This window comes from Mchenga conophoros, linkage group LG8 (assembly GCF_057382185.1).
Source record: "Mchenga conophoros isolate Kocher_MC1m ecotype Shallow Benthic linkage group LG8, M_conophoros_male_GT1.1, whole genome shotgun sequence".
NCBI lineage: Eukaryota > Metazoa > Chordata > Actinopteri > Cichliformes > Cichlidae > Mchenga > Mchenga conophoros.
In genome coordinates, this window is record NC_140533.1 from 7,974,629 (window position 1) to 8,118,807 (window position 144,179).

Below are 144,179 nucleotides of genomic sequence, written 5' to 3' on the forward strand. Positions count from 1 at the left end.
CTGTAGCTCAAATTTCCTGATAAAACCAGCAGGTGCTTTGAAGTCTCACAAACACAACGTCAAGGTTAAACCTAAAAGCTGAAATGTGATTCTGTCAAATGTGTCTTTGTTCAGCTGGATTTAAAGCTAATCACTGATGTGATTCACATGAGTTATGTAAGAAAGCACTCCTTGCATGTGGTTCGCTAAGTTTTGCTGTTGCTTTCCAGAGAACATTCCCTGCCCGCAAGGCAGTCAGGTTCACCTGACCAGCCTACGATGCTATTGGCTGTCAGAGATGGCAGTGTCATGGTTTGAAGCACGGGCTTCATGCAGAACGACCCTGGGAGGGGACTTAGCAGCTGCTGACAGCCTAGAACTTCAAAGTTTCTTTCTTCATGCCTTTCCACTGTGAGTCTGACAAACAATATACACAGTCGTTCATATCATATTCTCCTGAGAACTTTCTGTTTTTTTGTGATTTGTGTGTCTACTGCAGAGGACAAATGATGACCCTGGTTCTCAGGAGGAGATGCTTCTTCAGCCTGTTTTTAATCTTTAACACAGAATGTGTAACATTTTGTATTTTAGGACAACCACTGTGTGGGTATGGCTGCAGGACTCTGACCAGGAAGGGGTTGTTCAGTCACAAAGTCCAATATGGCGGGACAAAGATGATGATAGTCCAGGGGAGTGCACTCAGATGGCACTGGGAACACTGGGAAGGTGGAGGAAGGCCCAGTGTGCAGGACAATACCATTTCATCTGTGAAATGGAAGTAAATGGTGAGATTTTTGTTTCATTAAAGGACACCAGAAACACGCATGAATGTGAAAGCAGGAAGGAGAACTGAATGCAGGCAGTATGGTAGTTTTCAGGTGGCAGGCAAGCTGGCAAACAAACAAAAGCAGAGGGCAAGCAAAGCTCAAGCTCTGGAAACAGAAAAACACAGCTCGACTGAACATGCTGATAATTTGGCAAAGCCTAATTTAAACACCGACCAAGCATGCATTATGACCACTGACAGGTGAAGTGAATAACACTAATTATTCTCGTCATCATGACATTGTTAGTGGGTGGGATATATTAGGGACTAATGTGTTCATCGCTTACCTGGGGAACTCCTGGCACCAGGATGCAATATGGGTTGAAGGCAAGCTGACGAAGGCAGTGTGAAGCTTTTGGTAACGTTCTGTTGGAAATCCTTGTGGATCCATGTGGATGTTATTTTGACACATAACACCTACCTAAGCATTATTGCCAGCCATACACAGCATTTCATGGAAATAGTATTTCTTGACTGGTCTAAGGAGCTTGGAAAGAAAAGCAGGAATGGTTTGAGTACGACAGCAAGATTGAGGTGTTGACTCGGCCTCCAAGTTCTCCAAATCTCAGTGTAATTGTGCATCTGTGGGATACCATGCAGGCCCCCCAGCTCTCAACTTACAGGACTTGAAGGATCTGTTGTTAGTTAGTGTCCATGCCTCAATGGGTCAGGTCAAATATATAAAAAATGTCATTTGAAATAGACTGAGGTGATTTTGTTTTATTCATCTTCCTGTAGCGCCTTTACCATCGATAGACAGTTACCTCATTGGATTGGCTCTCATGACCGGCATATATGCGGAAACCCACGTGCAGCTTCTTCCCAGTGTTCCAGACATTGGACGGCACACAGCAGAGGTAAAGTATTGTGCTTAATCACTGACTCCTGACTCAAGGACTCATAGGATATTATAAGATGAACGGCTGCTATGTGATTCCAAACTAGGGAAAGGAGAGGATGAAACACTCACAACTTTTGTATATAAGTAGGCTCCCATGTCTCCCACAGATGCAGCTTTTCCCAGGCTTGTGGTTCAGTCATGCAGGTCAGTTGCTATCAGTGGAACTGGTGGTCCAGCCCAGTCCTGTGTCCTCTCTGGCTCGTGTCCAGATACTTCGGCCCTACTGCAACCCTAACTACCACTTGGTACCTCCAGGTACTGAAACAGCTGTGACTAAAGCCTAATTTTTCATAGCACCTACTTGGCTCAGATCCACTCAACTCAGTTTGGGATATTTTTCAGTACAATTTAGTACTACCTCAATGTTGGTGGGATAGTTATAGGAAGGCAGAGTGTGCAGTGTGTGTCATTTGTACGCAACACAAACACAACACAAACTGGAGGACACTGAGGTGATGTATACCTGCTGGTCACTTTATGGCCTTTTGTAAGACTAAAAGAAGAGAGTCAGAAAATGATGCAGGCTCTTGGGTTATTCAGTGACATCACTCTCAGTGATGGCACGCAGTCTATCGACATCACATTTTCTGCTTGACTCAGCTTGATGGGAACCCAGGCTGACTAGGTACAACTACTAACCAAGTTACCACCTGATAGAAAACGCTAAAAACCGAGTCAAGTTGAGTCGAGCTGAGTAGGTGCTAATGGGAAGGAGGTGTAGGATGTATTTGTCTGATACTGTAGGTGATAATCTGCTTTTTTATTTGTCAGGCTGCAGCTCTCTCCTTAATCCATTCAGCTGCTGCTCAGCAGTACCGCTGTGTAACACTACAGGGGGCTGCAGCACAGGGCAGCACTGGTGCCATCTACTGGAGGCATGCGTGCTCACCACCAGTCCATGCAGCACCTACGACTCTGCCATCAGAAATCGGGGCTTTGCCTTACCCCCAAGATACTCCGACTTACCACCGTTCTATCACGTGGTGGCAGACCTGCCTCTGAAAATAAACCCCACCTTCGAGCTAAACACCATAAGGGTTTGTTGATTATCTTGCAACCTTTTTGGAAAATGCACCTTTTAAAACGTATGCCACAATAATTCTTTACACATTATCATGTTCGTTTTTTCAATAGCTGTCCCTCTTAGAGCGAGCCATCGTGGTTTACCCTGATGATATTGTGGCTATACAGCACACTCTTGACTCTGGAACATTTCTACATTGCCTAAACAGTGAAGCCTCTCGAAACTCTCCCTGGAGCCAAAGTTACCTGTCCTTCAGGGGGATGGAGTGGGGAGGCTGGTTGGAAGGAGTTACTTTACTGCCCCAAGGAAGCAAGTGGGTGGATGGAGTTGTGTGTAATCTAAGGATGCTTTATGTGGACACCCTTCACAGAGCTACGGAGCATGAAGACATCTTTGACTATACTCCGACAGAGACAGCCACTGTCAGTGGTATTAGGCCCCTTACTACAGGCCCTAATCCCAGTCTTAGGTCTAAATTCCAACTTGAGGTCATTCACCCACTCCCAGATGATAAGAACCAGATTCATGTCCAAATCAATGCCCCAACTGTCATTATTCTCAAGGCCCTGTTTGGAGAAAAAGCCAGCAGCTCATGGTCAGCCCCGGTGCTCCAGACTGGAGTTCCGTTTCTTCCATCCTGTCCTGAAAATATGTTTCAGTCTTTACTTGGCTGTAGGAAGCAATCCCAGGATGCCTGGTTTTCATCTGTGACTCTGGTCTTATCATCACCTGGAATTCAAATCCTGAACATCAGTGTGATGGATGTGCAAAGTTTTCAGAGTTTGAGCGTGAAGGTTTGTGGCTACGAGCCTGTGACGGGGCTTAGTGTTGAGCCACATGGATGCCTGAGGATGCTTGTAGATACATCGCAGGTGAGACCACCAAAAAGGAAACAGTGACAAAGATGCTAAGTTTTTTTTTTAACAATATATTTTAACGAAATAGTTTGTGTGAGTCTCAAAATAGCAGTTTATGTTAATTGTTATGCCAGTTTGAATGCAACCAAAAGAAATTAATAACAACTAGATGAATTGTTATCCAAGTTCTGGAGGACACATATGGTCCCCAGACAATAGTTCATAATCATCCATCCATCCATCATTTTAACCATCTATCCACATAAGGGTTGCATGTGTGTGTGATGGCCAACACAGGAAAAAGCTAATATACTACATAACTCCAGCCACTGGCAATTTTAGATTTATTTATTTTTCTTACTACAGAGAAATCAAATTGGCAACTTAAAAACTTTTCCAGAGGTTTGTTTTTTTTTTGTCAGATTTTTTTTTGGTTTTGTTTGTTTTTAGCAAAAAATGTTAAATTTGCAAGTATAACTTCAAGAATTCATAGCAGGAATACCTAAAGAACCTTTACACGTAACATAAAGTTGATAAGTATAGTATGTTTCTTATCTACATTAATTTACAATTCCAGTGGATCATTGGTGTAATATTTCATCAAGTCCAAGATATTTCAGCTCACAATGCATAGGACCAAAGATTCCTATTTGAATCCATCAGCTGCTGAAAGCTCTCTGCACTGGTCACATTGCTTTGTTCATCACCACAGTGTTTCAGGCTGACACATCACTGACTGACTTGATTCCCTTGCTTAATCTTAACCTGGGGTTTCTTGGTGTGCCTGTGAGTGTGCTTCTGTACCTGGAGTACAGTGTGTCAGTGCATCTTCTTTATACCTTGCATATCAGTTGTATTTCAGTAGCTGTATGGAAAGCTCCATCAAATATTTGTGGTTGACTGGACCACTTGTGGTTGAGCCGTCTTAAGTGCTTAAATTGGAGGCCATTGACTATTTTGTATTACATTTAGTTAGTGTTTTAGTAAGAGTTGCAATCACAGTTAAACATGGATATGAAAGTAATGTTAGTTACCTTAGTTTAATGTAATGACATTTTTTATGTTTTATTTTGTAGTCATTTACAGCCACAGTGGAGAGCGGCTCTTCAGTAAAATTCTCATGGGTGATTGACGACCTGAAAGAGTTTGCCTATGAAGGGAGATCTTACAGTGTAATGTTCAAGAAACCTGCTGAGTATAAGCTGCTGGTAAAAAAAAAAAGAAGTGCACTATGCTCAGATATTAGTTGTTATAAATTATTTGGCAAATATAACAAATAGAAATTTCATGATTACAGTTACCGTAATAGAAAAAAGGATTGAAAAAGCAGTTTTAGTAATCAGTGAACTATCTGTAGGTGACAGCATCCAACCCCGTGAGCTCACAGAGCCAGCAAATCCTCCTGACTGCAGATGAAATCACGCTGCTAGCTGACCCAGAGTTCCTGTCAGTCAGTGAGGTTGTGGCTGTGGATGTTACTCACCTCTACACTGTGAGGGTCAGAGTTGATATCTCCCTTCCAGTTACCTTTAGGTAAGGACTTCTGTAGCCATCTCGCCCAAGACTTTTATTGAAATTTTTATTGACAAGAAAGTCTCACACTGAAAATGCACTCATAAAGCTCTTTTTGTATGCTTTTCATGCAACTTGTCACTTAGATGGGATTTTGGGGATGGCAGTAGCAGTGTCATCCACACGCAGCCTGCTCCATGTCAGGCCATGGAAGCACATGTGGCAAGAAGAGAGAAGCAAATGTATATCCAGGACTCGGTAAACTACAGCTATCAGATCCCAGGTAAACACACACAGAAGACTTAAATTATTGACACTGCTGATTATTGTAATATTTTTCACTATTTTAACTTTACATCCCATGTCTTTAATGTTTTGGTTCACTGCCACTTTTAATCAGACCTTCCTATTTCTTAACAAAAAAGCTGATTTTAGCAACTAACTCCAGTAAACCCACTGTATTCTACCTACCAAGCATCAACACTGTTAGAAAGTCTGGAGGACATATTAGAGCATTTGGGAGTGCTGCACATTTTGGTTAAAACCAAACCAGATTCTAAATACTAATGTTCCTATATGTCTGCTTGATGTGTAATGAGGCAAATGATTGCAAACTCCTTCAGCATATTGACTTTATGTGTTCGCAGTAGAGCAGTGTTATGTTTACAATTAGTTTCTCCAACAAACGCTGGCCAAAAAGGTAATTAATATGAGTTTAATGGTGCTTTAAACAGCCAGTTAAGCAAACATTAAATTAACTTTTAGTTAATTTAATTTAACTTTTACATTTTCTCTTTGTTGCCTTTTTGGCAGAGACCCCAGAATCATATGTAGATATTTTAAACCATTTGTTTCTCTTTTAATGGAGATTCATATTTTTTTTAACCACTTTAGAAAGGATAATATTTTTGAAATTTTCTCAAATCTATAGTAGGAAGTACCACAAATGACACTGTGGTTGACTGCTATGCACTTATAGTATTTAGTACAATAAAGCAAAATTCATTTTCTGTGTTTAATCCAGAGGACTACACACTTCACGTTCAAGTCTCCAATCAATATGACAACACTGAAACATCCATGAAGATAAATGTCCGCCCTCTGTTAATCAGCCTCTTCATTTCCCCTTCCACTTTGGTGCCTGTTGTCAACCAGACTTTCGACCTGGAAGCTTCCACCGAACCCTCCGCTTTTGTTGTCTTCTACACATGGGACTTTGGAGATGGTTCTAAAGCTGTCCAAAGCATCCACGCTAGAACTGGCCGTAGGTTTGGATCTGCAGGAGTATACAACATCACAGTACTGGCTAATAACACAGTTTCATCCATTAGTGCCTGGCACGTGGTGGTAGTTATGGAGAAAATCTCTGGATTAACTGTCTCCAGCAGCAGATCAAGTGAAGTTGGCTCTGCTACAGATTTCAAAGCTGAGGTTTCTACTGGTACTGACCTCCTCTGGGATTTTGACTTTGGTGATGGGTCCCAGCAGGAGAATCTTACAGATGGTTCCATCTCACACATCTATAAGTTTCCAGGGAACTATACAGTAAAAGTGACTGTCTATAATTCTGTCAGCAAAGCTTTTCAGTCTATCGTTGTTGAGGTCTATGCTTTGACTATTAGAGGTGTTCTCCCGACAGAATGCATCATGAGTGGAAAAGACACGCAGTTTACAGCTCTGGTGAATGGAAACATATCCAGTCTGACTTTTCATTGGCTGTTTAAAGACTCAAATGTAACTGTAGTGATAGGACAGTCCACAGCCATGCATATATTTCCAAGCCATGGTATTTTTCATGTTAACCTGACTGTGTTTAGTTCTTTCGCACGTACCTCATTTAATAAGAGTGTCTGTGTTCAAAGTTCGATAACGAATGTTGTGATGCAACGCTCAAAGAATGTGGTGGCAGTTGGCGAACAAATATGCTTTGGTGTGTTAGTGTCCCCTGAACAGATGATGGGTTACCAGTTCAAATGGTTTAGTAACTCCTATGATCTTGCTGCTGTAACTGAAAACTCTGAGAGGTGTTTTGTCTTTGGAGATGAAGGTGTTGAAGAGGTGTCAGTAACAGCAAGTAACAAAGTCAGCAGCAAAACAGCCAAAGTTAACATTACCGTTCAAAAACCAGTGAGCGGACTTTCTATTAGGCACAATAGCCAAAGTGATGCACTGATTGTCAATACAGTAGCATCATTTTGGATTGCCAGTTGTGCTGGCACCAATGTGTCAGTGCTGTGGAACTTTGGAGATGGGTCACCAGCGGAGCAGAAACATAACGTCTCACATGTCTTTACTTTGTTGGGTCAGTTCACAGTCACTGCAACAGCATTTAACGCTGTTAGCCGGGACTCTACAACCCTCACAGTGAACGTATTACTCCCTGTTTCAGATCTTTCACTTCACACCAGCCACCCTTATTCTGTGGTAGGAGAGGAAACTGTCATCACAGCAGTTAGCAGTGCTGGAATTAGCAGTGCCAGCTACTTTTGGACAGTAGAAGGCATATCTTTAACCAGTCAGGGAACTCATGAGTTTAGATTTGCTTTCCCGAGACCAGGAGTGTATCGAGTAAGCGCTATAGCACAGAATCTATTGAGTAAAAGAGAGGCAGATATTTTAATTGAGGCATTTGAAAGAATAGAGGGACTTCAGATTGAATGTCAAAGCCTGATAAATGAGAAATATATACCAACTCATGAGGAAGTGTTGTTTACTACTTCAGTCACCAAAGGCTCCAACATTACTTTCCATTGGCTTGCCAGACAGAGTGAAACAACCCAACAAATTGCAGGTGAAGGAGAACTTTTTCATTTGTTACCTGGAACACCTGGTAATCTTTCAGTTCAGCTTAGAGCCTCCAATGTGTTGGGTGAGGTTACCAAGAGTGTTTCTTTAGTAGTAGTTGAACGTGTAAAAAATGCAGTCATAACAGTACAGTCAAACTTTGTGGCATGGAAGAAAGTAGTGAATATCTCTGTTTTTGTGGATACCGGATCAGACTTACAATATCTTTGGCATATGAATGCTAACCTTTTACCCCTTCAGACACAGGAACCTTTTCTGCTTTACACTTTTCCAAGTCTGGGTTCTTATCTTGTCACAGTTGTAGTTTGGAACGCTGTTAGCCAGAGTAACAACACCAAACCGTTTTTGGTTCAGGAAGAAGTCCAAGATGTAGACTTTCAAATTGACAACAAGACACATCCATTTTATGTCAATGCAAGTGCTACTCTTTCCTTTCATGGGTTTATTCACAAGGGTAATGATCTGCATTGGGACTGGAAAGCTAGAACTGCTAAACAGAACATTTTCACCTCAACCAGTCAAACATTTATCTACAGATTTCCACATGCAGGCACCTACCAGGTGTATCTGAATGTTTCCAATGAGATAAGTTGGCAGATGGTTTCACACAATGTCAGAGTCCAGGATGCAGTCAAAGGTCTTGTGCTGGGCAATAGCAAGTCCTCCTTCTGTAGTAACAAACAAGTAACATTTATTCCAACAATCTCCAAAGGAAGCAATGTAAGCTTTCTTATAACTTTCCAAAACAAACACTGGACTCTAAGTCATGATATTTTTGAGGGCCAATACACCACATCAAGTCTTCCAGTCGGGAGACACATAGTTACAGTTCAAGCTTTCAACCAGGTCAGTAGTGCAGAGGCGTCCTCTAGCATTCTAATCACTGAGCAAGTTCAAGGTTTGCAACTTGTAAACTGTTGTTCTACTACTCTAGAAGCTCAGAAAGGAACCCAATTCAAAGCAGAGGTTCAAAGTGGATTTCCAGTCAACTACACCTGGATGTTTCACTTGGAAAGGTCAAGGCCCACTTGGCTCATGGGAAAAGAAGTCATCTTTACTCCTTTGGATAGTGGTTCATTGTTTGTTAGTGTGTCAGCCAGCAATGGACAATGCTCTCAGACAGTAAACCTGACTGCTACAGTCGAGTGGCCTGTTAGGAAAGTAAAGCTCGTCTGTCATTCAAAGAAAATATTTGTTGAACATCCTGTCCGATTTTCTGCAACGGTGGGCAAAGGAAGCAATATTAAATATGTGTGGGACTTTGGAGAGTCCAAGGAATTATTAGTGACAGAGTCAAGTGCTATTAACCACACTTATTATAACACCGGCAAATACAAAGTTATGGTCACAGTTTTCAACAGTGTCAGCAATGTGTCCTCACAGCTACACATAGAGGTGGAGGATCTTCAATGTTCCAGCCCACAGGCCTCCCTGGTCCAAAGCCAGTCTACTATATTTAGGTCTAGAACAAGTTTCTTTGAAGCAAGTATGAATATTAATTGCTCTTCTTACAAGACTCTCTATCTGTGGGAGGTATTCACCGAGTCAGACTGTGCCTATGGCAACACTGATATTTCCGGAAACAAAGTCATTCTCCAAAATCTGGAGGATGCAACACCCTTTCTCTCAATCCCAAAGCATGTGCTTAATGTAGGGAGCTACTGCCTGGTATTCACACTTTCATTCCAGGAAACTCCCATCCTCCTCAAACTGAAGACTAACATCACAGTGGTCCACTCACCATTAGTAGCTCTCATCAAGGGAGGCTCCCACAGATGGTGGTCCAGCTTAAACAACCTTGTCCTTGATGGGTCTGACTCTTATGACCCTGATATTGAGCCAGGAGTAGAAGATGCCCTTCAGTATCACTGGAGCTGCATGGCAGTGGTAGGCAGCTTTGTATGTTTAAGATTTCTATTGTATTGCATTCATTCTGTGTCTAACTATGGATGATCTGATATCCTCATGTTGGTGTTGTTCCCAGACCATCATGAAAATGTTGTTCCAGGTTCAACATTGCAAGTGACCAATCACATTGTTGTGACGTTATTCTTTTGCGCGCCAAGCCATTCGTGCATTTATGAAATTCCAATGTTGCAAGGACAATATCAATTCTGCTTACTGTTTATTAAAGGGTTACGGTTAGGGTTAGGGTTAGGGTCCGTTGATCGGCGGACAGAGGTGGTTTCTCGCAGCTTAAGCACAGTTTTTTGTTTTACGCCGGTTTTTCCCGAAGTCGCAAAAGTATGACGTCACAACAATCTGATTGGTCACTTGCAATGTTGATCCTGGAACAACATTTAGTATGATGATCTGGGAACAACACCAACACGAGGATATCAGATCGTGCGTCTAACTATAACAACAATTTGCAGAACTCCAAAGAGTCCTCTTTTGTAAAGCAGCCCATCGGGTGGACCAGCAGTAGGATGACTATACAAAGCAATCATCTACACCCTGGCACAATCTACATTTTCACCCTTACTGTGCACAAGGAAGGAAGGAAACCTTCCTCTGTTAACCAAACGGTATGGAGTTATGTTGAATATTGCTTGCAATCAGATGATTTTGGAGATATAAGCAGGTATGGATGAACTTGTCACTGAGGGAAGAAGCTACTGGGCTGAATGACCATCAAACCTTGTCTTATGTCTTATTTCTTTCAGGTAACTGTCAGTGACGCTCACTTGCTTCCTGTGACTATAGAATGTGTATCCTGTTCTGTTCGCTCATCTGCTAACCACATCAGTTACAACACCCCCGTTATCCTTTCTGGACGTTGTGGACAATGTGATGACCAGGCACAGGTAACTATTGTCAAATTAAATGCAAAAGAAATATTGTGTGAGGTTGTATTTAATTATTTCTTTAGTAGATAAATTAAAGTAATGACTGGCTGATTATTTTTAAATTGGGAAATATATAAATATGCCTATATATTTTGTTATTACTGTGAGTCATGAACGTGTCTTCTACAGTACAAATGGAGAGCTCATGACCAAAGTGGTCTGTCCCTTGTCCTTGATGAGGTCACCACTAAAGGGAAATATTCTCGCTTGGTGGTGCGATCAGGCATCCTTCAGCCAGGACAGAGTTATTACTTTGCCCTAGATGTAGCCCAGCCTCACAGTGGGGAACGGGGCAGTGCCGTCTTGATGATACAAACAAACAATCCACCACACGGCGGCCTATGTGATCTGAGTCCAGAGTCAGACATACAACTACTGGAGACAAAGGTCACCTACAACTGTTCAGGTATCACTAAGTTATAAAACGACAGGGCTACACAATCTAATTTGCATTGATGTTTTCATCTGACAGGTTAAAAGTGTAAATGTTTTTTTTTTTCACACTTTTCAACCCAGCTGACAAATTTAATGAAACAAGTTAAAATCACACAGCTGGAGTTTAATGTACGTTGTTGTTTATGGTTGTGTCTAACATCTGCTCTCTCTGGGATAGGATGGCAAGATGATGAAAGCAGAGTCTCTCAGTTGATCTATACCTTCCAGGTGGCATTATGTCAGCTCATTAGCACTGTGTGCCCTGTGCTCACACTCTATAGGTAAATGGCCTCAGCTTGCAGTTATTAATAGACATCCAAGTACATGCAGGCTTAGTTATTCCTTTAAAATTAAGCCTTTCATAACACAAAGTTATAGTTTGGATTGTCTGAATTTTTCTCCCAAGGGGGACACAGTCAACGTTCAGCACGCTGGTCCCAGTGGGAAGTCCTGGACAAAGAGAAACCGTGTCAGTTATCAGAGTCATTCTGCTTGTAGAGAACCATTCTGGGGCAAAGTCTGTGGCTTTGAACAGGTGAGAAGTCGTGTTAGTTAAAATCTAAGAGAATTCTTTATGAATAATACATCTCAGGCCCAGTGTCTGTAAAGTTTAATGCACTGAACTGATGTGGCCCTGCATTTCTGCATTCCCAAGAACACTAACAGTGGAAAATCCTGCAGTCAATGAAGCTGCCAGTCAGTGGCTCAGAAACAAGAGCCAGACTGAACTGTGGGCTTTGGTCCAACATGGTAACCCTCAAGAAATCATCCCGTATTGCATTGCCCTCACCAGCAAGCTCAATCAGGTAGTGTATGTAAAATGTTCATATTCCAGTGCATGTGTCATGGTCTGTGGATTTTGGTATTAGAGATTTTTTCTTGAGCTTTTTTTTTTTTGAGTTTTAGTTTAGATTATAAGATTAAAATTCTATTAGTCCCGTCAGTGTTTCCTTCTGTGTTTTCCCTCTGTCAAGTTAATTCATGTTTCAGTGATTATTCATTTCCTTTTCTTCTTTGGCAATCATGTGACTGGTGTTTTGAGCTCTCCTGGGTGAATGGTCTTACATCGTGTCTTGATGCCGTCTTGTACCCAACATCCCGATTGCCCTGCCACTCATTATGTATTTCGATGTTCTTGAAAATTAAATCTCTGTATTCCTGTGTCCTATTGGTTCCCTTTTGGAAAACGATTTTACTTGGATTACCTCTTATTGATTTCCTTTTCTGGCCTGTAGCTACTAGTTTTGTAATAAAACTTGACTATTATTTGTTACTTTGAATCCTGAGTCTGCACTTCACTCCTTTCACCAGATGGACTTTGAGTGGACTGCCGAGGAACTCATGGATAGGAGGGAGATCCGAGAAAATGTAACAGAAGCTCTCGCCTCTCTCCCTGTGTCCACCTTACTAGATGTTGATCAGATCAGTGCGACACTGTCACAGTCTGTGGTAAGGAACCCACAGACAATGCCCAGACAAAAACTGTGAGCTTGAGGGGAAGAAGCAACAGTTTGACATTTTGGAAAAATTTACTTGGCTTTCTGGTAGAGAATTGAAGGAAAAGGTCAGCACCACTCCCCCACTGCAAGCTTAATTTAGCTCACAGACGTGAAATGGAGCAACTTTGGGCTTCGGTATCTTGCTGTGGGGGGTTCATGACAAAAGTAGTAATACTACAATGCAAAAAATAAATAAATTACGTACCTACTTATTATGCAGAAATTCAGCCTTTTACATTATATTACTGGATCATAATTATAGATTTAGTAACAAGAGCATGACTTTTATGTTTTATGTACTATGTGAAGTGTAAATATCAACACTGATTCCTCAGAGGCATCCGATGGAAGACAAAACACTGCTCAGTAGACCATTTAACACTTTATTACTTCTAGAAGGGAGATGCGTCCTGCATGACACGTTGCCGTGGATCTCAAAATGGTGGTGTGCCCCTGACAGTTTTATTACAGAAGCTCTCTCATTCTAGTCTAAACAATAGCGTCTCAGTAACTTTCCACTAGAGATGGTCCCCTCTTATCTACATTTCCCCAGGCAAGCGTGAGTGAGAGTCTGCAGCTTTCTACTCTCCAAGGACACATGGTCTAATGCCTTTATTTTTCAGGGCTGTGTCCACTTAATACTACACTATATAACTTTATAACACTTATTATTAAAAAGCATAGAATTATTGAGGCACTGCAAATTATTTAATCCCAACAGAAGCATAGTCGTCTTCTTTTTCTTTTTGCTTGCATTGACATTGCATGTTTTCTTTACTCCAGGCTGTTCCCAGTGAGTTGGTACGTGAAACCTCTCAGAAGAAAGTTTTGGAAACTGTGGGGAAGATGATCCATGTAATAGAGAAAGAGACGGATCCTGCCGTTTTGTCAGCCGCAGATAAGGGAAGAAACATCCTTAATGTTATAGGTGCTGGCCAACCACCATCTCCTGCATGAAATAGTCATGTACTGACATCAAATTTACCATATTCTATGTGTTTCCAGGTAGTACTCTGGCAGCCGCGTCTGAATCATCCAGTGGTTTTTACCCAGCCTACTCGGGAACTCTGCAGGGAGCATCAGTAATCTCCCTGTCAGCACTGAGTCATGCTGGAGCTCTAATGCGCACACTGATGCGTTCATATGTTTCTGGCGAGGTGCCTTTTTTGCTGTCCACCAACTATATCACCTCAGTGGGTTTCCAAGGAGACCCTTCTGATCTCCTCTGCCAGTCAAACCAGATAACGAGGCAGTCATCATTTCCTGACAAATCTAAGGCTTCTCATCATTGTCAGTTTACTATGCCCTCCTCCCTGATAGCTCATCTGGAGAATACAGAGTCTGAGGTGGTGCAGGTGTTGTTTGGTTTGGATAAACTACTGGATAACAACGCTTTACTGGAAGGAGCCAATCCTCCAATTTCCACCACTCTTGTGGCCATGGAGCTCAGCACTCCTCAGGGTCAGCCCATACCCATTGTGGGTTTGGACCCTGAACAAGCCATTCAGGTCGCCCTGCCAAATAAGTACTCGTTGGATCATGGAAATGAGAGAGTAGGTAAAGATAGGAATGGGACATGTCTTACTGTAACACTACCGACTAAAGGACAGCTGAACTTCACAGTAAAAGTTCCAGATAGCCTGGATGAAAATGCAGGTTTATATATCGCCTTCAAGTTCACCTTGGCGCCAGGTACAGTTTCTTTATTTTTTTCTTACTCTGGGTCTGTCCTGCTCCAGATTTGTTACCTGTTTCTGTTTTCATGAGTGTAGAAGTTTTAGCTAAATACCCATTACAAATATGAACACAAAAGCTACTATTTCTTAGTTTAAAGCCTCTTATTAAGTCAATACACAGTTCCTAAACTCTATGGGTCCTTTAGCATATCACAGCTCATTGCTTTTATAGCCTGATACTTAATGGAGCTCTGTGGGGTTTTCTTGCAAACACAGTTACAAAAGTTCATATTGAGTTTAGAACATTGTGTGTTTTTTAGGTCTGATTTTAAAGACATTAACCTCTTCTTTTCATAAAATATTCGCAAGGCTGATATAACTGTTTAACATCCTGGGCTGTTGTTTATAAATAAATACATTTACCAGGTAAAGAAGAGTGAGCTGGGGAGCTATCAGCTAATGCTTGCGCTTACTAGCTATCTTGATTACCAGGATGCATTTATGTTTTTACACCAGGAAAAATAGGTGTAAATAAGTGCTCTAGTCTGAAGCCTTGAGATGAGCAATGTCATCATCACTATTCTTGTGTTTTGAAACCAGATGTGCCGAGCTAGTAGCCAGGATCTCAGTGCAAAAATCCATACACTTATTAGCTAACTATCACAAACCTTAGCCAACCCACATAGCAAGCAGGTCTGGCCCGGATCTGGTATCAAGCCGGCACTGCTGGTTAATTTCTATTTAGTTCTTAAATAGATCCAGCACAGCACAAATTAAATTTCTTTTAGCAATTATTGTTTTTTTTAATGTCACAATTCCAACCCTGCTCCTTTACCCGGGCTTGGACCGGCAAAAGTGACCCGAAATAGGCACTGTGGTGGAGTTACTTTGTGTGTGTGTGTTTATAAGTAGTTTTAAACCTTGTGATCCACAAAACAGCATAAGAGTAAAAGAGTAAAAGAACTGACTGCGTTACAGCACCCGCTGCTTGTTGAGAGTAAAAGCGATACGCGCTTTCACGTCTTTTTTTAGCGCTAAGGGGTCTGAAAGCTTGCTAAATATAGCGACAAAGTCGCTAAGTTGGCAACACTGTGTGGGCCATGTGTAAGCACATTGTGTGGGACAGATCCGGGCCATACCAATTTTGCTATGTGGGTGAGAGTGTTTAACTCTAGCCAGGATAGTCATTCTTTCTGGTACTATGACCTAAATTTATAAAATGGATTAAATATTTTATTCATATAACCCAAAATGAATACAACGCCAAGGGAATTTTCTTATATACTTCAAAAGGACCAAACATTTTTTGCAGCCTCCTGGTGGCTGCTAAATAATATACAGGTTTAGAGCTTTTCAGACTCAAAGCTACTGTGCTATAAAAATATATATTTGCCCCCTTTCTTACACAATATTTTTTACACATTACACATTTTATCAAACCTGTACATTTCATATAAGAAGCCAAATCATAATATTAGACAAAGATTTAAATTATGTCTTTACTTTAGTAAATAATGATATCATTTATTAAGAGAAAGAAGTTATCCAAACCTGGTCTTTTATGAAATGAAAACAGATGCAACAGGAATCAAACCTTCCAAAAAGTTCAACTGTATTTTCCCCAAAAGTCTTGGGGATCATCAGGATGTTTTCCATGGTTTTTGCCATGGACCTCTCCCATGCCATCTTTGCCCATCTCTTTCTTATTATTAAATCTTGAACTCTGACTCTTAACGGAGACCTGCAGCTGCTAGATGTTGTTCCGGGTTCTTTTGTGACTCCTGGATGAGTCAGTGATGTGCTCTAGAACTAATTTTAGTAGATCGGCCACTCCTGAGAACATTCACCACTATTCAAACTTTCTTCCATTTCTGAATGTCTCACATCATACCACTTTTTCAAATAGGGCAAGGTAGATTTAAAAAGTTAAAAAAAAAAACCCCATCTATTTTGTATTTTTACAGGTTATCTTTGTCTAATGCTAAAAATTTGTTGGAAACATTGAAGTGTGACAAATATGCAAAACAAAAAAAGAATAGCACTGTACGTCTGTTGTGCATGATTCTAGTTTTTAGTCAGTTTATTACAGTCCATAGTGACTACCTCAGGGGGCAAACATCACAGTCAGGGAATAGCTTTTTATCTTTTTAGATAAATAAAATAATACTGTTTAAAAATAATCAGTGTGTTGCTGTTACTTTACTGTCAGTCCCGAACAATGCAATGACTACTATACTTACAAAATATGAATGCATTTTCATTAATAAATGTACTAATAACATGAGTGTACACATTTCAGGATAGGAGGTATCTTTCAGGACCAACCATGTAGTGCCTCTTGTACATAATTATTTATTAAACCTGCAATATATGTTTGTGCTATTATTAATAAAATTACTGCTTTTAAACTGCAATATCCACCACTAGGAGCAGCTCCACTGCCTGTAGGACATGTCAAGATTGAAGCAAGCTCTGCAGTGCCGAGGACCAATGCATCCCAGGATTCCCTGATGAGAGAGTGGGCTCTTACACTCTCTCATCTGGCCAGCTCCTCGGAAGAAACCATTTTTCTGTCTCCCCTGTGAGTCATGGCTCTCTTCTGCAACTCACTGCTCTAATTGCTCATTTTGATGAATAAAGATGACCTTCACATGAATTAATTTTCCTCTACAACAGTCTGAATGGGACAGATACGCCTCTTTCTGTCAACCTGAGTTCATCTCTGGTCGACGGCGGTCCAGTCAATGTGTCTGTGTGCGTGTTCAGCTCTCTGTGCCAGTACTACAATGTGAAGGAGAGGCGTTGGAGCCGGGAAGGTCTTCAACCACTGGAGGGCAGCACACTCCACACAGCGCTATGTCTCACCCAGCACCTCACCATGTTTGGGGCCAGTTTGTTTGTTCATCCAGGGGCTGTTGTTTTGCTACCACCTGTACGTGAGAACACAGAGGATTACAGCAGATGTATATATTTTAAAATAAAATAAATGCATGATTTTTGCTCTTTTCCTTCTCCCCCTATTCAAATCTGCAGTCAGGAGAACCTGTGAGGAACATGGTGGTAGGGATTATCTGTGCTGCCCTGGTTTTGATTCACCTGCTGGTGGGGCTCATTGCCCACAAACTGGACCACTTAGACAGCCTGAGACTGAGTCAGGTACCACTGTGTGGGCGAACCGGGCTGTACCACTACAGAGTGCTGGTAAAGACTGGCTGGAGGCCCGGTGCAGGTCAGCCAAAGAGAAGACATTAAAGAGACAGAAAATGAAAAGCCAAACATTACATGTAATGGCTGAATTATCCTGTTTGAATGCTTTAAAATTAAATGGAAAGTGATCGTTTCTGTGGTGCTACCCTTCAGGGACTACGGCACATGTTGGCATTAGTTTGTATGGTCTGAAAAAGAGCGGCTCGCACCATCTGCAGAGGGATGGAGCTTTCCAGCGTGGCAGCCTGGACCAGTTTCATGTGGAGACAGATGACAACATGGGCGAAGTCTGGAAAATTCGCATCTGGCATGATAACACAGGTACATTATGTGGTCACAATTACTGGACCAGGCCTCTTCAGTTATTTCCAGTTCTGTTCCCTCAGGTGTACAAAATCAAGCACCAGGCAATCTAGTCTACCTTTAATGATTTTCAAAATAGCAAACAAATCAAATGTAAGAATGATATTTCTTTTGTTTTATGTTTTATTTTGTTGTGTTTTACACACAGTCCCTTTGAACACGTGATCACATTTTCCTTTAACACCCCTCTGTTAGCATTTGGGAACTCAGGAGGGAAGTTGCTTAACAGTTTACGGCCTCTTTTCTCCTGTTTTTAGTCATAATGTCCAAGTTTTTTACTGGGTGACAGGTGTGAGTTACAGGTGTGAAAGCTGAGCACCCAACTCTTGCTCCAGAACTATACATTCTCAGCATGGTTTGGCATTGCCTTTAATTTCCGGATGACAACATATGGTGCCCCAAAACGGTATATATATTATTCATGAATAATGGTGCCTTCAAAGATGTTAGAGTTACTCATTAATGCCATGTACACCAATGCACCCTCATGCCACCACAGATGCTGAGTTTTTAATTGCGCACTCATAAAGAAATAAATAAGAAATTGTCCCCTTCTTTAATAGTCAGTGTACACGATTAGCAAAAGGAAAATAAATATTTTATTGGACAGTTTTCCATCTGAGCTTGGGAGCAAAAAAAAATCCCTTTTTAATTGGGAGAACTTTAAAATACAGCCTACAAATTTAAATTCTATTGTAATTTTCATCAAATTGAGCCTTAAATTTGAGCTACAACTCTGCAGTCGTGGGCTGGTTAGTTCACTTTATAATATTGCTCACACAGCTTAATTTATTGTGTAATTATGGTTTAGGATGCAGCACTTAGTCCACTCAGCATTACAACCTGCGTCCTTAAAATTATTGTGTGGTTAAAATGTAAGGCAAGAGAAAAAAGGAACTACTAACATATTTATTTACTGTATGATTTGTGTCTGCTTTATTAAAATATTCAAAGGTGTCCTTTACAAATGCTTACAGTACTTTATTTCTTCTTACCAGTAAGACCTCAAATTGTTACTCCCTCATTCTTGTATACTTCCTGGTAAATATTTTAAGCTAATTAAAATGACAACTTAATTTTGGATAAATTGTATCAGAAATACACAGTAAACTTTGGGGAAATTACACCCTATGTCATGTTTTATTAAGTGCTACCTTTTCTTTGCATGGTAGAGTCCATACTTGCCTCTGTGGACAGACACAAAACACCATGTTCAATAAAGTGTTCCTGTATTTAAAGTGTAAGTATAGGGATTAACTAGAAACAGTTTTTCTAGTGAATGAAATGTGTGATTAATTAGTAACAGTAAGTGTTTAAGACATGTCTGCATGTGTGTGTGTGTGTGTGTGTGTGTGTGTGTGTGTGTGTGCGTGCGTGTTCACATGCATGTAAATACAGGTTTGGACCCATCATGGTATGTGCAACATGTGGTGGTGTGGGACCCTCAGACAGACCACATGTTCTTCTTCCTGCTAGATGATTGGCTCTCTGTTGACAATGAGACGAACAGCACAGTGGAGAAGGAAGTACTTGCCTCTTGTAAGGTTACAGATGTTACTCTGAACTCAACTGTTTAAATGGAAAAGCACTAAGGCCATTTCTTAAGCAGACCTATCAAAGTTCCACTTTGTGTGCTTTCTCTTCCTGTAAACTGAAATATTTTTCTTTCATTGTCTTTGAACCGTTCCATTTGTCCCAAAAGGTCCAGAGGAGCTCACTCTATTTAAAAGGGTGTTCACCTCCCAGCTGATATTTGGCATGGTCGACCGCCACCTGTGGCTATCCCTGTTGGAACGCCCCCCTCACAGCTGTTTCACGAGGGGACAGAGAGTTACTTGCGGTGCCCTTATGCTGCATCTCTACCTGGCACTGGGGGCTCTGTGGTATGGAGCTGTTGGCACTGTGGGGCACAGGTGAAGTGACTGAGAGTACTCAATACTCGAAGATCTAATAATTCCAGATATAAGCCAGTAGATTATTGATCAAATCGATATGTGTTCTTTATACTCAAGTGGACCCATTTCAGCCCATCTGCTCGCCAACGTGGAGACGGTTGCTGTGGGGATGACTGTTGCTGTGCTGGTGTTTCCTCTCCAGTGTTTCCTCTGCTTCCTGTTTAGAAAAGCTCACAGTCGGGTAATTAAAAACAGTATCAACTTTTTATTTTTATTTTTTTTTAACTAGTGAACCTATTTAAAGTAACTTGAAGATCGTGGGGGCGATCGTGGCTCAAGAGTTGGGAGTTTGCCTTGTAATTGGAAGGTTGCCGGTTCGAGCCCCGGCTTGGACAGTCTCGGTCGTTGTGTCCTTGGGCAAGACACTTCACCCGTTGCCTACTGGTGGTGGTCAGAGGGCCCGGTGGCACCAGTGTCCGGCAGCCTCGCCTCTGTCAGTGCGCCCCAGGGTGGCTGTGGCTACAATGTAGCTTGTCATCACGTGTGTGTGTGTGTGTGTGTGTGTGTGTGTGTGTGTGTGTGTGTGTGTGTGTGTGTGTGTGTGTGTGTGTGTGTGTGTGTGACTGGATATGTAACGCGCTTTGGGGTCCTTAGGGACTAGTAAAGCGCTATATAAATACAGGCCATGCATTAATTTCAAAACATTAGACAGAATACTTGTGCCATCAGAGAGTTGCTGATTAGAGGTTGTGTCAGCTGTGCGTCCATGCTTTGTTTGTTAAACACTCTCACGCACGTAGCAAAATCGGTATGGCCCGGATCTGGCCCACACAATGTGCTTACACATGGCCCACATACCGCAAAGAACAATGGCCCTTTGGTGGCCCAGATCTGGTTTGCCAGATATGGGCCAGCACAAGGCCAGTTGTAGACACACTGCTGGCCCTGTGCTGGCCTATAACAGTTTCAGCTCTGGCCCCAGATGTCAGCCTAATGTGTACCTTAATCAAGCCATGTAATACCAACATGTGCTGGAACATGATAGTGCAAAAGTAACATGACAAAACTCTGTTCAGACAGTGAATGGACTGATTCTTATATAGTGCTTTTCTACTCTCCCAGATTACTCAAAGTGCTCTATACAACATCCCACATTCACACACTTTCTCTAAGCTGAGTTCTTACTAACTACATTCATACACATTCACACTTATAACATGCAGACAGGGATCGAACCACTAACCTTCCGATCAATAGGTGGCCTGCTCTACCACCTGAGCTACAGTCACCCACTGGCAAAGATGAGTAAACCCTCACTAGATTTTGGATAAAGTGTAAACTCACAAACCTGTCAAACCTGCATTTGAAACGTTGGCTACCATACCAGTATAGTATTGCAACATGGCATTTGGGTCTTCTAACTAAAATAAGAAAATAGGAACATAAATAGTGCCATCATTGCCAGACCTGGTCCACATCTGGTTGACATACATCCTGCCATGACACCAGTCAGTCAGAAGTGCCAGCTTGATACCGGATCCCAGCCAGAGCTGTTTTCTATGGGCCTGGGCCACATGAACCAAACCATAATCGTGCCAGATATGGCATGCCATCACATAGACAGTGCCATCTATGCCAGGCCTGGCCCATATCTGGATGACATACGTCTTATCATGCCAGAAGTCCGCCAGCAGTGCCGGCTTGATACCAGATCCGGGCCAGACCTGCTTGCTATCTGGGCACTTGTGTGAGAGTACACTCAGAAATGTTAACGCTGCAGGTGTATGTTTACATGTGACTCAGGTAACTGTGGACATGTCAGTCCCTCCCTCTCCTGTTTGTCACTCTGTGGAGATGGACGTATTCCTTGGCCAATCGGAGTTCTCCTGCCCTACTTTTCTGTCTTTGCCAGATTCCTCTGGCCGAGTCACTGACAGTCCTTCATCCGTAAGGACATGCACATACACAGTATACTTGTTATTTTACTCCTGTCTTTTTCTTAGAATAACTCCAGTTGTTATTCTATCTTTCTCCAGTTGCCGGAGAGTAAGGCCTTAGACTCCAGCATCCTGGACTTCTGGGCTGCCTCTGGTTTGGTGCCCAAGAAGTACGAAGCACATCAAGAAGATGGCATCGTAGCGTGGCCATCATGTGACAGCCTACTCAGTCTACCAGTGGGTTCAAGCCCCTCCAAGCCAACCTTAGCCCCTGACCCCTGCAAGGCTTCATCTGCTCGTCAGCTAAAGCGGAAAAAGGCCTTGATGCAGCTTCACTTGACGCCGCACAAATCCCCAGATATGAACTCCAATCAAGTCCAAGTTCACAGCCACAATCTGACAACACTTCTTACGCTTTCCGGTAAGAAACTGTTAAAGCGTAATTAATTTCTGCTATTGAAGTGAATGGTCTCCAGCACTTTGCTTCTTGCTGTTTCTTGCCGACTTTCTTTAAATTAAAATGATTCCAAATCTGTTCTGGGAACACCAAGTTTTCTGAATAACATCTGATTCTGTATTCTTGTGTTTGGTACCAGAGGAGGATTTACTCATGTCTATTGAAGCAGCAGACGACACAGCAGATGCTAAAAACAGCAACTCAGACAGTGGGCGGGATTCTCCGAGAACAACATCCTCAGTCTCAACCATGTAAGGAAAATAAAGATTTATTTTTATGATGTTCTTTATTGACAGGTAACATTCTGTATCACTTCAACTTTTTTTTTTTTTTTTTTTTAGGCGGAGCACCTCCTGCAGCAGCTGGTCAGAGCACAGTGAGGATAACTCCCAGTATGGCACTGGACTCTATGAGTGTCCATCCGTAGACTCGATGGCAAGCACCTTCCTGCCAAGCACTTCTCCTGACTCCACATGTTCCTTCTACACGACACGCATAGGTACCATAAAAGGTTTTTCTTGTTAATTGTACCCACAAATGTATTGTCAAATGTACTCCAGTACTCCTTCAATGAGTGGATACTGTTTCAATAAAGTGTTTTGGGATGGCTTAAGAATGGGAAACAGATCTGTGTGGGCACCTAATTCCTAATGCAACAGCCCAGTAATGGAGCAGGTCCATAGGGCAGATCCGTATCTGCAATCAGTCGCCCATACTACATATACAAATACAATTCACAATTATCATTTTAGCTAACTATATATAAGTTTAAGGCCTTCTCTATTACAAAGCACTGTACTGGGGAGAAGCTGAATATAAGAAACTGAGGTAGTCATCACTATTTCCATGAGTCCCTTTACAGTTAACCCTGGTTTGGAATCTTTTTGTTAGACTATGAGACAAAAAACATCCTATCTAGAATTTTTTATTCACATTTGGAGATTTTATTTGAACAGGTGTTGCTCGGAGTCAGCCAGGCAGGCTACTTCCTCGCTGGGCGCTGCGTGTCATTTATCCTCTGCTCGCTTTGCTGCTTGGAGCGTGTCTGGCTGTGATGGGACTCTATGGAAGCTGCTTCTCCAGGACAGTAGTACTCATGTGGCTGGTATCAGCTCTTTCTGCCTTTCTCACCTCTGCTCTGCTGCTGGAACCTCTCAAGGTGAGTCAAGCATGTGGTCCAGTTTGTTCACCTCTCAGGGTTTTGGCAGATTATAACTACTTTGACTTGCATGACTTGCATTTGTATAATGTTGAGTTGACGAGACAGTTTTTATCTTTCACGCACTCCTGCAGTCACACACTAATCTACCAATGCTGAAGCTGGATCATGTGCACTCACACAAAGTTCAGACGTTCCAACAGTCATTTCAGTCTAATCAGACTTAGGGTTGCCAACTCCCTGAAAAATAAATAAGGGACACCTCGTGGCCAGGGCCGGGCAACCCAGTTGTCTTCACCCTTCCCAGTGTGGTAGCTCTTTTTTTGTGTGTGAAATTATTTTTTAACCATTTGACTTGAATTTGATTTAAGCAGATGCATATTCTTTGTGATATGACCATATGGGAAACAAATGATCATTTAGCCATTTATTTTTAGCTCACAATGACAACATTAACACAATAAAACAGGTCTCTTTCTTAAACAGAAGCCTGTCATGCTTAACTTTTGAGAATATAAGTAAATCTTTCTTTAAAAGAACTCTGTCCTGCTTAACTTAAAATTATATAAATTAATAGAAAACAATAGAAAGAAAAATATTCTTGTAACAGTGCACATATAGTGCATTTAGTACAATTGGCTTCAGTTGAGGTATTATTTCAGCTTTTCTAATGCTAATCAACTGCTCCTGTTTGTAAACCCGCTTGTTCCCATGATTACGCATCATAACTCATCATCATTATTCATCTATGTATTACTTTTATGTATTAGTGATCTATTTGTTGTAATCATTTATCCTTGCAGTTGTTTATTACACAAAATAAATTATATTATCACACTTCTGGCCACATAGCCCTGATATTCACCGCACATGCCCATCATAACCTTAACCAGAGGGTTTAAAAAAAACAAACCAATGTTTACATACCATATCTGCTTCTGCCGTGGCCTGGTGGACAAGAAATTGGTAAAGGGTTCCCCGAGCTTTCATGCCCCTCGTGTTCTTCATGTGCCCACCATTAGAAGCATGCCTATGGAAAAAGTGCGCCGGCACACAGTGCAGTGCGCTTTATAGGTGTTATCGTGCACTTTTCCAGCCAGGTGTTTTCCTTTTCCCAGTCCTCCCTGTACTTTTGCAGCCTTTTTTTTTCTTTCTCTGAGCGAACAAACATTGCTGCTCTAATGCTGGGCTCACACTGTGCGATTTTTGGCCCATTTTGAGACGATTTTTGAGTCGTGCAACCGATTTGGTGATCGGCCTGATTTTGGCCTTCATCGTGGGTTGTGTAGTATACGTGGGGTAACGAGAAGCGATTAACACCTCACGACCAGCTCCCGATCATCAATCGCTCGTGAGGGTGTCACCACAGCCGCTCACACTGCTCACACGTAAACGTCGGTGAAAAAGACGGAGCAGCACGGCTGTGCAGCGTGTGATCTGGACACAAGCGATGGAGGCACAACTTGTAGAACTTTGGAAAGCTCATCCGAGCCTTTTCGATGTGGCATCACAAAATTATCACGACCACAACAATCGTGAAAATAGTTGGATTTACACTGTTGCTCAATCACAGCTGCCTGATTAATGTTTTTCATTAGCAATTTAGCAAAGTTGATGGTGGTGGTGTGTCTGTGTGAGTGAAAGACAGAGAGAGGGAGAGCGAGCGACAGATTTTCTGTTATAACCTTCATTTTATGGAGGCACAGTGTGAGCACTCAGGTCGCATCAGAGCATCGGGCCGTATAGTGTGAGACCTGCATCGTGACCTACAAACTTCTAACCCCTGTGAGTCAATCGTGCAGTTTGAAAATCGCACAGTGTCTGCCCAGCTTTAGGTGTACTGTCGTCCGAGACTTGCACCGCAGTGACGGCGTTTGTTCCCCTGTTGGACATGCTTCTTGTTGTGGTCATCTGTTGTCTTCCGGTATTTTCTCCGTAAGCGACCTTTCCTCGACCAATGAGATGAGCGGTAATCTGAATTGTCATACTCGAATTGTCATAAGTGTGCTGTCAGCTCATCGGTCACAAAGCAGAAGAGGGGCTGGGAATTATGTTTTCAAACAAAGCGTTAATTCCATTAACATTTATAGACTACTTTTGATTCTCACTGTATTACGGGACAAAGTGCGTCCCTTATTAGCTCAATACGGGACGTGTACTTTTGTTTCGAAATACGGGACGATTCCGTTTTTTAAGGGACGGTTGGCAACCCTAATCAGACTTGTCCTTTGATTATCTCTTTGATTATGAATAAAGGCGATGTACTGTTAGCAAACTGGAAAGAGCTGATTAACACTCATTGTTAACACATAAGGGTGGATATTCAGACTTTCTACCCTCTCTCAGATGTCCTGACAGGAAGTTGGGGCAAGGACTTCAATCTCTCTCCATCCAACCTCTCTTGACACCTGTTTTTCAGGTGTGCGTGCTGGCCTTGATCTACACAGTCCTGTGGAGACCTGTGGATCCAGAGGTGGAGGAGCAGCTGGCTCAGGAGGCCACTGTGGTGAGGCCGTTTGGAGAGCAGAGTGGGAAGGTCCGACCGCCATGCGGCTACGGCCTGCTGCAGGCGAAAGAGGAGGCTCGCAAAGTCCAAGCACTGCAGTCAATTATGAGGGTGAGGAGAAAATATTTAAGATTTATTTCTGTCTGGGAATTTTTCTTCCCAGACGTCACACTTTTTTTCTTTTTTTTGCAGCAGTGTGTGTGGCAGCTGTTATTTCTGTTGCTGGTGCTGATGGTGAACTACCAGGATGCAACTGAGCAGGGACAGGCCAGGCTTCTGCACGCCACCATCAAACAACGTCTTCACGCGTCACCCTTGGGGTTTCCCAACCTCACCTCACTCAAAGGGTGACACCAAACGCCACACAAACACAGCACACTGTCGCCACACAGTGTAAAATGTGGGGACAAATCTCGAGTTCTTTAAATTCAAAAGGTCAGAAAACATTTAGATGTTTAATGATTGTTGAGCTAATCGACAGAGGGGCAGATTTACTTAAGAGGGCAAAATAGCATGTGAGGGCAATCCCCAAATAGCGCTAATAAATGTGGTCAGTTTTACAGGTGAAATACAAAATTGGTGCTGTTTTTCTAAACAGTTCATTTGAATAACAAGCGAAACAAAAGACGTTTCTTTTTCAGCGTCAATTATTGGCACAATCAGCAGTAAATTGTGCATTTCACACATTAGAAAATCTGTTTGCACGCTTGATTTAAATTTCCTGTTATTTGTGGCTTAAGAAATCTCTGTGTTTCCACCATTTATATGCACTTTTGTAACTGCACTTTTTTATGCAAGTTTGCACTAGAGTAACGTGTTTGCAATTCTGGTCCCAACTCGCTGAAAGAACTGTGTCAGATTTATGCTGTTTATATCAGACATGATAAGAGCTGATTGTTGTGAACTTTGACCTTCTGGGTCCCCCCAAATAAGTAATTACATTTTTTCTTGGTATCTATACATGACATAGCAAACAACAAGTATGTGCATTTGTGTTTTCTTTAGCTATCCTAACCGTGGAGCAGCTTTTTCATTTTTCAGTGGAAACAGAACAACGTCGTTTCAACAGTGATTGCTGGGGAAATCACTCGTAATGAAATTAAATGATTTTGGTTTTTTATGTGTGTAAATTGTCGCCAAATCTGAATTTTTTTTAATGCAATTATTTTTTTCAATAGTGACATATTTTAAAAAAGACAAGATTTTAAATGGCATAGTATTACTATAAAAAAAAACAACCAAAATTAAGCACTTAATTCCAAGTCCTTGTTACAACCATTTAAAAAAATAACAATTGGAGTACAATGAACGATTTTCCTGAATATGTTTTATTTGTAAAACAAATTAAATTTATGATCAAAAACTGTTTTAAAATAGTTTTGTTTGTTTATTGTTTTATATACAGAATACACAAATTAAAAGTATTAGGTATTAAAATGGTTTTAAAAAGGCCAATCATAAAAGTCTGCATTGTGCAGCTGTTTTTACTTATTTTAAGTACATTTAAAAAGAACAAAGGAAAAAAAGGATCATATACAAAATAATATTTAACAGTTCATTTAATTTTTTTTAAAAATTCCAGGATTTTTCCAGTTATCTAAAATGATTTTTCAAGTCTTCCTTTAGTTTTAGTCACAATTTTGATGTACGTGCACAATGACAATAAAGGGCTTTTCTATTCTATTCTATTAGTGTCACGGCTGCGCTGGCAGCCCGTGGGGATGAGAGAAAGGAGGACCCAAATGCAGGACTCTGGTGATGATGACAGAGCGTTTTTATTTACAGTGCAGAAAATAAAGACAACCAATAAATCCCTGTGTGTTCCCGACTCCCGTTCCGTGTCTCCCTTTCGTGTCTCTGCTCCCTGTGTACCATCCACCGGCTGCTTCCTCATTCCCGCAAATCCTCCTGGTAAACGCACACAAAGGCAGCCTTCAGAAAACTCTAGAATCGCGGCAGACTAGCACTTACTGGCTTGCTGGGAAACTAACAGCTAGTCACGCATAACAATCCTGCGTTGTGGAGCTCTCAGCCACACTGCTATGTAGCTCCCCGACGACGTTAGGTCAGCTCCAGGTGTGTGTGATGATCCAGTTGGCAGGGCCACACCCACCATGCCTAAAGATGCCCGACACAGCCGCACCCTTACACATGCACACCTACATACGCCTATATATAGAAACAAAGGACAGCAGCACAATACAAGGACACCGTACCCAATATATTATGTAAGTCCATAATTGCTCACCTTAAATTTACTGCCTGGTAATTTTGCTGGGGACTACTTTCATTTATGTGTCAATACACGTTTGGTGGACTGCATGAAACAGTGTTTGTGTTGCCTCCGGAGTGCAACTGTTCAGCTTATTCTACTCTTTCTTCTTGCAGCTGGTTTGACACAGAGCTGTGGATCAATCACACCTTGGTGCCACATCTCCACCAAAACCCCTCACTGCGACTCGTGGGCTTAACGCAGCTGCAGTACACACATGCGCTCGGTAGCCAGGCGGTTCACCTTCAGTCAAACAACAGTGGAACGATACCCGAGCTCCTCACTGCCCTTCACACGGCAGGAAGAAGCAGGAAACAGTAAGTGGAATTGTCAGAGCAACATGAGTGCTTCTCTCAGACATGCTGAGTGTGTTCATCAATACTGTTGAATTGACTCTTTTGCAAATAATGAGGCGTGTGAGCCCATTAGAAGTTGCCAAAAAGCAAAACAATGGAACGTTGTTTTTCTTCTGAAATCAAATGGAGCATTAACACGCAAACGACCAAAAACTGTGGTGCACATTTTGTCTGTGGTGTCCAATCATCTTCTAATGTCGTTATTTATCTGTTTGTTTATGGCCCACAGATTCTTGCATAACATTTACCCTCCATCGTAATGATGAACTCAAAGCTTTTATTTACGCATGGGTCACGCTTATCGAATTGCATTCATTTACATATTCAGTCGACAAAAAAAGGACAAAAATAAAAAGGTGAGTTTTTATTTGATGATTTCTTTTCCTTCGCTCCAGGTTTGAAGCTCTTTCTATAGAGTTCACTCAGTACCACAGAGAGTCTGCTTTATTTCTGTGCGTGTACGTAAAACTTGAGCAGACTCGGACACAAGCCATCACATCCTGTCTCTCTATCCATCCACTCCTCATCCCTTTATCCGTGTCAGGACTGGACCTGCAGACGGCACTTCCGGTAACAAATCCTGCAGTCTTTCAAATGAAAATCTTTCACCATAATCTGGTATTTAGAGCTTAATAGTTAATAGAAAGTACTTCTTCACCCAATCCAATGACTTTATACCGCAGATTCTTCTGCTCATCTCTGCTCTCCTGACTGTACTTGGGGAGCTGTGGTCTGTGGCCACTGAGCGCACCCAGTATCTGCATCAATGCCATCACTGGTTCCAGCTGCTCCTTGCCTTCTTGTTGCTGACAACAGCTATCCTGCAGCTCCGCTTCCTGTCTTGTGCGTCGTCATGTGTTTCCCAGGTAAAGAATAACATTTTAAAAATCCTCCAAGCAAAACAAAATTAGTATTCAACAACCTTTATGTGCTATTTAGCTGCGGTCCCAACCAGACAACTTCATCAACTTCCACAGTGCTGCCCTTCTGTCACAAAGGTCCTCTCAGTGTGCAGCCACCCTGCTCACTCTGCTTGTTTTAAAGGTGAAGTATTGTCTAACACATGTCCACAGATATTTCACTTTGATTTAAAAAGAAAAACAAAAAAACCCAACTCATTCCCATTTCCAGCTGCTGGGAACCTTACGGTTTGTGCAGAGGTGGGCTGCGATAGGCAGAGTGTTGCACAGAGCCTGGAGGGAGCTGCTGGCTCTGGCTGTCCTACTACTGCTGCTGATGCTGCTCTGCACTCACCTTGGGAATGTGGTATGAGCAGAAAAACATCAGCTTAAGCAAAGATATTTAAAAAGGCGAGATGAAAGATATTTGATATGGTTTGTTTCAGCTTTTTTCACAATCAGTAGAAGGTTTCCTGTCAGTACAAGACACCAGTGTCTCAGTCTTGTCCTTTCTTCATGGTCGGATCGTCCTGCAAAAAATCTGCCAGGTCCACCCCATCCTGGGCCCTCTCTATGGGCTGCTTCTCATGGGAGGAGGTGTTTGGGTTTTGGCTAGACTCTGTGGAGCTGTTCTTATCCATACTTACAGGTACACAACATTACCTTTCTTTAGATGCTACGTTTGCTTTAACCAAAGTTAGGTTTTGTTCTTTTTTCAAAGACAACAGAGTTTTGTAGACTGTCGAAGTTGTTAGCCCTTGAGAAACTGTGTTTTAAAGACAGAAATAGCCCTTTAAGCCCTTATAGGCCTTAAACAAGTTTATAATCTTGCCATACTGACATCTGATGTTTGGCAATTTGTAGCTGTGAAAGTCTTCTAGGTGTCTGGTTACCTAGAAATTCCATCTTAAGATAGAAAGATAATGTCACGGTTCTGGGTCCTTTTGACCCAGCATTTTGAGTTTTGTGTTCTAGTAATATTTTGTATTACGGGTTATGTTCAGCTCATTTGATTGTAATTGTTAGATTATAATATTATTTTATGCCATGTTATACCCCTAATTAAAGATTGTGAATTATTATGTAGTTTTAGTTTGCATTATTCTCCTGAATTAGAAGAAGCTGATAACTATTGCATTAGTTAAACTGATTTGCATTACATTAGACTGCTGATTTATTGTGGATGAATGATATTGTTTATGATGCATTATACTGCTGAGTTATAAGAAATACTGTTTGCAGAAAGTCATCGCCTTATTTGTCTGATTAGAAGAGAACAGAATATACTGGAGAGGTTTTCTGCCCAATCTCAGCAGGAGCAGATAAACAGGGAGCCAAGGTCGTAGCTTAGGCGCTGTGTGAGAGAAAGCATGTGAATGTTTAGGCTTTTTATGATAAGGTGGAGGCACCAGAGGCTATAAGAGTTTGAGCAATGCTCCACCATTTTGAGATCTGAGGCTGTCTGCATACGGTGTCCATCTCCCACGCGTGTGTTCATTAAAATCATCGTTTGACTTAACCCGGCCGGACCAGTGTTGTTATTGTGGTTTTTTTCTCTTGTCTCCATCCCCAATATTTTGAACCTTAACATAATGTAAATGGGAAAAAAAAAAAGGAAGATGATCTGTAAATCTTTTAAACATCCCAAAGTCAGCAATACCCATGAGATCAGAGATGCAGGCTTTTGAGTGCTGATAGCAAGCCAAACTTTCTTTTTCGATTACGTTATAGATGTCCTGATATCTTTGTTTGAAAATTCTTGGCAGACCTCATAATTCATGGCTTTGTATATGATGTTATGTTATCTTGGCCTAAACTCAGCAAAAGCGCTACCAAACCGTGATGGTACCAACCCCGTGTTTCACAAATGGATAAAGTTCTTTGGCGATGGCAAAAATAAAACCTCTTTCATTGCAAAGAAGTTGCACTTTGTAACCCTGCACAGTATTACACACCTTACTGTTGAAGTGATCTTTGAATTTCTATTACTTTTGTGATAATAGAGTAATGTTTTCAGTAAGAATTTCTGTATTTCCACAAAAATATAAGTGGTTGACAAAATTTTGAGTGCCACATTGTATCATAGGAAGTTTTGTTAAATGGCATGTTGTTTTGAATGTTTTGCTGAAATTTACTGAAGATAGAGCCACAGAGGGATCTTAAGTTTTAATAAACCATCTTCTTTCGTCTTCTAAAGGGCAGAGCAGGCTGAGTTGTTTCATCCAACCATTAAACCTCAGGACTATCAAATGGTGGAGTTCTTCATCAAAAGGCTCAAGCTATGGATGGGACTCACTAAGGCTAAACAGGTGAATAGACTGCTAAATGTGAAGCATTCCATCAGGAAGGCTGAGTAACTAAAAATTGTAGCTGTTGTTGCTGATTCTGCACATTTGTTCCCCTTTCTAGTTCAGACACAGGGTGAAGTTCAAAGGCATGGGCATCCCTCCTTCCAGGTTTTCACAGGAATCTTGTCTCTCCACCTTGTCTTCAACCGTTTCTTATTCCCGCTCCCCTTCTTCGCCCTCCGCATTCTCGTCCCCACGTCCTCTATCCTCGGCTCTCTCCAATGGGTCTAAGGACTCGTCAGTGTCTGAGCTTGGTTTTGAAGTCCAGCAGTACCTAGACAGTCTGCTGCCCCGTGTTACTGCTCTGTTATCTCGTTTTGATCGGGTCAACCAGATAAGTGAGGACATTTACAACCTAGAAATTAAACTGGATGAGGTTCAGACCAGGAGAAGGAAGACATGGATGAATTATGAGAAGAAAAGTGAAAGAATCTTTGGAGAGTTAGGAATACCAACAGGCGCAGATGAAGGAAGGATAACAGGAGAAGTTACTCACAGGAAGACCAGTCTCCATCATCCCAAGCTACCAGTCTCCCTGCCATTTACACTCCAGTCCTCTGTCCCTTCAGTGTACATGTTTCCCAATACATATATCTCCTATTCCGAGTTTGAGTCAGTAGCAGTTCAACCTCAGCCAGCTAGTGTTGTGCACTCTTGCGAAGTTGCCGACCCTACACCTGGAATCAGTGTATTGTATTCAAAAGCTTCTCAGTTTGAAAAGTTCCCCAGAAGAAGAGCGTGGCATTCTGGGAGCTCTCATTCAGCTGATGCTGCTCAGAGGACATTCCAATTGTTGGAAGTTTCTCCATGTGGAAACGGAGAAGAAAATTCTGCTTTTAATCCCAGACCCAAAAGTGAAGAAGGCTTAAGAAGATCTATCGGGGATGGGATTCCAGTAAAGAGGAAAGCTTGGATCTCTGAAGGACCAGAGACTGAGTGAGAAACATCACAATGGAAGAAAAATGTCTGTGTCTGGAAAACAGAATCATTTGAAAAAAATGACCAAAATGAAGACACATGTTTTTGCTGTTGTCCATTTTATGAACATTTTACTGTACTTTACAACATTCTATAACTCTAAGTGGTAAAGACACTGTGCTGTAGATATTCTGCTCTGCAGATGAATAAAGGCATGACCATTTGATTCAGACATTGCAATATGTTTGAAATCCACTCCAGGAACAAGCAAAAGTCCCTCAGATAGCAATATTAAATTATGAACCAAGAAATTGTTTGGCAAGAAGCAGGAGCAGCAGCAGGTCAGCTTATACATAAAAAAATTCCAAATAGCAAAGAGCAGGAAACTAGAAAACATCCCTAATTAACAGAATGTTACAGTTTAATTGGACTTTATGCTCCACATCTTTGAACAGAGAAAGTGTTCCCTCATAACATTATGTGTGTACTTCTGTGTGTTTGCTTTAAGTGTTAACATAGCCTAGGACTATTTTACATACACATGTTATATTGTTACCTAACCGAAGGAATAGAGATAATTTAAGGAACAACACATTCTGACATGTAAGTGCTGGAGTGACAAACCCAGTCAGTGGAACCAATGCTGGATAAATGGGGATAGTTCCATTAGGAAGAGCATCTGGCATAAAATCTTAGTCAAAACAAACTTTCAAATTCTGGTTCATAAAGAATAAAATTTCCATACCAGATTAATAGGGGCCAGGTTAACAATGACCGCCTCCGGTACTGTTGGCCAAGAGTGTGCTGGTGGAAACTGTGCTACTGCTGGCAGAAGACAAAGGAAGAAGAAAGGGGGGGCATGTTAGGAGGGAGCCAGAGAGAAGGAAAGGCAGGAGTTTTTATGTAAGAGTAGGGACTTTAAGTCTAAAAGAGAGAGAGAGCTGACTTCTACCATGGTGTAGATATGAACAGAAATGGAGGATGGGTGATCTTAAAAGAAGATTATGTGAATAGTGAGTATTAGGCATTTAACATCATTTATATTCTGCTAAAGTTTCGTTGTTAATATAAATGCAAATATAATACAAATAAGCCTACAGTTTAACAACCCCTTTATAAAAAACTTACATATAACAGAATAACTTATTGTTAACCTCACTGACCTATTACAGTGTTCATAAAGCTCCACTGTATCTCTCCTCCAATCTGCATATCGTACAATAAACCTGTAGCCTAAGACAAATGAACAACACCGAGTAACACAACTAAAGTTATGAAACAGCAACTACTTTGTCCCAGCACATAAGCAACAGTCACCTGTGTGTGTGAGGAATAAAAGAGGAACTGTCTTATTCTTTTACAAATGAAGTCATTAGTTATAAATCACAGCCTTACTTATTTGTGTACAGCATACTCTCTCAAGTCATCTGGTTTGACCAGTTTTCTAGCCCACGGTGAACAATGTTTGTTGACTTATGACTCAGCTAAATTTGTGCTAATTATATATCTTGTGTTTTAGCATTCATAGTTTCCCTATTGACAAAGGTTTTTTACTCAATTTGAAGATTTAATAATGGGCCCTTTGACCCTGTTCACAGTCAGGTCTGCTGTTCTAGTTTTCATTTTGTCCCACCTTCACATTTGTTACAGTAGTCTTCATCTTTTGATTAAACTGTCCTATTGGTGAACCCAGTGCATGCCATGCTATGAGGCTATCTGAAAGACTTGTTTATGCTTGGTTAAGAAGTTAGATGAAAATTAGTGAGATGCAGTATGGCTTCATGCCAAGAAAGAGTACTACAGTGCAAACATGATGTTTTCTATGAGAGCAAACATCATATGCTTTATCTGCTTTATCTACCAATAAAAAAAGATGGCACACGCCAATTTGTTAGACTGCAAAAAAACCCCTCTAATTTTCTGCTTCTAACTTCAGATAAAACTGAGATAAAACCTATTGTAATTTGACATAAAAACAGGTTATCAAGCCAGATAGTTACTCTGGAAGACATTATCTTGGCCTCCAGTCACACTGTGAGGAATCTCACAGCCATTTCAATCAGGCTCGTTTCCTCGGTGAATATTAAACATCCATCCATTCGCTTATCCTTTTCAGGGTCGCGGGAGCCTATCCCAGCTGTCATAGGGCGAAAGGCGGGGTACACCCTGGACAGGTCGCCACTCGCCAGTCTGTCGCAGGGCTAACACATAGGGACAGACAACCATTCACACTCACATTCACACCTAGTGGCAATTTGGATTATCCAATTAACCTATCCCCACAAGCTGCATGTCTTTGGACGGTGGGAGGAAGCCGGAGTACCTGGAGAGAACCCACGCAAACACGGGGAGAACATGCAAACTCCACACAGAAAGACCCCGGCCTGATGGTGGAATTGAACTCAGGACCTTCTTGCTGTGCGGCAACAGTGCTAACCACCGTGCCACCCTGGGAATATTAAACAAACGCGTTTAAATGCTTTCTTGCATTTGTGTAGTATCGCTAAGGTTAGAAACACCCTGTCTCAAAGTAAGGCTAAAAAACTAGTTTGTGCATTCATTGCTGTGGAATGCTGTCCAAGCATGTGGGATATTCACTCTTCCATGTTTCTTTCCTAATTAAATGTGTATTTTTTAACTTCTCATGTTCCTTAAAGCTGGAGTGCTTCTGCTACATCTCCCTCCTAGTCTCAGTACCATGACTGCCTCACTGGCTTCAGTGTTGGAGGTCACAGCCTGGAGAACCTGGTGATGTCATCAGACAATATTATTCCATCTTTAAAAGAGACCAGACTGTAGTGGGTTTTACCAAAGCTATATAATTACTCTGAAATCACCCTGTCCTTCAAGAACCTGTACATGTTTGTGTTACCATTAATCTGTAGCCTACAACACAATGAACAGCACAGAACAACACAGCTGAAGCTGTGACGCAGCAAATACTTTGGTCACATGTGTCAATGGGGAAACTATAAATGCTAAAAAAAAAGACATTTACAAAGCATAATTTCAGCTGAGTCATAAAATCAACAAACTTTGTTCACCGTATACGTTAGACTCGTCAAACCTGATGGCTTAAGAGTATAACAGAGAACAATATTTGTGTACTGTCAGGATTAAGGATGTGACTCCACTTAATCATTAAAATATGTACAAATAGCAATGTGCCAAAAAATACATTTGTTTGGAAATGTTTCTATGTACAGCACCACTGAAGCCTACAACAGAATGATCAACATTGAGCAACACAACTGAAGCTATGAAACAACAATTACTTTTCCCACATGCGTCAGTGACAAAACTAGAAGTTAAAAACATGACACCTATGTAGCTGAACAGTCAACAAACATTGTTCACTGTATGCTAGACTGCTCGTGAAACCAGATGGCTTAAGAGAAGTAGAATATAGCAGATACATAGGGGTGATCCTGAAGCCAGTTTGACTTTCTAAAAACAACATCAGTTCACTCAAAAACTTGGATCCACCACCCAAGGATGCTAATACCCCAAACCACACATTCTAAAACACGGCATTTGCGTAGTACGAGTTCAGCTGAGTCATAAAGTCAGCAAACTTTGTTCCCTGTAGGCCAAACTATTCATCAAACCTGATGGCTTAAGAGAATAACAGAGAACGATCTTGATGTACTGATTACAGATGTCATTTATTATCTGTTCACTTTGTCAAGAATGAGAAAATTCCCTCTTTTACAACATCAAAGATTTGCAAGCGTAGGAATTTATCAAAGAGAACATAACTTTATACACAAACACACACACAGAAATATATATATAACATATAACAGCTCAGGTTAAGCAGTTTGGAGACAAAGTTAGAGGCAAAGCTGAGATGCAGACAAATTATAGTGGATATATGGATGAGATGGGGGCAGACGGTGACCCTAAAGCGAGCGGTTGAAAGTAGAAGACATTTGTTGGGATTTTTGTTTGTATGTTCTTTTTTTTCATCTGCGTGACTTATTTTATCTCACCTGAAAGGGATTTCATGTTCCAAACCCCTTTTCCGGTTTTTCCCATGAAACTCAAATGAAGTCTATGCGCGTTCACAAGACAGTTTAACCTGAGTACACTCAGCCTATGGTGGGGATATGGAAGCGTTGAGCCAATGAAGATGAATTAGTTGTACCACTTTATACTCTTGTATTCTAGGATTGACTCTAGTATTGGCTTTCACTAAAAGCTAGGAAGGCGTTCATCTTGGATGATTTCATACTGAAAACCAAAGTCAGGCTTGCATCTGTAATTACAGTGAAAAGGGGATTACATTTACTGGTATTTATGTAGTACTTTTATACTAAATTCTAGAACTTAAAGTGCTTTCTTTACTGCAAGGCTCATTCACAAACATTCATACAAGTGATTTTTTTTCTACGCCTAAGCACGTTTAACCTAATACTCACACACTCTGACTCCAGGGGAAACACGTGAAACGATTCAGGGATCAGTTTAGTGCCCAGGGATACTTTAGCATTAAGTTAGTGATCACTGATCTGATTGGTAGATGGCCCACTCCCTACCTACTGAGCTACAGCCGCCCTGGAGGATGCACTGCTCTTACACATGTGCAGGAACAATGCTGAACAAACGTCTGCTTGCATTTATGCTTATTGTATGTATTTAAAAACTGAATTCAGCTTTTTCATCACTCTCTTTGTGTATATGGCCTTTATTTATTTGTGCATTTATTTTTACATCAGCCAAGAAAACAAACTGGGATCACCTCTGAGCATTATAAACTCACAAACACACTCCATGTCCCTCATTTGGGATGTATTAATGTGGTTATCCTAGGGAGGCTGCCGATAATAAAGTGAAAAATATTAAGTGACATTAAAGTATTTTAATGCTTTGGAGACTTACATATATAAAATCTATTAAGAGTAAAATCCAGTTTGGATAGTTTTTAATTGTTAATAAACTCTGAAGAGGGGAATTCCAGAAAAATATGAGAACCTCTGTTTTCATCCACATCGGTCTGAGAGGTAAAGATGTGGCAAAATAACGACAATAGCACTAAAAGTTAGTTTAAGGGGATCACTTTTTTACACTTGCTGCAACAGTGAGTTTTATGTTAAGAAACTGATGATATACTGTCCATTTTTATTCTCTGTCTCTTAAGCAGTAAGTGGTTCTTTGTTGTTTGGCTGGTGGCACTGAAACAGGAAAATCCAGCTGTCAGCTGTAATGTTTGGTTTGATAAAGCAGTTTGTAAATGAAGGCTATGTGGAGGAGACCCTGTGTGAGTCAGATGACAGACCAACAAGCTCAAGTCAGAGACTCTGCGTGGCGCAGTCGGCTGGTGCAATCAGCACCGCGTCAAGCGACAAAATAATCATTTTTTACCCAAGCACATCAAAACAGTTTCTACATGCACATCACATCACACCACGAACATAAACAATTTTCTTACTGAAGCACGATCAGGAATCCCATCAGTATGTCCGCAGGGAAAACAGGTCGATGTCTGTGATGGGCCAAAAAGGGGACAAGATGACTCCAAGGGCGAGATGACGCACTTTTTAGAGCCTTTTCTTTTTCTATACTGAAACAAGAAGGCGGTAAACATGTTCTGAAACTTGAAGTGCTTATTTCTTAGAACCAGCAACATCTACGTCAGCTTTTTGGAGCAGGTCTCCATGGTGTGAATTAGGATTTATAGTTCTCTCATGAATGTCACCAAAACTTAACCTCCTCCATTCTCCACACTCTTACAGAACGTAGCCCACAAATTTCAGCTGAAAATCAGAAGCACTGGCTGTCTTTACACTGCGACTCAGAGTCAAGTTGGCCCCACCTTCAAATCCAACAAAAGTGGTGTCACACGTTTGTGCTGTAAAAATCGTTGTTTGTGCTGCTATCATTTAAAAGATATTAATAAAAGTTTCTAGAGGTCATCAGAGGTCAACCAGCTCCCCCCACATTAACGGAAACAAACAAAACTGGTGTCAATCAACTGTGCTATGTTTGTGCTGCTTCAACTTCCCTCTGATCAAGAGTATTTTGTACTCGGGAAGTTGCTGCCACGTGAAAGAATATTTCATTATGATTTGTAGTTTTCTCTTCATAACCTTTTGTTTGAGAGGGAAATCCATGTTTGTGTCTTTTTGTGTCTCCCTCTCATGCAGACGAGGGGTTTTCGCACCTCTCCCTCTTCTCACTGATTGTGGTTGCCATAGCAACATAGCTTTTTGGCTATGCCACCCTTTCTTTTTCAGGCTAAAACTCATCAAGGCCGATTCTGTGAGTGTTTAAGAGGGTCAGTGTGCCCTCTGTTTATCAGGACCATTCAAACACAGCTATTATTCATCACAAAAAACATGCTCACATCTTCAAGCCAATACTTCATTATATGACTGTCATTCAAAGTTTTGAGGGCTTACAGGTTTTAAAGGAAGTGGATTAGATATTCAAAATAAAAGCTCCTAAAAACCAAAGCTACTTATCACTGGCCTTTTATCATGCTCCATTTTATCAGAATCAGAATCAGAATCAGAAAGGGGTTTATTGCCAAATGTTGAGCAGGTTTACAACATTAGGAAATTGCTGCGGTGCTTCAGTGCAAACATAGTGTCATAAATAGCACTTAAATAGACATGAAAAAATAAAAGTAGGGATAAGAATTAAAAGTGCTACGTAGAAAGATATGTGCATGAGATATATACATGAGATATATACATGAGAATAAGAATTAAGAGTGCTACGTAGAAAGATATATACATGAGTGCAGGTGGTGATCAGTGCCAAACATGGAATGATGCAGTGAACACAGCGTAGGGTCATGTGTTAGTGGTGGGAACAGTCATATGGTTATTGTTCATGTGTCCAACAGCAGAGGGGAAGAAACTGTTCTTATGGCGAGAGGTTCTGGTGCGAATGGACCGGAGCCTCCTGCCTGAGGGGAGCAGGTCAAACAGACTGTGTCCAGGGTGAGAAGGGTCAGCTGAGATCCGAGCTGCACGCCGCAATGTCCTGGAGGTGTACAGGTCCTGCAAAGATGGGAGTCTGCAGCCAATCACCTTCTCAGCAGAGCGCACAACACGCTGCAGTCTCTGTTTGTCCCTGATAGTGGCTCCAGCGTACCACACGGTGATGGAGGAGGTGAGGATGGACTCGATGATTGCAGTGTAGAACTGCATCATCGTCCGTGTTGGCAGGTTGGATTTCTTCAGCTGCCTCAGGAAGTACATCCTCTGCTGGGCTTTCTTGATGACGGAGGTGATGGTGGTACCCAGGAAGCGGAATGAGTCCACAGAGGTGATGGGGGTGTCAGTCAGGATGATGGGGGGGAGTGGGGCTGTGTGCTTCCTGAAGTCCACAATAATCTCCACTGTCTTCTGGGCATTCAGCACCAGGTTGTTGTGGCTGCACCAGGACACCAGACGTTCAACCTCCCTCCTGTAGGCAGACTCATCCCCGTCCGAGATGAGTCCAATAACGGTGGTGTCATCTGCAAACTTGATTAGCTTGACAGACTGATGGGTGGAGGTGCAGCAGTTAGTGTACAGGGAGAAGAGCAGAGGAGAAAGAACACAGTCCGGGAGTCCGAGACATTCTTTCCCAGCCTCACATGCTGCTTCCTGTCCGTCAGGAAGTCAGTGATCCACCGGCAGATGGGATCAGGCACATTCATCTGGGAAAGCTTGTCTCGGAGATGGTCTGGAAGGATGGTGTTGAAGGCAGAGCTGAAGTCCACAAACAGGATCCTGGCGTAGGTTCCTGGGGAGTCCTATTCCTATGGACTTCAGAACAATGATGATGACCTTTAAAAAAAAGGATTGGCTATCGCTTTCACAGAGACTTGGTGAGACTTGGTGCACACATACATATGTAGACTTTGTTTCACTTTTTAAATAAATGTAGTAAATAAAAGCGCTATATATTATGAGATTTATTTATTTTTTAATTATTTTATTGGATTACATAAAAATATCATTCTACCTGTATGAAAATATATGCCACTCATGCTTTAGAGTCTACAGATAGGTCCTTCCACAAAGTTGTACATTTACTATTTTAGTAAAGTTTTCTGGTCTGATATGCATCGTTTTCTACTGCAGTTGAGGGCAGAGTCAAAACAATGAAGTGGGCCTTTGCTGTGTTTGCCATGGTATCACTCTCCAAGTGCCTCGTTCAGTAAGTCAGACTATAAATCATCCATTTACTGTCTTTGTTACTTTTTACTTGTTTTTCCGATTTTCCTACAGCCTTCTCTTAAACAGTTACAGACATATATGACACACTGTCAGGTCCGCTAAAATAAAAGAAGCATAAATAGTAAAACTTTTAAGAGGTTGCTGATATGAAAAAACACCTCTTTACATTTCAATAGAAAGTTTTAGGATTTAGCCTAATGTGAAAAATATGGGTTAGGGTTATGCAGAGTGCATCTCTGTGCAATCATGCTTTAGAGTCTACATACACGTCCATTAACAGGGTTGTACACCTAATATTTGACTACAGGAGTAAAGTGTTCTGTTGTTCTTATATACATTATCTTCTATTGCAGTAGACGGTAGAGTTGAAACAATAAAGTGGGCCTTTGCTGTGTTTGCCATGGTGGCACTGTCTGATTGCCTCGTTCAGTAAGTCAGCCAAACTATATTTCATTCATTTCATTCTTCTTTTTATTTATTTTTTACTTTTACTATTTGAAATAAAAATAGTAATAGATCGACATGGCCATCTATCATATGCAATATAAGATACGTATAGTATAAAATATTTATATATGCAGTTCTAAGAGGGTGTTGGTATGAAAAAACATCTGTTCACAGCTCAATAAAGTTTTCTAAATGTATCCTAATGGGCAAAATGTAATTTGCTCCCTTTGATGACTCCTAGGATCCCTCTGGAAAAGGGTAAGAGGGCCAGGGTGGTCTTGGAAGAACAGGGTCTATGGGAGGAGTATAGGCAAAAATACCCATACAATGCCATGGCCAAGTTTGATAGGAGCTTTGCTGTGGGCCCTGAATCCATGACCAATGATGCTTGTGTGAGTAACATCATCTAAACGTTGAACATGCATATCAACATACAGAGAACATGACAAACGTCTTGAGAGTATACCTTCATGTCTCCTCTTCTTCTCCAGTTGTCTTACTATGGAGTCATCTCAATTGGAACTCCACCTCAGTCCTTTAAAGTCATCTTTGACCCTGGCTCATCTAACCTGTGGGTTCCCTCCATCTACTGCAACAGTGCAGCCTGCAGTATGTAAATCTATGATTACATAATGCATTTCCACACAAAGTCAGAGAGTGATTCTGAAAACCTTTATAATGACAAAAAAAAAATATAAGGGTCAAGGGTCCAGTTTACAGTTCCCAAGACTGAGTTACCAAGGTCCCACCCTGGAGTCTGGCCCAGGTTAGGGCCGTAGGGGTTTGGTGACGATGACTGGCACTTCCAATAAACTAACTAGTGGTACATGTTATTTCTCTGGTGGGGAAGGAGCCTGATCTGGTGTGCAAGATTGAGACATTTCTAATAGACACACAATGTAGGTGAACTGTTTCAAGTATCTTCTACAAAGAGGAGACTCTGGTCAAGACCCAGGAGCTGCTGGAGAGATTATAATTCTTGGCTGGCTTGGAGTTGAAGAGGTAGCCAGAGTGGGGAGAGTCTGTGCTTCTCTGCTCAAACTGCTGCCCCCGTTATCAGAACTCAGATTATGGATGGATGGTTTTTATATTTAGGATTTGGTAGTTAGGTAATAGAACTGAGGTACAGCATTTTGCCATAAACTGTGTTTTCTTTTTGACCCTGGTAGGAGCAGCACATACAGACAGTATGGCAGACCTCTCAGTATGACGTATGGCACTGGCAGCATGACTGGCTTCTTGGGATATGACACTGTGACGGTGAGAATTTTAAAACAAGCAAAAACAACCCCAAAACATCAGTCTGTTTAACAGTAAATGTAAAGATGAAAAAACGCCATGATAATCCCTACAAAATAAAAACTATGTTAGCCTGAAAGTATTGCTCCAAAATATTTTTATAAACCAGGGAAAAGAACTTTCACTTGTTTAATAGTAATTGTAAAGGTATTACAGTGCTTTCACAGTAAAAACTGCGATTGCCTCAAAAAGTATTTATGAATGTGAAATCTGAACATATAAAACACAAATGAAGGGGTTTTTCACATGTGATTCTTTAAATAACATTTGGAGTGGTTTTGGTTTTAAATGGAGATCAATAGAATGGTATGAAAAAGAACTTTTCAAAAAAACCATCACCATTGGTTTCAAACTGTACTGGCTTCATCTTTGGTTGGCAGGTTGCTGGTCTGACTGTGACAAATCAGATCTTTAGTTTGAGCCAAACTGAGGCCCCTTTCATGCAGTACATGCAGGCTGATGGTATCCTTGGTCTGGCCTACCCAAGTCTGCCTCTGGTGCGTCACCTGTGTTTGATAACATGAATGCAGGCTTGACTGACCAGAACCTCTTCTCCCTGTATCTGAGCTCATAAGTATTATGCGGGATTCTACCTGACTCTGGAAATTATCTATAGATGCCTCATATATTAATTTGTACTCAATTCCACCTGGATTCCTCTCTCCAAAGAACTGTACTGTTAGATCACAGTTGACAGGTAAAACCAAAAGTTACAGCCCTATATTTGTTTCAGAATCATGATAGAGCTATATTGCCAAAGAAGTTTCTTTCCTAATGCATACTGTGTTGTCCATTACAGTGTTTCTGGTAATGGTCAGGCTGTGGCTTGTAATGGTGGTTGTGAGGCTGTTGTGGACACTGGAACCTCTCTGATTGTTGGACCTTAAAGTGACATTGACAACATCAATGCTTGGCTGGGAGCAAGAAGTCAGAATGGAGAGGTCAGTGCTAAAAAACAAAAAATATGGAGAAATATGTTGAGTGAAGTACCACTTGGTCTGGTGAAACTGATACTCTTCAAAATTTACATATTTTACAGGCAGCTTATTTTAACTTTCCTTTTCCATCAGTACATGGTCAGCTGCAACAACATAAACCAAATGCCTGATGTGACCTTTAACATCAATGGACAGCAGTTCACTCTCCCAGCCTCTGCCTACATCAGTCAGATAAGAATTCCTTTCCTTATTTACAGTGGGGCAAAAAAGTATTTAGTCAGCCACCGATTGTGCAAGTTCCCCCACTTAAAATGATGACAGAGGTCAGTAATTTGCACCAGAGGTACACTTCAACTGTGAGAGACAGAATGTGAAAAAAAAATCCATGAATCCACATGGTAGGATTTGTAAAGAATTTATTCGTAAATTAGGGTGGAAAATAAGTATTTGGTCACCTCAAACATGGAAAATCTCTGGCTCTCACAGACCTGTAACGTCTTCTGTAAGAAGCTTTTCTGTCCCCCACTCGTTACCTGTATGAATGGCACCTGTTTGAACTCATCATCTGTATAAAAGACACCTGTCCACAGCCTCAAACAGTCAGACTCCAAACTCCGCCATGGCCAAGACCAAAGAGCTTTCGAAGGACACCAGGAAAAGTATTGTAGACCTGCACCAGACTGGGAAGAGTGAATCTACAATAGGCAAGCAGCTTGGTGTGAAAAAATCAACTGTGGGAGCAATCATCAGAAAATGGAAGACATACAAGACCACTGATAATCTCCCTCGATCTGGGGCTCCACGCAAGATCTCATCCCATGGGGTCAAAATGATCATGAGAACGGTGAGCTGGTGAATGACCTGCAGAGAGCTGGGACCAAAGTAACAAAGGTCACCATCAGTAACACACTACAGCGGCAGGGAATCAAATCCCGCAGTGCCAGACGTGTTCCGCTGCTGAAGCCAGTGCATGTCCAGGCCCGTCTGAATGGGGCCATGTATCGTGAGATTTTGAGCCAAAACCTCCTTCCATCAGTGAGAACTTTGAAGATGAAACGAGGCTGGGTCTTCCAACATGACAATGATCCAAAACACACCGCCCGGGCAACAAAGGAGTGGCTCCGTAAGAAGCATTTGAAAGTCCTGGAGTGGCCTAGCCAGTCTCCAGACCTCAACCCCATAGAAAATCTGTGGCGGGAGTTGAAAGTCCGTGTTGCTCGGCGACAGCCCCAAAAAAATCACTGCTCTCGAGAAGATCTGCATGGAGGAATGGGCCAAAATACCAGCTACTGTGTGTGCAAACCTGGTAAAGACCTATAGTAAACGTTTGACCTCTGTTATTGCCAACAAAGGTTATGTTACAAAGTATTGAGTTGTATTTTTGTTATTGACCAAATACTTATTTTCCACCCTGATTTACGAATAAATTCTTTACAAATCCTACCATGTGGATTCATGGATTTTTTTTTCACATTCTGTCTCTCACAGTTGAAGTGTACCTCTGGTGCAAATTACTGACCTCTGTCATCATTTTAGGTGGGGGAACTTGCACAATCGGTGGCTGACTAAATACTTTTTTGCCCCACTGTATGTTTTATAACTTCTCTACATATTCCCTAAATTGTATTTATTTTTTTTCTGTTACATCTCCTCCTTAGTCCCAGAGCTATGGCTGCCTCACTGGCTTCAGTGGTCAAGGTAGCAACCTGTGGATCCTGGGCAATGTCTTCCTCGGACAGTACTATTCCATCTTCAACAGAGGCCAGAAAACGGTGGGTTTGGCCAAGGCTAGATAATCAACCTGAAGTCAAGTCCTTCAACATACATCTTTGTGTTATAGTCAGCTTTGTAACGTCAAAAGTCTAATAAATAAATCAAGTTTTTAAAAAGTTAAAACAATTTTGTCTTTGTTTTTTTTGTATTTGTTTGTTTTTTCCTTATTCATGAAGAACAAAGCATTTCAAATCTCCCATTTGTAGGCTGATAACATCTAATTTGATATGATAATTAAATAAAAACACACAGTTCAACAACTCTACAATACAAAACTTACATATCACAGAATAACACTGTCTTAACCAGACTGCCCCATAAACAGTGTGCATAGGCCTCCAGTGTATCTCTCCAACATCAAGCAACACAGCTGAAGTTATGAGACAGCAAATACAATGTCACGTGTGTCAGTGGGATACATGTGAATGTATTAAAAATGATACTCCAGTAGTACAAGTCAAGGAGAGTATTAAAGTTGGCAAACTTTGTCCACTTCAGCAAACAATCTGTTTGTACTGGAGTTAGAATGTGATTTGTTACCTTTAATAACATTTTTTCATTTGTAAAATAATTCCATTAATTTTCATCTTTTAAAATGAGAGAAAACATGCAATATAAGACCCTCTTGGCAGTTTTAGTGTTAAATGCTTTGAAGTCTATGGTGTTATTTTTGTGCCTCTATTCTGAGCGCATGTTAAAAAAAAATGCGAGCACAATTTTTGCATTTTGATGAGAAAATTATTTTGAGTGAAGAGAATTTTAATTTGAGCGAACAAAATTCATTCTTATGTGCAAGACATATATTTCAGTGTTTGCTATTATTCATATGCACACATAATTACAGCCCCTCTCGCTCATTTGTTCGCATTTGCTCTTCCTCAGATCTCTGCTCTGTGTGCTGACAGACAGCTGCGGACCTGCTCTCAGTGTGTCGTTCGCGCTCACAACATCTCTGCTTCATGCACACTCAACTCTCTGTACACCGTTATAAGTGTGCCACAAAACCAACCAATCACATACTTGGATGCAAAAATTCTGATTGGCTGGTTTGGTTTAAACTAGATTAAAACCAACAATAGTCTTAAAAAATGTTATATTTTAAAATAAAATAACTAAACATACTAACCAAAAATAGATTTAGCTGCATTCTGGGCCCTAGCACTATTTATATATTTATAAAGAATTACAAACAATAATTATATGATGCTTAAAGCAGGTTTATTAATTAATATCCAATTTATTTCCAATTTGCATCGAATTTATCAGTGTGAACATGGTGGTGTGAGTCTGACTGAAGGACTAATGTGATGGTAAGGTGTCTGCTGCTCCGCTTTGAATATTAGTAAGAACTTGACATAGAGATTACTAAATGGATGTTAAGAAAAATTGTGCCCAAGTTCAAGACCATATTCATTGTTGTTTGTTGTTGTTGTTATTTTTTGGGGGGGGCTTTCTAATTGTTTTTCACAAGAATTGTTAGTTCCCATAGAGGTTTTTTTTTGGGGGGGGGGGGGGGGGAGTGAAAATTAAAAAACAAACAAACAGCCAAAGCAGGTTAATTAATCTTTGGAGTGTAATTTGCTGTTAGTTGCCTTTTCCAACCCCTATTTGTGTGTTTTTCACTTTTATCTGGGGTAAAAGAAACTGTGCTTGAGATTGATTTTTGTGGTCTTTCTCTTTTCCAGCTTGAAGGCTGCTGAAAGACCACAAAGTTTTTCCCCCTGTGCTACTCATGTCAGTGCAGGGGGAACTCGCAGAGAGGCCAGGGTCTAAAAGGGATCCTGGAGAACCTCTGAGGGTGTTATGTGCTGGTTTGCATCCAAGGCCAACATCTGTTTAACTAGGCTGACAAATAAATGTTGAACATTTTCAGTAGTTGTTCGAGGTTATCAATACACTTACGTTTTATATATCGAGTATTCTGGGATTGTAATCTTGTCTCGTATTGAAATTGTTTTTCACTCTTAAATGTCCAGTGCTGTTCGTTGTAGTTGTCTTCTATGAAATAGTCATCAGTGCACAAGCCGGAGTCCAGAACATAATCTGGTGGCTGACCCTGATGTCTATGATAAATTTCAAAACATCATAATCCATATCCCCAGGGCAGAGTGGCACCTCTATAGAAAGCTCCACAGCTACCAGCCCCAGAGACCACATGTCAATTGCTTCATCATATGGAATACCAAGCATAAACTCAGGTGCACCATAACCAGCCATCCCCACACAGTCACCAACTGAGTGGTATAATTACATAAGAATAATTATAATAATTTTCATATACTTATTCTGTAAGTTTTTTATGATGCATTGAAATGCATGAAACCTACAGTTTATATATAGAACTTGAGGTTTTAGTCATTAAAATCATATGGATGTATTAAATTAGATACATACAGTTAAATAAACAATAAACTATGAGCTATGTAGTAAAAGCAAGTTCTTAATTTAGAAAATGGTTATAAATTAAGAAGGTGATAATAGTTAAACCATTAAAAACTTAAATCTAAGTGAATGCTCATATTGTTTGCTGATATCATCTGGCTAGTTTCTTTCTCAGTTACATGTCAGGCCCAGTGGACTAAATCATAAAGGCAAGGAATGCAGAAAGTGTGTCCCGGTAGAAACACAAAGAGGTAAGATAAACAGGATTGTTGATAAAAACAAATTCTAATTAAAAATGTCACAAAATAGCTATGAATATCAAACTTAACATAATTAATTAAGGATCTATTATTTTGTGGGGATTTTGGTGCTGGTAATGTTGATTTGATAGGTAGGGATGAAGAAAAAAATGACCAAAAACGGATCAATAACAGAGACAAAAATATCCTGCCCTATATGGACAAGGACTTCATGGTCAGTGCTTCTTTTTCATGCCAGTGAGTGTTTTGTTGTTGTTTGGATTGGGTGTGGCTCAGTCAAATGATGTCAGGTCAGGCTGTTAATTAGTCATAATTAATCTCGTATTACTGCAGGATGTATGATTGTAGGTTTTATTGTTTACTATGTAATGTAATCAATAAAATGTTCAATAAACCATGAGCTGTGTCAATTCAAGACATAAAAAACCCATTATTAATTATAAAAGCTAATAACAGTAGATAAAGTAGATAGATTCTTAACGTTTGCTGCCACCTACTGGTCATTTTTTAATTTCGCTCTCAGTTACAAGTCAGGCCCAGTGGGGTAAGGCCAAGCAGACAAACAATGTGGAAAGTGTGTTGTTGTACAAACAGTAGTAGCCAACTTTTTCACACTTGTAGCTTTTGTAGTATTGCAGTAGTTCATTTCATCCAGTACAGTGCAGCACGTGTTTAAGGTATCACATTTATTGCATCTGTTATTAGGCATTTACTGAGTGTTTAGGTTGTACAAACCAAAATCAAAGCCAAAATCTTTGGTAAATAGCAAACTTTAGTCTAACACTGGGCATCTTTTTTTCTTCAGTGGTGTGATGTACAAATTCGCATTATTTATTTATTCAATCAAGTTAGATTTGAATCTGACCAAACAGACCACTGCATTTGGCAACAAGTGTGCTTGTGGCTCAATATGTGCACTGTTATATATGATATACACAGCTACATGCTGTTCTGGGTCAGTTGGCTCTCTGAAATTATTTGTATACCTTCTCTGGTACCAAACGGCCCCACTGAAATCTTAAAATGTCACACACATGAAACCATGGATGAAACCATAAAATTCTCCCTGCTGCTTCTATTCTTGAGAATTGGTTGAATCCAAAACTGCTTTCTTCTTTTATTTACTTAACAGATAATAGTCACGTATAAAATATGTATATAAATAAAATAAATCTTAGCCTACAACACAGTAATCAATATTAAGGTAACCCTGCCAAAGTTATGAAACAACAACTGACATCAACCTTTAGTTTAACACAAGCACAAGCATAATCAGTGGCAGCCAGCACTGGGACATTGCATAGAAGATGCTTGGCTGAATTAAATTAATCCCAACACTCAGAAGTCCACACAAAAGGGTTGTCAGGGCTTGAAAATCAGTCAAAAGCACAACCACATTCACAAAGTCCTTGCAGAAATAGTATCCAGACATGCCTAGAAACTAGCAGAGTTAACATCATGTGTTGGGCACAGAAAAGTCCAGAATGGCCTGAACCTTGGCCAGCAAGGCACACACATGCCCATGCCCTCATTGTTTCCCTAAATAGGTGACAACACCCTTGCCAAACTCACATTTAACATGCACTTTCACATCTATCAAAAAATTCCTGCAAAATCTGTGTAATCTCACCATGCTGAAGAATAAGTCACAGTGTCACAGTTAAGTACATTGATCAGGCAAACCGTTTTGACGACCTGCTTAATATTTTTCTTTGTCCCTCTTTTGCTACCAAAACAGCCCTGACCTGACCAGTGGTAATATTGTTATGCCTAGGCACTAGACAGTGCAGTATTGATTAGCCTTTGGATAGTGACTCTTAAAGGCTTTACAGTATACTGTAGTAGGTGATCAGGCGTCACAAAGAAAGATATTTCAGATGTATAATGGGAAATGAGGCACCTGCCTGTATCCTTTCAGGAGGTCCAGTTTTGTTTGGCCAACCCTACTACAGGGAGTGCAGAATTATTAGGCAAGTTGTATTTTTGAGGAATAATGTTATTATTGAACAACAACCATGTTCTCAATGAACCCAAAACTCATCAATATCAAAGCTGAATGTTTTTGGAAGTAGTTTTTAGTTTGTTTTTAGTTTGAGCTATTTTAGGGGGATATCTGTGTGTGCAGGTGACTATTACTGTGCATAATTATTAGGCAACTCAACAAAAAACAAATATATACCCATTTCAATTATTGATTTTTACCAGTGAAACCAATATAACATCTCCACATTCACAAATATACATTTCTGACATTCAAAAACAAAACAAAAACAAATCAGCGACCAATATAGCCACCTTTCTTTGCAAGGACACTCAAAAGCCTGCCATCCATGGATTCTGTCAGTGTTTTGATCTGTTCACCATCAACATTGCGTGCAGCAGCAACCACAGCCTCCCAGACACTGTTCAGAGAGGTGTACTGTTTTCCCTCCTTGTAAATCTCACATTTGATGATGGACCACAGGTTCTCAATGGGGTTCAGATCAGGTGAACAAGGAGGCCATGTCATTAGTTTTTCTTCTTTTATACCCTTTCTTTCCAGCCACGCTGTGGAGTACTTGGACGCGTGTGATGGAGCATTGTCCTGCATGAAAATCATGTTTTTCTTGAAGGATGCAGACTTCTTCCTGTACCACTGCTTGAAGAAGGTGTCTTCCAGAAACTGGCAGTAGGACTGGGAGTTGAGCTTGACTCCATCCTCAACCCGAAAAGGCCCCACAAGCTCATCTTTGATGATACCAGCCCAAACCAGTACTCCACCTCCACCTTGCTGGAGCTCTCTGCCCTTTACCAATCCAGCCACGGGCCCATCCATCTGGCCCATCAAGACTCACTCTCATTTCATCAGTCCATAAAACCTTAGAAAAACCAGTCTTGAGATATTTCTTGGCCCAGTCTTGACGTTTCAGCTTGTGTGTCTTGTTCAGTGGTGGTCGTCTTTCAGCCTTTCTTACCTTGGCCATGTCTCTGAGTATTGCACACCTTGTGCTTTTGGGCACTCCAGTGATGTTGCAGCTCTGAAATATGGCCAAACTGGTGGCAAGTGGCATCTTGGCAGCTGCACGCTTGACTTTTCTCAGTTCATGGGCAGTTATTTTGCGCCTTGGTTTTTCCACACGCTTCTTGCGACCCTGTTGACTATTTTGAATGAAACGCTTGATTGTTCGATGATCACGCTTCAGAAGCTTTGCAATTTTGAGACTGCTGCATCCCTCTGCAAGATATCTCACTATTTTTGACTTTTCTGAGCCTGTCAAGTCCTTCTTTTGACCCATTTTGCCAAAGGAAAGGACGTTGCCTAATAATTATGCACACCTGATATAGGGTGTTTATGTCATTAGACCACACCCCTTCTCATTACAGAGTTGCACATCACCTAATATGCTTAATTGGTAGTAGGCTTTTGAGCCTATACAGCTCGGAGTAAGACAACATGCATGAAGAGGATGATGTGGACAAAATACTCATTTGCCTAATAATTCTGCACTCCCTGTATATCCAGTTATCCATGTGAGAGTGGAAAGGAGTCAGGTTTAGTGATGGCGCTACAGATGAGACTTCAAATATCTTGATTGGCTGGCTTATCTAAATAAGACAAATGAGCCTTGGGTTCTTCCAGAATTTGGGAATCTTTTAAAGTGTGAAGGGGAAATCAGTGCAACACATTTAAAATTAGGTAACACACCTGAAATTGTGAAACAGGCCAATGTGTCAATGAGATACGTGTGAATGCCAAAAAATACAAAAAGCACAAACTAATGAGAGTCATAAGGTCAGCAAACCTCGTCCACCGTAGGGTAGACTCCTGGTCAAACCACATGTCTTAAGACTGTAGCAGCATTCTCCAGGTATAAATTTCACAACAGCCCACAAGGAGTTAACTCTATTTGTCATGTATTTTGTTTAAATATAAGTCATTAGGCAGTTTAATATGTTCTATGTGTTCCTGGAGCAGCTCCATTTGGTTCTCTGTTAGTGAACTGGGGTAGTTCCAGTTTGACGTGGAAAGCAGGAATAAAGCCACTGACCTCCCAGTGAATTTGGGACATTTCAATCTTCTGGACATTAATTTACAAAAGACAGCATATAATAACATAATATAACATTTTAATATATCTGGGTCCTCGAGGGCCGGAGTCCTGCAGGTTTTAGATGTGTCCTTGATCTAACATAGATGGCTAAATTACCTCCTCAACATGTCTTGAAGTTCTCCAGAGGCCTGGTAATGAACTCATCATTCGATTCAGGTGTGTTGACACAGGGTGATATCTAAAACCTGCAGGACACCGGCCCTCGAGGCCTGGAGTTGCCCACCCCTGGTCTAACACCCAACTGATAAAGACTAGGATCAAGCTTGAAGTGATCCAAAAGCCTACCAGCAAGTATCTGTCCAACTTAGCAAATCTGATTTACTGTCAGAATTTGTTCTGTTGTTACTGTGTCCTGGTTAACTTGCAGACAAGGAGCAAGAACATATAATGACAGCCATAAAAGCACATGGCGCTGTTGAGATATAAGAAGTCATGCTCCTCCAGTGAATCGAAAACATAGAAAAAACACACATCCAGAGTTCATGCCAGAGCCTCAATCCTGTGAATTTTTTTTTAATTTTTTTTACATCTACCCATTTTCGGTGCTCTTTTTTATGCGTATTGAAATGTGAGGCAGTGTTTGACCATGAATATTTCAAAAACCATTAAACATAAAAGCCCGGACAAAATGAAAAATATCTGTAAATAGTGTACAATGAATAGAACAAAACTGTGGAATTTCCAAATATACTCTAATTATAACTGAGAAAATAATTTAGTTTAATATGTCATTAATATGTTGTATTTTTAATTTTCAAGACCTACTTGACCTATAAGTTTGAGACCTACTTACCCGAAGAACTCTACCAAAGACTTTTTTAGACTTAACTTACAAAACAGTTAATAAAAAAGAAAAAATTGATCATTTCATGTGAGTTATCTTGCAAGGCTGAGCTGTATCTGTAGCCTAATATACAATGATTAACATTAAGCAAAACAGCTGAAGTTATGAAACAGCAATGGGATGGCATAGGATATTTGTGAATGCTAACAAACATGATCTACAAGCAGCACAAGTTAAGGGCAGTCACAAGGTCACCAAATTGTGTCCACTGTAGGCTTGACTACTGGTCAGACCAGATGATTCAAGACTGTAGCAGAGGACAATCTGTGTGTCCCCAAATCAAGAAGGATGTGAATTATTACTAAGGAGTTCATGTTGTCGTTTGCAAAAGAATAAAATTAATTTCCTATTTTAAAACATCAGATTTACACAATAGGAATGTATTTTTGAGTCAGATATGCACCATAAGTAGAAAACAGAACATATGTGGAGGGTGAGACTAACCATTTTCTGTAACGATGTGCTGTGATGTATGGTTTGGAAACAGTGACGCTAACAAAAAAGACAGCAGGCAAAACTAGAGCTGGCAGAATTATAGATGTTAAGTTTTATTGGCACTGACCATGAGAGAAAGTATTAGAGGTTAGTATAACAGAGGGACAGCTCGGGTTGAGCAGTTTGGAGGCAAAGTTAGAGAGGCAAAGCTGAGGTGGTTTGATGCAGAGCAGCGGAAGTGGATATATTGGATGTTGGATATGTTGAACATGTAGTTTGCAGGCAGGAGGAACAAAAGGAGACCACAGAGAAGATTCGTGCATGTAGTGAAAGAGGACATGTGGATGGTTAGTGTGACAGAATAGGATGATATGGATAGTGTTTAAACAGAGGCCAATGGCGACCCCTAAAGGGAGCAGCCAAAAGAACAATAAGATTGTTATTTTTTCTTTACTTTTTATTTTCCTTCATGGATGAAATGACCATCATTTTTATTTTATCTCACCTGAAAGGGATTTAATGTTCCAGCCCTTTACCCCTTTGCCCCATTAAACTCAAATGCAGTGGATGGTGTTCACAAGATAGTTTAACATGAGCACACTGTTTAGTATAGCACAGTTTTCCACCAGGCTGTATTTATATATAGCAGTGGATCTCAAACTGTGACAAGTTGCACATCAACATGTATTGCATTTTTAGTCAATGGACTCTTGTATTCAAGGATTGACTCTAGTATTCAATACACTGCAGGGAAGCAATTTTCTAAACTCTGGTTTTCTTTAAACGGCTGTGTAGAAATGTGGGAAGGCTTTAGTCATGGGTCACATTGCTTTCATGGGTCGCATCTTTTGCTGCTTAACTTCAACAGGAAGATTCTCACAAAGTCACGAGCTATGGAGATGAATGTGGAATGTGATGGAAACTTTAACAGATAGGAAGAAATGCAACGGTATTTATGTAACAGAGTAACTGCAAGTGGATGAAATTGTTGTAAAGGAAACAGTCAATTCTTAGACTTCCTGCTTTTATTGATATTACTATTTCAATTTAACACACAGGAGAATGATGTCATATGTCATGAAGTGACATAATATGTGAGTCTATCAAAAAAAAAGTAGTTCAAAAACACTCTATGGATACATACTTCATACTCAAATCCAAAGCCAGAACTGGATCTCATAACTGGGATACAGAAGGAGAATACAGTGGCTTGCAAAAGTATTCGGCCCCCTTGAACTTTTCCACATTTTGTCACATTACAGCCACAAACATGAATCAACTTTATTGGAATTCCACGTGAAAGACCAACACAAAGTGGTGCACACGTGAGAAGTGGAACGAAAATCATACATGATTCAAACATTTTTTACAAATAAATAACTGCAAAGTGGGGTGTGCGTAATTATTCAGCCCCCTTTGGTCTGAGTGCAGTCAGTTGCCCATAGACATTGCCTGATGAGTGCTAATGACTAAATAGAGTGCACCTGTGTGTAATCTAATGTCAGTACAAATACAGCTGCTCTGTGACGGCCTCAGAGGTTGTCTAAGAGAATATTGGGAGCAACAACATCATGAAGTCCAAAGAACACACCAGACAGGTCAGGGATAAAGTTAGTGAGAAATTTAAAGCAGGCTTAGGCTACAAAAAGATTTCGCAAGCCTTGAACATCCCACGGAGCACTGTTCAAGCCATCATTCAGAAATGGAAGGAGTATGGCACAACTGTAAACCTACAAGGCCGTCCACCTAAACTCACAGGCCGAACAAGGAGAGCGCTGATCAGAAATGCAGCCAAGAGGCCCATGGTGACTCTGGATGAGCTGCAGAGATCTACAGCTCAGGTGAGGGAATCTGTCCATAGGACAACTATTAGTCGTGCACTGCACAAAGTTGGCCTTTATGCAAGAGTGGCAAGAAGAAAGGCATTGTTAACAGAAAACCATAAGAAGTCCCGTTTGCAGTTTGCCACAAGCCATGTGGGGGACACAGCAAACATGTGGAAGAAGGTGCTCTGGTCAGATGAGACCAAAATGGAACTTTTTGGCCAAAATGCAAAACACTGTGTGGCGGAAAACTAACACTGCACATCACTCTGAACACACCGTCCCCACTGTCAGATATGGTGGTGGCAGCATCATGCTCTGGGGCTGCTTCTCTTCAGCAGGGACAGGGAAGCTGGTCAGAGTTGATGGGAAGATGGATGGAGCCAAATACAGGGCGATCTTGGAAGAAAACCTCTTGGAGTCTGCAAAAGACTTGAGACTGGGGCGGAGGTTCACCTTCCAGCAGGACAACGGCCCTAAACATAAAGCCAGGGCAACAATGGAGTGGTTTAAAACAAAACATATCCATGTGTTAGAATGGCCCAGTCAAAGTCCAGATCTAAATCCAATCTAGAATCTGTGGCAAGATCTGAAAACTGCTGTTCACAAACACTGTCCATCTAATCTGACTGAGCTGGAGCTGTTTTGCAAAGAAGAATGGGCAAAGATTTCAGTCTCTAGATGTGCAAAGCTGGTAGAGACATACTCTAAAAGACTGGCAGCTGTAATTGCAGCAAAAGGTGGTTCTACAGTATTGACTCAGGGGGCTGAATAATTACGCACACCCCACTTTTTAGTTTAAGTGTAAAAAATGTTTGGAATCATGTGTGATTTCGTTCCACTTCTCACGTGTGCACCACTTTGTGTTGGTCTTTCACGTGGAATCCAAAAACTTGATTCGTGTTTGTGGCTGTAATGTGACAAAATGTGGGAAAGTTCAAGGGGGTAGAATACTTTTGCAAGCCACTGTACACATTTTCTACTAATGTGAGGGCTCAAAGTGCTTTCCTTACTACAAGCCTCACTCACACACATCTATACAAGTATTTTTTTTTTTTTTTAAATGTCTAAGCACTTTAAACACAACACTCACACACCCGCACTCCAGTGGATCCATCTGGATAAATTCAGGGTTCAGCTTCTTGCCCAAGAACACTTTGACATGCAGGTTACTATGTATGAAACCACTGACCTTGGTGCTGTTTTCACATGTCTGTAGGAACAAATTTGTTTTTGTTTATTCTTATTGTATTTGTCGAAAGAGAACGAAACTCACAAACATGATCTGTGTGCCTGATTTAGGATCTAGGATGAAGTCATCCGTGGTGTAACTAAGGTGTTTAATGTTTTGGGGGCACATAATTATATAAAAACACTAATTATGGATTTAAGAATGGGCTCATGGTTATATAAAAATCTATTAAGAGTCAAATTCAGTGTAGATCATAATTTATTGTTGACGACCGCTTCAGATTGTTTTGGGCTTCTGCAGAGCGGCATTCAAGAGACCGTTTATGAGCCACTGATTTATGGCTTTTTGTCCACTCCAGTCAGAGAGTTAAAAGTGTGTTGAAAGCATTTGTGATCTCATTGTATTTTCTAATGAATAATGATGGCATAAGGAGATTTTACCAGATTCCTCTTTCAGATTGCTTCACAACAAAACTTGAAAGACAGCTGACGTTATCCCCCTCAAAGCATATAAATGAGGTGCTCCTGGGGAGCAATAACTAATCTTCAGTTGGTTGACTGTGTCAGTTCATGTACACTCTCAAATCTAAAGTGATAAAGATTTAAGCTACAAGTGGAGCATTACTTTGGCAGGGTAAGTGCTATTCCCAAACACTTTTGACTTTTATGCCTGAGCTTAATTTGTTCATTTTTGCTTAATGTCACTGAATTTATAAGAGACTAAAAATGTTTTTTATAGATCTATGCAGAAAAAGGCAAAGGGAAAATAAATGCTTCAATGGCGGATTGTCACAAAGGCCATCTTCCTCTGTTTAAACTAGCCATGCTGAGTAAATAATAACAGTGCAGTTGTTTCCAACTGGTATTGTAATTGTTGTGTGAAAAACATGTGTCTCCAAAACAAAATTTTGGGGGTGAATGATATCAACTCATAAATGATGACCTTCTTTAATGAATATGAATGTCATACTATCAGCTCTGGGAGACATATTAGGGAGTAAAATGCTAATAATAGCATGCAAAGGCATTAATTTCACCCTCCGATCACTCAGCAATTACCCATTAGGAGTAAACTTAGACTGGGGCAGCTTGCTTACCAAGCTTACCTTACCATATTGACAGCATCACACATTTGCTGCACGTTTCAGCTACCATGATGTAAATATCTTACTCCACCACAACCCAAAGACCCAAATGCTCTTTCAGCATTCACATTATTGGTATGCAGAGCTTTGCAATAATTTATGTGTGATCAGTGTGATCACAGTTTCTAAGTAAAAGTACACAGAAAAAAAAAACAGAAAACAAAGTAAATATTTTTAATCAATTACATGTGGATGTTGCAAATGGTAGTGTTTAGGCTAAGGCTTCGGTGCTACAGGTGGCAACATGTGGACCCTGAGTGATGTCTTCCTCAAACAGTATTATTCAATCTACAAAAGAGGCCAGAATATGTTGGGTCTGGCCAAGGCTAGATAATCAACCTGAAGTCAAGTCCTTGAAAAGCCTATAAATTTTTGTGTTATAGTCGGCTTTGCAACATCAAAAGTCTAATAAAAAAAAGTTAAATAAATATTTTGTTTCTGTTTTGTGGTCATTGTTCATATAGAACAAAGCATTTCAAATCTGTCTTTTATAGGCTGCTAACACCTCATCTAAAATGCTTCCCAAATAGTAACCCCTCTATGCAAAACTTACATTTAACAGAATAACTTTATCTTAACTTGATTACTCCATAAACAGTGTTTATAGGGCTCCGGTGTATCTCTCCTCCAACCTGTTTCCTTTACAATAAATCTGTAGCCTACAACACAATACATTACACAAAACAGTAACTACTTTGCCCATATGTACCAATCTGATAGCTGTGGATGCTAAAAACATGATCTACCGGTAGCACAAGTTAAGGTGAGTCATGTCAACAGTAGGCTAGACTACTCGTCAAACCAGATGGCTTAAGAATGTCGCAGAGAACAATCTGTGTACAGACAAGAGTAAATATGTGATTTATTACGCATGAGTTCACTTTGTAATTTACAAGAGTGGAAATTAATGTTTGAATACATTTTAAGAATGGCCTCCTCCTCAGTGGTTTAACCCTGTTGACAGCTAGTTTCTCTTTTTAAGAACAGAGGTGGCCATCAGTGAGCAACGGTACGGCTTCATGCCTAGAATGAGCACTACAGATGTGATGTTAGCTTTGAGAGTGTTGATGGAGAAGTATAGAGAAGGTCAGGAGGAGTTGCACTGTCTTTTGTTATTCAGGGAAAGCATATGATAGGGTGTCAACGGCAAAACTGTGGTATTGCACGAGAAAGTCAGGAGTGGCAGAGAAGCACTATATGTGAGGGTGGCATAAGACTTTCAGTGTTAACAAAACAGTGATCTCGGTCAGAGAGAGATGGATTTAAGGCGGTGTGGGACAACATCAAGGATCTGCTCTGAGCCTTTACAGTAGCAACAGGTTGACTGATGAAATCAGGCAGAAGTCTCTGTAAACTATACTGTTTGCAGACGGCATTATGAAGATCATAATGCTGAGCCTGGAGAGATGGAGGCATGCTCTGGTGAGAAGAGGAATGAAAGTCAATAGAAGCAAGACAGAACATGTGTGTGAATGAGAGGGAGGCAGAAGCTTCAAGGAGTAGCTCTCTGAAGCTAAAGAAAAAACAGTGCTACTTCTCCAAGAAATAGTTTAGGTAAGACTAGGTTTTCTCTCTAATATAGTTTTTCTCAGCAGTGTTCAGCAAATATTTAGACATATATAGATCAAATTAATGGCAATAACAGGCCATTTGCCTGCCTGTCTAGCTAAAATAATTCAGATATTCTCATAAAGATCAATAAACAGCCTGCTGAGACAACAAGTGCCAAGCAGCCCTACTGAAATAATTTGCCTACATGATTTCAAAAAATAGAAAAGGATTATTACATTTAATAATGTGTGAATGCTGTTTCAATATTTTTGTCCTTGCTGTAGTCTAGCTAAACAAAAATCTCTCCGATTTGGACATAACATTGGGCGGCATTTGTCAAACTGACAGGAAAACCAAAGGAGACAGAGTACTGATTTGTATTAAAGATTCTTTTCAGGCTTCCTTCGTCACTTCAGCATGTCTATCAAAAAAATTTAAATATTGTTACTGATGTCTGTCCTGCAGGTAATGATCTCTTTTCTGAACAGTTTGTAATGGTACTCTTGATAAATATGCACCCTGCAAACCTTTTTAGTACAAAAAAGTGTTTCAGCCCTTGGTTTTTTTCTCAATAATTTCCAGAGATCTTATTGCTAGAGACATCGGTTAAACTTATCAACGAACTCATCAAACAAGTGCCTTAGTTTACTTTTTTGAGTGCAGACTGAAATCCACTACTGAAGTCTGCACTAATATCAGAATTAAAAGTGTAGTGAAAGCCTTTGTTTTTTTCCTAGTGAATACTGAGGGTATGAGGAAGCTTCATTGGGGCGTTATATCTTGTTGATCAAACATTCCTTGTTTTGATTGCATCCTTGCAAAACCGGTAAGACAGCTGACGTTTTAACTCTTACAACATAACAATGAAGTCCTTCTGAGGAGCAGTGACAAAGCTAAGCCTCTGATTGTCTGACTGTGTCAGTTTGTGTACACTGTCAAATCTGAAGGAATAACGAAGTAAACTACAGCTGGTGCATGACTTTGGCAGGGTAAGTGTTAATTCTTAAAACTTGTGACCTTTATGTTTGTGCTTAATGTGTTCACTGTTGCCTAGAACCACTGAATTTCTAAGAGACTCTCCCGTAAGTTTAAAAATGTTTTGTGTAGATGTCTGCAAAGAAAGGGAATATAAAGATCGCGAACTACACTGACTGGATGTCACAACTACCATCTGAACTTTGGACAATTCCTCTCTTCAAACTAGCCATACCAGGTAAATGTATACAGTGCAACTGTGTCCAACATCAAACACAGCATGTACAGTGTGTCAAATCGGACCATTTTGTTAACAGAAATACTTTTCTGCAATCTACACTGCAGATTTTTTTGGGGCACCTCCAATAGCATTTAGTGGTAGCATTTATTCAGTCAGAATTCAAACAAACAAAATGAATGAAAAAGGTTGTGGTTTCTGCTGCATTTGTTAATTAATTTGTTAATTATTTGCAAGAAATACAGTAGTTGTACTTGGCTAGTGCGGAGACTGTACCCAAATGGCAGTGTTGTGGAAATGACAGTCTTCACTAGTGGGGATAGTTACAAAGCTTTCTTCGTTATGAATTAGCGTTACATGTTTCTATTGAACATTTGAAGATAAAAAAAAACAGAAACTCTTGTAGAGGACATAAAGTCAGAGATAGAAACGACAAGGAGCAGGTGCATCTAGTACAGGTAGAGCTGCCGCAAAACCCCACAGAGCTCAGCAGCCAGCGCAACAAATTTTGGATCCTTGGCTTTTAGTTAGCAGCTAGCATTAGCAGCACATGCATCCAATGTGAAAGGACCTTTAATTAACCTTTAACCTTTAAAGTAATAATGGTATTTCTAACCACTGATATACCACAACTTTATCCTTTCAACAGCTACTGAAATTTAGGGGACCTAGTTTCTATCGGATATTTATATAGAGATCTTCCAGCTTCAAACTGTATTACCCTTCAAGGACCTGCAGTTCAAAAAAGCGCCCCTCCACAGCCAAACCCATCTGTTCTCTGATTGGATTGTTAAATTTGTGATTGACATGACAATGACCAATCAGATGAAAGGAAGAAAACTAGGGTCAAAATTTGTACTAGTAACTTGAAACTTGAGTGCAGAGTTTCACTTGTATGTTTTGGCTAAGTCCACACACAAATGTTTTTATGCACACACAAATTCTTTTTACACATACAAATCCTGATTTACAAGTACAAAATATTTATGACCATAATTTGTGCCCATACACATTACATTTAAAAGAGGACTATAGAGCTACATGAGAAAAAAAATCCCATAAATACACCATAAAAAAACAACTCCCAAATCTGTACAGCATTTTAAAACAACATTGGTAAGGCATTTGTGTGTTTCATTCGTAGGAAGCCATGACTCTGTGAGTTATGATTTGGATGCCAGCTCTGCTATTATAGAGCCTGACAATCTAAAACGATTCAGCTGGATTTATTGCTTACGCAGAATAGTACGAACATGGGGAATGACCCAGGTAAGGGGAGTTTCTGACCTGCCGCTATCAAATTTATAGGTGAACGTAACAAACAGAGAATGGAATGTTTGACTGATGTTGGTTTTTATCACAGGAATACAACATCACAATGCAACTGGAAGCAGGAGTTCGCTACTTTGACTTGAGGATCGCTCGCAAACGTAATGACCACCATCCCACTAGGCTTTACTTTTACCATGGGCTGTACACAAGCACTGATGTTGAGGTAATAATAAGCATATTATGTAAAAGTACAAGACTATATATACAAAAGTACAAGACTAAAATATCAAATTTTTTGATATAAAAATAACTGAACTTTTAGCAGATTTTTTTTAACTTAAGAAGACCTTTACTAAGCTTTAGGCAAGACCTGTTTTAAAACTAGTTCAAGTTTTAAAATATGACCAAAGGTAAATAAACACAGGTGTTACTGATTTCCTTTATGAAGTGTCTGTTCTATTTTGGTAATTAGCCTTAGTTAATGTGATTTATAACACATGTGCTCACTTACTGTGTCATGAAGGAACCCTATAAAGAAGATTTCTTTTATCTAATGCCAGCTAATTTTCCCATTGAGTTCAGACTGTTCTCGGGGAAATACATGCCTGGACAGTGGCCCATCCTAAAGAAGTCATCATCCTGGCTTTTTCAAACTTCAATGGTTTTGAGAAAAACATTAAAGATAAACTTCACAACCATCTTATCGGCTTCATTAAGACCATGTTTGGAAGCACACTCGTCCCCCCGGTAGTGTACAGTTTTTCTTCTTTTTAAAAAAATGTATTCATTTATTCTTAGATCAGTAGGTCAAATAAGTCTCATTGTTGAAGTACTTACTGTAACCTTTGCTTATAGTTTCAAAATAAGATATTCATTATCTTACAACAGGGCATCCCCACACTGCAGAACTGCTGGGACCAAGGCAAAAATGTCATAGTTTCATATGACTATCCAGCAAACTACCATCCTGAAATGTGGAAAAAAATAACTTATTACTACGCCAATAGCATGGACCGTGCACAAGTTAAATCAAAAATATCTGAAGCCTTGGGAAAGGAAAAGACTTCCAATTGTGAGTTTTCTCAACTATGCCATGCTATAAGTTATAGACAGCAAGACATTCATCTTTGGTGATCAAAAAACAATATTACTTGGGATGTAAATATCCAAAATAACATCTATTCAGAGAGAAAAAAGTTTTAAACAGCCAGGTTATACACAATATAATTTGAGATAATTACTAAGCTTCAACTTGTTCCCCACAGATTTCTTTGTATGTGGTTTGAACATGACTCTTCCAGCAGATCATAGGATACTCATCTACATCCTTCGTCTCTGCGATAGTTTCCCCAACGTTATTAGGAGGGGTCTGCCTAAGCTCCTGAAATGGCTGAAGCAGCAATCAGGTGTGAACATCGTTGCCTCAGACTTGGCAACTCGCAAGGACTTTGTGTCAACAGTTGTTGAGCTCAATTCTGCACTAATGAAACCATAACTGAAAAAGTATTGTGTTTCTTTAGTTTGAATATGACGGTGTGTGTGTGTTTTATTCTTTAAACCATAGATAACTCATCGGTTCATTGAAAAGATATAAATATTGTACAGTTACTAGAGGCTTAAATATTTTGCTTGTACATAAGTATTGTATTGCTTTTTTAAATAAACAATAAATTGTTTTTAAATTTTTATTTAATGTGTCAAATACAAAAACAAACACATTTTGTGTTGTATAAATTCAAGACTAATAACAATTAATAAAATAAAAAATGTGTAGAAAAATAAGCATATGAACAGGGTGTAATATTAAATTATAAGCCACATACACAAGGAGGTAGGAAAAAAGTGCAGATATATATTTTATCTCACATATCCAATGCAATGCGAAGATGGTTTATAATATATTAGAATTTGTGTTTTATTTCCTTTAGGTAATGTAAAGATTTTATATTTAATTTAAATTCGTTTACGAAAATAACAAACTTGGGAGAAGACGTTACTGCACAGTTTGTCATTTTTATTTTGTATCACCAAAACAAATATCTCCTGTGATCCCCACTCCTGCTTTGTTGTCGCGCCTCCATCTGTCAAGTGAGGGTATTGCAAAAAAAAGTGTTTAACTCATGCCTGGAAGTTTTGACTGCTGTCTCTTCACAAACTAGCTAAAGTTAGCTTGCTAAAGTGACGCACTTGGTGGATTAGGATGTTAAGACTAGCATGGCGTCGGTCGGCGTCCAAACATAGCCGCGCGGGACCTACATGCGTGTTAACTGCAGCTTATTCGGGAGCGTATAGTCCACAGCAGAAATCACAGGGTGACTTAAGGTGTTTCAGACAAATTCCCCACCCACCAAGCGACAGGTCACCGCTCCTCCATCCCCGGGCGGCCTGCTACCTCAGGTAACGCTGCCTCAGCTAATGTGTAGCTAATGCTAGCTGTACGTAAACACTGCTTTGACATTTTACAGCAAGCATAGCGGGCTTAGCATAAAAGTCACGACCTGTTGTATTATGATACGGTTGTTGCTTGTGGCACAATAGCACTAACGAGTGTCGAACCACACCATACTCCCATATAAAATCATTCATATTAATATGTCCCTAAGGCTAACTCGTGGCCAGAGACATTCCCCCGTAGGGGCAAACATTTGATTAAAATCATAATGCCACGCATTTCAATTCGGTGTAAGTACAAAGGCTGACAATATGTTTTGGTTTCTATTAACTGGTTAGCTTTTCTTGCTGGTTTCTTGGTAACTCATCGACCACCCTCCGCTAACGATGAAAATTCTAGCATTGTGCTTCTAAGTTACACGTGAAAAATCACGCACATATGTGCAGCTTTTCCACCCGAATTCAACAAAAATGACTCATAAAGTGAAAGCTGTTTGTTGACGTTTTCCGGGGTATGAACTTTTATTTTTTAGCTAAGTCATAATAAATTGGAGAATATTCAAATGGAATTCGCCACGGCTGCCAGTCTGGACTAACAGCTGCTTGACAGCTACTGCAGCTTTAATGAGCTGCTGAACAAGCTTGTACAGCCCCAGAAACGCTCAAGAATTGTAATTAGAAAAAATTAACCTATCAATATTAGTATATTATTTTATATATTCTTTTGTCGATATACTACACAGGGTATTGACAGTGTTTCTGTAAGGAACGGGTATGTATAGAGAAATTTGAACTGAATGTTGTAGCTGTATTTTTATCGTATTACTCAAGGGTAACACAATGACATCCTGGGGCTGGCTTAACATTGTGTATGGTATTTAGTCACTGTATTTGGGCCCACACCGAGGCAGCAACATCAAGATTGCTCTGTTTTGCTAATAAGAATCAGGATCCACATTCATAAGCATCTTGTGTGTCCAGTCCATCTGTCTTCATGAGTATGGCGTCAGGGAGTGAAGGGCCATCATCCACTTCTCACAAACACTCCAACAGGTTAGCTAAGGAGAGGTCACCATACCTGCTACAACATGCGCACAACCCTGTCGACTGGTGAGTGCTTTTTAAACTTCAGATGGACATACTTTCTGAAAGCACGGCCAAATGCCACGTTTTGTTTTTCTTTTTTCCTTTTTTGGTCAGGTATCCATGGGGGAAGGATGCTTTTGACAAAGCAAAGAATGAAGACAAACCCATCTTTTTATCCGGTAAGAGTTAAAAAAAAAATCTCCGAGACATAGATTACAGATATCTGGATCACTACATTAAGAATTTTCTTTTGCTTGACCTCCAGTGGGCTATTCCACATGCCATTGGTGCCATGTTATGGAGAGGGAGTCCTTCGAGGACGAGGAAATTGGCAAAATCCTTAGTGAAAACTTCATCTGCATCAAGCTAGACAGAGAAGAGAGGCCTGATGTGGATAAGGTCTACATGACCTTTGTGCAGGTTTGTATACATTTACATTTTCACATGAAAATCTCTTTCAGCTTCACTCTGCTAGTGCCCCTTTATAATTTTTGCCTGGGAATTATTTCCAGGCAACAAGTGGAGGTGGTGGTTGGCCTATGAGTGTGTGGTTGACTCCTGAACTTCGACCTTTCATTGGAGGCACCTACTTCCCTCCCAGAGACCGTGGAGGTAGACCTGGGTTCAAGACGGTCCTCACCAGAATCATAGATCAGGTAGTAAAACTTCAAGAATTAGGGAACATTATTATATCAGATTTCATGCATTGTTAGTAGGGATGAAAAAAAGTCGTTAAAGAGATTTAAATTATATTTTTGTTTGTTCTCTTTACCCTCCTGTGCTGTCTCTGTGGAAGTGTATGAATGACATAAAGTATGACTTGTGTTCTAAAGTGGCAGAATAATCGTCCTGCTTTGGAGTCCAGTGGGGAGAGGATCATTGAGGCCCTGAAAAAAGGCACAACCATCACTGCAAACGCAGGCCAAAGTCCTCCACTGGCTCCAGACGTGGCTAATCGCTGCTTCCAGCAGCTCGCCCATTCCTATGAGGAAGAGTATGGAGGCTTTAGAGACGCTCCAAAGTTCCCCTCACCAGGTCGACATGAGCCCAAGTGGTCAGCTCTGTAGCTTTAAGGCCTGTAGAAAATTCTTTATTTGACTACCTGACAGCAAGTCTTTTCCTGTTTCTCTCTCTTGCCTATGCATCTGTAGTGAATCTGATGTTCCTCATGTCCTATTGGACTGTGAATCGCTCCACATCGGAAGGGGTCGAGGCTCTCCAGATGGCCTTGCACACGCTTCGCATGATGGCACTGGGAGGCATCCATGACCACATTGCACAGGTATAAACAAACCAAACTAGTGTTGTAATTCAGGGTTTTTCTTTCTTGTTGTTGTTGTTTTTCTTTTGTAACAGGATTATGAATGGCAAAGTATTGTAAAAAAATTGATATATGAATAAATATTAAACACAGAAAAACAAAATTCAAACCACCAGGTTGAGTGGTAAAGATTCATGAAAAATAGGGAGTAAATTAACTGTCAGAAAAATTTATAAATTAACCCTAAATTCTGGCTGACAGGGCAGATGCTTTTAGTTCAGCTGATGCTCAGCTGATACAGTTTGTGACACTGGCAGCTGTCATATAGCTTGTCCCCACCATTTCTGCTGACTCTGCATGCTGCTTTGCAACCCAACTCTACCCTGGCTCAACCTTTTTCTAGCATAATTAATGCCACATCCAATGTCCTTGAGGCCTGCTCTGTTCTGTGAGGTCTGCAGCATAACGTACTATATACAAGTATCCATAACATAAAATATTAGAAGCCTCTCATGAAAAACATCCACAGGTCTCTTTCAATCCATTCCATTTTATGATCATTTTAAATTCACTAGTAGAAACTGGCATGTTTAAGTTTAGGTGTGTTTTAATAAAACGCTGTTTTTCCCACATCTGTCAGAACTCATCAAAAAAGCAGTCTTAAAAGGGCATTTGTGCTCGAACAGACAAGGATACCAAGACAACCTGGAAGTTTACCCAGAAAACCAAAATATGTTAGTGCTATTTTGTGCATGTGGTCAGTGATGCCCAACCCATCAAATCATACAGAATGCAGTGGCGAGTCATAGAGATGCATGACAGACTGAATCAAAACTGTAGAGGAAAGCTCTTACAAAGGGCATTTTGTACGGTTAGGACATTTTATTCATCAAGTAACAAGAAAATTAAATAAAAAGTTGTCAGAATGTTGTCAGAAGTGGTGCTTCTCTAATGTGCAAGCCTGGTTTGTTCATGTCAGACACAAAAACACACAGATGTACTCTTGGTCTCTTTAATATAATCGTGTTTTTAGTTCAAGTCAGATATACTTATGTTGTAGTACTGATACTTTCAACTAATTTTAGTGAGTAAAATTAAGCAGCCTCCCTCTTTATGTCTCTTTATCTCAGGGTTTTCATCGTTACTCCACAGACTCCTCCTGGCATGTTCCTCACTTTGAGAAGATGTTGTACGACCAGGCTCAGCTGGCTGTTTCCTACATAACAGCTTCCCAGGTGTGTGCAATTGTCTCTGTGTGGCTGTTTGTGTATCTGACAGTGTAATTAGCTCTGATCTTTCTCTCTTGTCTGCATAATTAATGTTACCCCCCAACCTAAAATCTCCAGCATAAGAGATGGCAAACATTTACTTTGTTTCAGAGTCAAATCAAACACTCACAGTGACAACACATGTGCTGTTATTGTGAGGCTTATTGTTTGGGCAATGGCCTACCAGAACATATTCTGTAATTTTACACATTTATTTCTTACAGTTTGAGCCCAAAGAGTTGTGATAACAGATTTCTTTCATCATCATTTATTTATTTATCTAGCACTTTAAAAACACACCTGGTAGACCAAAGTGCTGTACAATACTAATATGCACATAGTAATAAAACCAGACATAGCAAAAGAAAAATTAATTAATGCGGCAAATGCGCCATCTCTCACTTTATGACATCTGGGATAGGGTCAGGCGCCCTGTGACCCAGAATTGAATAAGAAATGGATGAATTTCTTAAACTACGCAGTAATTTTGATGATCACTATCAAGGGCAGCAGTGATTAAACATCTAGTCATCTCAAGTGGTTTCACACATCGCTAATATAGTACAGTAAAAAAAGTATTGTAGATGTAATGCTGGAATTTTTTTTGCTTCCTCAAAGTCTGTATCAACATAGGTCCTAAAAATCCAGGAGTGGTCAGACTGTACTTTGTAACTTTCATTTTATTTATTTAGCCCTCAGTCAAAATGACTGTACTCTACTGTTTTTAGTACATCACTTCAAACACTTGACAGTGTTTTTCACTGCAGTGGGCAGCACTGAGTTATGATGCAGCAAACAACTTAAGAATCTGAATGCCATAGTTTTCAGTTTTCCCGTGAGTGCTTGCTGGGCTGGCCTGCTTTTAAGTCAGAGACTGAAAAACAAACCCTAATTAGGACACAAACATACAAACTCAAACAAATAGAACTCTCATTGCATACTGCACAGACCACTCCACGTGACAGTACCTGTGAGGTCATGTTAAGGTTAAATCATGTTGCTTTGGGAGGTGACTTGTGTGCGTTTCTGTTTTTCCAGGTTTCAGGTGAGCAGTTTTTTGCAGAAGTGGCTAAGGATGTACTGCTTTACGTCTCCAGAGACCTGAGCGACAAGGTGAGTCTGCCATTTCTGTGTGCACAACTGCTGTGTTGTTTTTGTGGTAATGGGAACTTCACCGTCATTGTGATGGTTTTGTAAATCAGCAAATAAAGAAACTATTTCACAAGAAATAGTTTCTTTTGGCTGCTTCTTTGGCATGAAGGGTCATCACAGCAGGTAACTTTAAAGGTTTAGTTTGGCAGAGCTTTTATACCGGATGTCCTTCCTGATATAACCCCAAAGAGGATTTATGTTTCCAGCTGAGCAAATGTGTAAACCCCTACACTGTGGAGCTAAGGGAGATATTTATGACACTAACCATGTTTATCTTTCTACAGTCCCAAAAAACTTTTTGGGGATTTTCTTACCTGCATGATTGAGCATGTGTCAAGACATCTTTCACAGACTTGGAGAATCAATGCACAGGCATATTAAAGCCAACACTGTATTAAGTTCCTTTCTATGGATTCTTTTTGTTCATGCATCCTCAAGGTCACGAGGTGGGACCCCGTTGATGAATAGCCTCTTAAACTCTTGCTTCTCGTCTAAGGGTCAAGCCTTTTTTCCCCCCCTTTTGTTAAATGAGGCGACAGAAGTGAATTGGGCACACAATTAAAACCAGACTTGTTGCAATAATAATATTCCCTAAGATTTATTATGCAATTACAGGCTAATGAATTGGTGCTGCAAAGATCATTTTCTACAGACTTCATGCTGCTTTTTTGTAATACAGTGGGTGGGATCTTCCCACAGTGAGGGAGACTCCGTGATTGTCCTCAGGCTAAATTACTGGAGTACTTTTTTACTTCAGCTGGTTCCCTGTGAGCTGTGTGGGTCCCAGTGATCTTCAGTCTCTGTATTTCCTTTTTAACTACCTGAAGCTTGATTTATCTTGCATCATAGGGGTTGAAATTAATTGAGAGTCATTATGTGTTTTTTACAGTAGATCTATTAAAACCCTGTTAAACTTTGTGGTTGGCAAATCTCTGTGTTTCCCAACCACATTAATAGGCCAGTTATGATCTTAAAAAAGTGCAGTAGCAGTGCAGTGTTTAAGTCTTCATTTTAGGAAAAGGATGCTAAACCGTCCTGCTTTTCCTCCAACCAACTGCCGCGGTTTTAGGTTTTCATGTGTTTTTACTTTCCGAAGCTTTCCGAATTAATGCGTTTGTGAAATTTCAGTGTCTAAAATAATTTTTTCATGTTCTCAGATAGTTGTTTTTCATCATCATGTCACAGCAACAGAAAGAGTGTCGTGAATACTGTTGCATGTTTCTCAACTGATCTACAACAGTGCATTTTGTCTCTCGTCCTTAAAAAGCACCTCTCCCTCCTCCTGCCCTCTCTGTGTGTTTGTGCGTTCTCTGAAACAGTCTGGGGGCTTCTACAGTGCAGAGGATGCAGACTCTGTCCCGGCTTCGGGGGGACCAGAAAAGCGAGAGGGGGCTTTCTGCGTGTGGACAGCCTCTGAAGTTCGGGAGCTCTTACCAGACGTGGTGGAGGGCACCGCTGGTAATGCTACGCTGGCTGACATCTTTATGCATCACTATGGGGTCAAAGAGCAAGGCAATGTTGCTCCAGAACAGGTACTTTTGTTCTAGTTGTGTTGGTCTTGCTCAATGAATGAAAGTGAATATGCACAGAATGATAATGGTTTATTATACTTCAGTCACAGAGGACTTTAAGGTGACTTGATAGTGTCAGTAACCATTAACATGAAAAATGCTGCAGTCAGTGTGGATCAGTATGTGTGAACACCCTCTTATTCCCTGTACTGTGTGTTGCCAGGACCCCCACGGGGAGCTGCAGGGCCAGAATGTGCTGATCGTGCGTTATTCAGTCGAGTTAACAGCTGCTCGCTTTGGCATCATTGTCGAGAAAGTCAATGAGCTCCTGGCCTCTGCCAGAGCCAAAATGGCCGTAGTGAGAAAGAGTCGGCCACGCCCTCATCTGGACACCAAGATGTTGGCCTCCTGGAATGGTAAAGTTTACACTACAGCACTGAAATGGTCACTTCCAGTCATTCAAATGGCTCTTAGGCTCAGCATCATTGATTTTTCTGTTTAATAGATGAGTAATCGTAATGAGTGACAGCAGTAATAGGGCTTGATGATATGAACAAAAACATTTGAGGGTGAATGGTGCAGCTTTATATATATTAAGGCCACTGAGTGTTAAAAATTTATGCAAATTTATAGGGAACAAAAGACCACTAAAAACACACGTTCACTTTAGTCAAGGAACTATATCGCTTTACTTTTCAGGTTTAGGTAGGGAAGAAATTCACATTTTCCATTTTCTGGAATCAATAACTCATGAGGAGCGTTTTTAGAACTCCAACAGCACCTTTTTCAATCATTTTATTCAGGACGTCAACAGACCACAAGTTCTTTTTTATTAAAACGAGGCAGACCTGGAGCAATAATACACATTAATAAGTCATATGTAGCTGACTGTGAGAGGAATGTGCTGCGACCGTCTACAGCAGGGGTGCTCAATACGTCGATCGCGATCGACCAGTCGATCGCAAAGGTAGTATTGGTAGATCGCATGGCATTAAAAAAAAAATAGATGCCAGCCTATCATCCATCCCGTCACTTGATTGATACAGGGAAGCCAGTCAGATAACAGCAGATTTTTTCTGACGCTTAGGTCGCTGCGCATGCGCAAACAGCGGCGCGAAGTGTAGTAAAACTGACAAGCTAGTCAGCGAGTTAACTCCAATTTTTAGCTCTCGGTTTTTTCTCTTAAACCTGGCCGTCAGCAGCTACTGTCCGGACTATGCATCCCTGGCTGATTCAATTCAGTGCAAGTCATCAGAGTAAACTCAGGTAATGACAAAAAATTTACATAGTTAATTGTGTTGTGAAATATTGGATATTGCGGTTATGCATGTATATACATTGTAGATATAAAGAATCCTCAATATATTTATAAATAAGTATATGTTTTGGATTTTTGTAGTGGGTAGATCATTTTGACTTGGTCATTTTATAAGTAGCTCACATGCGGAAAAAGTGTGAGCACCCCTGGTCTACAGAGTGCAACACTCAGCTGTGTTAGCTTTGCACTCATACAGTGAAGTGTCACTGAAATCACTTTATCCTTTTTGGGCACACTACAAGTCTTTGTTTGTGAAAACCTGTTCCTGTTTTCTTTTTTTTTTAATCAATTCAATTATATTTATATAGAATAGAATAGCCCTTTATTGTTAATGTACACATACAACGAAATTGTGGGTGCTCCACACCAACTGTGCTGGAGCAAAATCTAAACTGTACACAGCAGGAATAAATAGCAAACAGGAGAAATATATACAATCAAGAGGGATTTATACAAAACAAGAGAAAGGCACACAATAGAGAACAAAATAGTTGCAAAGTGCTTGGATGTAGAGCAAAGAAAAGACTGCATGTGAGAATGGCCCAGGGGAAGAAGCTGTTTGTAAGTCTGGAGGTGCGGGAGGGCAGCGGGGCAGGAAATTGGTGGTCGGGGTGCACCTGTGATAGATCTGGTTTTCCTGAGATGGGAGGAGCTGGTGATGGGCTCAAAGGGTGGCAGAGGGCAGCCAGTGATTTTTTTGAGGTGGTGTTAATTACCCTCTGTACAGCCTTCCTGATCTCTTTTGTGGCCCCTGGGTACTAAACAGCCAGGCAGCAGGAGAGCATGCTCTCCACTAAGGAGCAGTATATAGCTGTCAACTCAAAACAGTCCCCTGAAGGATCTTTATATTGTAAAGTAAAGAAGCTACGAATAATAGAGAATAAAGCAAGAATCAGACGACCCTCTGCGAACAAGCACTTTGGCGACAGTGGGAAGGAAAAACTCAATTTTAACCAGAAGAAACCTCTGGCAAAACCAGGGTCAGTGAAGGGCAGCCATCTGCTGTGACTGGCTGGGAGTAGGGGAGGAAGATGGGACAAAAGACAGACTGAAAGTGAGCCACAGATTAGTAATAACTAATGATTAAATGCAGAGCATTATTGGAGCACTATGAGCTCTGTAAGATAAGATGAGAAATAATTAGAAATTCATTTAGTAACTTCCTGTTCTCATAAATTTGCCTAAATATGGTCATTTTTTGGACGATAGAAAATTTACTCCCTTCTCAGCCCCCCTCTTTAGTCCTTTAATCTTTTTTTTTTTGTACCTTAAATGGACCAAACACTCCTAGAGTGGTGATACCCAATACATATGTCTGCATTTTGTACAAAACCAAATTTGAGATATCAGAAGTAATTTTGCCTGTTTAGCTGGGGATAGATAATTTTATCTGAAGTAAGGCTGGCTGAGGTTGTGATCCACGGTCAGTTTGTTTTCTTCAGTAGATGCCAGTGACAGAAACTCAAACAGACAGCACACAGCACAGAAACTATAGCCATGTACTGCTGAGGACACAGTCAGCGCCAACATGGATTTCAGCCACAAAAAGGGATCAATATCTGTTTAAGTGTACTTTATGTTTAGGACATTTCCAGGCTTTTACCTGAAGAGAAGGCGGTGCACTCAGTCAGACTCCATTGACAAAACCAGTAATTTTACCTCCCAAAACAGCAGTAAACACAGTTGTTTGTGTGCTCCTACCTTGATTGGTCAGTTAGTGTTGTGTGACTGGTGAGTTAGGGGCCTTTCATCTGAATTTCATCTGTCCCACAGAGTAACTGCCAACCTACACTTTCTTTCTTAACACAAATCAACAAATGTCATCTGTTGTTACATACAAAGTTTAGCCATTAATTTAATATAAAGCTTCAAACTTAGAGTTACTATTTATTGTTGGACCTGCACTGTGTCTCCCTCCATGCTGCAGGAGAAAGTTGGACAGCGACCTTTAGGTAACAGTGCTAGAGTGCACCACTGGAAAAGCTGTGACTTTAAACATCAAACTATGTCACTATGAAGGACATGCACAAAAAACAATGTCAGTGACGTAGTAGTTCAAGCGTTTCACGATCGGTCACAGTTCTGAGCTTATTGCCTCAAAATGACAAAAGTGATGTTGACCTTTGGGCACAGTTTGGGTTAAGACCAATAAGTTGATCACTGTGTGTAAGTCTGATTAAATTCTGACCATTAACACAGGAGGAGTCGCGGGTCTTGTAAATTGTGCACGGCTGTGGCATGAGCTCATCGATCCTTTGGCTGGATTAGCTAAGTATCGATAGACAGCTCAGCCTCGTAATCAGAGGCAGTGATCTGTCTGATCAGGGATTCAGGTTGCAGACATGATCAAAAGTGTAACACAGCGTGCCAGAAAGGAGAAGTTTTTCTGTGGGATGTTCCACAATGTGACCATTAATTCCACAACGGAAACAGACACCTTACATTATATTAGTTGATAGATTATGAGCACTTCTTCTTTTCTCAACAAGACAGTTTGATTCTGATTATGTCAAGTTAGCACAAGCAATTTTATCAGACTGTCATATATTTACAGTAAATACCGCTCATATTCACGAGCACGCCGTTTTTCTGCAGTGTCAAAGTGTGCGTAGATTATTACAGACACTTGTCATTTGGGATTAATGTGATGTCTCCTTAGCACTGTTTGTCCTGCACATTGTCTCAGATTCGATTAATTACAAGAGAGCACACATACACAAGTGCACCCACGAATTTGGCTCCCGGGGCTGACGTCTCAGACAGTGTGTGTTAGTGAGGTAATGAAGCTCGGCGATCCTGAGAACTTTCCAATTAGACGCAAGACTCTCTGTCTCCTCTCTAATGAAGAAACCTTGCCATTAATCACCTGTCCTCTGCTGCAAAACTTTGAAGGCGAGGCTGTGCACTCACTAGGCTTTGATTTACTACATAAAAGACGGGTGGAGGGAAAGCGGGAGGAAGGATGGATGCAGATAGGGACAAGAGGAGGAACAGGGGGACTTCAAAGGAGAGAGGGGGGGATAACTAAATTGGAAGTGTGGCAGGGGCTACATGTTGATACCTAAGCAGTGAGTATGTCATTTTATTACTTGGTGACCTCAATACACTCACCCTCAACGACATCACCGTTACTTTCTCCCTGTTAGGCCTGATGCTGTCGGCCTACGCTCGCGTCGGAGCTGTGCTGGGAGACAAGGACTTGGTGGAGAGAGCAGTGAAGGCTGGGGGTTTCCTAAAGGAGCACCTGTGGGACGCTAAGCAGCAGACCATCCTTCGATCTTGTTACCGTGGAGACCAGATGGAGGTGCAACAGATGTAAGCGAGAGAAAGTTTTGATGGCTCAGTTTTTAAAAGCTTTAATTCAGCGATCATAGTCAGAATGAGAATCTGATGACAGCTGGTTGCTTGATGCTTTTGTTCACATACATGTCAGACTAGACCCACACAGTCCTGCAGTTTTTGAATATTTAACTGTGACTGAAAGCTGTCAGAGGATGTTTGTCCTAACCTTGATTTGGATTTTTGAGAGTCTCAGAATTTTATTCCTGATTCGATGCATCTGTAGTACAAAATTCTCTCAGAGACACTGCATGTGTGCTTTTTTCCTGAAGTTTAGCGAGCCTCACGGGTAGGGCATAGAGTCATTGCAGGTGAGGCGGGAAGGTTATGGAGTGAAACCAAAATGAAATGAATATGATTTATGGAAAGTAAAGGTTTGCTGAACCCACTGCACTAAACAAGTTGTGCTAAATTGAGTCCTCCTCGGCCGAGAGAGTTGTTGAATGTTTTAGTTCTTATGAGAAAGCAGAAGACCACAAAGGAAATACTCCTGTATTTGTCTGAGTTTCCTTCGCTTTCTTGAAGTGTTTGCTAGATTTATAAGGTCTGATCCAGTATTTGGGCCCACAAAAATGAAAAGCCTTAGCTGATTTTGGGTTTGGTTGATTTCTCCTTTAACATATTCCTGTTGTTGTGCCTCTAGACTGTTTTGAGCATTTTGCTATTCTTAGGTTTTAGTGGACACTTGTGCCTTCATCTACTGGATCTTCTCCAGCGGTGATCCTTCAACTTGATTTTCATTTTTGGGTGGCAGACAGAGTTCCCAAGGTGGCCGAGTTGTAATCAACGCGTTGCCAGAAAAAGTTTGAGTTTGCTGGAACACATCAGAGTTCTGGTTGTTTCCGCTGGAAGTTCTCTCAGGGGCCTTTAGACGTCACATCATAACGTCAGGTTTCTAATCTCTCACTCTGTGGTCTAGAATCTCAGTCTTTCTACCTTCAGGCTGATGACTGTGTGGTCTTTGAAGACTGTCCTGTTAGAACTGGAGACCCAGGCCTAATTGCAAGGGATGATCCTCCACACCAGGATTTTTCCAGATGTTGATGATATGAGGTTATAATCTTGAGCTTCTCAATGCCAAATGACAGACAGCTTTGTCCCTTTTGTACTGTGTGACATTGTTAAATAGGATGTGGAAAATGGTTTTTTTTTCCACTTTGTAGTAGAGGAGCGGTACGCAGTAGTTCTGTACTGAGATGGCTGTTTATTTGCAAACAGGAAACGGTTATATCTGGATAAATCAGGTTACTCTGAGAAATCAGAGAACATGTTCACATGCATTCTAGTAACCTGGTTATAGCAAAGCCACATTTACATGCTGCAGGTCAGTAATTAGTTTTTCTCTTTTAGTTTCTATCATTTTGTCTATCTGAGACAAGACTGGCCCTGTGTTAACTGGGTTAAAGACGCCTGTTGAATGACTCGTGATGAGTTTTTTTCAGCCTACATAGCAACAGTACAAAATCTGTTTTGTCTTAGAATGACTGTTTTCTTTTACGGGGTGCCGTGTTTGATTTTTAACCTTTTACAGTTAAGCCTAACATGAAGTGGAAGATGGCACAGAGTTAAGCTAATACTGTTAAGCTTAAGCTCTGGTTTTTGTGTTGAAATGGCCAAGACGACCAAATACAAACAGAATTTCTCATCAGTGTGACAAACACAGCGGAACGAACAGAGTCTCTTGTTGATTCTACACCATCACTCCAGGTGTCCCCGTTCTGTTGGCTAGCCCTATGTCCTAGTTACTACGAATGAGTGAGTATGCAGTATGGCCGAATCAGCAGAAAAATATGCCAGGAAGCCCACATCACAGCATGAAATGCATGCAATTTTAAACACACATATAAACAGATAGACACCACGAGCCTCTGTCTTCCACAGCCTGTCTCTCATTCATAATGTTCCAATTCAAGATGGGGTCGGCACTGAGAGTGCTTACCAAAGCCCTTTTCTCAGGGCTGGTTTACTTTCTGTACATTGGTAAATCACTCTGTCACACCAGGCCAGGCACATATGGGCCGTGCGCTAATTTACCAGGAGGAATAGTAGGTGCTCGGGCTAACTGGGTTAATAGGCCGTGGTAATGTTGAGGAGCTGATCATGAAGAGTATCACCAAGGTCTTTAGGAACCAAAGGAAGGCATGACAATGGATCCAGTATAGCCATGGCAAGTGGGTCACTGGTGATGTTGACTCATTACTCAGGCTGCTGCTGTAGCCTCTTCAGCACTACACTTAGCAGAGATAACTTCTCAATTAGTTGTTTTTTTAAGATTTCTTTTTTGGCATTGTAGAATTATTAGACTGCAGTCTACTCTGTACTATCCAAAGTAGGAAGAAAGGGTGGGGCCAGATGAAATTGTGTGGGGAGAAATGGAGCCCAGACCCTTGTTGGGGCATATGTATTACCTGGTCAACCAGCTGACCTATAGTGGAGCCCCCTAATTTATTTTATTTTGTTTTAGTTTAATGTTAGCCTTGCATCAGGCTCGCGACCTGTCCAGGGTGTACTCTGCCCGTCGCACTATGGTAGCTGGGATAGGCTCCAAGCCCCACCCCCCCAATGCCCACCAATTTGATTTGATTTTTAATGATGTTAGTTTTAAGGATGGTTTGTTTTCATTCAATGACTGTTGCAGTTTAAATTAAATGTTATTTTCTTGTGCTAAAATGAATCTGGCTTTTTAAGCATGAGCCTGTCATTACTGTGTGGGTCTGTTTGCTTGTTTTTCCAAAGATCACAATAATATGTAGTAATGCAAATTCAAACTTTTTGAGCCAATAATCAAATGTGATTTTGACTGCACTCTAATAGTGTCATAAGCAGTTATTCTTTTTCCACCTCACTGCCGTTCAATTACAGTTTTATACACAATCCCACACACGCTGATGGGCTGGCGCATAAAGAGCAATTAGATGAGGGCATTCAAATTAATTTCAAGGGTCTGCAGAGTATCATAGGCTTCTGTTAGGGTTAGCTACATTGTTTTATTAATGACTCAGAATGCGCACCTGCGGACCACTTATGTGCACCCCTGGTTATTTAGCTCATCATATTGCAGCCACAGAAATTCTTTTGTCCATGAAACCATAAAGCTGCACTTTCTTTTTGCCTTATAGTCTCATTTGTCATAACTTCTCCGTTTTGTGGTAAGCTTTTCTTTGGCTGTCACTTCTTCACCCCGACCTGTCTTATTTGGCTCAGCAGAACTGAAATATAAATCCTGCTACTTTTACACACGCACTCACATAATTTCAGCGATTCTCTGCGTGATCAACCTCTCACATGTTTAAGCTGCGGGAGATTTCACTTGTCATGTTTGCATAGTAAGCTAACGATTAATAAGACGATGTCAGAGGAATTGGTGCGCAAATTATCATCACTCACAGATCAGTGCTGTCATTGCAAAGTGAAAGCAAAAAAACAAGCGCAAATTCAAACGCGATTTCAATATGTCACATATTGACAGTGGCTCACCGATGCCAATGACATAATTACCCAGCTACGTTTCTGAAAGAATGCAAAAGCATTGACATATATTTTTCCTACAATAGCCCGACGGGCAGGGCAGAGAGATTTTTGTAGCCCGACTGGAAAGATCGCTAGCTCCAGGACGTCGGGCTAGCGATTTTGCAAGCCCTGTATCTGATTGAGGAATCATGCATCTTTGGAAAAGAGAGTTTATTACAGAGAAATGGCTCTTTCCAAAATAAAAGCTATACTGTCCGCTTCTTCTGGGCTATATTCTCAGCAGCATAAGGAGAATCCTGTGCTAAAAGCTGTCTAAATGACTCGGCTAAAGTTAGTAGCATGCTTGTTGTTTTTGTCTTTGCACTAGGATGATGTCGGCGTAAATGTGCAGTCATATTCGTTGTGTTCCCACTAGTGCTTTCAGGTTAATCTCGTTGAAATGACCTTAACGCCACAACACGGCAAATCTCCGTTAACGCGCTACCGCCGATCGCCCCGTGCATGGGGCTAGACGGCCAACACGTTAACGAGCTAACTGCGCTAACACACTAGTTAATTAAGCATTGCATGGCACATCCAACATACTGTTTTACTTTAGTCCATGACTCGCTTACCTTCAGGGTCATACGTCACATGAAAACCAAAATAATTCCAAACGCCAGATCTGAATGAGGGTGGGGGAGGTCCATCTTGCAAGGAGAGCTTAACTTCTGTCTCGCTAGCTTGCCCTGCGCTCTTCCTCCTGACTATGCTGTCTGTGTGGAGCGCTCAGTGGATCTGCGCTCGACAGTGCAGCCTAGGCGGAGTAGTCGAACGCAGATTCACTGAGCGCTCCACACAGACAGCATCGTCAGAAGGAAAGTTGATAAAATAAATTACAAATGTTGTATTGTTCGATACATATGCGTACCGAACCGAAAGCACTGTATCGAACGGTTCAATATCGATACGAATATCGTTGCACCCCTACTGTATATATATCTGCTTTATAAGCTCAGTACTGTGCAAAAGTATTAAGCCAGTGTAAAATTTCTTTATATTTTGTAAGGAAAGTGGGAAATGAATGCAGCGATTTACTGAAACGTGCAAGCATAAATGGAAGTACAGAATATGAGGCAAAAAACGAGTTTTCACAGTTCTGTCAAGCAATAACTGGAATGACCAGATTTATTCTTCAGCACAGCTTGAATTCTTATGGTCAAGATTTCTTATAATTTCTTTATCAATCTCAAGGAATATTTGTCTGGGCATCTTAAAGGACTTGTAACAGGGTTCGTACGGGTGCTTGAAATACTTGAAAATGCTTGAATTTTAATGTTGTCTTTTCAAGGTTTGAAAAGTGCTTGAATTTTTAGATGTGGCGCTTAAAAGTGCTTGAAAGTGTAACTGTATTTCATTCACCACAAATAACTATCTGATTGAATAGTTTTCTTATCAGATAGAGAAATAATATGAGTCGCAAAATGTAAAAGAAAAATTTCCCCGCCTGGGCTGCCTTGCGTCTGTTTCAACGTGTGACCCCGCCCTTCCCTCGGACAGTCAGGGATGAGTGCGCTAACATACCTGTAGGTTGCTGTTTTAACGAGTGTTTGATGGAAAACGACAATGGCGGAGTTTGCGCTCTCCAGTCGTGTGATAGGTGAGTCCTAGTAAATAATTTTCCAGTACGTGTACCCCATATGGAAAAGATATATAGATACAAACTTTATAAGATTTATGTCTTGTGTGAAACTTGTATGAAAAGTATACAAGAGTGAAAACAGGTATAAGATCCCTTAAAAATTATATAAATGAAACTTGTATGTTTTGGATACTTACTTACATCAAGTTGCTGGAAGGAATTATTTATGTTTCAAACTCAAAAAACAACGGCCTCCTTGTTGACAAAAAAAGAAATCACATTCCTTTAATTATATAGAAAATATAAGAAAAATCATTTATTTGCTATGTGTAAACATAGATCAGGGCCTCCTCCTGGTGGGACATGCCTGGAAAACCTCACCCAGGAGGCGCTCAGGAGGCATCCTTGTCAGATGCCCGAACCACCTCAGCTGGCTCCTTCCAATGTGGAGGAGCAGCAGCTGTACTCTGAGCCCCTCGCGGATGGCTGAACTTCTCACCCTATCTCTAAGGGAGAGGCCAGCCACCCTTCGGAGGAAGCTCATTTCTGCCGCTTGTATCCGCGATCTCGTTCTTTCGGTCACTACCCACAGCTCGTGGCCATAGTTGAGGGTAGGGACGTAGCTCGACCAGCTGCATCACTGCGGCCGCAGCACCAATCCATCTGTCGATCTCCGGCTCCCTTCTCCCATCACTCGCGAACAAGACCCCGAGAACCTTGAACTCTTCCACTTGGGGCAGGAACTCATCCCCGACCCGGAGTGGGCACTCCACCCTTTTCCGGCTGAGAACCATGGCCTCAGATTTTACATAATAATCTATATGATAATTGTAAGTTTACAGGGACTGAAACGAGTGAATAAAGTGGCCAAAGCCACTTCAGAAAGCCTCAGAACTTTTGCTTAAGGCCAATTTAAAAATAACAAGAAATTCTGGCTCCATGGAAACAAAAGAAAAGAGGGGGTGGGTCAGGACTTTTGCAGAGTCCTATACTGAGTTGAGTTGGCTAGAACAAGTGCTTTTGCTCTGTGTATGAGTTGGCTCATGAATCAACCTTTTTTCTGGGGAAGAAAAGCTGCTCTCTGACTCCTCACCTCTCCATGACCTTAAAGTCATGCACTTTATCTTCTCCAAGTGCACCTCCTGTTTTTAGCCTCTTGACTGCCAGCCATCAGCCTCTCATGTCACAGCACTGTCTGGCCTCCTGTCACTGTCTGTCCCCATGCACTCACTCAGACGGGGTGTCGTCATAAGAATTGGAGGGGAAAAGTAGCACGGGGTGGAATAACCCTCGAATTTAGAAGCTGATTTGCAGCGACTCAGTAGCAACATTGTGAAGGACAAGTCTTGAACAATAAATCAGAATCAATTTCACTGACAGAGAATGATTTGTAAAATTGGGAGAAATTGGTAGGACAAAAGAACTCGTCTGAATGAAGTGGAGGAGGAAAAAGAGTTACTTCAAACGTCAGACATCTTATGTATGCAGTTGTGTGCCTATGCGAATGTCTTTGCCTTTACTATAGAAACACAGATGAATAATTACACATTGAGAAAAATGCTTCAGGAAGTGATTATACTCAGCTAACTATGTGTATTATAATGTAGTCGTGGATTGTCCCAAGTATCTCCTTCAGGCTCTTTGTAATGCCTTTGTAAGGCAGTCCCTCCACATTTCTTTAGCATCTGGCTGTTTGTCTTCCTCAGGCAGTATAAAAAAGTAAAGCATGGAATGGAGAAAAAAACAAAGCAAAACTAGTTCACTAAAAGTAACTCATGTCAACGCATCGATCAATAAATTCTTAATGAAAATTGTCCTGATTCCCACTCTCCTCTCCTGCTCCTCTGATTTTCACTTTCTCCCTCTGCGCTCTGCAGATCTCCGTCTATCTCTGGCTTCCTGGATGACTATGCCTTCATCATATGTGGTTTGCTGGACCTGTACGAGGCCACGCTACAAACAGAGTGGCTGCAGTGGGCTGAGGAGCTGCAGCTGAGGCAGGACGTGTTGTTCTGGGATGATCAGGGCGGAGGCTACTTCTGCAGTGATCCCACTGACAGCACAGTACTGCTGCAGCTGAAAGAGGGTGAGGGATGGATGCATTAGCTGCTTTTTTTTTTTTTTTTTTACCATAGGAACATTTGAAGATGCTCAATGCACTTAACTTCAATAAGAACTACAATATCTTACCCCCAGCAAAGTCCCTGCTCAGGGGGTTGGCACATTCTGGAAGTTTAGGGATGTGTGAGTGGTGACTGCTTTTTGTTAGGATAACTTACTTTTTATAAAGATAACATTTAAATCTGGCCCAAGCACAGCTTTTGATTGCTCTGTTTGAGCAAGACAAGAGAGGCTTACACAGCTGGAACGTCTGGTTTGCCATGTTTTTAGAAAGTCTTGTCAGAATAGCTGTTTCTACATCAGTGAACTAATTTGCCTAATCTCTGAGGTTCTTCAGACTGAAGTGGAATCACATATGAACAACAGTGTAAAGGAACCTTTTCTTTCTTTGAAGTTTCAGGGACAGAATAGGTACCTGGAGTGGAAATGTAGGTGCTGATAGATTGGTAGATCATCTCAGTATGGGTGTTGAGGCAAACATGATTTCTTTCTTATAAAATGAAAATAAACTACTTAGATATCTGAAATCTCTGTTATCTTACCTGTGTCTACAATATTAGTAGTGAATTTAAATACATAACTCTGGAAGACATTACCATCATGTCAGAGCATGATGGTAATGTCGCCTGTGGCAATTAGGAATCCGCAAGGAGTGTAATTTTACAGTGTCATAGAGCGGACAATTTGAGTGATTGTACTCTGAGCTATAGTGATTCATACGTCTTTTGTTTCTAAAATATGAAAGCCAACAAAAACATCACAGTTTGTATTTAGCATTTTTTGTGACTCATACTGAATAACTAACTTCTTCTGTTTAAAAACTTGCTAGTGTTTTTGAATGTTGTATTTTAACCCTCTAGAAATCTAACTGCTCTGTAAAGTTTCAACATACACTACATATAAGAGATATAATGTAGCTACCTTAATGATCTCACACACACACACACACACACACACACACACACACACACACACACACACACACCGACCGATCTATAACCACTATATGAACCCTATAGTCAGCTCCTCTGACTTTAAGTCCTATGGATAATATACAGTTTATACAAAGAGGCAAATTAGCCATGGAGTCAAAAGTGTGTTAAATGGAAGTCTGTGGTCTTGAATAGCTTTAAGTGGGTCTTCAAGGAACAACAGTTTTGATATTAGACCTGAAGATTTGCCCAGATTAGTAACTGAAAGGAGCACGAGTGCTCGAATGCAGTGATTGTGTTGTTAGATGAGCACAGAGGTGATCAGGAAAAGTCTTTAACGTCCATTCTCCTGGGCTCACAAATGTCTGTAGAAAACTTAGGGTAATTTTGTTAAGCAGTCATGTAATGGTTTTTTTTTAAGCTTCCAGCTGCTCCTGTCAAGCAGTAGAAAAATAAGTCAAGTGATTAACAAACTGAGAAGGGTTCAAGCTTTGGATACACATGGAGTCAAATGTGACATCAGAAAATGATGCCAGTCGACTAAGCAACAGGCCGAAAGTGCTACAGGCATGTACACACATCTGCTGTAATATTGGAAGTTCTGTTGAGCTGTTAGAACATAAATAACAAACTGGTGCTGCTACTGTGGGGCATGTGGCAAGTGTGTTTAAAGATGCAGGTTGGATTGACAAACAGGTGAAAGATTAATAGCACTACTGCAGAATACCGCTGCGGCTCAGGCAAAGTGTGAGGATGTAGCTCAGAGAGATGAATAAATACTAAGTTTGAGATGTGTCTGCAGAATTGGAAATTGGCAGAAGTTGACCACACTGAGTTAAACAAACAGAGGAGGCATGAATGGATGCTGAGTTACTGGATGAGCGTAATCATTAATTGCTCATCTTTTCATGTACCGTCCATCTCTTTCTCGCCTATGTATATCTTCCACCTTATTGATCGATTTGGATCTTAACACGATGGAAGCCTCGTCTGTAATATCTCTGTCAGTCTCCCTCTATTGCTACACTTTAAATGTTAGTGAAAAGGCAAGAAGGCACAGATTGGTGGATAGACTGATGAATAGCTGGAGGATAAAAGAGGGGAGCAGAGGAGTATTGACCTCCTCCTATCTACCTTCAGCACTGTAAAAGCCTCACTCATTCAAGCTGAACCTCTTCAACTTGAAAGCACTCAAAGACTGATGCTCTGATTCTTCGGCTACTTTGATCACCAGGCCTGTCAAATATGTCTTCTTTCTGTCTCTCAGTCCATCTGCTCCTGACAGGCTGGAACAGGACGACAATCTGCAGTGGGAATCTCAAACCCACCTTCTGCTTCTGCCTGCTCTCATCTTGCTTACATCTTCATTCTTTTCCAATTATTACATGTTCTTCCTTGCTGCCCTCGTACTTACCTTTTAGCCTTGTAGGGTTTGTTTCTTTTCCTTCCTCAGTATGGGCCTTTTCATGTTGATTACAAATATAAGCACAATTGGGCCGCAAATAGTTTTCCTTACAAACAGTACTAGAGTGTTGTTTTGTTTCAGGCTATTCGATAAATAAAAATCTGTTTTCTGCTTGAGGAAATGAAACCCAACCCAGAAACAATCCTACTGATTTCCCAGTGACTGAAGTCTTGTCTTTGACCTGGTCCTGTGCCTCAGCTTTACAATGATTTTGAACCTGGTAAATGACAAAACAGGTGGCATTGCATTAGACTAGCATCAGCATGGTGCAGGAAACCTTTGAGGACAATATTTTCAGCAATATCTAACATAATATAAGTGATTGATGGAGCTGTGATGAGATGTGGGACATTTGGGCCAGGCCCCTAGTGGACAAGCTGTGTAAGGCCAGTATTTATGTGTTTGTTCGTTATTTATCACAAATGCACTGAAAATATCTGATCTAATCTAAAATTGGCATATAACTGTAGAGAATAAATTGAATGATTAAAAAGGTTAGAAATAGATTGAACAAGGTACACGAATGGCCACTAAAAATGAAAAATGTTGTCTAACCTTGTTTTCCACTAAGAACTTAAACCTTTCCTGCAGTGGAAAGTTTGGAGTTTTGTAGAAATAATTCCTTTAGATGCCTAAAGTTTTGCTAATTAAAATCTTCTTATGTAAAAGGTAGTGATGAAACAGTGTATTACTATAGAAGTAGAAGAAGTAGCACTGTGCAGACAGACTGACAGCCTGCTGTTTCAGAGATTCAATCCTGAATTGGGTGAATTTTTCCAACTTTTCCAGCTGGATAGTCACGTTCGGGGCACAGTCACTTTGACTGATAGGTGTCCCAAGACAGACAGTTATAGTGTCTACTGACCCCCCCCCCCCCCCCCCCCCCCCCCCCTTTAGTGTGTGTGCTGTTGGAGAATTTTTAAATGAATTATGTAACTACTATTATGGGTTGCTGGCCATCCCAGAAGTTTGTGCTTAGTTTTGGTGATTAAAATATTAGTGCCTTCTTAGCTGTTACTTAGAGTGCGGGAAAATATTATTTGGTCACTTGCTGAATTTGTAAGTTTGCTCATTTACTAAGAAATGAACAGTCTCTATTTTTTATGATGGTTTCATTTTAATTAAGTGAGACGGAATATTAACCAAAAGTTCAGAAAAAACACATTACATAAAAGTTCTAAATAGATTTGCGTCTCATTAAGTGAAAGTGAAGTACTTGATTCCCTACAGCCCAGCCAGAATTCTGGTTCCCACTGATTGGTTGTGTGCCACGTTACAAACAATCAGTCAATTACAGATACTCCTGATCTCAATGTGTTATGTGTGTAAAGCACACCTGTCCACAGAATTAGTTTCTTCCATTCCAGTCTGTCCGCCATGGTCGGCAAGACCAAATCTTAACTTTCCCATTGAACAGCTAAATAATTCAGAGAAGGCTTGGAATAAGTGCTGCGGTCAGATGAAACTCACTCACATCAACCTAACCTGCCATGTTTGGAAGAACAGATATGTTCTTTGGGTCACACTCAACATATCTGTTCTTCCAAACAAGGCTAGCCAGTCTCCAGACCTCAGTCCTGTAAACGTCTGTGGAAGGAGCTCAGGCTTCAGGTAGCTAAGCAGGTAGCTAATCTGTTAGCCAAGAAAGCTAAAAGATTTAAAGAGTTTCTGTAAAGAGACTCGCTGCGCCGTTAAATATAAACAAATGTCCAAGAAACCCATCCGCATATATACATATTCTGTACAGTGTCTGAAAATATAATGGTCTATACCAGGGGTCTGCAACCTTTAACACCCAAAGAGCCACTTGGACCCGGTTTCCACGCAAAAGAAACACTGGGAGCCGCAAATACTTTTTGACATCTAAAATGAAGATAACACTGCATATATTATTTTGTTTTGTTTTTTACCTTTATGCTTCAACTAAGGTGTGTTGCTTATGAAATCCATGAAGTGCTACAGAGAAAATTACATGTTATTTATGTAATTAACACATTTTGAACTCTTAAAGAAATATAACAAAAGGAAAGACACCCAGCTGAACTAAAATGATCCATGTAGCAAACAAAAACTGTTATATCGCCTTTGGGCTTTTGGAGCCTTGACCTGACTTTGAAAAAACAATTGGAAAAAAAGCACTATGCTGCTAAAAGATGAAAAATAGATATTTGCAAAATTCTGCCTAAATATGTATTTTACCAGGTTGATGTGTGTGGCGGGGCATCGTCTGCAATGCCGCTGCAGGGGAGGCGGACGCACCTGAGCGGCACCCGCAATCTCGCCTCGCCGCCTTAACGTCTGTGCTCTCGGCTGTTGTGTTGGTGTGTGTCGGGCTGTGAGCTGAAAAGCTACAGCCGGCTGTATGCGTACAGCAACCGTGTGTGAAAAGTGGTCAATAAAGAGATGCTGAAAAGCACGTTCATGGAAACATCGTCGGGTCTGCGTGGTATGTTTACAGTGGGACTTCCGCTCCTGAACCTCCGCGCACAGCGTCTGAAAATCGGGGCTTTATTAAGTCACTTTCATCTTTACGCAGGACTGTAAGCTGTCATCTGTGAGGCGTGAGCGGTGTTTGTTTTTAACATAGTTCACGGTGGAGAACAGCTGCTGACATAATGTGGATCCGAAGATCCATAATTGGCCTACCTGGGGTTGAAAGTCTCGATAAATGCACGGCGCTTCGGCGGGTATACCGGCTTCCGCGAGTGTGACGCTTATTTTGAGCGATGAAAAAATAATAAAATATAATTTTATTTTATATTTCAATATCACAATAATCTTCCAATTTAGAACTACAAGTTAAAAAAATAACTAATCACAAATAAAACACACTTCAGCTAAATACTTCTAATTTATTTTCCCAGACCACGCGGAGCCGCAGTACAAGGACTAAAGAGCCGCATGCGGCTCCGGAGCCGCAGGTTGCCGATCCCTGGTCTATACTTTTTGCTTAGCTCGTAAAAAACAAAAAAACTTTTCCTCAAGAACTTCTTTAATGTTGCAAATCTGTAGAAAAAGGAGATTTTTTTTTTGTACCAAAGGACTGGGGATATAAAAATAAATGGTCCTGGCCTGGATGTGCACTCCAGCCTTTCTTCAGTTGCCAATCCACTTCTGTAACTGATGGCTGGTGGCATGTCAGAGAAACTGACACTTTGTCTACGTGCTGACATGCACCTTTGATCTGCCAGGCTGTAGATTCCAATTTGGATGTAGTTGCCTATTTGTTTTTGCTCCCAAGCTGCTCTGTCTGACAGGGACCATCTATTTCAACAGCTTCCTACTCCCACTTGTATTTTTATTCATAACTCTTTTGTCATCTCGACTCAGTTAATTTTTTTTCTCCTTACTAATACAGTCAGTAGGCTCGTCTTTCTCCCTTCCAAATGGATCTCACGTTACATCTTTTCTTTTCCTCCATGACAGGATTCATCATTTTTCAGTTGGAAATGCAGATCTTTTGGTGATTGTTATTTTTATTATGAAATGTGGGACAGATCAGAGATGATGGCAGCCTGAGCTTGTGTGTTTTGGAGCGCTTGTCCCTGCGCGCCGTCACACCTGCATCTGTGTGTGTTTATCGAAGCTGACACGTGAGAGCTCTCTCATCTGAGAGGATTGACGGAGCCATTATGGTGGCGGCGCTGTGTGGGGTTGAAGCCCATTAGTGACGCTACACCCGCTGCAGTGTGGACGCCGGTCCCAGCAGCGTGGCCTGTCACCGCAAGACGGATTACCCCACTATGCTGCCACTCTACATCCCCTCGCCTCAGCCTCCCTTGTGTGTATTTGTTTTTGAAGACTAAGGTTGCAATTATGCACAATATCCGTCTTTGTTTTGTAGTTGAAAATCAGTTGTTTGTGAAAACACTTTTTATCTCTCGTGGTCACAGTGCATTGTCAGATGTATTCCCATTTAAAAAGACAGAAAAATACAGGATACATCAACTTGAGACTGCTTCAGCTGTTTTTGTAGACTTTAAAAAACTGATAAAAGTCTTAAGTAGTGCTTTACTGCAGTGAGTGTGTGTTTCTGTGCTGACAGCAAGTTTTCTATGTGTGTGTCTGTTTGGAAGCAGTACTGTCACGCCTTCATCTGCCCTCCTTCCATGGGGATCCTTAAGAGATGAGATGTGAAATGTTGAAAGCAAACAGACTCTCAGGTTAAACCTCTGTGTGTGTTTACAGTGTGTGTGTGTGTGTGTGCTGAAACTTCCTTGCTGTGGAGTCCAGAAACATGCAAATCAAAGTATTTCTGCATTTCAGTCACGCATGGATGATGGTAATTCGTGCTCATTATAAAACATATTGAATATGCAGTGTACAGGACAGCTGTGTGGCTGTGTAGGGCCATTTTGCTGTAAATACTTAGAAGTCAGAACTCTACAACTCTACATTTCCAGGTTTTGCTCAAAATGTGCAGTTTAACTTAAAGAGTAAATTGTGTTGGACAATAAAAAGCACACTCACACACATTCAGAAACACAGAACTCAGGCCTGAGAAGCAATCATGTAGCAAGGGCAGAGGTTATGGGAACATCACCTTCCAGGTTCTCATTAGACACTGATATGAATGATAAGGACCAGTCACTGAACAGAGCCATTCATAGGGTTATCTGTTGTGTCCATCACATCACACAGAAAGGCATTGCATCCACATTTGGATTACAAGCATGGCATCATTCTGGATTTAAAAGCGAAACTTTTAATGTTTGTTCATGTTTAGACAAATCACATTAGTTAAAAATAACGTACAACGCATTGCTATGCCATAGAGTTTATAAAACACTGAGCATAATCTGAGTCTGAAAAATTAAGCATGAAATTTCCTAAACCTGCATTCATTTTTTATTATTTTTTTAAAATGATTTTTTTCATTAAAAATAAAATTGAAAAATAAAAAAGAAGCTTTTGTTGATTGATGTTGGCATTTTAAACAAACAAACAAAAAAAAGAGGACAATTTGCTGAACTTAGTGGGCAATACCTGTGTTTCCACAACTGAATGTTCAAACATTCAGTTTCAGTCGGTCACCGACAGCAAAAGACTTCAATGCAGTCACTGGGCAAAAATTGAAGCCAACTTTAGTGAAGAATATCTAAAAGACAAAATAATGCTTAAGTTGATTATTGTTTTTTGTGCACCTTCCCAGGACCTTGTTTCAGATAACAATAAATGAGTTGTGTTGTGAGTGAGTCTGTTTTGTATCAAGTCCTAATCCCCGTCTTATGGCTCAGTCACACTAGAGTAAAAATAGGATGGCAACATCTCTGTAACTAGGAATAATCACTGGTCGCCTGGTAATTGCATTGAAGTTTTTTGCTATCGGTGAACAATTTGCAAGTAGTTGCTGTGAGTATTTTTATTGCACGTTGCCTGGTGAAAAGCAGCCTGTCTCCAAACAACTGAAGTGTATCTTCAGAGGAGTCGTTCAAAGCCAGTGAGTTTGCAAATTCTTTGCACAATTGTGCAATAAATATGCTCATGCTGAAATCTCTGACCACGGTTTTAGTGTGACTATAACTTTATACTCGGTTTCATTTAAATAACTCCTCTGTTTTCTTGATTCAGAGTATATTCAAGGTCTTAGACTGTAACTGTTGAGCATCTTTTGTTTGTCTTTGCGTCTCAGATCAGGATGGAGCTGAGCCCAGTGCTAACTCAGTCTCAGCGTTCAACCTCCTTCGTCTGTCCCACTACACTGGAAGACAGGAGTGGCTCCAGAAGTCCCAGCAGCTACTGACGGCATTCTCTGACCGTCTGACCACTGTTCCCATAGCCTTGCCTGAAATGGTGCGAGCTCTTATGGCCCAGCACTACACACTTAAACAGGTGAGTTTGAAACTAACACACATGATCATGAAGGGGAACAAGTTCAGGCACCAGAAGGATTTATGTTGTCCTGTGAGTTCACCGGTTATTAAAGTCTTTTGAGTTTTGCATGTAGGAATCAGGGCTACTGGTGGGTTTTAGTTACTATGACAACCAGATAATACTTTACAATTGGTATTGGTAGGATAGTCAAAGTAGACTTGATTTAATATTACGCATTTAAAGTGCCACTGTTGATTGGTGTTAGCCAAAGACAGTTGTCCTAAAAGCCAGGTTGGCTTGGAGAGCAGGTGTTTGCCAGGCTGCCAGCCCAAATTGATTTTTGCATCCACCCACTAAAGGCAAAGGTTTCTGCTTGAATGATGTATTGTGCAAACACAGTTTGTCATGCAATTTGCATTTAGCGGTAAACAAAAACTGAAGAAAATGATGTGGCATAGCAGAAACAAAAGCTGAACAAGAAGCTGGTGAAACAGATTTAACTGATTCTCTTGTATACTCAGTAACCATGCAGTAAAGTGAACGTGAATCAGTATGAAACTATTCCACTACATCTCTCCACAGCACTGCAAATAAAGTTTTATTGATTGATGATGTTTGCATATTTGGGTAATAAAGTTCTCTCTTTAGTTGGTCAAACTACAGATGCCATGAAGCAACCAGAGCCTAAAGTCATGTCTGTTTGTTAACTTTTTTTATAATAACAAATATTGCAAAAAGTGAAAGACAGAGATAACGTATACTATTCCTCACAGCAAGCAGCCCTACTGTACTGTACTTTACTGTATTGTGTTTCAGCCATTCCTAAACTTCCACGGCACAGTTTGAAATGGGACACACAAAACTTTTAGTCACTCTGATCGTCTCACAAATGAAAAATGAAACGTTTCCTGTGCGTGTTTTGTCATTCATTTGTTTTAATCTTAGTTTTTCTTTCCAAATTAAGTTTCCTGGTTACTATGAAATGTGAGATGAGTTCAAGATCAGGAAATGGTCTGAAAACCTGAATAATAATAATAATAATAATAATAATAATGAAAAATAAGTTATTTTGAAACCCCTTAAACCCTCAGAAGTTCTTTAGAATCCCAAAACTTTTAAAATAAAAATGTGTTGATTTTGAAACCAATCCTAAAGGATTTTATCCTGTAGGGTTAAATAATAAGTGCATCTAATTTTATAAAGTTATCAAACAGGATTAAGTTGTATAAAAGTCTAAAAGGTGTGACTTTTAAAACGATGCTTTTCTGTGCACTTGAAATGTAATTTGTTTGTAAGAATCAAATATATTTTTTTAGGTATTTATTGTAAATTGTGCTGCGCGGCCCACCTGGATCAGTTTGTGACCCACATTTACGTTATCACTGTTAAACATCTTTTACTGAACAAAAAAAAAAAAAAGTTACGATTTTTGTTCCCTGAAATCAAAACGATTTTTCATTTAATGAAAAAAGATAGCAGGGAGCTTTTTAGTTCAGTCAAGTCCATTCTGTTTTTATATCACATTTGTGTCTGCTTTTAAAGTAATAAGTAACATTGTGTTCAGAAGTTGTTTTTGTATTGTAAATCAGTTTTTGATTGATCTCAGCTCCTGGCAACTAATTTCTTAGTCGACTAAATGAGGGGCTGCACAGGAGTGTGCGTGTGGTGTAGGGCTGCAACTATTCCTCAGCATAATCGACGACATCGCCTGCGCAGAAATTTATTGTCGACGCATCAGACGCTAGTACCACGTAAATGTGTTTTTGTAACTGACCGCAAAACAAGGAGGACGGAAGAAAATGGAAATGAGAGATTAAGATAAACATTAAATGTAGATTGTGCAAAGTGGAGCTTTCCTCCCACAACAGCACTACCGCAGTGCGTGATTATTTAAACCGCCCGCACCCTGGAGCTGTGACGCCAGGTCTGAATGGGTCCGTTTTAGAAAGTTAAAGAAAAAGGCAAATTAGATCACTACATGAATAATCTTTAGTTACAGCCCTGCTGTGGTGGGTGAAACCTTTCTCCCTCCTTTGTCCGATCAGACTATCAAACCAGCTTGACTAGCAGTGACTTAAATAAAGGATCAAGCCTAGATTTACAGATTTATGGGGGTTTCTACAGCGATCTTGGGGCTGCAGCTCCATCTGGTGGCTCATGGATGCATAACCTTTACGACACAATAAATTGCTGGCATCGATTGAAATGTTAACAATTAGATTAAATGAGCAGAATGTCTGGTACCAACCAGCAGCGACAGTCATCTAGTCAAGTAGTCACGCACATCCTTAAGCTGAGGAAGTGTTCTAAATCAAATGAAGGATGAAAAATCTTTCACTTTATATATAATGAAACTGGAATGTATGAAAGTTTTGCAGTAATTAAAAAAATAAGAATTTTTTTAAACAATGTTGTATTTCTTTAGCTTCATTGGTAAACCTCGATCCCAGTAATAATCATGAGTTAGACTGTGAACAAAGTGGCTGTGTGTGTAATTTACTGACTAATGAAAGTGGAGTTAGAGCCAAGTAGCCTTCAATATCCTCACCATTCACAATATTTATGTCCTGTGCTGTTTCTCCTCCCGCTGCTACTTTTTCATTATTAACTTGGAAGCTCAGCGCCCATCATATAAACCCTGTTTGGATAAACATTTGTTTACAAGAGTCCTCCTTAAGCAAGCAGCTAATTTGTTGATACATATTTTTCACCCCATTTCATGGCCCGTAGGTCATCTGAGGACAGCACCTCTCTAAACTCCCTGCACATCTAATCCCTGGACACACAGACTCTTAATCATTTCCCCCTGTTTTTAAACAGGACTTGTGCATTTAAGGGATTATTTCAGCTGTTCAGTTATGTAACTGCTTTGAAATATTAACACCCTCAGTTTAGCCTGAAACCACCAAAACTAGCAGGCACAGCAGGAGTTAGCCCAAAGTTTCTGTAACACTCAAAGAAAATTTTAAGTTTGAAAGCGTGTGAGAGAAGGGAATAACAGGAGCCTAAAACAGGATTAGTTAGGGGTTTGTCTGTCATAGATGACAGGGTGACAGGTCAGGGTAACAGCGCGAGGGTAACAAACTGAGAAGTAAAGCAGGGGAAGGCAATCCCAGAGAAAACACCTGCCTCCCTTGTTAGTGCTACAAATACAGTACTGACCTATATCACTTCCTCTCAATCTCCTCGTCCCACGTGTCACCTTTCCCCCCCATTGCTTTGGTCTTATTATACTTCTTTCCTCTTTCTTCCTTCTTCTTTCATCCACATAATCTTTTTTTCCTCACCCTCCCTCTTCTATTTTTTTTTATTTATCTTTTTTAGATTGTGATCTGTGGCCAGAGGGATGCTCCAGATACCACAAGTCTCCTAGCAGCAGTCAAGTCCCTCTTCCTCCCGTATAAGGTAAGCTTTCAACATCATGTTTGATTGAAAGTGATGCATCATTTCGACAAACTGAGAAAAATATATCACCAATCGCTAAAGCAAAGATCAGCTTTCAGCTTTGTAGACGCATGCTGATTTACTCCAGCGTCAGTGTCTTTAAGGAGGCAGCAGATTTGCACTAACCTTCTAAACGTGCACACACACTGACACACAGAAGCAGAGTGAGCCCAACGTAGAACAGCGCCTGTGGCGTTGGCTGATTTAAGTGTGGTTTTTTAAAGGTCAGCCTGAGCTTCTCTCTTTTCCACTCCTCAGTGTAATAACTTCCCAGCTATCTCTTTGGGGGCATTAGTTGACCTTAAAGCCCGTTGCTGACATTGAAAGGCCCAGTAGGTCTAAATCTTAACTCTGCAGTCGGTGAAGGCCTTACTTGTCTTCCTGCTAGCCCTGATGGAGGCTGGTAGTTAAGAACTGGACAGCTGTCAGTCTGAGTCAGTCTTAAATTCACTGTGGCTAGCCAACATTTTTCAGTGCTTTCAGACAAAAAATGTTTCTCTGTGTTTCACACTAAATATAATAAATGTTAAAAAAACAACAACAGCATAAATTGTATATAATGGCAGGTTACCCGTGGTGAAAATCCAGTGTGGGAGTGCCTTTAACCTGCTTTCTTTGTAAACTGAACATGTTAGAGTAAAACCTAAAAGATTGTCAAACAAGCACCAGAGGTTTCCAATTTGTGAGCGTTAAAAAAATGTCTTTTTTAGAAAATTTTGACACAAAAGGAAACAAAGCTAGAAGATGAGCCAGTAACAGAATTTAGATAAAAGAGACCTTTTACTTACTGTAACTTGTTTATCAAAAAAATACATAAAAAATCTCAGGTGAAAATACTAGTTTCTAGTATTCTGTGTCATTCTGTGGGGGGGGTGGGTGTAATGAAATTGAAAATTTCATGTGACTATTTGCCTTTACGTCTGATGTGGTCAGATCTGAGTTGACTTAAAAAGGCCATGCTTTCACACATGCCTGTGATTTGGTGCCAGCCTCTATCTCAGAACATCTTGACAGCATGGAAGAAAAATTTCTGCGTGGCTTTGACTTTGAGAGGGTGAGGTCGGAGACAGTCACTGTCTGTTATGGATGTTAAGGTCCAGAGTGCATCCACAGGAAAGCTCCTTGGTGTTGTTGTGTTCTGCTGCTTTTGTCACTTTGTGGGTTGAATCAGCGGTCTCCAACCTTTTTTGCACCACGGACCGGTTTATGCCCGACAATATTTTCATGGACCGGCCTTTAAGGTGTCGCGGATAAATACAACAAAATAAAACTAGTACTGGTACCGAAAAAAAGAAGATTTATTCATAACACACGTGAAAAGACCAAGGAAAACCGAGTTAACGATAAAAACGATAAAATAACGCTGAAAACCGATAAAAACCCTGAAAACCATACATTTCACACCTGAGCCTCAACTCTCGTGGCCTGGGACCAAACGACTCACGGACCGGTACCGGTCCGAGGCCCGGGGGTGGGGGACCGCTGGGTTAAATTGTAAAAAGAATCTTTACAAGCTTGTTGAGTAAGTGAAACTCAACAAAGAAAGGGCTCCAGCATAGATTCACAGCTCTCACTATAACACTGCTCTTTAAATTCACTTATTTGCCCAGCTTGCAACCAGAATTAGACTACTAAATTAAAGCAGTGATTGTCCACTCCATCTCTCGCCCTGTCTTTTCTCACACACACACACACACACACACACACACACACACACACACACACACACACACACACACACACACACACACTCCACACTGCCCTACTGAAATATAGATGAGTTGTGCAGTATCAGGCAGTGGCTGCAGTAACATCAAGCCATTCCAGATCCCCGCAGAGAGACACAGATCAGGACCGAGCTGGATGGAGCCATTATCAGGATGGATGTATTATTAAGGCTGATGTACACTGTGTACTGTCACATGCTCAGCCATGTTATATTCAGGGTAATGACAGTGATTTCTCTGATGGGGTACTGTCTCAGTCAGGAGAAATGGTCACATCAATAATAAAGACAGGTTTATTTTCAAGTTGGGTTCATTTAAATGAGAAAGTTGGTCATGAAAAATTTAGTTTTTATTGCTCATTGATTTTACGCTGCAGCCCCTCAGAATGGTAACCACGTCATGTCAGTGCAGCTGTGATCGGCCCATTCGGTGGTGTCATTTCCTCCTGTGCAATTCCAGCTTCTCTTTCTGTCACCATTTTTTACCCCTTAGCCACGTAAGGCTGATGGGGTATCATGGTCACCCCACCAGGTGGGTGGATAAATGCTGGCAGCAGCAGTGACTATGTAGGCTAAATTGTAGCCTCGTATTGTAATCGCGCATGAGGAGGCCATCTCACAGACGAGCCCTTGTGTAGTGACGTATGAGAAATTTGTCCCTGTTTGTTTGTTTTTCTTGTGTAAAATGACTCAGCTGTCACTCCTGTGCTCTTCAGCACACTTCAAGTTTTTCATTGACAAAAATGCCCGGTGGGGAAAAAGTTAAGGAGATGAGATAATCGAGAAGCTCCGCAAATGCACTGTCAAATTACACTGTGATTCAAAAATCAATCCAACACTCGGAAATGTCCTCCTCTTGTTTTCTTTCATTTCATGATGACTATGATGGATCAGTGTAGCTGCTACATACACACACAAATAAACTTCAGCGTGCACAGAAAACACACAGACTTTATACAGAGAGGTGAACCAGGAGCCTTCTTGTTGTGAGGCAGTAAGTGATCAGCACTACACCACTTAGAGTAAAAGAATAAAATGTTCTTTGGACTGAAAACAGTAATATGGTTAAAAAGAATACAGAAAAGAAGTAGAAACATTATAGTCGAGGAAATTTTATGTATTTATTTTTTATCTCGAAGACATGGAATAGAAAAAAAGAGGCTTCACTGGTATCTTGTTAGATACTGAATGTAAAGATGGAACAGTTTACAGTATAACTGTGCATTTGTGCTTTTAGAAGCAAAGAAACAAAGACTCCTGGAGTCTGTTTGAGTGACACGTCAGATACAGATTTTGTTCTAATGAGCCTTCAGAGTGAGATGAAGGGGGAGGCTGAGAGGGAGTAAATGAGGCAGAGGACAGAGTGTGTGTGCACATAGTATCTGTGTGTGTCCAGATATAGTGGCAAGAGCCAACTTTAGTGGCAGTAGAAGCTGTCTCAGCCAGGATGAGATTTGATGGTCCTGCACAACAATAAACATGCACATAAACCTATTTTTGGAGATGAGACATCACACTTTGAGAGGAATGGCATCACTGCCTACAGCAGATGTAAAATACACTCACGGACTTTCTGATACAGTTTGTTCACAAGCAACACTTGGAGCACATAAACACATTCTGGGAGATACACAGTTTCACATGCAAATATAAGATAAATAAGTGAGGACAAAAGTTCACATGTACGTGATGTGATTACAAACTAGAGGAAGGGAAAAGGAAGAAATTAAGAAAAAATAAAACTGTGCTCAAGCAGTTCGCCTGTTAATTGATTATCAAGAAATTTAATCAGCAATTTAATCAGCAGCATAAACAGAGAAGCCCACACCTCTCCCTCTCCCCAGCCACCTCCTCCAGCTTGTCCGGGGTAACACCAAGGCGTTCCCAGGCCAACCGAGAGATATAATCTCTCCAGCTTGTCCTGGGTCTGCCCTGGGGCTTCCTCCTGGCTGGGACATGCCCAGAACACCTCACCCAGGAGGCGCCCAGGAGGCCGCCTTATGAGATGACTGAACCACCTCAACTGGCTCCTTCCAATGTGGAGGAGCAGCGGCTCTACTCTGAGTCCCTCCTGGATGGCTGAACTTCTCACCCTATCTCTAAGGCAGAGGCCAGCCACCCTTCGGAGGAAGCTCATTTCCTCCGCTTGTATCCGCGATCTTGTTCATTTGGTCACTACCCACAGGTTGTGACCATAGTTGAGGGTAGGGGTGTAGAACTACTGGTAAATTGAGGGCTTCGCTTTATACTCAGCTCTCTCTTCAACATGATGGACCATCAATCTCCCGCTCCCTTCTCCCGTCACTCGTGAACAAGACCCCGAGATACTTAAACTCCTCCACTTGGGGCAGGAACTCGTCCCTGACCCGGACTGGACACTCCACCCATTTTCCGGCTGAGGACCATGCCCCCAGATTTGGAGGTGCTGATTCTCATTCCCACCACTTCACTCTCAGCTGCAAACTGTTCCAGTTTAATGGTTCAGTGTTTAGAATAATGCTTATTTTATAGTGAACCTTTGTGAAGCCCTTCACTGCTGTTAGAAACCAGCTTTTTTTAGCGCCTTTCCACTTACTTTTAACATAGCTTTCCTTCTGATTGGTTACATTTTTTAAACAGAGGGATTGAGCAGCAGATGGGTGTGGATTTAGTGCTGACGTACTAAATAACTCTGAATGTAAAGCCTTAGTTTTGGCTTTACAGGGGTTACTTTATCATATGCTTAAATATGGCTTGAAACTTTAGCCATGTCTAATTTGAGCATCCAATTTAACAATCCAATCCAATTTTATTTTTTTTAAAAAGTTGACAAAAGTAGTGTTGTGTCGGTCACGAACGAAATGGCTCTTAGTAATAAAAGCATGTATAACTTTCCAAAAGTTAATAATAAATAAGAAGTGCTTGACCTTAGAAGCCTTAGTTGGTAAAAACCTAATTGAACAAATGAATTAAGAATTGTTTGTTCAGTCTTTAAGTTACAGCCCATTTTCACACCAAGCTTATTTATAATGGAAACTAAAAACGCTACGTCCAGATCAACAGAATCAACCTTTGGAGACATTGGACACAGGTCCAGTTTTGGATCATCGCTGGAACTAATTGGTTTTTATTATTGTAATTCATACTTCTCATTAAAGTAAAAAAAAAAAATTAAGGTCATTCAGACTTTAATGTCACTTGACAAAATATGTAATACTTTTAGGAGCAGGTAGATTTGGAAATCATCAGCACAGAATTGATACCTGGCAAAGTAATAGAATAGAACCCTGTGAAACTGGTTAGATCTAAAGCCTTAAAATAATGCTGTCCACAGAGTCATTAGCTAATAAAAGATCATTTAAAAACTCTTAAGAGAAATGATTCTGTTCTGTGAAATGTTTTAAAACCTATGAAATAATAAAAACCTCAACACTTTCTTGGTACACATTCTTTGATCTGTTCCTTTAAAGTAATTCATTTCTGGTAGCAAGAACAAGGAAAAGTAGAAAACATGATCTAAAACAGATAATGTACAAGATGACACGTAAAAACACCAAATGAACTGGAAGGGAATGGGTATAATGCAAGTAAGGGGTAAAGTGCATGATGGAGTCAGCTGGGTGGGTTATATAAGCATCAGGAGTGGGAAGAGATTGAGGGTTGGTAAATGAGATAAAGGGAAGAAGTCGAAGGAAGAGTAAGAGGACTGTGCTCCACGTTACATTAGGTAGCTATGAGCAGAGAACATGTCTAATTTAAATCCAATTACTCCTTGCCTGTTTTCCTGGTTTTAGACCGCCACAAACTAATTGTGGTGAATGAGGTGCTCAGAACTCAACTCATGCTAATCTAGAGCATGCACGCACACACACACGCACATTTTTATTTCTTCACACTTCATTTAAAATACTTACTATTTTAATTCACCACAAGAGTCTGCACTTCTCAATTCACTCCAGCACTCGGAGCTGCTTCTTCACTTTTTGCTTGTTGGAATCAATTATAGGCCTCCGTTAAACCGAAACATCGCTCTTGATTGTAATTGCTGCAATAAATTGTGGTTAATTTTTCTATTACACAGAAACATAGCTTGATTAGAGTCGGGTTAGGGTTTGTTGATTGTGTAAGTACAGGAATTGTAGTATGGGATTTGCAATACAAATAGAGATGCAGTCTTTTTTAGCAATTGGGCCTAAGGATAGGGATAGACACTACAGTGTTACAGTGGTGTTTTGTGACATGAATCTTAGTCTTACATTGGTAGGACTAGAAACAGTTTTTCTAGTGTGCCTCCTCTACTTAGGACATGAGGTCTATCTTGTGGAAAATATGTTAACAGTGTGAAAAACACAGGTATAAATGATAAATTGATGGTGGCTAAATTTTCTTCTTCAAAGCCACGTTGGCACTGAAAACACCAACGTGTGGAATTTCTTTGCTCTAAAAGTGTGCAGTCAGAATGTGTTCTCAAAATAAGGCTAATATTCTAACAACACTTGCAAAGTTGTTGTATCATCTTCATGTTAGTGACCTCTGTGAGTCACTGATTCGAAAGCATTACATCCATATTTGCACTCCAATAATGTTCAACCTGTACTGAGTAATTCGCTTCCTTTTTCTTTTACCATGTCTGCATTTGGGCACATTTGTGAGTCAGAATGGTTTAGCGTCTTTTGCAAATCTCCACATAGTAATGCTTACCGAGACTTTTTGTGGTTTATAACAAAGAGATGACATTATCAAAATGATAACATGTTTTACCCAAGAGGCAACGTGTGTGCAAGTGCCAAAAACTGCCACTTGAGCACCTTCAGGATTAAAAAAACATGTTTCAACCTGGTACCAAAAGGTTGTTTTTGTTGATAGTTTCTCCCTTCATAACAACTCTATGACTACTGAGTTATTTATTTATTTGTTTAATTCATTTTTTAAACAAATCCACCTGGGTGCTGGAGTTAGACACATAGCTGTGTTTATGGCAGATGTCCTAACAGAGGCAGCTGAAACTAGAAGGTCTTCGCTAGGGTCCATTCACTGCTTTGAGTCATTAAACTAAATTTCTTCACTGTGTTTGTGGCTGATTAAACAGGAGTTAACGTTTATTAGGGCTGATGCAGAGATGAGAATTGTCAAAACAAAGTCCAAAAACACCCACGAGATCGTACAGTTCAAACATACTTGGGGAATTTAACAGACCCAGGGACAAAGGAGAAAAGAGGACTATTTATACACTTGGGGCAAACTAGACATAGGTGTAGAGTAGATGATCAAGGCAATGAGACAGGATGGGGGTTCAAGGTCAAAAAGCCATTATCAACCTGATGAATGTCTCTCTTTAAAATTTTAAGGTTTTATTGCTATAGAGAAAAATGTTTGGTAAGTAAGGTAAGTAAATGCAATTTAGTTCTCTAGGAACATTACTTTTGAAAGAGGGTTGGAATTGTTGAAAGAAAGCTTCATTTTGAACTGTGTGCTGGTTAATCTTGGTGGTTAAAAAAAAAATCAAGATTTCTCCATTGGTCTGTCTGATCAGCATTTTTAGAATACATTTCTAGAAAATGGAATACATTCAACACTAAACATGAAGATTTACATTCATCAAGCTGTGATCTCAAGGCTGCTTAGTAATGTAAGCAACAAAGCATGTTGGCAGTGGCATTGATAGTGGTTCAAATTATGAATTTCTGTCAGCCCAAGATTTACACATGATCTTTTATGAGTTGAATAATGCTTTACAAGAACTGTAATTCCCATTGTGAGTTCCCACTGAGCCCGACTGTGTCTTGTCAGCTCTGCTTATTCATCAGCCTTCCCCCCAGAAAACTAGCCAAGTAACTTTGTGTAACTCTATTATAAGCAAACTGTCACAGAGAGCAATAGAGTTGCTGTTCCTCTCTCGAGTGTATTTAAGTAAAAACTTCAGCAATATGTGTCCCATAATCTGGAAAGTGTTTGTGGCACGTCTTATGGAGGACTGTAAAATGTGAGCGTTAGAAAATATGCTTAGGACAGAGAGATTTTTTATGGTTTAAGAAATACCATGTAAGAATTATTAAATGGAATTAAATGTAGATGGATATATTTCGCATTCCCTGTGCCTTTCGAAAGACGAGAGTGAGGCAGAGAGAATAGGACAAATCGTAGAGTAGAAGGATGGACCGTGGCCTATTAAGAGGAGAGTCCTTTTGAAAATGTCTGCGAACAACTGGGAATCCCTAACAAGACCTTAGAGACATGGGGGAACAGTTAGCAGGGTGATATGGAGTGTGAGTAGAGAAAGGGAAAGGAGGGGATGGGTGGAGATAAGAGACAGTATCTACTAGCCAACTTGCAATGGTAACACGACTGTAAAAAAGAGGATTAGAGTTAGGCATGCCCAGGGTCCTCAGTGATCTTTAAGCTCCGTTGTTTCACTCTGTGTCCTGTTGTGTCTCTTTGTTTCGCTGAGCCTCGGTCACTCATGAAAGCTCCTTAAAAGATTGCATATGTCCGCTAAGAATTGTTTCTTCTGTTCTGTTAAACAGACTCATACTTGTAGCAACTTTCTGCTCACTTTGACCACTCAAAGTGCTTTCTACCACAAGCCACTTAAAAACACACAATTTCAGTGCTTTTATTTATTCCTAAGCACTTTTTAGCCAACATTTATAGTCTAATGGATGCGTCAGAGGCAACTTGGGCATCTTCAGCGTCTTCGACATGTAAAGCCAGGAATCAATCCACCTCCTGATTGTTCGGCAACTCTCTCTACCACCTGAGCCGCCAATACCTTGATGACCTGTTAAGCCCAGTAACCATCCAGAGTAGAAAACAGTCTGACTGACAGGTCTGGGAAAGGCCCCAGATGGTTCATGTAGAGGAAAAGTGCATTTCATGCTTACTTTAATGCATTCAGGTAGCCACTTATCCTCTTTTTCCTGCTTTGTCTCTGCTATTTTGCAAATGAACATCCTTTAGATATTCAGTTTCACATTACATTCACCTCCTTCCATTCTTCTAATATTTGTTAATCTAAAGCATTACACATTCATCCATTAAGTGAATGTTACTTTTTTTTTTCTTTTCATCTTCATAAAGCAACGGTGAAGCTGCATGTACACTCATGATTCAGCAGAGTTGACAGCTTTAGTGGCATGTGTGCGATATAATCCTCTGCCCGTGGTATCTTGAGTGCTGTAGCCATGCTTGATGCTTCGTGCTTGTCCATATCTCAGCTCAGTAAATATCCTTATGCTGTGTGTGGATACACATTTACACATACATAAATACAGGCATTTTGCAACTGTATATCCCTTTGGGTCATTCTTTCCCTCTCTATAAGCTGTGAAATTCTTTCTCATGTAATCACAGGTGTAGCAAGATGAAAAAAAAATTTTGTTTGATCGTTCTTATGCTTGTAAAAAGATTTTTCCCACAGTTGTGGACAGAAGTTTGCATATATATATTTAATACTTTCTTTGAACTTTTTTTTTCTTTCCAAAGAATTACCTTTAAAAAAAACAAGTATTGTGTTCACAAGTTTGAATTTATTAAGAATTTCCTCTAATGCACACAAGGTCAAAACTATACTTACATGTTCAAATATATACATGCAATTTCACTCATATTTGGTTAAATCTCCCTTAGCAAGTTTTACTTTGACACTTGATACCCATCAGTGTATCTTTCCTGTATTTAAATAAAACTCAAGATTTGCTTTTGTCTTGGAAAACTCGCAGCATAAATTTAACTTCTGAGATTTTTTTTGAGTAAATGATTCCTCTACACAGCATGCTACGACAAAATGTAATAATTTTAGTTAAAGTTTCCAAACCTGGAACTAGGTAGACTGCAATACAGTTGCAGACTAAAGCTGACAAACACATCTTGTTTGGTGTTACTTACACTCTCCTTTTGTAGTCTAGGTTAGTTTAAATCAATCAAAAATAATGTTTTGAAATGTTGTGCTGAAAATGCTACAACTTTGTGTGTCCCATGCCTCCATATTGGTGACCCTACCTTGAACACGCATCGAACCATGGAGTTCGCCCTGGACGGCCAGCTACTGCCGGCCCTCTAGCTCCTGCTGTGGCTATGTTTGCTGTGGCTACGTTTGCCGTGGCGCTCCAGTTGCTGGACTTCTGGCTCCACGACCCCTCGTCATGGTTTGTCCGCGTGGAGGCTCAGTTTGCTCTCCCCGGCATCTCGGCTGACGACACGAAATTTCATCATGTGGTGGCATCGTTCAACCTGCTAGCCACCCGCCGTGCGATGGCCCTCCTCCGGGACCTGCCCGTGCAAGGGAAATATGTCACCCTTAAGGACCTACTCCCGCGGCGATACACCCTCTCCGGTGCGGAGCAAGCCAAGAAACTTCTTTCCCTCTCCAGGCTGGGCAGAGGCACGGCTCTTGAACTCACGGAAAACATGTTGTCCTTGCTCGGTTCGGACGACGGAGGATTCCTTTTCGTCCATCTCTTTACCAGACAACTGCCTGTCACTGTGAGAACTGGCCTCGCCAGCTCCCCGTTTCTAGCGGCGCAGGAGTACCGCTCCCTGGCTGAAGAGGCAGATCGCATCCTGCTGGTTTCCCACACATTTGGAGTGCATGCCTCGGCCGTGGATCTGCCGGCGACACCCCCAACAGCCTTCTCCAGAGCGGACAAGCTGGCACTAACGGCAGGAACCGCTACACACCGCGGGAAAGATTTTTGTTTCTACCATCAGCGTTTTGGCGCCAGAGCGCGTTGCTGCCTGCCGCAGTCGCTGACGATATGGAAAGGCTGCTCTTCATTGAAGACTCACGCTCCGGGCGCTGTTTTCTGCTGGACTCTGGCTCCCAGAAGAGCCTCATCACGCCCACCGCCGCGGACCGCTTAGCAGCAGGCCACGGACTGCAGCTGATTGCGGCTAACGGTTCTCCTATTGCAACTTATAAAGAAAGACGAGCCTCATGCTGGAAGACACGCCGGTGTGGGATGGCGGTCCACGTTTGCTTTGCGACGTGTCTATGGGTCGCCCGTGCCCCGTCGTTCCCCTTTCGTGGCACCGTCGTGTTTTCGACTCCATCCATGCTCTCTCTCACCCGGGCTTACAGGCTTCGGTCAAGCTGGTAAGCGACAAGTTTGTTTGGCCGGGCCTGCGGAAAGCGGTAAAGAATTGGGCTGCTGCGTGTGTTCTGTGCTAACGCTCGAAGGTCCACAGGCACACTCAGGTGCCCCTCGGACCATGTGCACGACAATTTGGTCGGACCACTCCCACAGTCACAGGGTTTCACACACCTTTTGACTGTGGTGGATCGCACCACCAGGTGGCCAGGGGTGGTTCCCCTGGCTTTCACGACAGCAGAGGTGGTGGCCAGGGGGTTTCTTTTGGATTTTGGGGGCCGGCAGGAGGTAGTTTCAGTGGACCAACTTAAGCCTGCACACATTCTGCAGGATGCGCCTGTGGTGCCAGCCCTCCGCCGCAGCCGCCCACCTGCTGCCGGAACGTTGGACTCTGACCCTCCCTCTGTGATCCCACCGTGCCCGTCGGCGCTTGTCCGGCAAGCGGAGGGTTCGGCCTGTCCTTCCCGGCCTGGTGAGCCCACAGCCAGTTCTCGGACTCCGCGTTTCAGTCGTTCTGGACATTTGATTAAGCCCCGGGTCCTGGACTAGTGGACTGTTTGTTTGGGTGTTCGGGGGGCTGGGCATGTGTGGCAACCCACTAGAGGGCTCTACTCACACCCAAGCTTGGCGGTGGTGGATTTAAGTAATAATACATTTTTACATTTTTAAAAAAAACTCAAAAGCCAGTTTAAAAAACTTAATATCACATTTTTACAGTGTATTTCTATTGTGATATCATTTTTATTTTAATTATTTAAAAAATACATCATCTGTGGTAGCATGTATAGATATGAAAAAGTAGCATTTCAGCACAACATTTCCAAACATGAAAACTCAATCTTTCATGTAAACTTTTGAAAGGAACAGTAGAAAACTGCTTTAACGAAAGTTTGTGTGCCCATAAATAGTTGGAAGCACTCTAAGCTGAGCCAACATCTCCCTGGCAGTCAAAGGAAGGAAAGCAGTTCTGAGCATTTTGTTCATTGACAGTGCCAAGAATCAATTTGCATTTAGTGGAGAACTGTGTTGAAGAAAATCCTGCATCAACATTACTCCGAACTGCATGCAAATTCTCTACAAGCAGTTCAGTCTTAGTCTGTCTCTTTCAGATAATTTATTTTCAAAGCAACAATTTGGATTTTGTTCCTGTTGGCTGCCTGTGTCTCCTTCCTGTACTGGTGTACTTCTTCATCTGCCTCAGCCAGTATCATGTAATTTTCACTTGGATCTCTTATCTGAAACTGATGAATGGTATCTAGTATCTGGACCTGTTAACATTCTATCGAGGAGGCAAGGCAAGTTTATTTCTTTAGCACATTTTAACAGCAAGGCTATTCAAAGTGCTTTACATAAAATTTCAAAAGACATCAAAGGTAATTTACAAAAGCAGCGTAAGAGGATATAAAAGAGCATTTAGACTAGGGATGTCAAACTCATTTTCCATTGAAGGCCACTTTGATCGCCGAGTGAAACATACATTGTGTAAAGACATTTAACTACACATTTAACTACACATTTAATTCCTGAGACATCTTACTATAAAATAAAGAAGTTCAATTTCAGTTTTTCTACACGATAAATATCTAAAAATACAGAAAAGATTCTGGCAGCTCACTGCCCAGACTGTCCCATATTTATAGAACTTACAGCTTATTGATTGATGAAAGTTTTCTTGTTTTAATTGAAACTTCTATGGTAGAAAGTAAAAAAACAGGAACTTTTCTGTCATTTAATTGTTTATCTGTTACTTAACTACTTTGGTGTAGTAAGAATGGCTATAGAGAAGATTTTTATCAGTTGTATAACTTCTAAAACTTTCTGCCCTCTTCATATTTTCCTTGCTTGCTGTCCTTGTCCTTGCTGGGCTGATTGTGGACCCTGGGCCTTATGTTTGACACACTTGATTAGACATTAAAATAGCTATATAAAATTAAAACAGTCATTTTTTGTGAAGTTGCAAGAAGAATGAAGTAGTTATTAGTACTAAAGTTAGAAATTAGTAGTTATTTTCTTTAACCCTCTAGGGTCGACGGATGCACGAGTGCGTCAAAATCACATGACCAATTTAAGACAACAAGATGGAACGATGCACAGCCTCCATTTCAACTTGTCAAAAGTGTGGACTGCAAACTATATACCAGTTTTTGAATTGTGTTGATAGGCCATGTAAAACGAGAGTTATGATAAAAGAAAAATACACGCTATCTTTGTGTCTGAATAAAATGGTATAAACAGTGTTTTCTAAGGACAGCGCTAGCAACCACTCTCCCCTTTGGAGCAAAAAAATTTTTTTTAAAGAAAAACACCCCTTTCCTATTGGTGTTAAAGTGTACCATGTCAACGAATCACAAAATTATATGTGGCATTTGGTTGTTTAGGAAGAGGGGGTAAGTTTTAGGAATGACACCAGATATGAGGTATGAGGGCTGTGCTGAAGAGAATGATACCAAACAAAGCAAGATGAACAGTTTTTAAAGGTGAAATATAGAAGTAAAATCAAAAGTAGTCAAAAACGGCCAATTATACCCTGGACCCCAGAGGGTTAATAACGCTTGAATAATTCAGTTCTGCTCACATTTTTTACAGCAGTATGAAGCTAAAATCTCAGTATACAAAGATATCCTGTAAACAGAATGGTGTTGTTGGAAAGGCTAAGAAAAATAATTGAAAACTCACTTTGTTCATTTTGTGCTGAAATTAAAAGACATACAGATATGTTCTAGCTGATCAGTCTTTCACACACAGAGCTAGTATCCATACACGTGCTGAAATTCACACAATTTCCCATAGTGAATTAGAAAGAAGCAAAATTTTAGACCTTATTTCCAATTCTGGCCCACTGTACGACTGAGAGCTAATGAAACACCTCAGATGGAGTCCAGCAGTCTTTCATCTCACACATCCAGTTAGTGGCTAGTGGTTCTCAGGGGCACAGATGTACTGTTCATCTGCCTTCCAGTGACCCTGAGTGTAAAGCCACCTGAAACAAGAGCCAAGCTCTCTGTCAAGGATTAAATTAGTTACATCTGACAAGAATCTAGATTTCTTTTGGTTCAAAGAAAAGTTCATCTCTATTATTTTTTCTGCTTTTGCAAAAGCAAAACAGAATGTAAATCTTTTCTTATGAGTCGATATTGAGTATTGACAAAGGCCGATTATGATAATATAATATTTTTATTATAATTATTATTATATAATAATAATTTGCAGACATCTGTAGTATTCTGATTGATAATAATAATAATAATGGATTGGATTTATATAGCGCTTTTCAAGGCACCCAAAGCGCTTTACAATACCACTATTCAACAACCACATATTGTTGATGTAAGTTGATACAGATTTGAGCAGGTAAAATTCACCACAATATGCTTTGTTTAATCTATAAATATAATAATTTACAGTATATTAGAATAACCTTCAGTACACTTTTGATCAGGATATGTTTTTCAGTGCACACATAAACAAATATGTTGGACTGATTATCTCTATGCTGGACTATTGATGTTTGTTATTATCAGGTTTTATCGATCTTATAATTCCCTAAAAAGCCCCCAGCTTTGAGAGGATGAGAGTTCATTTTGCTTGTTTCTGTTTTCTCCCATATTAGTTTCTTGTCATTGGCTCCCAGTTAAATCCAGAATTGAATTCAAAATCCTTCTCGTCACATACAACATCTTGAATAATCAGGTCCTGTCATACATGCACATGATCCTAACAGAGCACTCTGGTTCCCAGAGTTTCTAAAAGTAGAGCCTTCAGCTGTCAGCTCCTCTCCCATGGAACCAGCTCCCAGTGTGACACCCTCTCTATTTTCAAGATTAGGTTTTTTTGATAGAGCTTGTAGTTGGGGCTAGATCAGATGTCCCTGAACCATCTTCTAGCTATGCTGCTTCAGGCTCAGAATGCTGAAGGACTTAATAGGATACACTGTGCACTTCTTCTCCGCTCACCTTTTTTACTCTTCACATATTTTTACGCCACTGCAGCATTAATTGTAGTCTCCTCTCTCCCTCACCCTGCTTTGTCCCGTCTCCCTATGTTGTGGTTTCATTTGTCTTCTCTTTTTCGTATCGTTTTCCTCTTACCCCCCCCAACTGGTCACAGCAGATGGCCCCTACCTGAGCCTGGTTCTGCTACTGTTGAAATGGGGCCGTCTGATTGTTGAGGTTTTGTCTGTCTTATTGTTGGGTCTTTACCCTACAATAAAAATCGCCTTGAGGCGGCTTTTGTTGTGAATTCGTGCTATATAGATAAACTTCAATTGAATTGAATTGGAAACTGAATGTAATTAAATAAAGACAGGATCGAAAACGGAGCGCTCACTGATAACCCAGTTGTTGCAACAGCAAAATATTAAGTTAATTTTAATAAATGAATTATTATAAAGGTAAAACAGTGAAAGTTTGTCATGTCTGCTTTTCCTTCAGTGGACTTGTAGCCTCTCTCATTCACCACCACCCACATTGCTCCACCTCAGTCTGCAGCCCTCCTCGGCTCTGCTCCTCAGGCCTGAAATCAGTTCAGCTGATCTGCTGTGTATTTCACTTTTTTTTGCTCTGATTACTACTTTGGACTCTCTGCTCTGACAGTAGAAATCTGCCCAATTCTCTACACTTCCAGCCCCGGGTCAGCACCGTAGTAACCATTCATCTTTTATCTAACTACAGTGCCCTGTGTATTCATCTATCAATCACATCTAGCTGTTTCTTGCTCATGTGTCAACAATGCAGGTGTGCTGTAAATGTAAAGTGCAGCATTTTTACAGTGATTTCTGTTGGGGGTCAAATTCTCTTGGCGGCTTTAAGTAGAGGTGTTTGTAATAATTTGTCATTTTAGCCAGCACTAAAACACTGGATAAGTAATGAAGTATGAGATGATGAGTTTTATACACAGCTACATAAATGACCCTCTTGGTGGTTCTAATATTAACCAAACTAAAGCTAACCGTTGCCGTTTCAAACGTGTAGCACCAGGATGATTCTCCACCCGTGTTGTGGAGCCGTGCTTAACATTCTTCTTTAAATGTGAAGTAGGACACTTATGCATTTTGTGATGTCTTTGATATAATGTTCCCCGTTATATTAGTAAGGGAGGACCTTTGATTGGGCCTTTCCATACAACCAGATCTGCTCCACTGTTCCTCCAGAAAGATCACCCAATCGCTGAAATGTTACTGGAGTAATGAACGACATTCTTCCAAAAAGGTAAAGGTGATTCCTCAGAACATCTTTGTATGGATTTACAGTCATCCTTCCTTCTAAGGAGACAGACCCCCACCCCAGCATAACAGAGCCAGCAGATCCTCTCCATACAGGGGTCAAGGGTTCAAGTCTTTTTCCTTCATTAGTCACCCGCCTGTATATCTGGGATATTTCAGACTACTGGCCTCGTCCTTGTATCACTCATATGTCAGATTTTATTGCTTTAGCATTTCTAACTTGGCGTGACTTTTACGACATTAAAAAATGAGAATCTTCTTTCATCTTAAACACAACAGAAGCTGATGAAGTGTGCCGTAGGTGTCAGGGCCTGATTGAAGAGAGAGGCTGTTAATTCTGCTCAGATCCCAAGGCATTCTCACATCTTGCTGCAGACACAGTTTGATTTAGTGAAGAGGGTCCTGTAGAGACTGTCAGCAGCTGAAAACTGATGCCCAGCTTGACAAAAGACAGAACACACTGCCAGAACAGGCTCGCCCACTCATTCTAACTCGGGTCAGACGGCAAGTGTGTGTGTGTGTGTGTGTGTGTGTGTGTGTGTGTGTGTGTGTGTGTGTGTGTGTGTGCGCGCGTGCAGGCTTATTTTGTAGTTTTTTTCCTTATGTCTGTATTCGTAGCTCTTGTGTCAAGTAATGTGCATAATTTTGGACATTAGCTTGATTCTACATTTTCGTGTCAGTCTTTTTAATTCTCTGGATTTAAAAAAAACAAACTGGGAGAACATCAATGATATTGTCACATTTCAGTAACCTGCTGTGAAACTCCTGATATTCATGCACATGATAAGCTGATTTACACCCCCACCACTGCCACCCACCTAAACATTTCTGCACATTTAACACACCCTTCCTTTGACAGCAGTGGTCTTTGTGAGCAGGACAGTGGGAACTCCACACTGTAAAAACTGTTAAGCGTTAGCTTGAAGAAGACGAAACACCTCAAATATGAGGCGGTCCAAAATTTTAATCCATAGGAAAGCCTCAGATCCTCGTCAGAGCCCTTGTGTGTCATAACTGTTTTTGGAAGGATAAGGAAAGCTTCCAGATTCTTGCTTTTAATGTGGTGTAGGTGATCATATTTGGAGTCTGAGTTTAAACTGAATATTAAGCCTTGCATTAAAATGTGCACTTAGTTGAAGTGTGTTAACTGTTCTGGATATTATATAGTTAAGTGTAGAAAAAGGCAGATTTTGATCTCTGTGAAGAGTTTTAGCTCAATCCTGCTTAATGCTCCCAAATCAGCCGAATCCGTTCCCGTTTCTCTGACCTTCTCCTTCCTCTCAAATGTCTCCTGTCCAGTTTTCTTTCTGGCACACTCACCTCCTCTCATCCTTCTCTCTTGTTGAAAAGATAAATAAATGAACCCAAGGGTAAAGTTAAAGTCACTGGATGACTGGTGATATGAGCAGCACACTGTCACAGAATGTACGTAAAAGCGTGAATTTGTCTGTTTCTGTCCTGGGGCAGAAGTCCAGATGTCAGGTTGCAGTGATGACTGAGCAGCACACAGTGAGCATGCATGTGTGTGTGTGCGTGCAAGTTGGACAAAACAAAAGTGAGAGGGATGGGGGAAGTAATTCTCTTCACGCTTGACTGCGTGTAGAACTGTGATTGCTCTTCCTCAGGTGTGACAGCGGCTCCTGAAAGCACGCATTCGATGCGATCATTGTGTGAGTTTAGCCCCCAAGTTGTGCGGATGCTAAGTATGATAAAATGATTTCCGAAGCTGCGTGTGTGTTTGCGAGTTGCTGTCAGCACAGGTACGGCATGTTCTTTTTAAATGTCTGAGCTCTTCTGCTTTGGCAGAATGAGAGATGTAGAGTGGGAGGGAGCTGTCAGTGTAGGGACATTTAACGGGTGGGAGGTGTGTGTGTGTGTGTGTGTGTGTGTGTGTGTGTGTGTATTTGTTTCAGGGTTGCCCAGTATGAGGGGATTAACCCTGTGGGAGTTTGCACTCTCATGTGTAGCCAACTGTGCTGTCTGCTACAGCTTCACACACACACACACGCACACACACACACACGCACAGGTCGTTTCCAGCACCGAGGGGTCTGTGCAGATCGTGTTGTTGTGACACAGACAGACTACTGAGCGACCTTTAAGTTGAGGCCACGTGGCTGGATGTGGTCTGAACCCAGGGAGGGACGGCATGAAGCCAAAAGAAGAATCAAGTCAGGGTGGAAAAGGTTCAGTTTGGCAGGGAAATCCTCCTCTGGTCGCTATGACAACGGTCACACCAATATGAACACACTCCATCATGCTTCTTCCCAGTCTTCCCCTGATTTAATGCCCAAAAATGTTTGTAGACAGCTCTCTCCGGTGCTCGGTGTGATGTTTCCACAGTGCCAAAATTATTTATCATCTGAGCTTCTTCAAACACGTAAGCCTGCATGAATTTTGAGAAGATAAGATGTGGGCAGCATCCTTTCATGCTCCCCTTAAGGAAGAATTTTCTTTACCACACAGCATATTTAGTAATAGACACAGAAGTAGTTCAACACAGCAGCACGGTGGTTAGCACTGTTGCCGCACAGCAAGAAGGTCCTGAGTTCAATTCCAACATCAGGCCGGGGTCTTTCTGTGTGGAGTTTGCATGTTCTCCCCGTGTTTGCGTGGGTTCCCTCCGGGTACTCCGGCTTCCTCCCACCGTCCAAAGACATGCAGCTTGTGGGGATAGGTTAATTGGATAATCCAAATTGTCACTAGGTGTGAATGTGTGAATGAATGTGAGTGTGAATGGTTGTTTGTCCCTGTGTGTTGGCCCTGCGACAGACTGGCGACCTGTCCAGGGTGTACCCCGCCTCTCGCCCTATGACAGCTGGGATGGGCTCCAGCGCCCCCCGCGACCCTGAAAAGGATAAGCGGAAGCGAATGGATGGATGGATGGATTTGAGCGGCGTAATCTATTGATAGTTTTTTGGCTTTTGAAGTGCAGATGGCTATCGGCACAAATGAGCATCTAAATGGCTGAGTGGAGCACTTGGGGAGCTCTGAGACAGCCAGTGAATGAGAAGGCTCATTGAGACTGGGTGAAGAGGATGCAAACAGTTCCGCATGGTGGCCCGGGTGAGTGCTGGCTGGCACGCTTACAGAAGAGGAGAGTCTCCTCCAGCAGACAATTTTGTCTAATGACTAAAGAACAATTAGCGATGAAAGCAGGATCGGGAGTACCTGTGTGCTCTAGTTTATTACAGCCACCTGTACATGTGGACATGTAACAGGGTGCAGCATTATTGTACGGAGTGGATCACAGTACACGGATAAGCTCACATTAACATGTCCTACACACCCCCACGTGCACTCGCATACTACAGGTTGAATTAATCGGAATAATAACAATACATTATTGATGACTGTGTCAAAACAGCTGTAGATAGAAGACCAAAAACATACATCTGTAAGGCAAAGAGCAGGATTTCTGTTTATATCTATACTGTATATTGCAGTGCAGTGTCAGTGTGTGTATTAGCATTATTAATCAGTGTTAATAATGTGTGAAGTTGATTAATGTGCTTCACATTGCTGTATGCACTTCAGAGTTACTGCCTATTTCAATTTAAATATGGATGTTTCTAGCCACTGGGTAACCCATAGGAAGATGAAGGACCATGATATTTTACTGTATCATTATTTATGTTTAATTCATACTTCATACTGATCATTATGTACTCTGTGAAGGGATGACATTTCTAATATTCCCAGATCACAGTTCTGATATATTAATGTTGTTTTATCACTGATACCAAAACAGTGTTTCGATCTTTTTATTAAATGCTTTGCTAGCAGCTCTAAGAGTTAGTACTGCAGCACAGCAGCATTTAAGGAATCACAGGGACAGCTGGGTAATGCTGATGATTAGCAGGTTTGTGTTTAACAGGTTTGCCATTAGAGTTGAGCATGTTAGCAAATTTGGACTAAATGCAAAGTACAGCTGACTTTGATGGGAATGATATTCATTGTCAACCATATAGTTGTGCAAAAGGGAAGTGTCGGAGGGTAACTGGACTCATTAAGATGCATCATCTAGGAATTATACATCTCTGTGAATTGTATCAGTATCTGAAAGTGACGACCTTAACAATTAGGAAAAAATCTATTAAAGACCTGACACAATATCAGAGAGATGCATCAGTTGTTTACTGAGCATTCAGCACAATGGTCTCTGTCAAATGGTGGCTGTCAAGAAGACATTCTGAAGGAAGGGAAACTGGGAGAAAAGGCTGAGGTATCCCACATTACACAAGATCTGGACTAACAGGACTAAACCAATGTCGGCAGGAAGTCAGCAACGATGTACAATAGTGAGTGTCTACAGCCATCTGTAAGACACGGTGGAGGCTCTGTCATGGTTTGGAGCTGTTGTTGGAGAACTTGTCAAAATTGATGCAATTTATCAATCTAGGAAAGTACTTTCAGATTTTGACCCACCATTCAATACCAACTGGGAAGGATGTGAATCGCAATGGCTGCATTTTTCAGCATGACAGTGTAAACACACGGTCAGTGCAGGAACAGCGAATCTGGATAGAAAAGCACACTATCGAACACTGTCAGTCATGGATTGGCCTCCCCGCCTGGACCTCAGCACTATTGAAGCAGTGCGGCATCTCGACAAAGAACACAACAAAAGGCAGTCGACCTCCAAAGAAGAGAAAGGGGACGTCTGGAGAACTATTCCTGAAGACCCATAAGACTACTTTGGGGGATTTCCTTACCTGGATGATTTTGCATACATCAAGATGTTCCTGAAGACTGCCTGAACAAACAACAGGAAAGCTTTCCTAAGATAGTTCAGGCTGTGCTAAAGGATAAGGTGGTCATTTGTCTTACTAGCAAACGTACAATTTATTATTGGAAAAACAAACAAGACCTGATTAAGTTCATCTGCTGTGTGGATAAAACAGTGCAGAGGTTTAACCTACCTGGCTCAAGCTTGTCTTAGATGTTTATATACTGCAGATACTCTGTCGATCATTCAAACCTGTAACCAGTGTTTGTTTCCTATACTGCCTCTGGTTGTCAGCTTATTATACCGACGGTCATGTCAGTCTACTCAAGAAGTTTCACCTCTACCCTCCTGCAGTCGTCCGATCTCGTCTCCTTTCTCCTTCCTTTTCTCATTTTTCCCTCCGCTCCTTGTTTGTATTGTCATTTCTCGCTCCGTTGTGAACCAGAGGTGGTGCAGGGCCAGGAGGAAATGACACGTGTCTGACAGGAAACCGCCCAGGGACCAGACAGGGCAGCTCTCTTTAACTTCGCTCTGCTGCCTGTCCAACACTGCAGTGACACACAGACATGCACAAAGACAGGCAGCCGGTTTTTCTCTCTCTGGTGACCTGAAGCCCAAATTCACATTCTTGTGAATACATACTTAAATTATTTGTTTGGGTTTTTGTCTTTTTTTAAAGCGTCATTGCTGCAGGCAGGACTGGTGAACCACGCATGTATCCCCCACACAGACACACACATAATAATTTCTTGACTTGGTGTGGGCATGACAGCATTGCAGCCACTGACCCACGTTTGAATGTGGTGTTTTTGGGAGGGTTATTTTGGGTGAGTGTATGGGAGTAGTACAGCTGTATTAAAGGAATAAAGAGAGCAATCATGATCAGCACGAGGCCGCGCTGTGTGCCGAGATGATGCGTTGACACAGAAATGGTTTAAAGATGTAATTACACTGAACATCTTTCTCCCGGACAGTAACACTCTTCTTTAGTGACTGGACTGCTGCCACACAGATGGAAGTAACATAAAAATGACAATCCCAATTACTCAAACCATTTTCACGCTTGGCCAAATGGCGACAACTGACTTTCTTTTTTTTTTTTGTTCGTATTAAAACAAATGGTTTCTATTTACTGTTCCAGCACTCGTTTGATTTTTCTGCTTCTCAGCTGTAATTCCTGTGTCCCACACACAGAATTCCAGTTTTCCATGATGCTAAAACAAAATGTGTGTATGCATTAGGAATTAGCATACAGGAGGGGCTAGCTTCACTGAAATCACTGCCTTTGAGCAGATGCACAATACTTCAACTCAGTTCACTTTTATTAATTTACAAGCATAACAGCATGTCTTCTGTTTGATGTCAGTGAGAGCAGCATACTAATATGGTCATATCAGGCACATGTCAGCATAGAAGCCACACCCCAGAGTAGAAGCCACACCCACCTGCTGTTCAAACCTTTTGTCTTTGAGGGACAGCCAATCAAAAGAAGCCTGATTTAAAGCGAAGACCATAGGAGTTAAAGTGGCTTGTTTGAGACAGAGGATGGTCTACCAAGTACTAGCTGGAGATGAGATGTTAACTATTTTAACTGGAGCTTGGATTGAGTTTAATTAACCTCTCTTAATCCCGATTTGTTAATTAGAGATTCAGCACGTACGCTTCTATATGCAAACATTATCCTAATCTTGAAGCATAAATGTTATCATAATGGCGAACTGATTTATGGTCAAAGAAATGTTTACTGCACCTTGTTGATCAGTTCTGTCCTTGTAATCTGATGCCACATACTTTTTGCTTGGCTCTTTCAGGTCTTGATGCTCGCTGATGGGGACACGGAGAGTTTCCTGTGCCAGCGCCTGCCCGTCCTCTCCTCCATGTCGCAGCTGCGCGGTGTAGCCACAGCCTACGTCTGTCAGGACTTCACGTGCTCTCTGCCCGTCACCGACCCACAGGAGCTCCGCCGGTTACTCCTGGACGGAACTACAAACACGCAGATAGAATGACAGCTGAATAAACTGACCGAGCATGTTATCCTCAAAAACTGCTCTTCTAAGACCTGCAGCTCAAGCCTAGTTCTTTTTTTGTTGGATGTGGCTAGTGAGTCCGGCTTTGCCATCACTGGATGGCGGTGCTTTAGCAGCTGATGTTGGTAGGGGTAGGGCTAAGGAATCTTGAGGGTGTCGTCCTGCTAGCCATTCCACATCTGTTACTCCAGCCTGTTCTTTATCAGCAATACCAGGTATTACCTCAAATATCAGCTCCAGGTTTTAATTCAAATCAATGTGTAGAAATGCTCAGATGAGCTAAGCAACAGTGGCAATCTGAAAAACCTGTAGCAACTTTGCAAAAAGTTGTAGCTTTATCGTTACCCCAGAAGATCCCTAATAGAGGATAAGCTGAGAGCCCTTTAAATGAACTGGGCCGATAACATTTTGCAGAGGGACCTCTCCGGCATGCGTTCCAGCTCCTGTGTTCACGACACACGGATTTGACAGAGCAGACCTGCCTGGCGGCGGTTGATTTGTGTGTAACCGTGTACATACATTTTAAAAACCATTGCATATGATGCTTTTATCTGTGAGGAGCGAGTCTACTGAAACTGTTGCACAAAAGATCCGCCTTGTGAATGTTGTCTTTACCTTTAGACATCATAAAAAAACAGAGCATGTATATTCACAACCCCCGAATAATAAATCTATTTCTCCTACAAGCAGTGGGTGTTTGATTTTTGGATTGATGCTTCTGTTTTGTTTGAATGTGCTGCGTTATGTAATGCAGCTATAAAGGTGCCCAGAATAAGTGTCATTTTTGTGGTGTTCGTTTTTGTCTGTGACGTCCAAGATGGGGAAATTCCATGAAGGAGTGAGTGAGTCTGTCCCAGCAGCGTTTTTCTTCTCTGTACTATAAATACTCGTACAGAGAGAAGCCGTCAGTTGTGTATTCTCTTGCTGTCTGTTTCCCGCTGTAGGCTGGGCCAATGTAATGTAAACATTGTGTGAAACACTTGGGAGTGTGTGTATTACTGCGTGTGTTTTAGGGAGACACAGATGGACCGCCGATGTCGAGGCAGGCAAGTCTCTGAGGGTCGTCCTCTGGGCTGCGGAAGCAAAGCGAGAAGAAAAAGACGAGAGGAGAAATGCAAAGTTTCCGCAATGGTGGCGGCAGATTCGTGTCCTTCACCTCGCATCCACCGCTGTCCTTTAACAACACGCAGACCATCTGCACTTGTTTACTTTTGTCTCTGTACTTTTGTCAGCCAAGTCTCCGCCCTCCCCTCCTTTTTTTCGTGTCACCTTAAGATTGAGGAGGGATCATATTGGCAGACGGCTGCTTCTGTGGAAGAAGAAGTAGCCAAGAGGAAAACAAGGCTGTGGGGAGGAAGAACATGAGGCAGAGGGAGAGAGATTTGAATGAAATGTCCCAGCATCACTTTTCTTAACTTATCAGATTGTGAGCGGTTGTTCTTTCTGTCTGTTGAAACATTTGGATGCTCCTTTTCTTGTATTTCCACACCGCTCTCTCTCGCTTGCTTCCTTCTCCTCCTTTTCCTCTCATCTTCTCCCAGGATTGGACCCCTCTGTCTTGGTGGCATATACACACTGGCCATTCCACTGCTGTGCCATTGGCATTGAAAGCATGTTGGAGCCTCTGTCTCATTTATTGAATCCTAGTCTACAAGCACACACAGTCCCCCTCCTTCCATCACTCCTCTCATTATTGTTCTCCACTAATTGTTTTGATGAGCTGCACAAGCTAAATTTTAATTAGCACTGAGATTAGTGTTTGACCCCAGCTAACCTGACGGCCCGCTAATTATGAAGTTGTAATCTGCATGCCTCAGATCTTAGTCATGATATGAATGATAAACTTGTACATTTTGAGCAGCACCTTTGTAGAAAGAGGCTAAATGGAGTGCATACGCAAAAGGCATGACACAGTAATACAGCCGTGCACATAAAGGAAGAGATGTTTTAATAAGGTTTTTGTTAATCGTTTTTTTGAAAGATATTTTACTCATTTTTAAATAAAAATACTTAATCTGCACTTTTTAATTAAATTTTAATTTAATTTCTATAATATATCACAATTTATGAGATTTAGTTTCAAATCCACAAAAAAAGAAGACTGGTTTCTAAGTCTGCACATACAGAGGGAGGAAACAATTATGTGATCACCTGCTGAATTTGTTAACTTGCTCAGTCACAAAGAAATGAACAGTCTCTAATTTTTATGACAGTTTCATTTTAATAGAGAGAAAGAGAAAGAATATTGACCAAAAATCCAGAAGGAAAAACACATTACATAAAGGTTATGACACAAAGAGCTCCATTCCCACAGTCAAGCACGGAGCTGGAATAACATCTAAAGTCGGGGCTGTTTTTCCACCAAGGGTACGACAACTTCACCGCATTAAGGGGCCAATGGACCAGCATGTGGCGTAAAGATGGGTCTTCTAACATGACTAAAGAAGAAGCCCATTAAAGTTATAGAGTAGGCTAGCCAGTGTCCACACCTCAATCCTATAGAAAATCTTTGGAGGGAGCTTCAAGTTGCTAAGTGATAGCCATGAAAGGATTTAAAGTTTCTGTAAAGAGGAGTTAGCCAAAATCTCACCTGAAATGAATGCACACCTGGTGGTCAACCTCAAGAAATGTCTTCCTGCTCTGCATGCCAACAATGGTTTTTCCAACAAAAATGTTCACGCGATGTCATGCACATTGCTCAAAAGTTGCATGCTGTTTTGGCCATGATACAGCCACCAGTTGCTAGCTTAAAATGCATATTCCTCGACTGTTTGGCAGTGGTTCTTGTAGGCTTCCTAGAGAGTCTCTCACTGCAGCAAAAACCTCCTAGTCCTTATCTAGTCAAGTCATCTTTATTTATATAGCACATTTAAAAGACATCAAGTGTCGGCCAAAGTGCTGAACAGAGGGATAATATAATTAAAAAGAGTTAAAATAGATAAGATGAAAACATTATAAGACATCCATGTATGTTTGTAAAAAATATGTGTACATGCAAATATGCACATACATGTACAAAAATGTACACATTCACACATAAGCACACATACGTGAACATAAAATACATGTATACGTATATACACATTTCCACAGTTGCCTGTAGATGTTCATGTTTATCTGTAAATAATTGCTAACAACTAGCCTAGCAACAGTAAAAATCTGAGCTAGCAAAGGGCTACAAAAAGGTTTGTAGGACTGGGGCTCACATTGTTGCCATGATTGTCGCACATCCAAAATGACAGATAAGTTAACGTCATGTAGTTAGCGGTTGCATGTCTGCAACCACTTAATAAAAGGGTCGAGCTGCATTGTGGAACAATTTAAAATTGAGTGTTTTATTGGTATGTTTTTTAACCAAATGCTATATAAAGAGAGTTGTGAACCTGTAAATATTTTTAACCAGTCTAGCCTCCTAAAAGGTTTATTAGAGCAGGTGACATGCCTCTCCACTGATAAAAGCTGATAAAAGTTTGGATATGAACATGAAGATGGTAAGACCAAGCAGAGCTGAAACCATCTCAAAGATCCTGTTGGAAAATATGATGATGTACATTGCTGCCATAGTTGCGTTTCCTGTTTTGAATGCGATTTGCATTTTCCAAATGTTTAGAGAGAATTGATGTATATCCTACATTTTGTGTGGGTTGGATGTAAACAATGAAGTGAAGCTAAAATTATAGAGCTGTATTTGTCTTGTTATATAATTCCTTATTATTTAGCGTGCATGTGTTTCGTGACTCCGTTCTGGTTTTTGAACGGACATTAAGTGTGTGGAACGATCTGTGTTTTAGATGAAAGCAAGTGTCTGTAAAACAAGGCTCTCTCAGGTTATGTGTGTCTGTGTGTGTGTGCGTGTGCTGTTGTCCTTGCTATCAGACATGGCTGCTGTGTTTCAGTCTGTGTTATAATGAGGCCACAGGGGGCCGGGAACAGCAACACACCAACTTGGAGGAAAGGAGGAACATTCAGCAGAGGGGGAGGTGTTGCGTACTTTCTGTCACCCAGCTCACGAGTCTTAAGGTTTTCTCTCCACTCCTGATGTGTTCTTACAGGACATTTCATTTCTCAAACTGTTTAAGATGCTTTGTTTAAAAGGAAAAGAAAAATCTTTGAGAAAAAACTTTCTTTTTAATAAAAATAAAAATGTTGTTGTCACTTGTAAATAATTAGATACGTGCATTGTGTGTTTATGTGAATCTGTGAAAACACTTCAGATATCTGAAATATGGAATCAACACTGTAAATGTGTGTGTGTGTGTGTGTGTGTGTGTGAGAGAGAGACAGTCAAAACAGGTATCACAACACTGGAACTTGTCTGATAAGACCTAAACCTCCTGGAGAAAATCAGTACCGCTTATCAGCCCAGGCTGGTACTTTGTTGATTACACAAAGCAAAAATAGAGTTAAACTGGGAGAGCGGGGTCCCAAGGATTCAAACGAGCTGATGCACCATTATTTCACACTACAAGGGAAGTTGCTGAGGTGCTAAGGTTGAGCAGGTAGGGGGGCTATAGCTCAGGCAGCAGGCGGAGCAGGTCATTTACTAACCTGGAAGGTTGGTGTTTTGATTCCGAGCTGCTCCAGTCTGTTTGCCAGAGTATCCTGATGCAAAAGGTGTCTTTGTACAAAATACTGAGCCCTGAGTTGCTTAATGTGTTCTCATTGGAGTATGAATGTAGAAAAGCACTATATAAGAACCAGATCATGTGCCAAGTGAGGTGGACTTGAAAGTTAGTGTTTTTTAACTAATAAAGCTAATACAAAAGATTTTAACGCATTAAAATGAAGTTCATTTATTTAAGTACAATCAAAGACTGCAGCAATCCATCTAATGCTTTGGATGTGTTGCCAGGAGAAAGTTTTTTTTTTCTCTTTAAATTCGGTTCAGTACTTCTTTGCTATTCCAGTTTCCATATTTGCTTCTAATTTTTCGTCTTTCAGTGCTGTCTGGATTTCCATGACTTCCTTTTGTTTGCAATTTCAGTTTCCTGGTTCACTTTTACATTTTCTGTCTTTGCTTCTTGGATTTCTTTTTTGGCCTCCTTGAGCTTTCTCTGGAATTCCATCAGTTCTTTTTTTTGCGATTTCAGTTTGCATCTTTGCCTGTTTTTATTTCCTTGTCCTCTACTTCCAATTCAGTCTGCATTTCCATCAGTCCCATCTTTGCTTCTTCGGGTTTCAGTTCTGCTACCTCAGCTTGCAGTTGTGCAATTTCAGTTGCATGTTTTGCTGCTTCACTTGCTTTCACTTGCTTCTGGATCTCTTTTTTCTTCTCTCCCAGCACTCTCTAAACTTCTATCATTTGTTTCTTTGTCATTTCTGTTGCCTTCCCTACTGTTTCATTTTCCTCCTTTGCCTTCTGTATTTCCTCTTCCAGAGCTCACTGGACTTTTCAGTCCCTCATTTTCAGTTTTGCCTATTCAGTTGTCTTCTTTGCTGTTTCCTTTTCCCTCTTTGCTTACTGCATGTTTCCCCTAGTGCTCTCTGCCTTTCCCTCATTGCCATTTTTGCCTTTTCAGTTTCTTTGTTTGCCTTCTTCATTTTCTTTTTCTTCTCATCAAGAGCTCCCTGGAACGCCATCAATTGATTCAATGTATTTTCTGGCTCTTTCTTTGCTTCTTTGTTTTCCTTCATTTCTAAAGTTTTAGTGTGTGGAGCAGTGCTCACTAATCCTTTTGTAGAACTTTGGTTGTCCATTTCAGGATTTCAGAGAGGCTGTATGCAATAAAAAATAATCATACGATAATAACTTTATTTGTATAAAGTTTTTTAAACATAGTTACAAAGATCCTCAGATATAAAATATAAGCGTAGATGTCCCAAAAACAAACACGTCTTCCATATGTTCACACACACACACACACACACACACACACACACACACACACACACACACACACACACACACACACACGCACACACACTCATACATTACATACTTGGAGAAATTTAAAGCTGCTGATGAACCTTTCTCTCAGCAGTCCAGCCAAACTTTGGATAACCCAGCTTCCTGTATTTCAGGTTAATTAGTTATTCTAAATTAGCCATAGGTTGAATGGGTGTCTGTATGGGAACTGTGTTTGTCCTGTAACAGACTGGTGACCTCTCCAGGCTGTAAATTTGATAAGTGGAAATGGTTGGATGGATGTTCTGCAATGATGAGTTAGTCTAGTCTAGTGATGAAGAAAGAGTTCTCTGTTCAAAATTCATCATCACTTGATCCAAAGTTCAAGAGGCAGGAGGATGAAAAACATTACATTCAAACACTGAGTTGTTGCCACAGTGTCACCTCCTTTACCTTTCTGTATCTGCTCCTCCTTGCTTTCTCAGTTTGACATTTTAGCTAACCTATGTGCATGACAGAATTGTGCAGGCAGGAGTGTTGGATCATGGCTCAGACTATATCAGAGGCAACAGCATGTCAAAAGCAGTCATGGGCAGCAGAGTGCATCCAGCCAGACACTGTCAGGCCAACTGATGGCTGGGTTGGAGGTGGAGGGATAATAGAGTCATGGACACAGCCTAGATGGGAAACAACATACTTGATTTTGACATTTCAGCACAAACAGCATGCATCCATGTATTTTTGGTTATTTATGGTGTCACACAGTTTGTTTGTTTTTTCCCAGAATGTATGAATTTCCTTTAAACGTGAGAACACAGAACACAACATCTGTTGCAGCACCTAGCTTCTCTTAATAGCAGTGTCACTACTGATGTTGATATGTCAGTGCTGATATTATAGCAATGAAAACTTTGTTACACATTGGTAAGACAAAAGCCAGCCATCATTGTCATTCCCGTATTCATTTGTGTACAACCAAAACAACTTGGACCGCCCATAAAGGGAACAACTGTTAGGATCTGCTGAAAGGTAGATTATCCAAGTCGATGTGATAAATCATTTCCACCAAAAATTACTCGTGCAGTTAGTTCTGCTTTGGTGTCTTTCAAGATCAAACCTGCTATTCAACAGGTTTACGAGCAGAAGTTCAGGTAATTTCCATTATAACTGAATTATGGTGGGCAGAATCCATGGGCTCCATCTTCCAATAATGAGCAAATTTCTTACCTAGACACTAGCATTAATGGTCCCAGCTTTGGGCCCACCATTTCTGTGGTGCCATGCTGGTACCACCAGTTATTTTATATATGGAAATACATGGAACTGACACCACATCTGTAGAAACAGTCTACAAGTATGATGGAGTCACTGCATATCAGGCTAGTCCCACTTTGTAGTCAGCGTTTCAGGTTTTGTGCCCCCTCAGACCACTGTCTCCAAGAATTTAGCATGGTTAGTCCGAGCACCCCACAAGCCTCGGAGAGGTAGAAGTGTGCCAGATCCACCAAGTGTCATTCTCTATCTCTGGGGCTGCGTTAAGTCAACGCAAACTCATGGTAACACCACAGAAGTGCTTTACAAAAACTGGAAATAGTAAATAAATTATTAAGGTGCAATGGAGGACGAAGCCATGTTAAGATTTGCAGCTTAGCTCAGCAAACCATAGTGTGTCTGTGTGTGTTTTGGGGTAACGGACTGGTTCTCATAAAGCCGTGTAAGTTCTCAGTTAGTCAGGTCATTGCGGTCTAAATCTTCTTATATGGTGCATTTCCACTCCAAGTACTTAAAGTGCTTAATGCAACATGGCTCATTCACCCATTCATACAAGCACTTTTTTCTTAGTGCTTATATGAACATTCACACTGTGATGAATCCAGTGGAGAGGAACTTGGAGTTAGTATCTTGCCAAAGAATATTTAGGATGCAGACTGAAAAACCAGGGATCAAACCACAAACCTTCTGATTAATAGATGGCTTGCTCTGCCTCCCTACCCAACAGTTAAGTCTGTAGGCTACTGCTAGACCGTCATGTTGGATGAAGGGTGGAGAGAACAAACTACACGAGAGAACAAACTACACCTACCTGGTCACAGGTAGAGAGAAAGCGAGTGTACCATGAGGTCTTGCACTGCAAAGTTTTTATCAAGAAGTTTGGCTGGCAGCTCAGCTGAAAGACCAGAGGTTAACGGCTACCAGCCTGACGGTGTTGTTTGTGTTGTTCCTACATCACTACAAAAATCCAGGCTCAACAATGCCCATTTTTGCAATGTCAAGCTTTAGAATGTGGAGGAAAAAGAAAAGAAATGCTTTTATTTATATAATCTCTCTTCTGGAACAAATGGTAATCATCCCAGGTGTTTTCTTTATTCATTATCCATTTATACAATGTATAAATAATACTATTATCAACTTAGGTTTGTGGTTAGCCAAATTTAGGTTACTCACATTGGTTTGGTAGTGGTAGCTTTCAATAGCATTAGCTAACTTCTTTGCTAACGCTAACTGATTGCTCAGAAAATGTGGGTGGTCAGTTGAAATGCTAATTCTGGACCAACACTGTTGTGATGATGTCGGAACAACACAGACAGAAGAATATCAGACTGCATGCACAGGATACGCAGAAAGATACTACAGGAAGTAGAAAACTGAGATAAACGTGCCGGCAAAAGTTGAATGAAGAAACACCAGCAAAGTGTACCAAACCAAGAGCGTTGCAGGAGAAGCGCCTACCTGTATAGTTAAAATGCACTTATGCAAACAGTGTAAACTATATATAGACACATGGTGCCTATGCTCTTTTACTCTTTTAACATTCTGACATTCCCTCAGGACTCTCCAAAAACCAGCAGGTTCCTGTTTCCAGCTGGAACCTTGGCAACTGCAGTGGGAACGCTCACAGTTATTGGTACAGTTTCAACGTCCTCTTTAAATGCTGACATTATTGTTCTATTACAAATAATTGCACAGACCTGGCATGTACAGCTTTTATGGTTTCAAGATTCCCTAACTCCATCATTTTTAATTGGCTGGATCAGCACTGGTGGGTCTACAATCCATTTAAAAAGGAATTAAAATATTTCAGTTTTTGTACATTTTGACTTTGACCACATATAGGTGTTTTATTGTTGTACCTTAGATTATTATGGTTGGAGTGCTGGGCAGAACACTGACTGTCGTCTTTGTGAGGTGTGAAATTCAGTAACTTGTTTTATTGTTCCCATTCAGTCACTTTGTGTGAATGTTATCACTGCCCTTCTGTTGTTGTGTTGCCTTTTCCAGCTGCTACAGTGCACTATAAAGCTGCCCAGTGGACATAAAGCACGGCTCCAGGCGAGATATCATTAAAGAATGTGAGCAAAGATTCCCTTTCCCTCATGACAGCAAGAAAAACAAATCTTTTTGAGTTTCTACACCAGTCTATAATTTATCTCATGAAACCCCATGTTTCTCAGACAGGGTTCTCCAATGGAAACCTGTTAATGCCTGGAAAAAAGACAATTAATATAAAATATTATTAATAACTTTAATTTATTTGTCTACTTTTACTCATGAAAAAGTTGCCATATGTCAGTGTCATATAACCACCCTAGCTGATATAACCAACATCTGATTAACTTCTTCTGCAGACTGAAAAAGTCTTTCATCGGTCTTCTTGATTAATATGCTTTCATTGAATGTAGGAGCAGCAGAACACATAATCAACCAGTCATCATTCAGACAGAACATGCAAGAGCTGTGAGCAATGAAACTCCTAAATCCATTCTGTTATTATGGGAACGCCTTTGTTTTTCTTCTCAATTACAGACCTACCCTAATTCTTCAGAGCACAGATTCAACAAAGCGCTAATCTCAGAGATTTTGGTCCATGTTGACATGATGGCATCACAAAGTTCCAGCAGATCCATGATGCGACTCTCCCATTCCACCTGATCCCAAAAACTGGATTGACAAGCGGTGACTTTGCAGGCCACATGACAATGATTTCAAGAAAAAGGTCTGAGGTGATTTGAGTTCTGTGACGTTGCATACTGCTGGAGGCAGCCATCAGAACATGGGTACAATGTGATTATAAAGGGACGGACATATTCAACAATACTCAGGTCGGCTGTGGTGTTTAAACACTGCTCAGCTGATAAGTCCAAAGTGTGCCAAAAAATATCCCTTTCTTGAATAATCAGGCTCCATCTTATCTTAAGACATCACAGTGCTGTATCACCCCAATAGAGCACTTTGCTCTTAGACTGCTGGCTTAGTTGCAGTTCTATGGATACTTAAAAGTAGAATGGGAGGCTGAGCCCTCAGTTTTCAGGCCCCACTTCTGTGGAGGCGGCTCCCAGTTTGGGTTCAGGAGACAGACAACCTCCTCTACTTTTAAAATGAGGCTAAAAACTTTTCTTTTTGATAAAGCATGTAGTCAGGGCTGAAGAAGGTGACCCTGAACCCCCCCTTAGTTATGCTGCAATAATCCTAGGGATCTTCCATGATGCACATATTTTTTCTTCTTCACTCACCTCCTTTCATTCACTGTGTGTTTATACACCATCTGCATTTAATCATTAGTTATTATTCATTTCAGGCTCTCTTTCACGGTGTTTCTGTTGTCCTGTGTTCATCACCTCACCTCCAACCACACACAGCAGATTGCTGCCAGGGGTTACTTCCTATTATTTTGTTTATTAATAGGAGGTCATCTGATTGTTGGAGTTTCTCTGTATTATTGTAGCATCTTTACCTTACAATGTAAAGCATTTAAGATGACTTTTGTTATTATTTGGCCCTATGTTGAACCCATGAACCAAATGTTATTGAATTTTATTGTTTGATTTACTGTTGCCTTCCTATCAGCTTGAAGCAGTCTGGTCATTCTCCTCTGACCCCTGGCATCAACAACGCATTTCAGCCCAGAAAACTGTTACTCACTGCACATTTTCTCTTTTTCAGTCCATCCTCTTTAAAGCTACTGATGTTTGTGTGGGTAAATCCCAGCAGATCACGGGTTTCTGAAATACTGAGATCAGCATGTCTGACACCAACAACCTCGCCACAGTCACTTAAATCACCTTTCTTCCTCATTCTGATGCTCATTTTGAATTTCAGTCTTGACCATGTTTGCATTGCTAAATGTACTAAGTAAGCAGCCTTGTGATTGGGTGATTGGGTAATTAGATATGTGCGCTAACAAGCAGTTGAGCAGTTGTGTTAATTTATTAATTTTTAAGTGCTGACTGTTTCTTAAACACCACATAGGAGCAGTTCCACAGTAGATAGTGTGACAGTGGGCCCCAGTGGGCCCAACCACCACAGTAGATATGGTGGGTGGGCCTGAGATGGCTAAATTCTCCTCAGCTCATTTGTCTGGACAAAGCCTGTTGCTTGTTTGCATGCCCATTGATGCAAGGCCTGCTGTGCAATCACAGTCAGACAAGTTCAGTTAGAGCTGCTGCTGATTAGAGTTTGCTCTTTTTGAAAACCCATTTTATTAAAGAGACTTTAAATTACTGAAAGTTGACCGCATTTAACTTGAATGCACTAAATGATCCTTTTTTACTCATCACGTGGCTAAGCACACTAAACTCCAGCCATATATAGGGTTAACCCAGGTTTTAATTCACTTTTTGTTGTAAAAGGACAATAAAAACAGTGCATATGCCAGCTTGTGGCTGCTGGTGGGCTGGTAGACAAAGAGTGCAAGAGAAACCAGAGAGAACAAATCGACATTTATTCATTACAACAGAGCAAACTCGTGCTCTCCATCTCCCTCTCACCTGCTCCGCTGTAAATTTATCATGAGGTACCAGGCCTGGTTTGTGCGGCGTGTAGGGAGGTAACTAGAGCGATGGAGGCTAAGCGGGAACAGGACGACTAGTTCATCATGTTAGCCCAGTTAGATGAAAGTGGAAAGAAAGAGGTGCTCATTAAAGCCTCCGTGGTTTCCCATTGTCCTCTACAGTTCTGTCCTCTTTCCTCTTACTCAGTGTCAGGGTCTTGCGTCATACTTGGTAAGGGGGGGAAAAAAATCAAACTGTTGCACAAGACAGTCTGGTAATTTTCTACTGCCTGCTGCTCATTTCGTCCTCCTAATTGGAATCACTGTCAGTGTACGGTAGGACCTGTCACTTTTGATGATGGTGTGTGATCATTATCGGCTTAAACCTGCCACAGACGAGGGGTCGGCTGAGCTGCTGTAAGCTGAGGTGAGGGGTCGTAAGGGGCTCATGATTTCTTTGTGTTGTCTATATCATATATACTGTCATGTTGCCATTTTTTTTGTTGCCTTCCCAAAAAGATCTCCCTTCCACATTCATGTAGTGCGTACACACACAAACTCAACTATCCCTGCTTGCCTTCTTTGTCTGCGGCCTTGACATTTGCACGACATTTGTTGACATTTGTGGACACATGTCACCAGGCTCTGGCCATCTGTTATCATGGGACCAGAACTGAAGGGAAATGCGATGTGGGACAGTGTGACGCTGGACACTTATGCTGCATTGTGGCTTTAAGGGGCAGTTTGTGACTTTGTAGCCCTGAGAAAGTCTAAGATTTTTTTCCAGATCTATTCCAGTGTTATGGAGTGGATGTGTCCAGGCTTGTAAAATTAAGAAGGGTCAAAAAATTCCAATTCCTCCAATGACCACTTGAGGATGACTCCAAAAGTTATTCAGTGGCAGGATATGCTGGATATTGCTCCCTGTGAGTTGGAGAGGAAGACTGCCCCAAATCAGGGAATTCATGTTGCTCGACATTTTATTTATGAGTGATAGGAAGATGGAGCTTTAGATAGACTGGCAGATTTGTGTGCCAGTAATCCAGGTGTTGAACAATGTCTCCAATATTTGACTTGGACGTCAGACACTGCAGGGAGCTCAAAGTAGAGCTGCTGTTCCTTTGTGTTAAAAGGAGCCAGTTGAGGTGCTTCGGGCATGGATGCAAGACTTTGGAGGTTTTCTGGGAAGAGAGCCAGAATGCTGAACAAAGAACGCTTATCAGGCGTAACATTATTAGGTGAAGTCAGTAGCACTGTTTATCTCTTTATCATGGTACCTGTTGGTGAGTGGCATATTAGAGAGCAAGTGAACTTTGTATCCTCAAAGTAGATGTGTTAGAAGCAGAAAAATGGGCAAGCGTAAGGATGCGAGCAATTTTGACAAGGGCCTATTGTGATGGCTAGATGACTGGGTCAGAGCATCTCCAAAAATGCAGTTCTTGTGCAGTTTTCTTGGCCTGCAGTTGTCAGTATCTATCAAAATTATACCAAGGAAGAAGGAGAGGTGAACCAATGACATGGCCATGGATGGCCAAGGCTCACAGATTCATGTGTGGAGCGAAGGTTGGTCCGTGTATACACAGTGTATCACAATTTGTTGTGTTTTGGGGCTACATAGCCACAGACCAGTCAGGGTACCATTGCTGACCCTTGTCCACCACTGAAAATACCATCAGTGGGCACATGAGCTTTAGAAATAGACCACGGAGCAATGGAAGAAGGTGGTCTGGTCTGTTGACTTATGTTTTCTGTGGCCAGCTGCCAGGAAAACCTGGCACCAGAATGCACTATGGGAAGAAGACAAGCTGGCGAAGGTAGTGTGAACCTTTGCACAGTGTTCTGCTAGGAAACCTTGGGCCCTGCCATCCACGCGGGTGTTACTTTCACAAGTACCACCTACTTAAGTATTTTTGCAGACCATGTGCAACCTTTCATGGAAACAGTATTCTGTGATGGCAGTGGCCTCTTGTAGCAGGATAATGCGCCCTGCCACAAAGGACAAATGGTTCAGGAATGGTTAGAGGAGCACAGCACAGCAAATTACTCAATCCAAATCTCTATCTAATCTCAATCCAGTCTCAATACAAAATGAGCATCTGTGGAATGTGCTGGACAAAGAAGTCTGATCCATGGAGGCTCCAACTTACATGATCTGTTGCTGAGTCCATGCTTTGATGTGTCGAGGTTATTTTGGCTATACAGGTACACAAACAGGGTTTAGCTGGTTCAGTTTATTTAACAAAGAAATAGTTAACTGTGTAATGTGTGTGTGTGTGTGTGTGTGTGTGTGTGTGTGTGTGTGTGGTTCTTAGTACATCTGGTTCTTTGACCCAGTGTTTTGTGTTTGTGGGCCGTTGAATGTTGGTTAATCTTTATTGTAGCATACCTATAGTGTCTTAAGTTTCCTAGTTTAGTGTTATTACATCTGTGAGTTTTCTGATTATTGTGTTTATCTCTTGTGGTTCTGGTTTAGCTCTCTTAGTGTTTCCCTTTCCTTTTGTTTTGTCCTCAGTGTCTCCTGTGTATGCCAGTCTTGTTGATATGTCCTGTCCCACCATAGTATTCATCTCTGTGTTCTGTCCTCAGCGTGCTCCTTAGTCTCCCCAGCAGGTCTTGTCTCTTGCTCCCTCTCCCTCTGTGTCCCTCACTCTCCCTCTCTCTCCATGTCCCTCTTCCTCTTGCTCTGTGTCTTAGTCGTGTCCCTGTGTTTCGTCTCCCTTACCTGTTCCCATGTTCCTCTTTTAGTATTTCAGCCTTTGTCTCCCCAGTCTGTCATGTACTTCCATGTATGTTTATCCCCTGTCCTAATGTCAAGCTCATGTGTCCTTGTCTGGATTTCAGTTTGTGTGTCACTTCCTGTTTGTTTGTTTGTTTATGCTACCTCTTCTCATGTGTCTTATGTTCAGTTTTGCTTCCCCTGTTTCGTTAGTCAGATTTGTTCCAGCTGTGTTTCCACCTGTTGCCGATCTTCTCGTTGTCCTGTGTATTTAAGTCCTCAGTCTTCCTCTGTCCCTGTCATGTCATCATTGTTTTCCTGGCTGTGTGTGAGCTCCTTGTGTCTGCCTCACCACTACATATTTCAAATACAACGAAGGCTTTTACAGACAAAAACATGGCTGTGCCATGGGCTCCCCCGTGTCACCTATTGTAGCCAACCTTTACATGGAGGAAGTGGAAAGGAAGGCTCTTGGCTCTTTCAAAGGAAGAGTACCCAGCCACTGGTACAGATATGTGGACGACACCTGGGTCAAAATCAAGACACAAGAAGTGGAATCCTTCACTGCGCACATTAACGCTGTGGATAAAAACATCAGGTTCACCAGGGAAGACACAAAGGACGACTGCGCCGTGCACATTGAAGAGAACGGCAAACTCAACATCGAAGTTTACCGGAAGCCCACACACACGGACCAGTACCTCCTCTTTGACTCCCATCACCCTTTGGAACACAAACTTGGAGTAATTAGGACCCTACACCACCGGACAGAACATGTTCCCTCTAAGCCTGAAGGAAAAAAGAAGGAACACACACATGTAAAGGAAGCACTCAAAACCTGCGGCTATCCTAAATGGGCGTTCTTAAAGTCAGCAAAGAGGCACAGAAAAGAAGACCAGACACCAGCGAGGGAGGATAAGAAGGACAGACGCAACAACATTGTCATCCCCTATGTAGCCGGTGTATCAGAGAAACTCAGGAGAGTTTTCTCCAAGCATGACATCCCAGTGTATTTCAGACCCAGCAACACGCTCAGACAGAAACTGGTTCACCCGAAAGACAAAACGCCAAAACACAAACTTAACAATGTGGTGTATGCTGTACAGTGCAGCGAGGAATGCTCAGACCTCTACATCGGAGAGACCAAACAGCCACTTCACAAGCCCATGGCACAACACAGAAGAGCCACCTCCACAGGACAAGACTCAGCAGTCCATCTGCATCTTAAGGATAAAGGTCACTCTTTCGAGGATGCCAATGTTCACATTTTGGACAGAGAGGACAGATGGTTTGAAAGAGGAGTGAAAGAAGCCATCTATGTCCACTGTGAGCGACCATCTTTGAACAGAGGCGGTGGTTTACGACACCAACTCTCTGCCATCTATAATCCAGTTTTGAGTTCCCTCCCCAGACGCCTTAACGCCCACTCACATCCTGGGCCATCTGACCTCAGGAATTCGCATGATAAGGTGGGGCCAGGTTTCACAATGAACTCACCCGAAACTCTGGCTGATTGGGACCCACACCCGGTTTCACACCTTGGCTCAGGCGATTAGAGGATCATCAGGGGGTCCTTTTGTCCCTCTGTGGGGGGAAACTCCCACTAGGTTATATCTGGGACTCTCCACCATTTGACCTTAGAACTGAAGAAGCTTCTCGGATGAGAGGTGAAACGTCTTCAAGCAACTTAAAGAAGTCCAGACGCTTTTCTTTGCAAGCTCCTTTGACTACTGTCATGGTCCTGGGCCATGTTGGCCCAGTATTCTTAGTTTTCTTGTATGTTTGTATTTTGTTCCCTATTTAGGCCATGTTTCCTGAGTTGCCCTGTTGTGTTGTTCCCTAAGTGTTTTCCCTTCGTGGCTTTTACCCCCTGTGTGCCCCTCTGTGTATCTGTGAGCCCTCGTCTCTCCTTATGTTTTATTCCATGTTTCCCCTGCCCGTTATGTCTAAGTTCTCCCCGTGCTCTCTCTCCCCCCTGTGTGCCCTCTGTGTATTTATGAGCCCTCGTCTCCCTTTGTGGTTGTTCCATGTTTCCCCAGCCCGTTATGTCTGTGTTTTCCCCGTGCTCTCTCTCCTCCTGTCTGAACCTCTGTACTTCCTGTTTGACTCTGCCCGTCTCCCGTCAGTGTTATGTTCACCCCGCCCTGTCTCGTTATGGTTATCTGTGTCAGCTGTGTTCCCCGTGTGTTCCCACTTTCCTGTGTGGATTCCCTGTGTCTCCCTACGAGTGTTAGTTTATTGATTCCCAGTTTAGTTGAGTTCTGTATTTCCTATGTTCTGCCTGTCAGCAATAAAGCTGCTTTTGAGTTCATCCCCGTGTTTGTGAATCTTGCGATTGGGTCCTCCTCCCGCCTGCCACGCAGCGATCCATGACAACTACGATGACCTGGATGACTGAGAACCTTCACAGACATCTTGTGTCTTAATGTTCCCTAGTATTTCCAGGTTACCTTGTTTCTTAATTCCTGTTCATGCCAAGGTTATGTTTTCCTGATTTCAGGAGTTTTAACAATAAAGCTGCTGTTTAAATTTAGTTTCTGTGTCCAAGTCCTGCATTTGGGTCCTACCATTGCCTGCCACACAGCAAACCCTCACAGTGTGAGACATTGCAGGAGCTAGCTTTATATACTCCTGTTATTCCCACTACCACAGGGCTGCAGGAAGGGGAAGACAAAGGTGCCAAAAGCAGTGCTACCAGGCCATCACAGTATTGATAACGTTATGCCTTATTGGAATATATATTTTATTCAGCCTTGGAACACTATGGGATTTCCCAGGAGGAGCTTGAAAGTGCTTCTGGGAGAAAGATGCCAGTAATAATAATCACCCTGCTTCTACTGTGACCTTACCTCAGATGAGCAGAGGATGGATGGATGGATGGATGGATGGACTAGACATGTTACCTGTCTTCATGGTGTTGGTGTCCCTTTGAGAATTTTTGATTGTATTATCTAACAAATAATGTGTTCTGCTGTCTGGTTAATTGTACTAACAGCAACACCCATGAAGGCATTTATTAATAGGTAAATGCACATTGACAACAAAGCCAGCTTTTGCTTGATGTTAACTGAGACTGTTCTCATTCCCAATGTGTCACATACCGACGATTTGTGACGTACCGAGGCGTCCCATAGGAATGCGAAAGCTAACCTCCCCTGTCCCTATGATATACGCCAGATTGTGGGTGGAATCCAATAGAATGATGCTCGCGGCAGTAACAGATGTTCCAGCCGTGTATTCCAGCCTTAACCCTAATCTTAATGCTAACCATAACCTTATGCCTAACCTTAACCACAACCTTAATCATATTAGATAGTGTTTTCCAAAGCGATTCATGATGAGATAGGAAAATAAATGTACATGTGTAGATTCATTCCAAACAGTTCTCATTTTCCAAACGAGTAACATACAGGTGGGTCGGGCCAAAAGCGTAACATACTGACGCTATGTGACAAATTGTTGGTATCGTCGTTTTGGGATGAGAACGTGTTGTGAAAACTCTGCTCATGCATCCAACTATGGCCAAAATGCTGAAGTCCAAAAGGCAGTGTGTGACCTCACAATGAGTGCATCCATCTTTTATATTCAATCTGTTGTTTTGGCTGTTTTTGCTTGTTGCAAAACTTTGTTTTAAGTTAAATCAGATCATTTCACTGACAGAGTCCAAGAGCTCAGACTGTTTAACCAAAAAGGAGTTCTAAAGAAAAGTACAGCAAAGTAAAGCAAACACATACTGTTTGAGAAAGGAGGAAGGCCAGAAGGATTCCAGTATCAAGTGAATAAACATTGAACAGCAAACTCAAAAGGTTATTCTGCAACATTAAGAGATGCCATATCATTACCATACATGTGTGCACACATTTGGTCTGGCATCCTTTTAAACTTTTGATTGTGAAAGTCATTTCAATTGTACAGAAGTTAATGTACCATAGCATTGCATGCAAGCTCCATATAAGATTCCTTATCAGCAGCAAATCACCTCAGAGCACCATTCCTTTTCAAAAGTTGCTCCTACACTGTCAGTGAAATTGCAACTAGCTAAGCTTCTCTGATGGGAACGATATGAACAGATTTTGTATGACAGATGCCAAGACGGATGATTATTGTTAGCATATGGCACTTTCTGTTTGATTCTTGCTTTGGCTGTGTGAAAGACCAGTATAGACAATCTGCACAGCCATATCCCACAAACAGCCGCTAACAAAAGAGGAAGGATTGAAGCTTAGATATACTGCGCTGGGAAGAGAACAACCATCAGATAAGAGACATATTGTTTTTTTCTTTTCAGTAATGCAATTAGTTTGTATGATGGTCATGATCTTCACCACTTTGGTCCCACCTTTAATCACTCAGAAACATTTGGGATTGCTTTAAGGTTTGGCACGGAGATTTATGATTGCTAGAGGATGAATCGTAATGACTAAGATAACCCTTTTACTTGATTCTATTTATGAGGCTGACGAGTTTCAGCATCTGTTGAAGGACCTTACATTTTGATACAGGCGTTTTTCTACATAAGCCCTTAAAGTAGACATGAAACACTACATGTATAAAGCTCTGCTGTCAAGGACCGACATGGAATCATCCCTGTCTGTGAAGCCGGATTTGAGAAATATGTGCTTAAAATTAAAGTTTTTAGAACATTGCATCTTCTGGCAGTACAGATGGTTTGTTGGTTATGGTCAATAGACTTACATTAGTTCATGTTAGCGAACTAATGCATCACATATTACTCTTTTAATTTTTAGAAAAGTATGGCATTACTTATTTTCTCCCTGCAGAAAATAATTTGTTACACTCCTCGATACGTTGCTGTGGAAGCATGACTTTAAACAACAGCAAGATGTTTTACTCTTAAATTGTCCTTGTATCTGCCAGCTAACAGTCTAACCCTAAAATGTCATGTATGGGACAGAAATGCCTGTCTATACAGAAGATCTTTGTTATAGCAGGCTATTTACATATTACCAGATTTACCAGATTACCTGTTCCTATGTTCTACTATGGGAATCAAGGGTAAAAAAAAAAGTATAATACTACAATTCTAATATAACGTTGCCATGGTATCTGTTTCTTTTTTTTTTTAATTCAGTGTTATTTTGAATGCTTGTTCAGCGCTATTTGTTAGATTTTCCTGAAGTCGGTAAAACGAAAGATTAGTTTAATAACTGACAATCTCCCTCCATGCTCACACTAATTCTGGTCCATTAGGAACTACTGAAAAATCACAACAATCATCCTATAAAGTTGTTATGGCAAAGACTTATAAGTTCAAGTTATTACCACAGATGTAATGTGATCTTTGTTTGAGCTGTGTTTGTTTAGGCTTTGATTGTTGTGATGTGGTTTCCAGTGTTTGGCGGGCTGAGAACAGTGCTGCAACATAGATAGCAGAGGGCCACTGTGACCTAGACTCCTGTAGAGATTAATGGCTTCCGGCTGGTTTTATGTGCAGTGTTGCTGTTAAAATGTTGAAACTATGTGCAGTGTGTGGGGCAATGCAACAAATCACACTGCCTTCATCTCACATGAAATATTATTACTGTGTAAAAATGCTCTGAAAATTACAAACAGGTTTTCATAATGACTTTTTGTGATGTTAAATTATGTGCATTTAACCTCAAAATTGGGTAAAGCTGACTTTGTTGATATAAAGTTCAGTCACATTTCTCCTTTATGTTAGTTGTGCTGCTTGTGTTTTTAATTAGACTACTAAATATTACTGGGCAAATACATGCTAATTATAAAATAAAACTCCATCTGATGTTATGAATTTAAGGCAGTATTGTACAAAAAATCTGGAAACATCCCTCATTTGTTTAATTTTTGCCAGGAAATGGAGGCAATTTATGGAAATGTGCAAACATACATGGAAAACCAGAGTTTGTACAATTCTAATGAAAGTCACTATTTGGTATGACCAGCATTATTTTTCAGCACAGCCTGAACTCTCTTACATAAGCTTTCCTGCAATTTCTTTAAGTACTCCTCAGTAATGGCTCCACTCTTACTGCATTGGCAGTGTGTTTAGGATTGCTGTCATGCTACAAACACAAAGCTGTTGCCAGTCAGACACTTTCCAGATGGTACTGCATCAAAATCTCACAGTACTTTTCTGTGTTGCAATTCCATCAAATTGACTAACCTCCTGTGCACGTATTGATGATAATTTAACCAAAAATTTCCAATTTGGATTCATCGTTTTATAGACCTGTTGTAACTGACATACCTCAGTGTTTTTGCCCCATTTCATTTCCTCATGAATGAGTTCTTGACAGCCACACTTTCACTGAGACCATTTCTGATGAGGCTTTGGTGAAAAGTCAGGTAAATCTCTCAGGTCCTGTGTCAGGTCTTTGCTGTATTTCTTCCTCTTTCAGAGGACATCATTTTCACATACAGTTCTTCTTTTGTACTCTACCTCACTAGTTTTCTTAGACACACTGCACATCATGCAGCTATACCACATTTTCAGCTCTCTGGGAATCATCTTATTGTGTTATCTTTGGAATTTAGATATATACAATTAAAAAAACTGCTTCTTTGTTAAGTGGTTGCCTATGAGCATTATTCTAGCTCATTCCTTAAGTTAGGTGTCTTTTTTTATGCTGTAATGATATATAGGCCAGTCCTAGGTGACTTAACAAATAAACCCAAAAATTTATTCTTCTGGAAATGTTAAAAACAGCCAATGTCCAGTGGAAAACCTTAAAAGTCTTCCAGAAATCCAAGAGAACTATTACTGAATACCATTTTTTAAAATCACAAGATAGTCTGGCTCCTTGGATTCAAAACATAAAGCAATGAAGGGTGGCTCAAGACTTTTGCACAGCACTGTATCTACATTAATATCTACTTCTGAACTCTAATGCAAATGTCCCATTTTTTCATGAAGAAAACAACATTTGGAGAGAAGATTTAGGCAGAACTAAGATTTAGATTAGAATGAACCAGAAGCATCCTTTAAATTCATGTGGCTGAGTGGGTGTTTCCATTATTCCACCAAGTTACACGAACCCTTAATTTCACCCATAACTCATTACATAATATATATATATTTAATGACAGAAGCATGATTTAAACCTCAGCAGGCATGTCACATCTGCAAGCTGCTTCACAGGCTCCCGGCCACTTGAAAAAAGATTGATAAAGTGGAAGTGGAATTCCTTTTTGATGAGACATCTAAACTCCAAACAGTGCTGTGACCACAAAGAACATGGATAAAAGCTGCAGATCATTTTTCTTCTGGACATGTTGCAGCAGAGAGCGAAAACTTGCGTGGCTTCTCGCTATTGTGGCCGTAACTCTGTCCAGACCATTAAAGAACGCCGAAGGCCAGCCAAATTGTCAATACACACAGACGCGCACACGCATGCTCGTGCATACACACACACACACACACACACACACACACACACACACACACTCCTGTCTACCTCTCTCGCAGGTTAATGAAGTGCGACCATTCTGACAGGAGAGACCCGCTGAGGACCAGGTTACACCCTTCATATTTCCAAAGAAAACACACACACATGAATCCAGGGTTACCTCGAATCAGACTTTATATCTGATGGAGTCAGTTCTCTGCGTGTGTGTGTGTCGACAGCCCTGAGGTTTTCAGTGGCTTATGGAAATGTTCTCCCACCTACGATAACACATCTGTTCCCCTGGTACCACTCCCCTCCTTCTCTCTGATCTCTGTCCAGATGACATTCCTGCCTAGCCAGCCTCTTCACAGTCCTATGATGAATGAGATGGCCTCATTTACATAATAATCTGCTGGAGATGGGGGCGCGGGAACAAAAGAAAAACCACTTGAACTCTGGATGCCCGTTTGAACTATATGAGAAATCTTTTGTTTCTCATTGGGGTGAAAAAGCCACATTTGCTCTCCAGTTCATTTTTATTTCATGATACATTTGTTTTTATTGCAGAAAGGGATCAAGCACGGGCTGTTTGCGATGCTGAAAGTTAGCTCGAGGTTTAAATGCCATAATGTACTCGTAACATTCGATTTGCTTCACGGTGGTTGTGCCACAATATTTGTCTGTTTAGTCCCATGGTGGCACGCTGCTGCTGCGGTTAGCAGTTTCACAGCAACAAAGTTTTGGGTTGGATATGTTGATTCTTTCTGGAGTTTCCCAAAGAAACTCCAGAAAGAATCAAGTCCAGCTACTCCGGTTGTCTTTCGCAGTCCAAAAATATGCAGATTAGGCTAATAAGTGGCTGTAATTACACAGAATGCACTGAAAATTGTTGTCTTCCTCTTTGTGTGAGCCCTGAGGTTGAGGATTTATCCAAGGTCAGACAGGACAGCCTCCAGTATCCTGCAAATCAGGAAGGATGAGCATACATATCTGATGGGGAGCTAGTCTCCAGAGAATGATACTTTACAGGGGTGAGGGTAACCAGCAACACCAGCATTTATTTATTTATTTATTTACATCTAGGCTACATCTAGATCTTTAAAGTATAACATAATGATTCAATTATTTGGCAGCTTTAGGGGACTGCTGTGAAATGCAGCACAGGATCAAAGGTAGCATCATTCCACTGGAAAAAACATCCTAATGACACACACACACAAAAGATCTCAGAAATACACTACTGGTGAAATGTTTTAGAACACCCCAATTTTTCCATTTTCTTTGAAAATTATGCAGTTTAATGTCTCATTGCACTCTGAGATGAAAGCATAGTAGAAATAAGCAATTGGAGTTAAGAAAAAAAAATCATGGAATCAACTTATAGACCAAAATGTATTCTAAACTTTTGACTCATCAAAGTAGCCACCTTTGGCAGATATAACAGCTGAACACACCCGTGGCATTCTTTCTACAATAGAAATCAAATATTCTTCAGAAAGTTCTTACCATATCTGTTGCAGAAGTTCCCATAAATGTGTGGCAGTAGGTTGCTTTGCCTCTTCCAGTTCATGCCAAAACAGCTCAATGGGGTTTAGGTCTGGAGTCTGTGCTGGCCACTCCATGTTTTCAAGCTTACCGTCTTGTTCTTTTTTCCTGAGGTAGCTCTGGCATAGCTTAGATTTATGTTTTGGGTCATTATCTTGCTGTAGGATGAACCCCTGACCAACTAGACGCATGCCAGAGGGTACTGCATGGCACTGCAGAATGCTGTGGTAGCTGTTTTGGTTCAGGGTGCCCCTCACTCTGTAGAAGTCACAGACCCTGGATCCAGCAAAACAGCACCAGACCATCACACAGACCTCCATGTTTGATAGTTAATGCCACACACTGGGGTACCATCCTTTCACCTACTCCACGCCGTACAAAGATCCTGCGTGATCCTGCAAAGTCTTCTCTTCACAGTTCAGACTGAGACTTGCTTACTACGACCATTATTAAGCTGTGCTTGAAGCTGTTGTCCTCTGAGCCGCCTATCACGCAAGCTGTTAACTTGTCCTCTGATTCAGGTGTGGCTTTGGGTGTGCCGGACCTCTTCCTGTCAGAGTTTGCCCCAGTTTCTGAGTGCATTTTGATGGTTAAGGAAACTGTACTCAGTTGTAGGGAAGACCCACATTTTTAAGTGTTATGATGGTCTGTCTCTCTTCCATTGTTTACTATGTAGCAGGTTTTGTAGCAACACACTACTTTCATGCTTATAGTGACCATGTACAGTGAACCTGTGGACTTTTTGCCTTTGAAATGGTTGCTTCAAAATCAATAAAACAACAATAAGACAAAGTTACAGTTTGCTATCAGTTTACACTTGAACATAATATGATAACACAATGACTAACTGTGATAAATCATTAAAAATCAAAAAACTGTCGCAAATCTCTTACTTTCTATGTGCACAGAAATTTACATTAACTACTGATATTCCGACCCTCATAGATTTGACTCAGATTCAGAAACCTCCACAAATAATCATGTAGTTGTTGCAGGAGAGCAATATAACTTCAAATCACAAAGGTGCTCAGCAACTTTGCTTTTAAATAGAAATAAAACTGAGTGTGAAGCGGTGGGAATGAGAATCAGCACCTCCAAAACTGGGGGCATGGTCCTCAGCCGGAAAATGTGTGGAGTGCCCTCTCCGGGTCAAGACCCTGCCCCAAGTCGAGGAGTTTAAGTGGCTCGGGGTCTTGTTCATGAGTGATGGGAGCGAGAGATCGACAGACGGATTGGTGCAGCAGCTGCAGTGATGCGGACGCTATACTGGTCTGTTGTGGCGAAGAGAGAGCTGAGCGTCAAAGCGAAGCTCTCAATTTACCGGTCGATCTACGTCCCTACCCTCACCTATGGTCACGAGCTGTGGGTAGTGACCAAAAGAACGAGATCGCGAATACAAGCAGCGGAAATGGGCTTCCTCTGAAGGGTGGCTGGTCTCTCCCTTAGAGATAGGGTGAGAAATTTGGCCATTCAGGAGGGGCTCAGAGTAGAGCCGCTGCTCCTCCACATCGAACTGAGCCAGTTGAGGTGGTTCGGGCATCTGACAAGGATGCCTCCTGGGCGCCTCCTGGGCGAGGTGTTCCGGGCATGTCCCACCGGGAGGAGGCCCCGGGGCAGACGCTGGAGAGATTATATCTCTCGGCTGGCCTGGGAACGCCTTGGTGTTCCCCGGATAAGCTGGAGGAGGTGGCTGGGGAGAGGGAGGTCTGGGCTTCTCTACTTGGGCTGCTGTCCCCACGACCCGGCCCCAGATAAGCAGAAGAAAATGGATGGATGGATGGATAGAATATAAAACCGGAATACAACCAGCTGAGTTGAGTCCCCTATTCCAAAGAAATTTCTTTGCAGATGAATCGTGCTCATTGGTGCAGACTGACTCAGTCCAACTGCTAGCACACCGAAATCAGTCTGTGTTCATATAGACTTCAAGCTGTCTGACAGTGACTTCAGTCAGTCGGAGCCAGAATGCGATTGTTGCTTCCCGCCAGGTGACCTGTGCGATCACTTTGCCCAAAAGTGGGCACTCAGGGGTTGAGGGGGTTGCACACTCAATCTCTGGCTCATCCCTTAGTCACTTGCAAAAAAATATCAATGCAATCTCCAGACAACCACCAACTATTCGTCATCGCAAGGAGTTGTTGTTTAATTTTTACCCTAATCTGACTGAGCTTGGTAGCTTGCTAGCTGATAACTTAGCACTCTTTCCATGTGTCCAGTATGGTCACTGTGGGCTTCAAAAACCAACATGGTAACGGACACGGCACTAAACTTGAGACTTGGCTGGATTCCAACATGTGGCTGCAGACTGTTGGAAGTGTTTTCATTTTATTTGTTCAGTGTAAAGGTGTTTTAAGTCTCACAAGGAGTTTTATAAGGACATTGTAAGACTGTAAGAATTACGATAAGGCAAAAAGAATAGTTTGTTTGTGAACCATAATGGAGACATGAAAATTAAATTATCTAGGAATGTAGCATATATGTCCAAAGCCAGCGAAGAAGCTCTGTAAAACAAGAAACTGTTCTTTAAATGTTGCTGTCCCCTCTCTCACAAACACATGCCTTACCCCCTGCACATTTCCATCATCAAATAATTCAAAACACCCACCCGAGCCATCACACAAATGGAAATATCGATCTCTCTTTCACTCGCTGTTTTTGGTTGTGGAAATGGTTGGAGACAAATGGCGAGGGGCCCCGGTCTTTTATTTAATCTTCACAGGGAGGCATAAAAAGCTGCCTGCTTTTTACGATATGCGGGATGGAAAACCAAAATATGCGGTTAAATTAGGAACTGCGGGGAAGGCCGCTGAGAAGCTTTTCAATCACGTGCGGGAGGTAAACACCTCCATCTGTTTTTATTCATCTCATGATGAAGAGAGATCGTTTCTGAGGCTGAGGAAGACGGGACGGTCTAGTCATGAGGATTTGGTTCTCAATGGCTGTGTGAAAGTGAGGATTCTGTGCAGTCTTCTCTTTTTCTGTTGTCTGTGTCTGTGTGTTGAACCATGTGCTTCTTTGTGTGGTTGCCGTGGATGATCACCTGTGATAGGCAGGTGAACGGACACCTTGTCAGATACAGTTGGTCGGTAGCAGCTGTGGATCATTTGTGGGGAGAGAGGTTCAGATGACCCACACAGACCTGCACACGCAAAGTTAGGCTACCTAATTAGTGCTACCTAGTAGTAAACGAACTGAAAAAGGATTCATTTTAAACAAAATTATAAATGAGGGCGGTGGGAAGTAGTGCATGGATTGCAGACACTGTTAAAACTGTGAGATTTATAGTCTTTATTAAAGCCCGACTTTGAAAGAAAGAATTTCAAAGACAGACTTTAATAAAGATAATAATGTCTCTGAGAGAGTATGTGTGTGTATGAAAAATGTTAGTCTGTCAATACATTACCCCCTGTGGTAGTGATCGATTGGTCCAATCGCTTTTCCTTTCCCTGAATGAACAGGCACAGCCAGCTTTTAACCCACATAGCCAGACTGTGACCGTCACTGAATGGGTGAGACTTGCACTGAGATTTCTCTCACTGCCAATCTGACACCAACGGGGCAAGAATGGTCTCTGCTGCCACGTGTAAGAGTGTAGACATGCAATAATTGCAATAAAATATGTGTCAGGTTGTTAATATTACATTTTGACTTGGTGTCCAAGGTATTAGCTTGGATTAGCTGTGAGAAATGAAACATACTGTTTGCCCAATCACAAGTACAGGCTGAACTAGTTGGTCACCTGAGGATCCTTCTAGTGCAACCGTAAGACCAGTCATCCTCGAGTTATATAATGAGGCTGATATTTGTTTTGTAAGTGAAAAATCCCCACAGAACTTACATGGAGTAACAGAACATGTCAGAAGCTGCTGGAGGCACTCAGATACAAGGTGTTGTTGGGGTTTGACACAACAAGCTACAGTTCTATTTAGAGCAACAACAAAGTCCCCATAAGATGGGAACAGGGGTGGTTTTGGTGAATGTAAAGAGTTTGTTTGTATGGCTTGTGACATTGTTGCGAAAGCTTGTTCATGAAACCTTGTACCAGTAGACTTCTCCATTTCCCTCACTTTCCAAGACTGTTAGGAACAATCCAACATCTGGTCAAAAGGTCCACCACCCTCTCTCCTAGGCATCTACGTATCTCCACAGGTATGTCATCAGGACCAACCACTTCTTCCTCCTCTTCATAGGTGTCCTCACTTCCTCCTTACTAATCCCCTGCACCTCCTGATTGGATTAACTGTCCTTCTTGCTCTCATTTTCTGCATTCATCAGCTTCTCAAAACACTTCTTCCATCTTCTCAGCACACTCTCTTCACTCATTAGTACATTTCCCTCTTCACCCTTAACCACCCTAATCTGCTGTGCATCCTTTCCGGTTTGATCTTGCTGCCTTTCAGTCGATGTAAGCCCTCTCCTCCTTCTTAGTGTCCGGTTTCACAGCCAAATCACTCTAAGC

At 41.1% G+C, this 144,179-nt stretch overlaps 3 protein-coding genes and 1 pseudogene across 3 annotated transcripts; all 4 read left to right on the forward strand.

Moving 5' to 3' along the window:
* Positions 1-297: 297 nt before the first annotated feature.
* pkd1b (polycystic kidney disease 1b) lies at positions 298-33,397 on the forward strand. Its single transcript, XM_085283802.1, has 41 exons — positions 298-390; positions 571-764; positions 1,544-1,662; positions 1,814-1,961; positions 2,478-2,743; positions 2,841-3,602; positions 4,664-4,795; positions 4,945-5,120; positions 5,246-5,382; positions 6,124-9,791; positions 10,280-10,432; positions 10,571-10,711; positions 10,883-11,159; positions 11,367-11,469; positions 11,595-11,723; positions 11,844-11,994; positions 12,500-12,637; positions 13,471-13,615; positions 13,693-14,379; positions 16,791-16,944; positions 17,040-17,295; positions 17,397-17,592; positions 17,724-17,891; positions 19,332-19,472; positions 19,636-19,846; positions 19,946-20,069; positions 21,632-21,775; positions 21,865-22,186; positions 22,362-22,473; positions 22,564-22,721; positions 23,179-23,381; positions 25,801-25,998; positions 26,080-26,234; positions 28,276-28,476; positions 28,911-29,085; positions 29,199-29,381; positions 29,455-29,559; positions 29,647-29,781; positions 29,861-30,063; positions 31,612-31,723; positions 31,824-33,397. Exons 2-41 carry the CDS (start codon positions 683-685, stop codon positions 32,700-32,702), a joined length of 11,949 nt encoding a protein of 3,982 aa, XP_085139928.1. The 5' UTR covers positions 298-390; positions 571-682; the 3' UTR covers positions 32,703-33,397.
* A 7,381-nt stretch (positions 33,398-40,778) lies between these two features.
* On the forward strand, positions 40,779-45,334 carry LOC146568050 (pepsin A-like; annotated as a pseudogene).
* Positions 45,335-59,890: 14,556 nt separating this feature from the next.
* On the forward strand, positions 59,891-63,281 carry LOC146568051 (PI-PLC X domain-containing protein 1-like). The gene is made up of 7 exons (XM_085283346.1): positions 59,891-60,022; positions 60,141-60,246; positions 61,391-61,515; positions 61,610-61,741; positions 62,101-62,265; positions 62,407-62,590; positions 62,784-63,281. The coding sequence occupies exons 2-7, from the start codon at positions 60,141-60,143 to the stop codon at positions 63,011-63,013; spliced, it is 942 nt and encodes a 313-aa protein (XP_085139472.1). The 5' UTR covers positions 59,891-60,022; the 3' UTR covers positions 63,014-63,281.
* A 352-nt stretch (positions 63,282-63,633) lies between these two features.
* On the forward strand, positions 63,634-117,166 carry spata20 (spermatogenesis associated 20). Its single transcript, XM_085283807.1, has 16 exons — positions 63,634-63,915; positions 64,891-65,019; positions 65,110-65,174; positions 65,261-65,415; positions 65,508-65,651; positions 65,829-66,030; positions 66,147-66,277; positions 67,387-67,491; positions 68,563-68,637; positions 69,996-70,208; positions 70,411-70,603; positions 74,652-74,820; positions 81,814-82,022; positions 90,087-90,286; positions 93,593-93,673; positions 116,265-117,166. The coding sequence occupies exons 1-16, from the start codon at positions 63,719-63,721 to the stop codon at positions 116,457-116,459; spliced, it is 2,463 nt and encodes an 820-aa protein (XP_085139933.1). The 5' UTR covers positions 63,634-63,718; the 3' UTR covers positions 116,460-117,166.
* Positions 117,167-144,179: the final 27,013 nt, after the last annotated feature.

Coding starts and splice junctions, on each gene's coding strand:
- pkd1b (XM_085283802.1), top strand. CDS start 683: ATGGCACTGGGAACACTGGGAAGGTGGAGGAAGGCCCAGTGTGCAGGA. Junction 3,603..4,663: donor TGCTTGTAGATACATCGCAG/GTGAGACCACCA, acceptor TTTATTTTGTAG/TCATTTACAGCCACAGTGGA. Junction 5,383..6,123: donor CTACAGCTATCAGATCCCAG/GTAAACACACAC, acceptor TGTTTAATCCAG/AGGACTACACACTTCACGTT.
- LOC146568051 (XM_085283346.1), top strand. CDS start 60,141: ATGTCTGCAAAGAAAGGGAATATAAAGATCGCGAACTACACTGACTGG. Junction 61,516..61,609: donor GAACATGGGGAATGACCCAG/GTAAGGGGAGTT, acceptor TTTTTATCACAG/GAATACAACATCACAATGCA. Junction 62,591..62,783: donor AAAGGAAAAGACTTCCAATT/GTGAGTTTTCTC, acceptor TGTTCCCCACAG/ATTTCTTTGTATGTGGTTTG.
- spata20 (XM_085283807.1), top strand. CDS start 63,719: ATGTTAAGACTAGCATGGCGTCGGTCGGCGTCCAAACATAGCCGCGCG. Junction 70,604..74,651: donor GATGTTGGCCTCCTGGAATG/GTAAAGTTTACA, acceptor TCTCCCTGTTAG/GCCTGATGCTGTCGGCCTAC. Junction 82,023..90,086: donor ACTGCTGCAGCTGAAAGAGG/GTGAGGGATGGA, acceptor TTTGCGTCTCAG/ATCAGGATGGAGCTGAGCCC.